At 43.3% G+C, this 143,730-nt stretch overlaps 6 protein-coding genes and 3 long non-coding RNA genes across 28 annotated transcripts in view; 4 read left to right on the top strand and 5 right to left on the bottom strand.

Moving 5' to 3' along the window:
* The window catches only part of sgip1a (SH3GL interacting endocytic adaptor 1a), a 137,337-nt gene extending 109,153 nt beyond the window's left edge, over positions 1-28,184 (top strand). For 5 of the 12 annotated variants that reach the window (XM_052480075.1, XM_052480081.1, XM_052480076.1 and 2 more), the window contains 16 exons: positions 4,607-4,628; positions 5,564-5,648; positions 6,028-6,194; positions 10,125-10,229; positions 10,698-10,772; positions 10,943-11,773; positions 13,552-13,688; positions 14,088-14,244; positions 17,938-17,997; positions 19,057-19,168; positions 19,451-19,606; positions 20,156-20,291; positions 20,378-20,580; positions 20,823-20,887; positions 24,872-25,036; positions 25,215-28,184. In XM_052480075.1, coding sequence (XP_052336035.1) covers positions 4,607-4,628; positions 5,564-5,648; positions 6,028-6,194; positions 10,125-10,229; positions 10,698-10,772; positions 10,943-11,773; positions 13,552-13,688; positions 14,088-14,244; positions 17,938-17,997; positions 19,057-19,168; positions 19,451-19,606; positions 20,156-20,291; positions 20,378-20,580; positions 20,823-20,887; positions 24,872-25,036; positions 25,215-25,237 — 2,499 coding nt within the window. In that variant the 3' untranslated portion in view covers positions 25,238-28,184. Of the gene's footprint in view, positions 1-2,505; positions 2,552-4,606; positions 4,629-5,563; positions 5,649-6,027; positions 6,195-10,124; positions 10,230-10,697; positions 10,773-10,942; positions 11,774-13,551; positions 13,689-14,087; positions 14,245-17,937; positions 17,998-19,056; positions 19,169-19,410; positions 19,607-20,155; positions 20,292-20,377; positions 20,581-20,822; positions 20,888-24,871; positions 25,037-25,214 lie in introns of all 12 variants that reach the window. The other 7 variants (XM_052480086.1, XM_052480077.1, XM_052480083.1 and 4 more) reach the window with 7 other exon arrangements.
* A 1,178-nt stretch (positions 28,185-29,362) lies between these two features.
* LOC118358686 (insulin-like peptide INSL5) lies at positions 29,363-31,392 on the bottom strand. Its single transcript, XM_035736624.2, has 2 exons — positions 31,014-31,392; positions 29,363-30,128 (listed from the first exon to the last, which is right to left on the bottom strand). The coding sequence occupies exons 1-2, from the start codon at positions 31,372-31,374 to the stop codon at positions 29,977-29,979; spliced, it is 513 nt and encodes a 170-aa protein (XP_035592517.1). The 5' UTR covers positions 31,375-31,392; the 3' UTR covers positions 29,363-29,976.
* Positions 31,393-38,407: 7,015 nt separating this feature from the next.
* On the bottom strand, positions 38,408-41,168 carry LOC127912222 (dynein axonemal intermediate chain 4-like). Its single transcript, XM_052481135.1, has 4 exons — positions 41,021-41,168; positions 40,664-40,817; positions 40,483-40,526; positions 38,408-39,258 (listed from the first exon to the last, which is right to left on the bottom strand). Exons 1-3 carry the CDS (start codon positions 41,071-41,073, stop codon positions 40,488-40,490), a joined length of 246 nt encoding a protein of 81 aa, XP_052337095.1. The 5' UTR covers positions 41,074-41,168; the 3' UTR covers positions 38,408-39,258; positions 40,483-40,487.
* Positions 41,169-42,529: 1,361 nt separating this feature from the next.
* Positions 42,530-46,337, bottom strand: LOC118358685 (uncharacterized). Of its 3 annotated transcripts, XR_008079946.1 has the most exons (6): positions 46,079-46,337; positions 43,980-44,118; positions 43,512-43,611; positions 43,138-43,174; positions 42,938-43,050; positions 42,530-42,715 (listed from the first exon to the last, which is right to left on the bottom strand). It is a non-coding gene; the product is annotated as an uncharacterized LOC118358685 (long non-coding RNA). The 3 variants fall into 3 exon arrangements; XR_008079944.1 differs by lacking the exon at positions 43,138-43,174 and having other exon boundaries at positions 42,938-43,063; positions 46,079-46,235; XR_008079945.1 differs by lacking the exons at positions 43,138-43,174; positions 43,512-43,611 and having other exon boundaries at positions 42,938-43,063; positions 46,079-46,233.
* Positions 46,338-46,526: 189 nt separating this feature from the next.
* pars2 (prolyl-tRNA synthetase 2, mitochondrial) lies at positions 46,527-49,858 on the top strand. Of its 3 annotated transcripts, none has more exons than XM_035736796.2 (3): positions 46,527-46,666; positions 47,234-47,841; positions 47,968-49,858. In XM_035736796.2, the coding sequence occupies exons 2-3, from the start codon at positions 47,257-47,259 to the stop codon at positions 48,847-48,849; spliced, it is 1,467 nt and encodes a 488-aa protein (XP_035592689.1). In that variant the 5' UTR covers positions 46,527-46,666; positions 47,234-47,256; the 3' UTR covers positions 48,850-49,858. The 3 variants fall into 3 exon arrangements, with proteins under 3 accessions (XP_035592689.1, XP_035592691.1, XP_035592690.1); XM_035736798.2 differs by having other exon boundaries at positions 46,562-46,666; positions 47,440-47,841; XM_035736797.2 differs by having other exon boundaries at positions 46,581-46,666; positions 47,388-47,841.
* A 96-nt stretch (positions 49,859-49,954) lies between these two features.
* On the top strand, positions 49,955-55,149 carry LOC118358619 (tetratricopeptide repeat protein 4-like). The gene is given in 11 exon segments (XM_052480074.1): positions 49,955-50,245; positions 52,209-52,326; positions 52,419-52,562; positions 52,869-52,946; positions 53,260-53,290; positions 53,292-53,315; positions 53,317-53,380; positions 53,551-53,637; positions 53,756-53,994; positions 54,595-54,677; positions 54,778-55,149. Coding segments are annotated over 11 exon segments (1,017 nt in total). The 5' UTR covers positions 49,955-50,140; the 3' UTR covers positions 54,822-55,149.
* Positions 55,150-62,994: 7,845 nt separating this feature from the next.
* Positions 62,995-78,306, bottom strand: LOC118358850 (uncharacterized). 4 transcript variants are annotated; one of them, XR_004820546.2, is made up of 6 exons: positions 77,919-78,306; positions 69,163-69,699; positions 66,210-69,042; positions 65,821-65,897; positions 65,539-65,664; positions 62,995-65,090 (listed from the first exon to the last, which is right to left on the bottom strand). It is a non-coding gene; the product is annotated as an uncharacterized LOC118358850 (long non-coding RNA). The 4 variants fall into 4 exon arrangements; XR_008079943.1 differs by lacking the exon at positions 62,995-65,090 and having other exon boundaries at positions 65,482-65,664; positions 69,163-69,232; positions 69,318-69,699; XR_008079942.1 differs by lacking the exon at positions 65,539-65,664 and having other exon boundaries at positions 65,701-65,897.
* On the top strand, positions 76,481-103,293 carry lurap1 (leucine rich adaptor protein 1). 2 transcript variants are annotated; one of them, XM_052480073.1, is made up of 3 exons: positions 76,481-76,692; positions 77,006-77,187; positions 98,459-103,293. In XM_052480073.1, the coding sequence occupies exons 1-3, from the start codon at positions 76,644-76,646 to the stop codon at positions 99,287-99,289; spliced, it is 1,062 nt and encodes a 353-aa protein (XP_052336033.1). In that variant the 5' UTR covers positions 76,481-76,643; the 3' UTR covers positions 99,290-103,293. The 2 variants fall into 2 exon arrangements, with proteins under 2 accessions (XP_052336033.1, XP_035592686.1); XM_035736793.2 differs by lacking the exon at positions 76,481-76,692 and having other exon boundaries at positions 76,700-77,187.
* Positions 103,294-103,401: 108 nt separating this feature from the next.
* LOC127912221 (uncharacterized) lies at positions 103,402-105,409 on the bottom strand. Its single transcript, XR_008081582.1, has 3 exons — positions 104,244-105,409; positions 104,123-104,180; positions 103,402-104,026 (listed from the first exon to the last, which is right to left on the bottom strand). It is a non-coding gene; the product is annotated as an uncharacterized LOC127912221 (long non-coding RNA).
* Positions 105,410-143,730: the final 38,321 nt, after the last annotated feature.

The raw sequence follows: 143,730 nt of genomic DNA, 5'->3' as shown, positions 1-143,730 counted from the left end.
TTCGGCATACTGACTTTCCTCTCTAAGGGTCACATTGAATGCCTGGTGGATGTCCATTGGGTCCATTGTGATGGAGTCAGAGAAATATGCAATAGAAATACAACACACTCAGGTGAACCAGGATTTGTGGAGAACAGGTTGCTCTGAATGAGAACCAAAGGTTGTGGGATTTGGGACTTACCGCAGTACCAGCACGAAGACAGCTGCTGTATAGTGACCTCCGATAAGATGGAAATCTGGCTCCTTTCTCTCATAATATCCATATGCACCTTTTGGCTAGCGGCTAAGACACAACAGCTCAGGTGTGTGTGTGTGTGTGTGTGTGTGTGTGTGTGTGTGTGTGTGTGTGTGTGTGTGTGTGTGTGTGTGTGTGTGTGTGTGTGTGTGTGTGTGTGTGTGTGTGTGTGTGTGTGTGTGTGTGTGTGTGTGTGTGTGTGTGTGTGTGCTTTTATTTCAGTTCCTCTGAGTAAGGTTTAATTTGAGGCTGTAGCAGTCAGTCGCATTCCACACAAACAGAACGATGGGAAGAATTACAAGGGAAATGGTGGTGGGGAAGGGCAGAAAATGATGCAGAAATAAAAGGGAGATGGAAAAGGATACAGCTGAATGAAGCCACAGCAGGTCCCCTGAACAGTGGAGAGGACAGGGCCAATTGGATCAGTCATTATGGGTTGTGGATGACTGTGATTTCTCTCTCAACATATTGACATACACACCCACGCATGATCGCACAGCCACGGATGAATCATCACGCTCACTCGTGCGCGTGAATGAGTCATCCGTGCTCCTCTTAAGCCCTTCTCAGCTCTCTGCTTTTTCCTTCCATTATGCATGGTTGATCTCGATAGCGGTGTTCAAGAGCATCAAAACCATAATGTATCATGGGTAAATTGTGACTGGCTAACTGATCGACAAATAGTTATTATGAATAGTTATTTATGATGCAAGGTGATTTGTCGATCGGTCAGTCGGCGGCCCAGTGTCTCACGTCAGATGCCGTCACTTCTACGAGAAGCCCGTCCCTCAACTGATCTGTGGAACTCATCCCTACTTCTGAAAATCACTCCGCTCTCGGTAGATGGCACACTGGCTACTACCGCAAACCATGTTCGATCAGCTGAGCAAACTTTCTCCCGCTAGCAGCCTATTGAAGGCTTGTTTGAATCGGTAGCTGTTTTGCTTGTTGATGAAGTTGCACCAAAGTTCTGGAACTGTTCTCAGACATCCGCATGTATTTTCTGGCACTGTGCCTCGCACTGTGCCTCGGTACTTTGAAACATCTTGCCAACGCGACAACACCGCAGAGAGCAGTCAGCTGTGTTGTAGAAGTCCGCACACTAATCACGCCAGAACAGATTGTCATGAAAACTCATTTGTGCATTACCGAAAACTTCAATACGCTAGCTAGCAGCGGGTGTATTCAGCGTTGGGTGTGTGAAATGATGTTTGCATTCATTCCTTTAGTTTCATATGGATTGATTTGAAACTGGTTCAGCCAGCAAACAGACACTAGCTATCTGATGTGCTCGCTAGCTAATTTACGTGCACATTTCAAATGTCATAAATACAGATTCTACCACCACAAAACATCTTAGCTAGACGTAGAATTCGGGTTGTGAAGACTACCCAAAATTAGCTACAAGTTTATAGTTTATTTTTATTTTTTAACTCTTGACAATGTCACCTTGGTAACATTTTTGAATGTTAGGACAGCATATTGTAGCCAAACATATTTTTAGCTATCCCATGTGCTTGCAAGTTATCAGATGTGAGACAGTGGTTGATCTATTTTAAAGCACATTCAGGCTGTGGCTCATGCACTCTTAAAAAAGCATGCTGCCATTGGAACTGTCCTTGCTTGCACGGCTAATGATGGCACCACAGGCCTATAAAAATGTTGCCGCCCTCCGCTTGACCTGTCATTGCTCCATTTACACAATACTGCTGCCTCATTGCCCCTTCCACCAGGAAGTAGACTGCAGCTGAGTGCCGGAGCCCCTATACCAACATTTTTATAAATAACCCAAGATAGACCATAGGGTGTCGTTTCCAACCGGAGCAAATTAAGTGTTGTGGGCAGAGCCGAGCACGAGCTACCGAGATCCCATTGGGTGTTTCTAGCATGTATTTGCATATTTCATCTAGCTCTAACTTCTCCCACTTTCTGCCACAGGATTTCCTCTCCTCACCATATTTGGTGGTGAGACGATCTGAACTGATGCTTCAGATGGATACAGTCCTGTGAAGCATCTGGCTCATTGTTCTCTCGTCGTGACATCACTATGACAGTAAACTACTGTACTGTACCTTTCTTTTACCTCTCTGGTGCGGAGATGACTAAGCTGAATTTCCACTACAGACATTTAATGGTGATGAATCTGGTTGGGCCTTTTGGAGATGGAGGCTACTGGTTCTAACTGACTGAGTGTAACTGTTGTGTTGTGAGTGTAAAACATGTATTATGTTGGAGAGGTGTGCTTTACTGATTCATCACTCTCTGACCAGGTATCTCTTCTCTCTTCCTTTTTGCTGGTCATAGAGACGTAGCCCGGTAAGTGTCCCTCCATTCCGTGTCTGTCCCTGGGGCCTGGGGGTAAATTACCAATGCTTTTTCTCACTCTGCTTCCTGTGACCTGCTGGAGGAGTGGAGGGGAGAAGGTTGAGGTGGCGTTGACAGTTGAAACAGATCAGGAAAATATTGCTAATTTGCTACAGTATGGTCCCTGTTGTACTAGGCTTTTTAAGTCCCTGGGTGAATCTGAATAGTCTTTCCTTGATTCCTCATATCCTAAGTCTTCGCTGTCTCCTTGCTTCCTCCTGATTATATTAAGGAGGTGGGTAGAAGAAGGGATGACACGACTCAAGAAATTGAGAAAGGGCATTTGAGATTCACCCCATCTGTCGACAGCTGGACCCTTTGATCTCTCACTTCAGCCCCGCATTCTAGTGATTCCTCTGCTGCTCTCTCCCTCTCTCTCTCTCTCGCTCCTTCCATCTCACACTCTCCCTTCTCCCTCTATTTTCCTTCTTATCGTGTCTCTTTGAGAGTTATTTCATGCACTGTATTCTCACTAAAAAGCAGCACTCTCTGTCTTGGTCTCTCGCTCTCTTTTTCTCTCCCTGCTCCCTCTTTCTCTCCTTGTCGCTCTCTCTACCTCTGAGTTTCTGTCTGTTTCTCGCACCATATTTCTGTATCTCTCTCTCTCTCGTTACACAATCTCATCTGTATTATATATCTGTCCCTCTCAATTTTGTTCAGGGTGTATAATGTTTTGTGCTTTACACGAGGCTTCAAAGACCTACTCTTTCTATCTGTCTCTGATAGCTTTCTGTGCCCACTGAACTCCCACTATGCACTGAGTGCACAAAACATTATGAACACCTGCTTTTTCCATGTCATAGACTGACCAGGTGAATCCAGGTGAAAGCCTTGATCCCTTATTAATGTCACCTGTTAAATCCACTTCAGTCAGTGTAGATGAAGGGGAGGAGACATGTAGATGAAGGGGAGGAGACATGTAGATGAAGGGGAGGAGACCGGGTAAATAATTATTTTTAAGCCTTAAGACATGGATGGTGTACTGTATGTGTGCCGTTCAGGGGGTGAATTGGCAAGACAAAAGATTAGAAGTGTCTTTGGACGGGCGATGGTAGAACAGTAGGTGCCAGGCGCACCGGTTTGTGTCAAGAACTGCAACACTGTTTGTTGGGGTTTTCATGCTCAGCGGTTTTCCGTGTGTATCAAGAATGGTCCACCACCCAAAGGACTTCCAGCCAACATGATACAACTGTGGGAATCATTGGAGTCCACATGGGCCAGCATCCCTGTTGATTGCTTTCAACACCTTGTAGAGTCCATGCTCGATGAAAGGGGGATGAAACTCAATATTAGGCAGGTATTCTTAATGTTTTGTACACTCGAGGTATATTATTTTTATTTTTTTGACCTTTTATTTAACTAGGCAAGTCAGATAAGAACAAATTCTTATTTACAATGACAGCCTCCCGGGGTGTTCAGGGGCAGAACGACAGATTTTTACCTTGTCAGCTCTGGGATTTGATCTGGCCCAAAGCTCTAACCACTAGGCTACCTGCCGCCCCAAATTAGCGTGTCTATAAATCCTAAGGGCCATTATAAAGTATATATTATTTGTATTAATGCACATAACTGCATGTTTATTTCACTCTGCAATAAGTACACCTTTTCCAGAAATACATTGTTTCACGATTCGGACAGTGCATCTAGACACATCATATCATCTGTTATGTACTAAGGCCAATAGCTCCTCGATTGTTCCACAGTATTTCTGCGTGAGGTAGAGAGAACAGACCTAGTGGATCTCCACTTCCCTGTGGAGACAGTTGCTAAGTCAGCCCAGCCAATGCTCTCATCCGAGTATCTCATTCTGAGGCTACAGAGACCATTTTCTGACCTAGTGGATAGGCTCCCTCCTGGGGATACTGTATCTAATGTGCACATTAACACGGTGTGACTCGTGGATTTTTAAAACGCTTTAATATTTCCATATGAGTCATTTGAGTGTGAAATGTAATGTGTGATGTGTTTTTTTTGGTCTTTTTTCAAATGTATGTGTTTTTATTATAGGGGTTGATGACAAAGGACTCTGGTAAGTATATAAGTTGTCTCCTCTTGTCTTGTTGTTTTAAAGCTAAACGCCTCAGGTGAAAAGCCAAGTCACCGATTAGCTTCAGTGTGTTTCAGTGTGTTTCAGTGTGCTTCAGTGTGTTTCAGTGTGTTTCAGTGTGTTTCAGTGTGTTTCAGTGTGTTTCAGTGTGTTTCAGTGTGTTTCAGTGTGTTTCAGTGTGTTTCAGTGTGTTTCAGTGTGTTTCAGTGTGTTTCAGTGTGTTTCAGTGTGTTTCAGTGTGTTTCAGTGTGTTTCAGTGTGTTTCAGTGTGTTTCAGTGTGTTTCAGTGTGTTTCAGTGTGTTTCAGTGTGCTTCAGTGTGTTTCAGTGTGTTTCAGTGTGTTTCAGTGTGTTTCAGTGTGTTTCAGTGTGTTTCAGTGTGCTTCAGTGTGTTTCAGTGTGTTTCAGTGTGTTTCAGTGTGTTTCAGTGTGTTTCAGTGTGTTTCAGTGTGTTTCAGTGTGCTTCAGTGTGCTTCAGTGTGTTTCAGTGTGTTTCAGTGTGTTTCAGTGTGTTTCAGTGTGTTTCAGTGTGTTTCAGTGTGTTTCAGTGTGTTTCAGTGTGTTTCAGTGTGTTTCAGTGTGCTTCAGTGTGTTTCAGTGTGTTTCAGTGTGTTTCAGTGTGTTTCAGTGTGTTTCAGTGTGTTTCAGTGTGTTTCAGTGTGTTTCAGTGTGTTTCAGTGTGTTTCAGTGTGTTTCAGTGTGTTTCAGTGTGTTTCAGTGTGTTTCAGTGTGTTTCAGTGTGTTTCAGTGTTTCAGTGTGTTTCAGTGTGTTTCAGTGTGTTTCAGTGTGTTTCAGTGTGTTTCAGTGTGTTTCAGTGTGCTTCAGTGTGTTTCAGTGTGTTTCAGTGTGTTTCAGTGTGTTTCAGTGTGTATGATGAGTCAGTTGAGGTGAACGACTGTGAACGAATCTCTCCTCAGGTGAAGAGATACAGGTGGCTCGGCCAAGACGTCCTGCACCCATTGAGGTCCCCACATTGGCAGCCCCGGCGCTACAAGGTCCCAGGTATGTCTTTATCTGTTGCCCCCTGACCTGTGGCTGTGTAGTCATATGCACTTGTCTGTACATCCGTAGTTTTACATGAACCCCTTGTCGACTTTCAGTCTCTGATGACAATCAGCAGTCACTGATTTGGTAACTTCAAGTCGAACGCTTTTACATCCCCTTCCTTCCCTTATGACATGAATGCATCTCTTGTTGTAGTGTTCTGAGTGAGGTGACGGAAGCATGTTTGTCTTAGTTTCTGTGGTAGACTGATCGTCTGACTCGTCCTGCTGTCCCTGTCTATCCTTGTCTTATCTCCATCCCCCAGCAGTAAGAAAGCCACAGTACCAGAGAATGCCTACTAACCCTGTCTGTCTGTCCCTCTTTATCTCCCTCCCAGAAGTAAGAGAGCCCCAGCAGTACCAGTACCAGAGAAGAAAGCAGCGCCAGTACCAGAGAAGAAAGCAGCGCCAGTACCAGAGAAGAAAGCAGCGCCAGTACCAGAGGACACTACAGCCTTATTTGGGCCTCCACTGGAGACGGCCTTCGGAGAGCAGAAAACTGAAGGTACATCAACTTTCTTTGATGTTTGATTGGTGTGTGTGTGTGTGTGTGTGTGTGTGTGTGTGTGTGTGTGTGTGTGTGTGTGTGCGCGCTGAGCGATTTAACCAGCATCGACATTGATTCAATGACTTGAATTGCATTTAGATCTTCTTCTTTTTTTGTGAGATCAACTCGCCGTTCCTCTAGAAATAAATCAAAGCAAGCACGAGAGAAATCAGATCAAGAACAAACTCTGGGATGCTATAGGAATTTGTAGTTTTCAACAGGAAAATATTCAACTTAGTTCAGCACAGAAAACATGCTAATTAACTACAATGCCCATAATCCACTGCCTGCCCTGTTTATCCAGGCCCCTGACAGACTCGTGAGAGAGGAATGTACACAACAACGAGAGGAATAGAGACAGTTCGTGAAGTAGCTCTACACAATTGATAGTTGTAGGACTTGTAGTAATTTTGTCAGACTGCTCTGCAGCATAAGGATCTACTAGCTAGCCATCTAGTTAGCTACTAGCCTAGCTAAACAGGATGACTCATTAGGGAGAAGCCTGTCAGAGATTACGGTCACGTTTCCCTGCTCAGAATGGCATGCATCAACCAATGGTTGAGTACCATGTCATCGACTGTTCTGTCGGGCACCAGATTGCTATAATATACAGTAATGTATTAGAGGTCGACCGTTTATGATTTTTCAACGCCAATACCGATTATTGGAGGACAAAAAAAGCCGATACCGATTAATCGGCTTATTTATTATCATTTTTTTTGTTTGTTTTTTTTTGTTTTTATATATATATATATATATATATATATATATATATATACATATATGCATACATACACATTTTTGTAATAATGACAATTGCAACAATACTCAATGAACACTTATTTTAACTTAATATAATACATATTATGGGCTTTTGGATGGGTGTTCTTAAGGTGATTCCACAGGTTGGTGGTATTTTTTGATTTAGCCGTTGCTGACCCCATGCTTACATCTTTATCACAAATAAGACACCTTGCTTTCGCCGGTGCCAATTCCATGTAATAGTCCCACACTGGTGCTCTGCTTTTCTCTGCCATCTGTAAAACACACACACAGCTCTGAAGTGACAATGATACTGAAGAGTCTGCTTAGGAGTCAAATACTCTCAACTGTTTGAATAAAAATAGAGGTTAAGTTACCTGTGATGAATTTTGAAAACAAAAACTGTAATTTCTATATGCATAAAATCCTATTTTAATAATGGGCATGGTAAGAATTGACTACCAAAGTGCGAGTCATAATTCCCATGATACCTAGCAACATCTGAAAAGCGGTTCCTTCATTCATTGATTCCATAGGATATTTTTTAGATTCACTTCAAATAAGGTCTGTTTCGTGTAGGCTTACACCACCGTGACAATTTTATAACTGTGTAGATATCCATAGGACAAGGTAACTCTGATCAATATTGGCTAAATATAAGCGAAGATTTAAAAAAAAAAAATTGATTTAGAAAACATGTTGGATTTATGAAAACATGTTGACAAACGTTACCTTATCCTAGTGATCAATAATATAATAATATAATTTATGCCATTTACGGCTTTTATCAAACGCAGAGGCATGTGTGGTTTCCCGGGAATCGAACCCACTACCCTGGCGTTACAAATGCTCCCAGAGCCCAGAAGACCACCACCAGATCAAGACATTCTCTATGGAAGTCATGAACGGTAAAATAACGAAGGAACCCCTTTCAAGTTCAGCCGCAAGTTATTACAGGAATTATAACGCGTCGACTATTTCTCTCTAAACCACATACCTTTGACTATTACGAGCCTGCTGCTGCCTACCACCCCTCAGTCAGACTGCTCTATCAAATATCAAATCATAGACTTACTATAATAAACACACAGAAATACCAGCCTTAGGTCAAATCCGGAAACTATCACCTCGAAAACAAAACGTTTATTCTGTTCCGTATTTTATCTAACGGGTGGCATCCATAAGTCTAAATATTCCTGTTACAGTGTACAACCTTCAATGTTATGTCATAATTACGTAAAATTCTGGCAAATTAGTTCGCAAAGAGCCAGGACGGCCCAAACGGTTGCATATACCCTGACTCTGCGTGCAGTGAACGCAAGAGAAGTGACACAATTTCCCTAGTTAATATTGCCTGCTAACCTGGATTTCTTTTAACTAAATATGCAGGTTTAGAAATATATACTTGTGTATTGATTTTAAGGCATTGATGTTTATGGTTAAGTACACATTGGAGCAACGACAGTCATTGATTGTTTGTGTTTTATAAGATAAGTTTAATGCTAGCTAGCAACTTACCTTGGCTTACTGCATTCACGTAACAGACAGACTTCTCGTGGAGTGCAATGTAATCAGGTAGTTTGAGCGTTGGACTAGTTAACTGTAAGGTTGCAAGATTGTATCCCCTGAGCTGACAAGGTAAAAATCTGTCGTTCTGCCCCTGAAAGAGGCAGAACGTTCCTAGGCCGTCATTGAAAATAAGAATGTATCTTGCCTAGTTAAATAAAGGTGTAAAAAAAATATTTAAAAAAATCGTCAAAATCGGCGCCCCAAAAATACCGATTTCCGATTGCTATATGAACTTGAAATCGGCCCTGATTAATCAGCCATTCTGATTAATCGGTCGACCTCTATACTGTATGATGTGGTTAGTTGATATGTAAGATCTGGCATGCGTCAGCAACACCTGGGCAGAAGAACGCGCCCAACGTTAGATGGTGGTCTGGCCGGCTGGCTGCTACTGCCTCAGCAGAGATGAGATGAGCAGAGATACAAACAGACTTGTAAATGTAATAAGACAATGGCTGGTTTTCAATGCTTTGGCAATTGAATGTTCTCAGTATTTGGCTTTGGAATTTCAATTAAAACGTGTTCAAATAATTTTAAAGTAGTAATTTCATGTAAAAAGAAAAGGGGAAAAAATAACCAGAAATCGTAGACTGTGATTATTTTTAACATTTTTAAAAATAAACTCGAACTGACCTCAAAAAGCACCAATCGCTCAGCACTAGCGTGTGTGTGCGTGTGTCCATTCCTACCTTGTTTTTCTGTGATCGAGCACTGTAACGACAATGGCTTGTCGTGGAACACTGCCGCTGGCTGTGACACTGAAGACACACCGCAGATGCATAGCACCAACAAGATGGATGCTTCCTATTCTCTCCACTGCCTTTCGGCCACCTCTAAAGACACTATCCCTCTTCCCTGTCAGCTGCACACGCTGCCACTATGTCTTGCAAGCTAAAACTCTCACAAACACGCTCGTGGTCAGAGGCACTATGAGGTAAATGAGATTCCACCTTGGTTGGTTTGTTGTCGTGTGAATCCTCCCCTCACCCCTCTCACAGTCAGGGTTCTATACTAGCTCTGCAGGCTCTGACTGGAAAGCTCTTAGCTTGTTATATAACTACCTGCCGAAGCATAGCTAATGTCACTACATACAGATCCAGCAGCCTTTGCTTTTTTAACACACCATTCAGAGATAGAAGTTTCTCTATGAGGCTGTTAGTCCCTGCTGATATCCCTCTTTCTCAATTGAGTGGTTATATAAAGTACATGATTCTGTGAGACTGATAGGGTTGCTATTCTCTATTTGTAAATAACGGATGAGCTTGTATAAGATGCTGCCTTCAGTAGTAGGAGATATTCGCCACAACTATAGCTAATAAAACTGATATTACCTCGTCACTTCTTGGTGTCTTTTTTTGAGCAGTGATTGGTTGGTTATAGACATGACAGGTTTAAGCTAATGGTAATCTAGGACCGAGAATTCAGATTCAATGCATGTCTTTATTGTAGATGCTGGCATGCGTATTTTAACATACAGTTACCAGGAGGTATCTACTTTTAGCTTATTAAACTGACGCCCCCCTCTATGTTATGTCCCCTGTCTGTCCTGAACGTTAGTGGGTATATCTGAGCCAGTGGTGTGTGGCGTATGGGGTGCTCCTCTACCTGAGTCTGAGTCACTGAGCCCAGACTTCTCTTTCACAAGACCCTTCCCTACAGGCAGTAAGTTTTCCATTTGTGTTTGCACTTCCTGGAATGACTGCACGGAACCATCAACTCACCTCATAAACCACCTCACCCTCATGACTGAAACTAATGAGCGATCTGGACGGATGAACAGAGGGAGAGAAAGTCTGTGAACAAGTGTGCCATTAACCCTTCCTCCGCAACCCGTACTAACCCACTCATTTAATCCGTCATTAGTTAGAGAAATAATTAAATCTCATACTAATGTTGAGCATCATGATTCAATTGCCTCTTCCTCTTCTTCCCCCCCCCCTGCATCTGCATGGATTATGGGCCATATGCATGGTGGTGTATGTAATATATGGCATGGGGGCTGTATGGTAGTTCCCTACCTGTACTGTGCTGAGCTGGTGTGACACAGCCAGGCACTACCACCAGGTGCCTCTAGATGGCGCCACCCTTTAGAGTGACAGGCTGTTCATGGATGCACTGATATCATTGCAGCTCCGCCCCCGCTTCCGCCCAAGAATGTCCCGACCTCCCCCCCACTGACTGGCTCCCCCTCTGCAGATGCTGCTGGTAAGACCTTTCATCCCTCGACCCCTCACTCCAGCCCCCTTCCCTCGCTCCTTCCCTCTTAACTTTTTCTTGCATTTGCTGTCACTCTCTCTCACTCTCTCAATCTCTCTCACTCATTCTCATACGAACTGCTCTGCTCCTCTCTCCCTGCACGTGGCTCTGTCTGTCAGGTTTGTCAATAAAGGCAGAAGGCTCAGGGAGGAAGACCTCCGTCCCAAACCTGGATAACATTTTCGGCCCAGCGGAACCCCCTGCCTTTGGCGAGGAATCTGCCGACAAATGGATCTGCTTCAGCGAGGAGGAATCCGCAACCTCTGAAAAACCACCCCCTCCAACGTCCCCACCCCCTCCAGAAGATCCCCCCGCCCCTCCTGTACCCACCTCCCCTCTCCCTCTGGATGACCCTGCCCCTGCCCCCTCTCTCTCCCCTCTCCCCACCTCCCCTCCCCCAACGGAAAAACCTGTCTCTCCATTACCCACCTCCCCACCCCCTACAGATGAACCAGTGCCCCCCCTACCCACTGTCCCACCCACGCCGAAAGACCCTACACCCCCACCCTCACCACTTCCTCCAAAGGACCCTACACCACCCCCCACTCCCACACCCACTGTTGTCCCCACTCTCGACTTAACCTCCAGCATCGCCCCTGCTCCCCTTGTCACCTCACCCACCAGCGTTGCCCCTGTCCCCTCTGCGGTTCCCTCTTCTCCCAAAGCAAGCACACCTGTCTCCCCCACCAGCCCCCCTGCCCCTGTGGAGGCACCCTCACGCACCATCCCCCGGCCCCTCGTCTTGGCCGCGGAGGAACGGAGGAGTCCTGAAGCAGCAGCGCTGCCTGTCCCACCTGCCCCTCCGAAAGAGGACCTCAGTGAAACCACCACCACCCTGTCACCCAAAGATGCTGGCCAGGTTTCCCGTGTTGCGCCTCCCCCACCTCCACCCCCTACATACAGGGCAGTGGTGTCCTCTCCAGGACCAACGACAGGGGGTACGGGTAGTGGTGAGTACCCCTGAAGGCTAAACTCATCCTACACAACACCCCCATCCATTACTTCACAACCCACCTGACCACTGTCGGCATCAGTCTCGGCCCGTAGAGATGTGCTGATGTTTAACGCAGTCAGCTAGTATAAGCACATACTTTGATAGGTTGTAAAAGAGTTCTCAAGTGACGTATCTGTATAAATACACGCTGGATGATTAAAAACCAGGAACATAATGACCATCTATTTAAGGCAGTGATTGGGTTTAGGTGGCTTGCTGTTTGACTGGAGCGGCCCATTGAAATCAGCTGTGAGTAGGATAATTATATTCATTACGCTGCTTAATGGTTAGATTAATGCTGACTGATTCCCATATCAGGGCTGATCACAATCCTCACATTAATACAATATAAGAGAACGTACTGTACAGAAACACTGCTCTTGTTTAGACCTACAGCTCATCTTACAAAATCGTGTGTGTGTGTGTGTGTGTGTGTGTGTGTGTGTGTGTGTGTGTGTGTGTGTGTGTGTGTGTGTGTGTGTGTGTGTGTGTGTGTGTTATCAGAAAGAAGTGGGTTAAGATCCCTAAGCCAATGTACCCGTTGTTCCCTGTTGTCGTCTATGTAAGGTGCTTTACAATTATGACGGTCGTTATGCAGTATTGTTCTGTTGCAGACTAAAACGAGAAGAGTGTAGTGTAGACCTGACTGTGTGTGTAGTGCACGTGACCATGATGAAGGGCATTAGTTAGTTTAGTTTAACACATGGAACAACCGGATTCAGGACTGAAAACACAGCTGGGACAGATCCTGTTGACACAGCACTTCGGAATGCCGGGATGAGTGGGTATTCTGGCTCTGACTTTCTCGTCCCCCTGTGGGAAAATCGGCCCTCAAGATAAACAATGAAGTGACTGACTGAGTCCAGAGTGTTTAAAAAAATAAATGATCATATCACCCGCTACTGCAGGGGTGTCAAACAAATGTTTGCCTCGGGAGCCGCATTTGATCTTAAATGAGGTCCAGAGGGCCGTACTGGTAATTTGTTATATTTCCTTGCCTTCAAAATTGGCATAAAATAGTCCTCTATCCATAGATTTAGGAATTTTCAATGCTCCTTTACTGTCAAGTGATTATTCGCGGCCTGGACAGTCAAGAACCTGTATGAATACAGTTCCATTATCATTTCTACACAGTTTTAATCATTTTAAAGTATATTTATTTAAAAAAATAATGTTTTACTCAAACCACCAGCGGACAGAATGTATCCCCTGGACCATAATGTTTGACACCCCTGCACTACTGTCTCCCAAAACCTTCCTCATAGATAGCCATGGTGGACTGGTGTGTGTTGTGTTTCACTGGTGTTCTATCCAATTCAATTTAGCTCAGTGGAAATTCAATCAAACATACTGTTCCGTCAACAGGAAACCAGCTTATCCAGTCATTGTTCTAGAATGAACTAGATGTTCTAGAGCTCGTGTCAAACTCATTCCACGGAGGGCCGAGTTTCTGTGGGTTTTCGCTCCTCCCTTGTACTTGATTGATGAATTAAGGTCACTCATTAGTAATGAACTCCCCTACCCTGGTTGTCTCGGTCTCAATTGAAAGGAAAAAAACAAAACCTGCAGGCACTAGGACCTCCGCGGAATGAGTTGGTCACCCCTGTTCTAGAGACTGTCTGGTCAGTTTTGTTTTGATGTTCTAGGATCTCCCCACATGTTGATTTTCGATTTCTCTGGACAGTGATGTCCCAGTGTTCTTCTAAGCCAGGTGTCCTCTTGTCCCCCTTGCAGGAGCGTCCTCTCCGGCTCGACCTGCTACACCGTCAGCTCCATCAGCTGTTGTCAGCAGCCCCACCCCACCCCCACCTCCGCCACGCCCTTCCTCACGACCCAAACTGCCTCCTGGGAAACCTAGCATGGGGGACGTGGTACGTGATGATATCTTTGTTTACACTTGACTTACTACACACTGTAATAACACCCTACTTGCACAGTAACCACTCTTCTTATATATATAAAAAAAACAGTGTAGGCGATATGGTACGTGATACAGTAATAAAAACCTCAAACCTCATCAAGCAGCACACTCCTCCTCGTAAACAATACCTCTTTTATACTTTGTGGTACATCCCCAATTGACCTGTAGTAGATATTTGACCGTTAGTTTCAAGTGTTCTTGACGTTTAGCCCCCCAAAATAAAATAAAAATAGATGCTGAACTGTGAGGATGATTGAACATTACATGACTGATAATTAAATCATATCACTAATAGGATATCTAAAAATGGAATCGTATATTTCTTCTCTGTCACTCTGTCCCCGTGCAGAGCCGGCCTTTTAGTCCCCCGGTCAGTCACTCGTCCAGCCCCCCTCCAGTCGCCCCCCTGGCTCGGGCCGAGAGCACTTCCTCCATCTCCTCCAACAACTCCCTGAGTGCAGCCACCACCCCCACCGTCGGTAAAGATCTCACTGTCTCTGTGTCAGGTGTGTGTGCCACGTCATCTCTCTCATCACTACCTGTGCTACTCTACCTGTGCTACTCTACCTGTGCTACTGTACTTGTGCTACTGTACCTGTGCTACTGTACCTGTGCTACTGTACCTGTGCTACTGTACCTGTGCTACTGTTACAGTACTTGTGCTGTTACCTGTGTTGAGTGTTTGCTTCGGTCAATCTCTGTGCTGCTGCTGAGATGGCGGCGTCCATCGGCTGCCGGTGCTTTTCTGTGACTCTCTCAACTCTCTCTTTCAATAAATCCTCATGCACTCCTCCAGCCGAATTCTTGAGTTACCGTGTTCCCTCAGTGTAATGTATCACACTCACTCAGTGTACACTGCATTTCTGTGGATGCGGTAACGATTCTAAAGACTACAACATGCCTTAATATGTCGTAATGGAATGGTTAAATATACTGTAACCATTCACTCAGCTGGGGGAGAAGGTTATTGTCAGAAGAGCCTACAGTATATTACGAGGTAATTCAGTCAGTCATAAAGACACACATGGTATTAATCCCAGAGAGCGACATTTTAAATCATCCCTTTCAACGAAGCCTGATGTGGTAAATGTTTGCTGGGTACTTACTGTTTTGTTAGATACACTACCGTTCAAAAGTTTGGGGTCACTTGACATTTCCTTTTTTTTTTTTCGAAAGAAAAGCAACAAAAGAAATGGGCCATTAAAATGACATCACATTGATCAGAAATACAGTGTAGACATTGTTAATGTTGTAGATGACTGTTGTAGCTGGAAATGGCTGATATCTACGTAGGTGTACAGAGGCCCATTATCAGCAACAGCATCCTGGAGTCGCCTCTTCACTGTTGACGTTGAAACTGGTGTTTTGCGGGTGCTATTTAACGAAGCTGCCAGTGGAGGACTTGTGGGGCGTCTGTTTCTCAAACTAGACACTCTAATGTACTTGTCCTCTTGCTCAGTTGTGCACCGGGGCCTCCCACTCCTCTTTCTATTCTGGTTAGGGCCAGTTTGCGCTGTTCTGTGAAGGGAGTAGTACACAGTGTTGTACAAGATCTTCAGTATCTTGGTAATTTATCGCATGGAATAGCCTTTATTTCTCAGAACAAGAATAGACTGACAAGTTTCAGAAGCAGGTTCTTTGTTTTTGGCAATTTTGAGCCTGTAATCGAACCCACAAATGCTGATGCTCCAGATACTCAACTAGTCTAAAGAAGGCCAGTTTTATTGCTTCTTTAATCAGTACAACAGTTTTCAGCTGTGCTAACATAATTGCAAAAGGGTTTTCTAATTATCAATTAGCCTTTTAAAATGATAAACTTGTATTAGCTAACACAATGTGCCATTGGAACACAGGAGTGATGGTTGCTGATAATGGGGCCTCTGTACGCCTATCTAGATATTCCATTAAAAATCAGTTTCCAGCTACAATAGTCATTTACAACATTAACAATGTCTACACTGATCAATGTTGATGTTATTTTAATGGACATTTTTTTTTGCCTTTCTTTAAAAAACAAGGACATTTCTAAGTGACCCCAAACTGTTGAACGGTAGTGTATGTCATGTACTTTACATCCGTGAGTAGAACAGTAGAATATGATGATTTGCAACCTAAGTAGGCTTTGAGCAGAGAGCCCACAATTGAAATGCTGGTCATGCCTTGTGTGTTTCTCATCCCATAGATTTTTGTATTTGAGTTTTTCTCTCCACATTTTTTCGTCCATCCCATAATTTTTTCATTCACAACGTGCCCTCCTCACTGTGACACTGTCCGTTTTTTAAAATGTATTATTCATTTTCTTTGTTTTGATTTGCATTTATTTTGTTTTTTTGCTCTGTCCTTTTTGTTGCTTTTGGGCTGTCGCTTTTTTGTGATGTCAGAAGATGATGCTTTTGTAGACAAACTGCCCACGTTTGGGAGGCCCTTTGATTCCCTGGCAGGTACAGTAATAGTGTGGATGGAAGGAGGCTTTCTGAGTGGGCGGGGTGGTACCTGGGGGGTACTCTATACTTTGGATGGAGGGAGGCTGTCTGAGAGGAAGGGGGGTGGCACTCTTGGAGTGGTGAATGTTCCACCCAAGCTTTGAAGACCGTCTGATGTCATAGGTCCATCCATCCATTATAATGTTCTTGCTTTGTTTGTTTTTGTCAATCCATCTCAGAGTTGATGGCAGCTGTCATATGATGGGAGTAACTTTGAACTGACATATTGGAGTACGCCTCAGATTTAATTTCATTTTTCACTTTGATTAGTGTTGAATGAAAAGCATCCCAATGATAAAGCTGAAATGCCATTCATCTGTTTTTACCATCCCACTCCTGCAAAGGTTCTTTAAAAAAAACATTTTTTTTATGACTGTCCATCCTTTGCTGCCCACATCACCACGGCAACATCCATTTTTGTGTGATATGTGTGTACTGTATGGAGTGCACTGTGCACTGTGTTTTCAACCATGCTGTTACTCTGTGATGTGTGTGTGTTCCTGTGTGTAAAAAGTGTAGCCTGTCTGAAGAGCTTCTGTGGCATCTGTTGGCACTCTAGATCCACACACAAACTCACACACTCACACACACACACTCACACACTCTGTGAAAGAAACAGAGCCTCGCTGCTTTTGAAGTCTGGCAGGAGAATTAGCCTGAGTGTCTCCAACTGGTTGGTATTCATCGCGCCACCCTCTTCCTCACCACTCCGATCATCACAGACAGGCAGGCAGCCAGTGAGAGAGCTCTCCGGTGCCCATATCCCAACCTCTCCCCCTGATCCCCATCTGACCCCCCCTGTACTAGACCTCCCCTTAGCCTCTACCTTCTCACCCTCTCACTCCACCCATGGGAACATGTTTCTCCACTACTCTAACCATGCAACCCCCCATCAGAACACCTGTCTGCCATTCACCTCCACTCCATCCATCCATTCACAACCTCCCAAGGTCCCAACCACCCCCTCAGCGGTCACACCTTAACAGTGAGCCCAACAACTCCCTCCAGCACCCCTGGTTCTACCCTAATCATCGCCCCCTGGTGTACATCGTCAGGTACAACACCCAGAGTCCATTTATTCTGAAAGACTATGGCTGGTGTTACACAAAAGAAAACGGTCTACTATTGGCATGTGATGTAATGATAATGGTAATGAAGGGTTTTCTATAGCAGTGGGTAGATGAACGTTGTATGTGCAGTACGAACGATCTGCCAGGTATCGTTCCCAGTCAGTCCTCTCCAGGCTTGGCTTGTTTTCCCCACGCCCCTAGAGATCCGACCATCCACCAAGAGATACCTTATTTCACCTGGTCGTGCCCCCTCCCTCCCCCCCACACACACACACACACACATGTACCCGTTTCACACTACTGAGCTGAGCAGAGCTGGTCAACGCTTTTCTGACCTGGTTATGGATCCTTTGCTGCCTGGAACCATGCTGGAAAGGACAATGTAGAAAGGGATTATCCGAGCCAGTACAATACGGTTCAGGTCAGCACAATAGTGTGAAAGCTCGTAGGCAGCCGACACGAAGACACACACCATTTTGTTCTGGCATGGCACTGTTTTTGGCTTGCTGTGCCATGCCCCCACCTCACCTCACTGTGATGTGTGGTAGACCTGCCGTGTGACTCACGCTACTGTCCTTCTCTCTTCCTCCTCCCACCTCACCCACTCTCCCTTCCTCCTCTCCCTCCTCCCTCCCCCTTACCACAGAGAATGACCAGCCTTCCCTGGTTTGGTTTGACAGAGGACGGTTTTATTTAACCTTTGAAGGTAAGTTGTGTCTGCACAACGGCTAATTGTAGTGTGCACACTCACCCCGACCCGGCCCGGGCCTCATCTGTGCAAGCTCCCCCTCCTACTCCCTCCTTTCACCCCTCCATCCCATGGCCCGCCACTCACTGCCTCCAAGCTCATTCCCGAGCCTCTCTACATGCAGCCCCCTTGTCGTCTTTCTCACACTCCTCCTCGCGTCGTCATTCGTTCTCATTTCACATGCGGTGGCCGCAAGTCTGTCTTTTCCTGAAAGATCGTCATTCTTCAGGTACTAATCTTTAGATTTTGTCATCTTCTTTTTGTGTGGGCTCACTTCTCTTTGGTCTTCTGGGTTTTGATCTTTGATCTTGTCCCAATGATTCGGCATAAAAAGCATGTCTGGATTACGCATGATCTCACTCACTCACTCACTCACTCACTCACTCACTCACTCACTCACTTTCTGTCTCTCGTCTTACTTTCTGTCTTTTCAGTGTTTCTGAATCACAATGAAACTGGCCTTTATTAGTCCTCATAAATATAGCGAAACCTGGAATTGTACTCTGTGTACAGTTGTACAACCAGTGTTGAGGGACTTTACATAGTGCATCCAAATATTTATTTCACAAGCAAAGACGATCAGATGTTATGGATGAAAAACCACCAATCATACACAGGTATTGGTTCTCATTTAGATCATTTTTAATCACAGTGGTTCTCTCACACGCGCTTTGGCTCTTCATCTTCATCGATACACTGCCGCTGAGAGAGAGAGATGGTAAACTGGAACTGGGGTGTACTACAGGAAACGGGGTCGTATGGACAGAAATGTAGCGGAGCTGCTAAGAGAGGGATGAGAGAAGAGTAGCTTTGTTGGTTTGTGAGGACTGTAGACATTGTGTTTAATGCTGATAGTCTTTCTCTTTCTGCTTCTCATACTGTTTCCCTCTGGTCTACTTTCAGTCTGTTTCTCCGAGTCTCTCTATCTGTCTCTCCTTCCTTCCTTCCTTCTCTCTCTCTCTCCTTCCTCCTTTCTCTCTTTATTGCTATTAAATGTGTGTGTACTGATTAAAACAGGCTGCTCCAGGGGACCCAGCCCTCTCACCATGGGGGCCCAGGACACCCTTCCGGTGGCGGCAGCTTTTACTGAAACAGTCAATGCCTTCTTCAAGGGAGCCGACCCCAACAAGTAGGTCCACTCAGAGACCTCTTGATAAGAGAGATGTCTGTCAATGTATGTTTTGCTCTCTCTCTCTCTTTCTGTCTCTTTGTCTCTCTCTTTGTCTCTCTCTTTGTCTCTCTCTTTGTCCTCTTATCTCTCGCTCCCTTTATATTATCGCTGTCCCTTTCGTTCTCTTTCCCTCTCTTTTTGTCTTTGACTTTTTCTATATCTCCCTGCTTCACTCTTTGTCCCTCTCTCCCCCCTTCTAGACATTCTAACCACCTCCTCCTCCCCTGTCCCTGTCTAAAGGTGTGTTGTGAAGATCACAGGTGAGATGGTGCTGTCGTTTCCAGCGGGGATCACTCGGCACTTTGCCAATAACCCGTCCCCTGCCGTGCTAACCTTCAGCATAACCAACTACAGCCGGCTGGAGCATGTGCTGCCTAACCCCCAGCTACTCTGTTGGTAAAGGCCCACTGTAAACACCCCCTCATTATACTGGAACCCTCACGACATTATACACTTGGGGTGTTTATAATATGACATCATCACACTGTGGCTTTGACCTACTGTACCAGAAACACTATGAAGGTAAAGATCACTGGAATTTCCTCGTATATTATACCACTCACAACATCATGTGGCACTGTAGCATTTATAACAGCGTCAAATTGAACATTTTAAATCCATACTGTACTAAAACAATACACCCAACTCCAGTTCTGACTGGGCTCTGAGTCACTGTGAATTGGTCCCAGTGGTTTGACTAACCACCTGGTTTCCAAGGTTATTCTGCACTCTCGTACGTACAAGGCATCACGGTTGTTTTTGTGTAGCACGAGTTTCCGTTTGCAGTCTCTCCGGCGCTGCTGTAGCCCTGACCTCCGGGTGGTAGACGCAAATAGAACTCGTGCTGTACTCCGTTGTGTCTCTGGTGCGGAATAACGTTAAGATGGATCAATCATTAGATCATAGGATGAAATGCGTATTGTGTTCTGTTATTGGCCCACGTAGTGACACCGTCACAACACCCAACCCTGACTGCAAGAACTTCTGGGTGAACATGCCAAACCTGATGACCCATCTAAAGAGGGTGGCTGAGCAGAAACCCCAGGCCACATACTACAATGTGGACATGCTCAAGTACCAGGTCAGCAACTCTTGTACTCGATTATGCACAGTTTCTCTGGACATTTCTGTGTCGTTGATTCATCTCAATGGTTGTTGTGTGGGCAGGTATCGGCGCAGGGCCTCGTTTCGACACCCCTGAACCTGGCAGCCAGTTGGCGGTGTGTGCCCACCAGCACGGACCTCCGGATAGACTACAAATACAACGGCCGCGCCATGACGACACCCGTGGCTCTCAACAACGTCCAGTTCCTGATCCACGTGGACGGAGGGGTCACCAAGCTACAGGCTGTGCTTCCCCCCGCCGCCTGGTAAGACAGAGGAGGACACTGTGTGTCGGAACACAATACGTTTCTGTTGAATTTAATTGGATTGATTTGATAATTAAAAGTAGAAGGCTGCACCAGCCGGAGACAACCCATGACTCTATTGCTCAGCCCTGTGCTGAAGACCGCAATTTTGCAAGTTTGAAAAAGACAGTTTCCCAAACCCAGATTAAACCTATTCCTGGCTTTTAAAGAGTAACAGATTACGTTTGATTCTGTTCTTCCAGGAATGCAGAGCAGCAGAGAATCCTGTGGAAGATTCCTGATATTTCCCAGAAATCTGAAAATGGAGGTAAATAACCTTGTTTACACCAAAGCCCAGGAGAAATCACTAAAAATATCATACACTGAGTGTACAACACATTAGGAACACCTGCTCTTTCCATGACAGACTGATCAGGTGAAAGCTATGATCCCTTATTGATGTCACTTGTTAAATCCACTTCAAATCAGTGTAGATGAAGGAAAGGAGACGGGTTAAAGATGAAGGGGAGGAGACAGGTTAAAGATGAAGGGGAGGAGACAGGTTAAAGATGAAGGGGAGGAGACAGGTTAAAGATGAAGGGGAGGAGACAGGTTAAAGATGAAGGGGAGGAGACAGGTTAAAGATGAAGGGGAGGAGACAGGTTAAAGATGAAGGGGAGGAGACGGGTTAAAGATGAAGGGGAGGAGACGGGTTAAAGATGAAGGGGAGGAGACGGGTTAAAGATGAAGGGGAGGAGACGGGTTAAAGATGAAGGGGAGGAGACGGGTTAAAGATGAAGGGGAGGAGACGGGTTAAAGATGAAGGGGAGGAGACGGGTTAAAGATGAAGGGGAGGAGACGGGTTAAAGATGAAGGGGAGGAGTCGGGTTAAAGATGAAGGGGAGGAGTCGGGTTAAAGATGAAGGGGAGGAGTCGGGTTAAAGATGAAGGGGGGAGACGGGTTAAAGACCCTAATGCTTTGTACACTGTGTGTTAATCCTTGTTTCCACTAATGTACAAATCTTGTACCAATAACAGGTTCGAATACTTACTAGCTTGGCTTTGCATGACTAACTTTATTTGGGGTGTATGTTTAGGAATTAAAATCCTTATGAGCAGAGTGCGAATTACACCATGACATTTCGGGGGTCGTGCCCAATTTTTTTTTTTTAAGTGGGCTAATGATAAAGGTCGTCCTTTAAAAGGTACGAATGAATGACCTTTTAATGTGGCATGACACAACCCGTCATGATATTTTCATCTGATTTGTCAAACAAATCACTTAAATGTAGACTACCCCTGCATGTTTGGCCTCTCCAAAAGAATTCCAGCATCCAAACCGCATGTATACTCGCGCCAAGCGACGAATCGAAATAGACATCTGTTACAAAAAAAACAAAAAGTGTTCCTAATGACATTCGGTGATTTGCCATCGATTTAGGTCTACATTAATTGATGCGTGTTGCTGACAAAATGTACCTTTTTTGTAGCCTGAACAGTCGGGACACCTGAAATGGGGCTGAAACTACCCCGGGGGAAAAAACAGGATTGCCACCATTACACACCTAGTCAATTTACTAGACTAGGCTACAGTGTGTATTACCATGCACATCAAATAGGTCTACTGGTAGCCAGTGATTTTCTTTTTTAAACCTTTATTTAACCAGGCAAGTCAGTTAAGAACAAATTCTTATTTTCAATGACAGCCTAGGAACAGTGGGTTAACTGCCTGTTCAGGGGCAGAACGTCAGATTTGTACCTTGTCAGCTCGGGGATGTGAACTTGCAACCTTCCGGTTACTAGTCCAACGCTCTAACCACTAGGCTACCCTGCCGCCCCAGGTGATGTAGTGGCAATAAAATAAAAGTGGGTAAACTGTGTGATTAACGTTTCCTATACTTTCAATGCGTTTTTCTGGAAAAGATGGTTAAACGGCATTTACTGGCTTACCCTCCACTAGGCTTACACCACAGCTGGCAGCCTAACCTCTCAGCCGAGGCAATTTTACACACATGAACACACGCAGAACAGGCAGCCTACATTCAATATAATATAAGAGTTGAATCCAAACATGTTTACACCCTCGTTCATGAGTTGTCCATAATTCACGAGTTAATGCTTGGAGTCTTCTCAGATGGCCTGACATAAAACACTACCTGACTTTCCTTTCATGAATGACATTTATGACGGTGTTATTTGTCATTATTAAGCTTTTAACAATTGAATTAGAAGATTTCACCTAAACCCTGTAAGATTCCTGGATATTGGAGATCTCTGAAAATGCACTGTAAGTGTAACTATGCCTTCGTAACATTTCATTGTGTTAAACCGTGAAAACAGTTCTCATGGGCACACAGATCCCAAATAATGTAGGCCTATGCCATTGCAAAATCGAGAGGAATAATGTTGTTCCTCTTCTAACTTAAGGAGTCACCTTATAGGCCTATTGTCATTTAACGTATACCCTACTTCAGGGTTTCCCCAAGGGCTGCACATTTTGGTTTTTACCCTAATACTACACAGCTGATTCAAATCGATCAAAGCTTGATGATTAGGGGATTATTTGAATCAGCTGTGTAGTGTTAGGGTAAAAACTAAAAAATGCACCCCATTGGGGTCCCGAGAACAGAGTTTAGGAAACCTACTTGTTGGATGGAATGGATGCGCATTGGTGTCTAGCCGTAGGCTTGTTGTCTAGTGACGTTGTTGACCATCATCAGCTGATCCAGGGGAAAAAAAAAACGAAAAGAAAATGATAAAGCTAAATAAATGATCCATGGATGACACGGAGAACAACAGTACCCCCCGCTCAACCTGAAAAACGAAGCAATGAGCTCTCTAAATAGCTGACTGACAAAAGCAAACGATGAGGAGGCATAGGCTATTTTTTTTAAATCAAGGACACGTGGCAAACAAATGGCGAAAATGAAGAAGTACAGGGGAAAATCTATATGTGAAGGAGCTCAGCTGTTCAACAACAATTCAACACTACTGGGTGGACAACGCTGTCACATGTCAATAAACGGTTTGAACCATGACAGAGAGGTGGGGGTGTTCGTTTCATTTGGAAGCTTTTATTTTCATATTTACCACTGTAAAACATATTTACCACAAAATTTGAAACAAATAGGAGAATGCATTTAGGGGAGCTGAGCCTCCCCTGGCCCCTTCACAATTTGTAATTTGCACCTTGCGTAAGAGTCTATAGACACACCTGTGCGTCAATCAAAGAAACATAATACACAAATTCCATCAGTTTAAACTAGAGATATATGCAGTGGAAGGTGGCTGAGCTACTATTCAGCGGTGTTTGCCAGACCATGAGACATCCCGACAAATAATCTGTAGCATCCGAACCGTTTAGGCTACAGACGAATATGACTCTCACGAACACAATGGTGTTCTCTGTTTTGCTTTACGACCCCCACAAGTGTCACGGGACTCATCTGAAGGCAACCCATACAAATGGATGGGAGTATGGAGATAGTTTTGTGCCAACAAAAATAAGGGTGTGTCCAAAAAAAACAAAAATATTTCCTGAGCTTTACTATTATCTCCTAGATATAGGACAGACACTTCAAAACCTTAATCCATATGATGTATTTACTATTATCTCCTAGATATAGGACAGACACTTCAAAACCTTAATCCATATGATGTATTTACTATTACCTCCTAGATATAGGACAGACACTTCAAAAAACCATATGATGTATTTTAATCCATATGATGATGTATTTACTATTACTAGATATAGGACAGATTAATCATATGATGTATTTCCTAGATATAGGACAGACACTTCAAAACCTTAATCCATATGATGTATTTACTATTACCTCCTAGATATAGGACAGACACTTCAAAACCTTAATCCATATGATTTATTTGTTTACTGTCTTCTTCCATGGTATGACCTTCTTAAAATAATTCTGTATGTTAGTGAAATAGAACCCCCCCATGTCTTCAACTTGTAGAGCTCCAGAGATGCATACATTATTTTGAATGTCATTATCTACGTGCGACCTTATAGAATTACTGTATGACATGCAGTTTCCCCGTTTACATGAGCTCACTGATGCCCCCTTCAGGCAGGAAGGAACAGACAAACTACAATCATGATATGCTACTGTGTGCTGTGGAGTTGTGTGTTTTGAGATGTCTGTGCATATAGTAAAAAATAAAGCATTGTATTTGTAACATGTTGTCTCACAAACTCAGTGCTACAACTCCTAGCATACTGATGAAGAAATTTTTTTTTTTTGTATGGCTGTCATGTTGAGCCGGTGTCCCTCTCGCTGTGCGTCCCCAGGCGTTGGCTCATTGTTGGCACGGTTCCAGCTGTCGGAGGGTCCCAGTAAGCCCTCTTCCCTGGCGGTCCAGTTCACCAGTGAGGGCAGCACTCTGTCGGGCTGTGATATAGAGCTGGCAGGGCCCGGGTACCGCTTCTCACTCGTCAAGAAGAGGTTCGCAGCAGGTGAGAGACCCTGTTCTAAACAATGGAATAGTAGGATCACTGAGTGACCAACTTGAATAAGCGTGTTCATTTGTCATACTACGCTGTTGTAATACAATATTAACATGCAATATGTTTTGGATTTGGCACAAAAAGCGTATCGAACGTATAGTAATCTAAGCATGTTTGTCATTTTCAGGAAAATACTTGGCAGACAACTGATACTCAACCCTACTACTGCACAACACTACTGAACAAATACACTGAAACGTCATCATCTCAATGGACTTCGACTGAGTAATGGAAACCTACAACACCACCACCTCCCTACAGACAGACATACAAACACTCCTTTCTAAACCCGCGAGATAGACAGGCCCAGGTCACACCGCCTACTGTACCCAGCAGTATTGTATAACTTGCATTTAGCGTTGTGGACAGTTTTAAAGGTGTAATTATTGTATTTGTAAAATGTATTCATTTCAGAACATCTGTATTGCTGCAGTTATAGACACCCATCCCAGGTTTACCCTCTCTAAAGCTACATGCCTCTGTCTCCCTCCCCTCTCCAAGATGTGATGTTGTTTAACCCTTAACGCAGCTGCCTAGCTAATCAACCGCACCGCAACCACAAACCCACGGTTTCAATGGTGAACAAAACTCTTATTTATTTTAGACGCATTAACAAAGATGTTATGCTACGAGAGGATGAGGATGCATGTAAAATAAAGACTGCTTGGTTGTGTCATTGCGTGAACTATAGATGAATAGGCGCACCATGATGTGAGAGGTTTCGCTCTCGCCAAAATCTTTTCAAAATAAGCCCAGTGTGCTTCGTTTTGGACTTAAGCTTTGTAGCCTGCCTTCCCGCCTTTGGGACGACTCCTCCCAATGTTAGGGCGGAGACCTGAGCATCTCGTCATAATATACAGATCTCTGGCTTTAACAGAGGGGCTAGTTCTTCCTCATGCTGCCTCTCGCATGCCTGTGATTGGACGCAGTTAGAGCTACCATAGGATTCTGGGTAATGGAGTTTTTATACGGTTAGCTTTAACGGTTGATTTGTTAGCATGCCCTCTACAAAGGCACAACAGGGTCTCCTTTCTTTGAATGCACTGATTTGATGCCCGGTTTGAAAACATTTACTCTCATAATTCTAATATCCTGAGTAGTTGGGCAGCTGCAACAATAAGTCAATTTCCTGGTTGCAATATAAAACAAATATAAGACGTTTTCCCTTTTAGAAAAACCTGTACAAAGTGTCATTTTAAAATTGATAATATATATCTTAAAGGGCGTTTTGGTGTTTTCCTTGTATTGTCAAATAGCCTTTGTTGTTCCTGAGACAGCAGTGGTAGACTTACTTCAGAGTACATTACAGCATTCTATTTTTATTTATTGATGATAATGATTTATTGTATAAAGTATGTGATTCTGTATATGAATATAATTTGATGGTATCACCATTTAGAATCCTTAAAGGTATACATATTGGAATTATCTTTTTTGTTATTTGTGTAGTTGGGTAACCTGTGTACAGTATAAGGTATAATTTTTTGAATTTATTTGAGATATAATTTTTTTAAACTCAAGTGCAACAGACAATTTGAGGTATATATGGCCATTAGGTGGGAGGGGGTATAAAATGACAAGGGAAAAAAACCCAGATGAATAACGACCTGGATGTGTACGTCATGCTTTATGAAAGTTCTGACCATGGATCGTCAGTCAGCTTTTGACCATTTTAGGCCCTATTCCCATTCACCGCGATGCGTTCCTACCCACCTGAAAACCCCTGAATGGATATTACTCTGCATCAAACAGCATGACCACTCCCCTTCAGATCAAACCAACCAGCGCTTGAATCCATGGCTTTATTTTGCATAATGGTAACGGTCTCTGTGAGATGACATGGTGACGAGGTTTTTGGAGGGAGGTTAGATGACCAAAACGCTTTTTGTATTTATGTGTGTGTACTCCAGACAGTCCTCTATAAGAGCGAGAAATAAGCTGAATATTTTTAAAACTGACACAAAAAAAAAATCTTCTTTCATGTGAAGAGCACTGTGCTGATGTTATTAACTCCCTGAATGCTCTGATCTTCAACATAGAGAACAAAAATGTGTGTGATGACATTTAACCTAAGAGGTCTCCTCATATAGGCATCGTAAGTATGTCAAAAAATAATGTCTGTGCTTCGTGAAGCTACATAGCACCATTGATTGTGCCTGTCATAGAAGTGTCTTAGAGGGTGTTGCGCTGTGATTACATGTTGATTGCATGTTGTCTGAACATAAAGCGGGCGTTTCTATGTAAGGCGTTAATGAATGGTGTGGTGCAGCTCTCCGTACAGCAGTCGAGTAACAAGGGTTCGAGCGAAAGTTTTCCGGCATGGATAATATAATGTACTTCTACATACAGTTACGGTATAGTCCTGAAGTCAAGTGCTCCACCAACCAACTCTGTGACCTATTGTTTTATTAAATGTGAGAACTGAAGAGCAGAGAGTGTGTCTGTGTGTGGCGTGCTAAGCCAGACTGCTTTAGGTTCTGTACTCGTTCTCTATCAAACACCTGTGCAAGCTGTGTTTGTACAGACCAATGTTAAGAGGAACTGATGGGGAAACTTAAGTTTGCTTCTTTCCAACCAAAAAAAAAAACAAACAATAAAAGTTACGAGCTGGACACACGTTGTATGGAGCTCTCTTTTCTCTTTGCAACTCGCAACGGAAGTGTTTCTCCCCTCTCGAATGCAGTCTATTCAATATGTCCTCCACCCATTTTGAGTTCTGATGTGCGGCACAGCCCGTCGAGGTTGGCTGTAAAACTGCATCGTCTTTTAAGCCTTCCTGCGAATACGCAGCTGTTTATGATTGTGTGCTACGAGGGATGTCAAACGGAGATGTTACTGTATCATGATTAGCCTTGTGGTTTAATTCAATGTCCTGTATATATTTCTGTTTGCTTCGTTTATATTTCTATGGATATATTTGGGTTTTTTTTTTCATCTATTTGTGTTATCCAATGCACAGGATACTGAATATGCAATTGTTTAATGTGACGTACCGTACTAATGACATGTTATAAACGTATGCGGGATGACCTACTATGCTATCAAGATTTTCAATCATTGTCCGTTTTCTTGGAAATAAAGTAGGCGTATCAATTTGCTTGCATTCTATTATTTTGGTCCAATTCAGTATGGATGTAAATGATTTCCTTTCAATAACCTTAATGGTTGTGACTTGTCGAGGAAGAATTAGAATTCTGCACTTCCTAATATTGAGTTGCACCCCCCCAGAACAGCCTCAATTCGTCGGGGCATGGACTCTACAAGTTGTCTGAAAGAGAAAGGGATGCTATGGAGTCCTATGTTGAATTCAATGCTTCCCACCGTTGTGTTAAGTTGGCTGGATGTCATTTGGGCGGTGGACCATTCTCGATGCACACAGGAAACGGTTGAGTGTGAAAAACCCAGCAGCATCGCAGTTCTTGACACACTCAAACTGGTGCCCCTGGCAACTACTACCATACCCAGTTCAAAATAACTTAAATATTTTGTCTTGCCCATTCACCCTCTGAATGGCACACACAATCCATGTCTCAGTTGTTTTAAGGCTTAAAAATCCTTCTTTAACCCGTCTCCTCCCCTTCATCTACACCGATTAAAGTGGATTTAAGCTGTGACATTAATAAGGGATCATAGCATCACCTGATCAGGAAATGTTTTGTACACTCGGTGTATTTCCTCTGCCAAACATTCCGATCATCTTCTCCCAGAGGATGAAATATGAGGTTACAAAAATGTCATCCCTCTCAAATTCATAGACCGAGATAGTTTCAAGGACTGACTATCCATAATATCAACATTATAGTTCTAATAGTGTTTCGAAGCTATGCGTTTTACATTTACTTTGTTTACAATCTTACATTTTGGATTCTGATGGGGTATGACAGTTGAACTATGTTCACGAGGCCTAATAAAATGTGTGTGGCAACTGCAGACTGCTCATTTTAAGATCGATTGAGGTGAGCTTATGACTAACAGTATGTTGAGAAAGAATGCCGTGAGTCAAAATGGTCCTTCTGTAGCTCAGTTGGTAGAGCATGGCGCTTGTAACGCCAGGGTAGTGGGTTCGATTCCCGGGACCACCCATATGTAGAATGTATGCACACATGACTGTAAGTCGCTTTGGATAAAAGCGTCTGCTAAATGGCATATATTATTATTATTATTATTATTATTATTATGATCAAAGAGTTGCAGTAATCCACAGTGAATTAAAGCGTCACACTGTTACTCACGTAACAGAGAAGTAAAAGGATCACACTCCCATGCATGTCAAGCATGTAAGGACATTTATTAGACTAGGGCTAGCAAAATATATCGTACGATCAGGACTAGTCTTTTCAAAAAGTTACATGAAAGTCCCTGAATTCAGCTTTGGTTCTTAACTCTCTCATCATTGACACATTTAACAGAGGCTGGTTTCCATCCTGTGCATAAACTTCACGAGATACAAACTATGACGGGGGAACAGTTCCTCTTTGTAATCCACACACACAGACACGACCTGTAAAAGTCCCCTCAACCACTACTATGTACTACATCTATGATAACAACTAGCTAAAAAGCTCTATCTTTATTAATTAAGCTCTTATTTCATGCATCTATTTTTGATTATCCTGTGCAAGTATTGTGATTGGCTGAAATGGTTGAGGATATAGTATAAAACCTCACTTTTTTCCCCTATGGATGCATTGGTTTTACCTCACCGGGTGAAGGGAGTTTGGACATTTTAGACCGTTCCAAGGTCGTATAGTGACACCGGGGCACAGGGTGAGATAAAACAAATGCACCCTATTTCTGTTTTTCATGAAGAAGGTAAGACCGGTTTGGATAGGAGGAGAGCAAGTCTGTTTAGGAGGAGTTGAAAGGTTAACCACAAAGACACTCAGGTCTCAACAGAGATATGCGAGGTCACTCTTCTTGCAGCCCATTTTGCAGCACACTGTGGTCAGCATGTGGTTCAGGTCCCGTCTGCTGAACTCTGACCCCAGGTTGGCCGTCAGGTCCTCCAGGCTGCTCTGCTGCAGCTCCCCATTTGCCAAATCTGCACATGACATTGATCAATATCATTAATTATCACATAAAAATAGCATGCTATTACAGTCCAATATGAGTTCAGGTATTTCATACCATCTTGCTTTACAAAAACACCTATTTAAGAATGAAAGCAGTCAACAAACACATGTTACGCAAAGCCAGAAATATATTTTCTCTCTCACTGCTTGCTGATTGTCTATGAGTGGTATTTCATATGAAGTCTATGTTTAACAGTGTAATTGCTATACGTGGTCCTGCCAAATGAGGAAGCCCCTAAATGATTGTACAGGTTTTGCCGATGCTATCTGTCTTGTCCAGAATCTGTTCCTCTAACTGGTTCTAATGAGCATGGCTAATATGCTAACTGGGTTAGCCTGGTGCTGTCTGTCCAGTGGGAACATGCTGGCTGACCCTGATAGCGTCACCTCGCTCCCACTGGGTTTGAATGTTCCAGAGGACTGTACAACGTAACAGACCTCCATGACCCAGCCAGAGGGTCAGCTTCCTTCCTGACTGACTGACTGCACACCCCACTGGAGCAGCGTCACTGTACATCACTGCAGACAGACCCCAATCACTGACTCACAGACTGTAAGTCGCTTTGGATAAAAGCGTCTGCTAAATGGCATATATTATTATTATTATTATTATTGTCTGGTCAATTCATGTAATTATGTTCATCAAGTGGAATAACCCCTGACGTAAAGTGTGAGTGGAAATCTGAGTTTAAGTGACGATACTAAATTAAATGCGTTTAAAGAAGGTTTGTAAACCTAAGCATGTAATGAAAAGGGGTAACATGGAAAAGTAGTCAGGAGGAGAAAGTGAAACGTGGGGGTAACAGAGATTCTAACAGAGGTTTTAACGTAGAAGGTAGAGATGGTTAACTCACCCTCCAGTTGCTCCGGTTGGTCGAGAAGCCGTCTCCAACGGGAGCCTCCACAGGTGTAGACGACGGCCCTGAGAAACTCTCTGCCACACAGCTTCACTAAGCTCACCTCCGCCGTCACCTGGCTCAACCCCACTGCCACACACAGCAGCAGGGGCAGTGTTACTGGCAACACACGCATCACGCCTGGCTGGATTGATATCTGTGGGTCACTGTGTGAGGGTGTGTGTATCTGTGTTCGCCCGCACACGGATTGTCTCTCTGGTCTACTTCTTTCTCTTCTTCTTGTTGTCTCTGTGTTTCTCTCTGTCACTCTTGCTGAGGCGATAACACAGTGGATTGATTTCTGGATCAAGGCGTGCATTTCCTCCTATATATACCATCCTCCTTTCAGCTCATCAGTGGACCCCCCTCCCTCCCCAATCCCTTCCCCACCTCATACCCACTATCTCTCGTTCCTCGCCCCCCCACCCTGCATGGTCTCTTCCAGTCAAATTATTTTATGTTTCCGGTCATGTCCACCATCACCAATTGTGATCTGACTGAGAGTGAGTCCCATCAGGTAATCAGTTCTTTACTGCCCCAATCTACAATCAGATTACCTGTCCAGAGGGGCGGAGGGTGCTCTCTCTACCTCTCCACTTTAACGAGTTGATTGCAGTGACCTTCCCTTTAAGGCACAGCTAATTCAGTCACATGTTGGGATAACCCCCAGCCAAACAGATGGCTCATGTGTTTCTAGTGTTTATGTCAGACATTTAACCTTGCCATAACAGAAGTTAAATGTCCCAAACTGAAGGGAAAGTGTAAATGCTGTCCTAGTTTTAGTGTTCTATTATATTGTGAAAATTATGTGAAATGACATCATGGCATGACATTAGTGGTTCCCTCAAGGGTAGTTTCCTCATTAGTTGACAGAAAATACATCCCTTATATTGTTTTGATGAATAGATATGCAGTCGTTAGTGAGTCTTCACACCCCTTGCACGGTATACACATTTCTATGCCTTAAAATTGGAATACTTTTTTTTTTAAATAATGATCTACACAACCTACTCAACATTTTCAAAGTGAAATAAATATTATAGAAAATGTTCCTAATTAACTACAAATAACAAAACAAAAATGTCTTGATTCCACCCCAGAGTTAATACTTGTTAGAAGCACCTTTGGCAGTGATAACAGCTGTGAATCATTTTGAAAAATAACTCTTAGGGCAACATTTATATATATAAAAAAAGGTTATTTCTCAAGCTCAGAAAATTTGGTTGGGAGTCATTGATAGACAGAAATATTCAAACCTTGTCTCTGATTTTCAGAAATGATACTGGACAATTCAGAAAACACTCAATTCCTATTTGCAGCATCATGTTATGGGTATGCTTGTCCCCGGCAGGGACTGGGGAGTTTGTCATGATCAAAATAAATATGAAAGGAGCAGACAAAAAGTTAGAGGAAACCCTACCTCAGAATACCTGACCGGGACAATTAGAAATGTTTTTATGCCAATAGGTGTTATGTGTTCCTGAATGGTCTATAGACAAGGTTTGAATAATGCTGTCCTATAATGACTCCCAACCAAATTTACTGAGCTGGAGCAATTTTGACAAAAACAATAGATCATGATCATGACAAACTCTCCAGTCCCTGCCGGTGACAAGCATACCCATAACATGATGCTGCAACCACAACACTTGAAAATACAGACAACTTTGTTTCCCTAAGAGTTGTGCGAAGTTCGTAGAATCTTATTCAAAATTATTCACAGCTGTAATGGCTGCCAAAGGTGCTTTCACCAAGTATTAACTCTGGGGTGTGAGGATATCTTCATTTTTTTAATTATTATTAATTTGGAATTGATTTGAAAAAATCCATCACTTTTGAAATGTGGAGTAGGTTGTGTACATTGGTAGAAACAAATGTAATAAATGTTTTGATTTAATTTTAAGGCAGCAAAATGTGAAGACTGTGCAAGGGGTGTGTACACTTGACACACTTCCACAAGATCTGATTATGCAAATTGTATCTAATCTGAATAAGACATATTTTCTGTTTTTCTCTAATAAGAACATCAAGGTCTTACAAAATGTTTTAATTTACACTTTGCTGTAACATTGTAAATCTTTTTTATCTTATGTAAAAGTAAGAGCTTGATCAATATTAATTTGAATTTTACTATTCGTAATTGTCTCTGGTTTTTCCATCACAGCTCATAAAAACCCCAGTACTCAACAACACAATAAGCTCTTGTTTGATAAGTAATTGACAGGCTCCCAATAAATCAACTATGTAACACATAAATCAACAATTATGTAACACATAGGATGCACCAATTACTCAAACAAGCTAATCAGTGAGGTGCTTTGTAATTGATTACATGGACAAGAGGCATACAGTACCAGTCAAAAGTTTGGGCACACCTACTCATTCAAGGGTTTTTCTTTATTTTGACAATTTTCTACATTGTAGAATAATAGTGAAGACACCAAAACTATGAAATAACACATATGGAATCATGTAATAACCAGAAAAAAAGTGTTAAACAAATCAATATATTTTTTAGATTTTAGATTCTTCAAAGTATCCACCCTTTGCTTTGATGACAGCTCTGCACACTCTTGGCATTCTCTCAACCAGCTTCATCTGGAATGCTTTTCCAACACTCTTGACGGAGTTCCCACATATGCAGAGCACTTGTTGGCTGCTTTTCTTTCACTCTTCGGTCCAACTCATCCCAAACCATCTCAATTGAGTTGTGGTCGGGTGATTGTGGAGGTCAGGTCATCTGATGCAGCACTCCATCACTCTCCTTCTTGGTCAAATAGCCCTTTGACAGCCTGGAGGTTTGTTGGGTCATTGTCCTGTTGAAAAACAAATGATAGTCCCACTAACCGCAAACCAGATGGGATGGCGTATTGCTGCAGAATGCTGTGTTAGCCATGCTGGTTAAGTGTGCCTTGAATTCTAAATAAATCACAGACAGTGTCACCAGCAAGCCCCCCCATACCATCATACCACCTCCTCCATGCTTCACGGTGCCAACCACACATGCAGAGATCATCCGTTCAGCTACTCTGCATCTCACAAAGAAATGGCGGTTGGAACCAAAAATCTCAGACCAAAGGACAGATTTCCACCGGTCTAATTTCCATTGCTCAAGTTTCTTGGCCCAAGCAAGTCTCTTCTTCTTATTGGTGTCCTTTAGTAATAGTTTATATGCAGCTATTCGACCATGAAGGCCCGATTCATGCAGTCTCCTCTGAACAGTTGATGTTGACTTGATCTCTGTGAAGCATTTATTTGGGCTGCATTCTGAGGTGCAGTTAACTCTAATAAACTTTGGGTCTTCCTTTCTTGTGACGGTCCTCATGAGAGCCAGTTTCATCATAGCGTTTGATGGTTTTTGCAACTGCACAAATGTTCCACATTGACTGACATTCATGTCTTAAATTAATGATGGACAGTCATTTCTCTTTGCTTATTTGAGCTGTTCTTGCCATAATATGGACTTGGTCTTTTACCAAGTAGGGCTATCTTCTGTATACCACCCCTACATTGTCACAACATTGGTTCAAACAGCACTTGGTGTTAAAGGAGATCATCAAAGACAAGGGTGGCCACCCGGATCACACTCTGTTCACACACACACACACACACACACACACACACACACACACACACACACACACACACACACACACACACACACACACACACACACACACACACACACACACACACACACACACACACACACACACACACACACACACACACACACACACACACACACACACACAAAACGCTGCTGTTCCATGTATATAGAGACATTAAACACTGGACTGTTTATTTTATACTGTTCATATACTGTATTCATCACATACCTCATTCTAATATATCTACTACTGTACATATCATTCTTAGTATATATTTTTGGTGTTCAAACGCATGGATTGCATGTGGATTACTGACAACGTGTTATATGGGGTGTTAACTGCATTCCCAGCTAACAATTAGAGAGAGAGAACGTTTTTGTTATGTTACCCTTAATGTTCCCCAGATGTTTGTGTCGGTTATGTTAGTTATGGAAACATTCTATGGATGTTAGCATAAATCTCCTGGGAACCTATTTAGCCATTTGTGGGGTTAGAGTTAGGAGAACATTCCCTAAAAGTCAAACAGAATTTACCCAGAACGTTGTTGCCATGTTCTCTGAATTATGATATAGTAATATTGCAAGATTGCAAGAACATTCCTATGTCCAGTTTACTGAGGGGTAGGAGAACATTCCTACGTCCAGTTTACTGAGGGTTAGGAGAACATTCCTACGTCCAGTTTACTGAGGGATAGGAGAACATTCCTACGTCCAGTTTACTGAGGGTTAGGAGAACATTCCTACGTCCAGTTTACTGAGGGTTAGGAGAACATTCCTACGTCCAGTTTACTGAGGGATAGGAGAACATTCCTACGTCCAGTTTACTGAGGGTTAGGAGAACATTCCTACGTCCAGTTTACTGAGGGTTAGGAGAACATTCCTACGTCCAGTTTACTGAGGGTTAGGAGAACATTCCTACGTCCAGTTTACTGAGGGGTAGGAGAACATTCCTATATCCAGTTTACTGAGGGTTAGGAGAACATTCCTACGTCCAGTTTACTGAGGGGTAGGAGAACATTCCTCTATCCAGTTTACTGAGGGTTAGGAGAACATTCCTCTATCCAGTTTACTGAGGGTTAGGAGAACATTCCTACGTCCAGTTTACTGAGGGTTAGGAGAGCATTCCTACGTCCAGTTTACTGAGGGTTAGGAGAACATTTTTTTACTGTCAAGCAGGTTTATTTTCGGGACTGTTTTTCCCCGCACTTTAGTTTAGTAGATGAGTGTGTTTCCTCCGTTTTTTACTAGACTGCGTTTCTGTTTTCTTGTGGCTGCTTTTGTGGTCCTGTACCCGTTGCATTGGTGGACCAGTAATAAAAAGCCCTTCTTGGAATCCTTGCTCTCCTGCACCTGCCTCCACACCCACCTCTCCCAGGGAGATTCTGACAACAAAGAACATGGTCGCCAATGTTCTCAGAACATATTATATTATAGACACGTTTCATGGTAACGTTGCAGGACCATTTCTGTGTATCAGTTACCTGATGGTCCCAATGAATCGCCCCCCACCCCCTACAAAAAACACACACAAAAAATGGTTTCATTTCACCATGTTGCTGTTCGCAAGGACATGATTGGTGAACGACTGATAGCTCTTTGTCTGTTGGCAAGGGACAAAGTGTTTTCAACTTACATATTTGACTCATGATTACAGTTCATTTATACAGAAATGATTATTCACCATTCCTGACTTGGGAATTGAACTAACAGCCTCTTGGTCCACTGCATATTGATCTTTCTGCGACGCCGCCATGTTTGTGTCAGTTATCAGTTAATCTGACAATTCTCTCATCATTGATTCATTTTCATGAATTTGATTTGACATCCTGACCTCTCGGATCCAGTGGTTATTCAGGACAAGGGTTGGAGACCATCCGTCAGTGCTCTTCAGTTTTGTCAGGTCTCCCTTGGGAAAGAGGTATTTTGACCTCAATGGGACTTCCTGGTTAATTAACCTTTTACTGCCGTGGGCTAAATCTGGGACACAGAGTGTTTCTTGGTAGTATTAACCAAATCACCTTTATGAAAAAAAGGTATACACCTCACACTCATGGTTATGGACTTAATAAAAAGAAGACACCTGTACCATGTCAGATATAGAATTGAAATGTGTTACATTTTGAGTTTGCGTCCCAATATTTCACTTTATATACATCACAGAAGACTGAAATAAAACACAACTGTTTGACATAGTAACACTGGAGTTTTGCTGGTAAACAAAAGGAAAGTTTATTCATTATGAAACTATGGAAAATATGAATAACATTCTACCCATGAGGCCACTAGGTCATTTGACTGCAGGAAAGGGCTACAATCTCTAAAAGGGGGAGCCCTTAGAAATGTATTGAATAACTGTCACGCCCTGACTGTAGATTGCTTTGTATGTTTCTATGTTCTGTTTGGTCAGGGTGTGATGTGGGTGGGCATTCGATGTTTGCATGTCTATGTTTTGTATTTCTATGTTTTGGCCTGGTATGGTTCTCAATCAGGGACAGCTGTCTTTTGTTGTCTCTGATTGAGAACCATACTTAGGTAGCCTGTTTTGGTGGTTATTTTCTGTTTAGTGTTGGTTGTACCTCGCAGAGGTTATTCTTTTGTTATTTTGTATTCAGTGTTCAGTCAGTTAAGCTAATAAAGATGAACACGTACCCCGCTGCATTCTGGTCCAATGACTCCTCTTCTTCTTCCGACGAAAGCCGTGACAGAACCACCCACCACAAAAGGACCAAGCAACCGGGAGCAGAGGTTGATGGACTCATGGACATGGGAGGAGATATTGGATGGCAAGGGACCCTGGAGACAGGCTGGGGAATATCGCCGCCCCAAAGAACTGGAGGCAGCTAAAGGTGAGCGGCGGCGATATGAGGTAAGCCAGCGCAACAGGCACGAGAGGCAACCCCAAAATATTTTTTTTGGGGGTGGCACACGGGGAGATTGGCGGAGTCAGGCGAGAGACCTGAGCCAACTCTCCGTGCTTACCGGAAGCAGCGTGGTCAGACACCGTGTTACACATACCCCGCTGCATTCTGGTCCAATGACTCCTCTTCTTCCACCGAAAGCCGTGACAATAACACATTCAGGTTTAATAGAAAGCTATTTTTACACATTTAACCCCTTTTTTGTTGCTACAAAACCTCCTCCATACTTCCATGAATGTTTTACACTAGTACCTGGTAACCTTCAGAGTCCCATGACACTTGTAGGGGTCATAGAGCAAAAAGAAGATTCTCCTCTTTCCACAGTGGGGTCATATTAGTTTGTAGCACAAACGGTTCGGAAGATACAGACAGAGGTTAACACATCGGCTCAGGAAATATTCTCTTTTTGTTTTGTTTACACTTAACATTTCAAATGTTTTACACTAGTACCTGGTTACATTCAGTGTCCCGTGGGGGTTATGGAGCAAAACAGAGAACACTATCGTTTGTGAGAGTCATTTTTAGTAAGCCAAACAGTTCGGACACTACAGACATTTTCATGAGTAGACCGATTTTCGGGATGTCTCATGGTCTGACAAACAGCGCTGTGGCTCTGTCACTTTCCACTGCAGACTTGGAGGGCCGACATAGATGGATTGAGACACAGCCCACGCAAAAAAAACCAAACAGATATTTCTAGCTTAAATTGATGATGTTGATGGGAATTGGTGTATTATGTTAATTAGATTGACGCACGGTTGCATCAGTAGACTCAAGGATTCGAGTCTAAATACATTTTTTTTTTTTTTATCTAGTTGTCTGCTTTGATGAAAACCACAGATTTGGAAACAAGGGTAGTGATCCAGACAACAGATAGGTAGACACAGAGAGAGAAGTCATAATGGTATATCTGTTTACTCCTGTCAGATGTCCATTTTACCAGATGTTTATGTATTTCTGCTCGAGAAGCTTTAGATTCCACTCCGTTCGAGCCTTTTTTACTCCCATAACAATGACCTTTTACCTTTACCTTTCTGAAATGTCAGGAAAAACCTTTAACCACATAATGACAGGCATTAGCTGAGTTGTTTGGAGGCCGAGGGGTGTGTGTGACAGTCACTCAGAGACCCTCAGTCATCAGAACAAGCTCAATGACACCTTTCCTGTATGGTTTGGTCAACAAGATCAGCAGCTTCATAGAATCAGGCAGAATGCCCATAAAATTGGATGACATCAATTCCAACTATTTCTGTGTTATGCTATTATTGAAGACTGGAACTGGGCATTGGGCCAGGTAAAACAAAAGATGGAAAGAAACATTTGGCTGATATAGATATTGATCTTAACTTTGAGAGAGAGTGAGTGTACAAGCGGAAACATGTTTTAAGGTAATAATACTTTATCATATTTTCTATTCTCAATATAAAACCAAAATATGCAGTCCGTCTGCAGACATGGTCTCCACTAATCTCATTGGAGGTCTGAAATGGAGACGTTCAGTCTCCTACAATACTTCCCCGAGGACCAAACATTATATAGACAGCCTATGATGAGGCAGGCTTGTGGGACACATAAGACACAGGGTGTCCATCTACTCTCCACCCATAGAAAGATCTGTCCCTCGCACCGCTGGCTGGCCAAGGTGGAGCCGATGATGTCCTCTAACGTCTTACACCTGAGGGGAGAGAAAAAAGATGCCATAAGATACAGTACAATATGTACTATTGAATTCTGTGGAAGACATTTTACTGTAAACTTTGTTTGCCCCGGGAGATAACAGCCCCCCCACAGAGGAAATTAATCCTTGATCTGGGCAGAATATGGCAATTAAAGGGAAAATCCAATCAAAAATAACCTTTTTGGTATTTTTTTTCCATTAGTCCACTGTTCTACAGTCCCTAAATGTTTCGCATGTCAGCAATTAGTTTAAGATATATGACTTTCAAGAAGCAAAGAGTCAACGGTCACATCATCACGATGACGCAACACTGTTTTGAGTGGAGTTTCCCTTTAAAGAGATTCTCCTTTACATTTGTATACTTTTTAGCCAGTAGTTCTGAAAAGTGGTATCCCTCACAATGTGGTCCCCCGTACAACGTCCTATATGGGCACTAAGTCACTGCTCTCACTCTCTGCTTGTGTCCCTTGAGCCGTTGGGCCTAGCCTGCAACCTCATTGGATAACGATGGGCAGGCCTATTGCTAGCTGTCACTCAAATGTAAGGGGCTAAAGCTCATTGTCTAGAACTCAAATGGCTAGCTGGTTAGCCCACGTGGGGGGAAACGTAGGGAAAATGGCGCTGCACAGCTTCAAGAAAACCGGTGCATTCAGACTAGGGATTTAGTGGCTAATTGAGGCCACACAGTTATTCTGCTCATAGACCATTTTCAATGGTAAACCTCACATTGACACATCCAGCCCAAAGCAGTGTGTTTATAAAATGCATTCTTAGTCGGCAAAGTACTGTAACAAGTGACAATCAGCAGTTGAAACAATGACAAATCGTTCTCCCCACCACTGTTTCGGTATAAAGCGGGGGGGATGGAGAAATGCAACCACTGTCAAATTCAAAGACCGCTATGGATGCAAGTACTGGATTATAATTGTAACCATGTTTATTGTGATATACAACGTTTGTTTACATTTACTTTGGAGTAAAACAAGTTTAACTTGGGTTCTGATATGGTACGGCAGTTGAACTAAGCTCACGAGGCATTTATAAGTAATAAATCTCTGGGAATCAACGGGTACATATCATTCATTTATAAGTCCAAAAATGGATGTACCAACAGTTTATTGCCCCTTTCGGTGGTCTGTCATCAGACAGATTTATCACACAGGGAACAGTTTGAAGCATGTTTGAAAGTTAAAGCTCTCAGTGATTGAGATGGTGACTCACGTAGGTCATGCAGGATAGGACGTACTGCACAAAGATGAGTCCCTCTGTAAGAACAGAGCAATAAAACACGGTAATTGCAAGGTTTCTGCCACAACCTAGTCTTGGACTAAAAAGCACTTTCAGTGAAGATTATCCTGAAGAGTGTGCTGTAAAATGCACTCTAATCTAATCTCCTGCCCACCTGAGTTGCCTCTCCCACGGTGAGGTTCTTGAGCCGGTAGACACTGACCTGTCCGTCACTGTCCCCCACCAGGTTGCAGTCTGTCTCCGTAGCAAACAGCAGGGAGGTCAGCTTTACCCCAGGACTGGCAAGGGTCACGATGGTGGGGTCCAGGCTGGGGAAAGAGACGATGGTTATTCATTCAGTAGGCCATGATGCTCAAAGTAACGTGTTGATCAATAATATCTTTGGAATATCATTTTAAGATAAGGAACTAGAGAGGGAGGGAAAGAGACAGGGTGAAATCAATTGTTCCCTCACAATTTAAGAGATTGAAAGTAACAGAATAGGAGAGAGAGAAAGAAAAAGACAACTCACCTGCTGGCTCCCAGGACGGACCCAAGCACCGTGGCCCACTTGGGGGTACACATGTCATAGACTGTCCTCTGGGTGCGCGTGAAGCCCAGCACAGGAGGGAACAGATCCTGCCGCCACAGCTGAATTGTTTGAGTCAATTTGAGTCAATTGGAGTTGTACCTGTGGATGTATTTTAAGGCCTACCTTCAAACTCAGTGCCTCTTTGCTAGACATCGTGGGAAAATCAAAAGAAATCAGCCAAGACTTCAGAAAAAAATTCTAGACCTCCACAAGTCTGATTCATCGTTGGGAGCAATTTCCAAACGCCTGAAGGTACCACGTTCATCTGTACAAACAATAGCACGCAAGTATAAACACCATGGGACTGCGCAGCCATCATACCGCTCAAGAAGGAGATGCGTTCTGACTCCTAGAGATGAACGTACTTTGGTGCGAAAAGTGGAAATCAAACCCAGAACAGCAAAAGACCTTGTGAAGATGCTGGAGGAAACAGGTACAGGAGTATATATATCCACAGTAAAACGAGTCCTATATCAACATATCCTGAAAGGCCGTTCAGCAAGGAAAAAGCCACTGCTCCAAAACCGCCATAAAAAAGCCAGACTACCATTTGCAACTGCACAGGGGGACAAAGATCCTACTTTTTGGAGAAATGTCCTCTGGTCTGATGAAACAAAAATAGAACTGTTTGGCCATAATGACCATCGTTATGTTTGGAGGAAAAAGGGGGAGGCTTGCAAACTGAAGAACACCATCCTAACCGTGAAGCACGGGGGTGGCAGCATTATGTTGTGGGGGTGTTTTGCTGCCTGAGGGTCTGGTGCACTTCACAAAATAAATGTCATCATGAGGGAGGAAAATTACGTGGATATATTGAAGCAATATCTCAAGACATCAGTCAGGAAGTTAAAGATTGGTCGCAAATGGGTCTTCCAAATGGACAATGACCCCAAGCATACTTCCAAAGTCGTGGCAAAATCGCTTAAGGACAACAAAGTCAAGGTATTGGAGTGGCCATCACAAAGCCTCGACCTTAATCCTATAAAAAATGTGAGGGCATGACTGAAAAGCATGTACGAGTAAGGAGGCCTACAAACCTGACTCAGTTACACCAGCTCTGCCAGGAGGAATGGGCTAAAATTCACCCAACTTATTGTGGGAAGCTTGTGGAAGGCTACCCGAAACATTTGACCCAAGTTAAACAATTTAAAGGCAATGTTATTATTACTAATTGAGTGTACTGTATGTGAACTTCTGACCCACTGGGAATGCGATGAAAGAGATAAAAGCTGAAATAAATCATTCTCTCTACTATTATTCTGACATGTCACATTCTTAAATAAAGTGGTGAGCCTAACTGAATGTCAAGAATGGTGAAAAACTGAGTTTAAATGTATTTGGCTAAGGTGTATGTAAACTTCCGACTTCAACTGTACGTAATACATCTCGAATGAATGACACAGAATGGGATGGACACGGTTTGTCGATGGCCAATGTTCCAAAAGGAATTTGAAGGCCTAGCTAAATAACTAAAGCAATGCATGTGTAACTATCTTTTAGGAAAACGTAAGAACATGCTCACCGTAGGATGGAAGTCGAAACAGATTCCCGGCGCCTGGCGTGATATCATGCCTCGCTCTTCTTCTCTTTTTCTCCAGCTTGCTTATTGGCTTTCTCATTCCTCGTCCTCTTCAGCTTCATGGGGGAGGCACAGGTTAAAGGACATTACGACTACGCTTATTACTGGATGGTTATGTCGGGAAATGTCTACAAGAGTTGTCTGCAAAAGGGTCTACAGAAATAGGACGAGTAGTCTCCAGTGAGTGGGTATTTGGGATAATTGGAAGGGGCACATGTTTTTGAAAACACTAGGAGAAAGGGTTCCCACAACTTTCAGATATTAAAGTAAATCTGTACCTATGCAGTCAAGGCATTTCCACAGGAACCACTTGCTTATCCTGCTGATCTACAGAGTCTCTCCCTTGTCCTCCCTCCCCTGACGGACCCCTCACATGGTCTATCCACCTCACCTGCCAAACTGGGCTACAATGTTTGTGGGCACAGTCACTACACAGGGATAAACACACACACACACACACATGGTCTATCCACCTCACCTGCCAAACTGGGCTAGAATGTTTGTGGGCACAGTCACTACACAGGGATAAACACACACACACACACACACACACACACACACACACACACACACACACACACACACACACACACACACACACACACACACACACACACACACACACACACACACACACACACACACACACACACACACACACACACACACACACACACACACACACACACACACACACACACAGTGGGCACAGTCACTACACAGGGATAAACACACACACACACACACACACATATATATATGTGTGCTTCAACTAAGAACCAGCCAAGTTAAATAAAGGTTAAATTTAAAAATGTTAAAATAATTTTAAATAAATAGTTTGAGGTTCTTTACAAATGCAGTGAACCTCCCGTGCAGGGTTGGCGTTTTATAGTCAATACGCAGGTTTCCTGTAGCACTTTCACAGATTCCAGTTCTACCAGCTTTGTTACGTCTGTGTAAGATGAGATCAGTATATATTTCAGTGTCTACTGGAAATGGGGATGATTAAAATTAGATACAGTTACTCTGTCATCCCAGCTTAGGTAACCAGCCATAACAACAACAGACATACAGATGGATGATGAGAAATGGGGGAGAACAAATGTACAGGAGATACTGTAATAATTCACAAGTAATTCTGTTTCAGAGAAACTCCACTGACTAATCACAAAGGTATAGCCTGTGGGTGAAGCAGAAATGTTGGTGGACATTGGCTATGCTTTGTAAATCATTTAGCCTGTCTGTCTGAGTGCCACCTGCTGTCTATGAGAAATAAAACATGTAGATTTTGTCTCGCATTCTCTCTGAGGACACACAGACCTGCTGTCAATGACGGGTGTCTTCTCTCTGGTCTCGACGTTGTAGGTGGCTAATTCTGCCGTCATGCATCCCCACAGCTAGCTGACTGGCGTTGCTAGCAGAGGAGTCCTCTCTCACAGGTAAAGATCTTCTCAGGCCACTGTAGATCCAAAACACAAGACTTATTAGCATAGTCACTAAACTATTCTCTAACCTGGCACAGGTACAGTAGTCTGGTATCAGATCGGTTTGTGATGTCTTGTCAAATGTTTGTCATTGTAAAGACCATAGGGGTTGGCTATACAGCCCACACAGATCTGGGACCAGGTTACAGGCACAGCACTATTGTGGAAACGAATGATATTAACTGAGATGCAAAAAAAAACAGGAATGTTAGAGGTGTCAGTGACATCCATCCTGTGGGTTTCTTCAGAGACCAGCAGCAGACCAGGCCTGATTTATGGTCCTTGAAATCAGACGGACGCATTTGCCGTTGATGAGGACATTGCATACCAGCAGGTCGCCTAACATATTTATTTTATTATATTGCAGGACATGTCTCTCCTTTTCTGACCTGACTGGTTTATTCCGCCTATGCATTTAACCATCGCTCATTAAATAGCCAACCATGCTCAAAAGTAAATAGACCAGGGGGCCTCCCCTGTGGCGCAGTGGTCTAGGGCCCTGCATCTAGGGCTCTGTCGCAGCCTGCCGCGACAAGGAGGTCGGTGGGGCGACGCACAATTGGCCTAGCATTGTCCGCATCGCGCACTAGCGACTCCTGTGGCGGGCCGGGCGCAGTGCACACTAACCAGATTGCCAGATGCGCTGTTTCCTCCGACACATTGGTGCGGCTGGCTTCCGGGTTGGATGCGCGCTGTGTTAAGAAGCAGTGCGGCTTGGTTGGGTTGTGTTTCGGAGGACGCATGGCTTTCGACCTTCGTCTCTCCCGAGCCAGTACAGGAGAAACAGGATAGTAACTACTAACAATTGGATATAAAAAAATTGTGGGGGAAAAAAAGTAAATAGACCGGTAGCTTCTTTACAATATTTGGCAGTAGGCTACAGTATTGCTGTGCGATAGGAGCGCAACATTCATTCAGCCTAATTCATCTCAGAGCCTGTACCAAGGCATAGCAGCAGGTCGCCTAACATATTTATGTATTTATAAAAATAATATTGAACAACTAATTGTCTTTTGCATAGAAGTGTGGGCTGTAGCATTTATTTTTAAACCGTTTGATTAGACAATCAATCTTGCAGAATGTGCAGTCAGAGTTTAGCACTCGCTATTGGAGGCATGCATTATTTGTTGAAAAAAAAAAGTAACTGCAAAAAACTAAAATACACTCTGTCCAAACCTCTCCAAAAAAAATGCGCTTTCATTTAGAAACGGTCATGGCCCAGTTCAAACATCTCCAAATCATACAGCAAATGAGGCTGGGTTTTTTTAACCATGAAAAGTGAATGCAGGGCGGTTTCCAGGCAGGGTTGTAAAGCTCGCTCACGAGCGCAGAAATATAGTATGGCTCTAATTGTTGTTTACAAAGTGAATTGGAAAGTTCTTAGTAGCTAGTTTAACTTTTTAGTTTGGAACCTGCGACGCAGTTGGCATAAATTGCTGGGACTGCTAGTCTCTGTCCAGTGATCCTGCCGACCAAGCACGGGTCAGAGGAGCTATTTGGCGTAGCAGCGAGCAGGGTTTTCTTGAGAGCTTGAACGCAGCCTGCGACGCGGTTAGCCATTGTGGCTGGGACCGTGGATTGTCCCGGAATTGTGGATGTCTAGATCCCTGCTGTCTGTTGTTTTCAATCTTCCCTGTGACCTGTCCTGTCTGGAACTGCGAGGAGTAACAGTGTAATCAAGTTGCTAACTACCATGACAAAGACCAAAGCCGGTGGGAGTACCATTGAGGACAGTGGTCTCTCTCTATCACGTGTGAAGGATCTTTAAGCGAACAAAAATGGTTCTACAATCACTGTCAGTGATTTCTTTAGAATTTAAGGTACACTTAACCAGCATGGCTACCACAGCATTCTGCAGCAATACACCATCCCATCTGGTTTGCGCTTAGTGGGACTATCATTTGTTTTTCAGCAGGAAAATGACCCAAAACACACCTCCAGGCTGTGTAAGGGCTATTTGACTAAGAAGGAGAGCGATGGAGTGCTGCATCAGATGATCTGGCCTCCACATTCCTAAGACCTCAACCCAATTGAGATGGTTTGGGAGGAGTTGGACCTCAGAGTGAAGGAAAAGCAGCCAACAAGTGCTCAGCATGTGTGACCCGATTCAGGAAACTAGGTGTATGTTGCAAGTCACGACTAAAAAGGAAACATACTCCTCCCATAACCTTTTACAGTTGAACATCCATTGAAACGGATACGATCCTGATTGGTCAGGAAAGAGACGAATAACCTCGTTTTGGGACTCCGTTGTCTGCTTTTCTGGACTGTGTTTGTCCATCACATAACATCATACATTCTCTAAATTTTGAAAATCAAATTTTGGATTTTTAAAAAAAAGAACACATTTTTAGCTAACAATAGCTACTCCAGGACAGTAGGTGGCAGTACACTGGGAATAGTTATCCAGGGAGATCTACATTACTCTTAAGAGGAAGCATGGCCAGCATTCTTCTCTCGTGTAACTAATACACATCGGTATGAATCAAAATACTAGGTCATCGTTTCACTATCTTACACAAGGTGAGTTGCTCTCTTACTTCCTCCCGAATTGCTTGGTAGAGTTTATCTAGCTAACTTGCCTGTTTAACTAGCTTTACAGACAGCTAACGTTACACCTGCCTGGCTAACGTTAAGGTTGAATCAAATATATTTTATTTGAACGCATCTTGCTAGCAACCTGGTACTGTCAATGGTGAAATATTTTACCATTGAATGATGTAATGTTATTATGGTATTGCATTGCCCAACAAAATAAGTGTCATGGTGTAACAGGGTGGGTATAATTTATAACAACGCATACAAAGTAGCATAATCAATTCATCTAGCTAGCTAGCTGCCGAATAGGTATCAACTCACCACATAGCTTATTGTTCATGTTTGAGAGACATTTTTCAGAATTAACCTGGTGAGTGAAACCATAATGAAATTAGCCCCCTCCCTACCCGGAATTTTATTCGGCCGCTAGACAACTCTGTATGCGTTGTTTGTTGGCAACCTTGTTATTTACAAAGTTTTTGGAACATATTCCTGTTGGAACGTTCCACAAATTATACCCACCCGTCATGTATTATTTTTTCTTAATTCAAGGATATTGACACCAGTCTGCTGCAATGGAAGTGTTGATGCATCACCTTTGGCAGAGAGTCTTGCCCCGCCTACCCAGAGCCATGAGCACTCCCTGTAAAAGCGATTTGAGCTGTGCTGCTGGACATGCCCCCACTGACTCCATCTCCCGACCTAGCACACACCTTCCCCCTAGCACACACCTTCCCCTAGTCTCCCATCTCTTCCAGCCCTCCAACCTGCGTGATGTGGGCCAGGAGAAGCGTGCTCAGGTGGATATGACCTGCAAGAGCCAGAGACTGATGCAGCAGGCAGGTCTCATTCACCCCTCCAACCCTGGCTGCTACTACTACCTCCCGACCACTGTGCGCTCCATGGAGAAGCTGGTGAGGCTGATCGACCAGGAGATGCAGGGGATCGGTGGGCAGAAGCTGGATATGCCCAGCCTGTGTTCGGCAGAGCTGTGGAGACGCAGTGAGCGCTGGGACCTGATGGGGAAAGAGCTGTTCCGCCTGAGGGACCGCCACGGGGCGGAATACTGCCTGGGCCCCACCCATGAGGAGGCTGTGACAGAACTACTGGCCTCTCAGGGAACCCTGTCCTACAGGCAGCTGCCTCTGCTACTCTACCAGGTATAGGATACAGTATGAAGCCTGATTAATTAGTTTATTCAGAGTGTGGCTTCTTTCTTCTTTTCATACACTTGGGTTGATATTATAATGGTAATAAACTGACGTGTGTTTCATTTGTATATGCAGATCACCCGCAAGTTCCGTGATGAGCCGAAGCCTCGGTTTGGGCTTCTACGCGGGCGGGAGTTCTACATGAAGGACATGTACACATTTGACATGAGCGAAGAAGCTGCATACCACACATATGAATCTGTGTGCCAGGCTTACACCCGCCTTTTCTCTCGGTTAGGCCTGTGCATTGTCCAGGTCCACGCTGATACAGGAAACATTGGAGGTAAACTCTCCCATGAGTTTCAGCTCCCCGCAGACATCGGAGAGGACAGGCTACTGGTCTGTGGTAGCTGCTCCTTCTCTGCCAATGTGGAGACCATGGAACCAGGCCGGACAGACTGCCCACAGTGCCAGGAGGGAACGCTGGTGGAGTCTAAGGGCATAGAGGTAGGCCATACGTTCTACCTAGGCACCAAGTACTCCCACATATTCAACGCCACCTTCAACAACACCCAGAACAAGCCTGCTGTCACTGAGATGGGCTGCTTCGGGCTGGGTGTGACCCGGATCCTCGCTGCTGCCATCGAGGTGATGTCCACGGAGGAGGCAATCCGCTGGCCTGGGCTGCTTGCCCCCTATCAGGTCTGTGTTCTGCCCCCTAAAAGGGGCAGTAAGGTGGATGAGGTGGCTGGTTTAGCTGAGGAGCTGGCCCTCAGTCTGGGGGAGGCTCTGCCTAGGCTAAGAGGTGAGGTGGTTCTGGATGACCGGACACAGATGACCATTGGTAAGAGGCTGAAGGACGCCAGTCGGCTTGGATACCCGTACGTGGTGGTAGTGGGACAGAAGGCTGCCGAGGAGACGCCCAGGTTTGAGGTGATCTGTCAGCAGACTGGTGAGACAACGTTCCTCAGTAGAGATGGACTTGTAGACCTACTCAGATGTGTGGAGACAGTCTGAGTTGCACTGATCTTGACATGGAACTGGACTACTGAGTGCGCGACAAAACCTTTTCCCCCTCAGGAGACTGAAAAGATTTGGCATGGGTCCTCAGATCCTCAAAAGGTTCCATCGAGAGCATCCTGACTGGTTGCATCACCGCCCGGTATGGCAACTGCTCGGCCTCTGACCGTAAGGCGCTACAGAGGGTAGTGCGAACGGCCCAGTACATCACTGGGGCCAAGCTCTCTGCCATCCAGGACCTATGTAATAGGCGGTGTCGGAGGAAAGCCCATAAAATTGTCAGACTCCAGTCACCACAGTTATAGACTGTTTTCTCTGCTACCGCATGGTAAGTGCGGTAGCAGTGCGCCAAGTCCAGGACCAATAGCTTCTACCTCCAAGCCACAAGACTGCTGAACAATTCATAAAAATCTCCACCGGACGATTTACATTGACCCCCCCCCCTGTACACTGCTGCTGTTTGTTTGTTATCTATGCATAGTCACTTCGCCCCACCTACATGTACAGATTACCTCAACAAGCCTGTACCCCTGCACACTGACTCGGTGCCCACTGTATATAGCCTCGTTATTGTGTTCATTTTTATTATTACTTTTCATTATAGCCTACTTGGTAAATATTTTCTTCTTGAACTGCACTATTGGTTACGGGCTTGTAAGTATTTCACGGTAAAGTCTACACTTGTTGTATTCGGCGCATGTGGCAAGTAAAGTTTGATTTGACTAAACTATTGAACATGGAAATCTATTGGTCCTCTGAAATGGGCATGCTTGTGGTTGGGTGCGATGATGACAAGTAGCAAAGAGGCTAGTGTTCAACAGGCCTATACCTACTAGCACTAATCTTTGTCTGATACGAACTGAGCTGGACTGAAATATATTATTACACTGAGATGGACATGCAGGTGGTTGGGTAGGTTGGAATAGGAGACAATAACTATATGGTTCAGTAGCCATGCATGTTTGATGTCTGTCGTAAAAATCAATAAACACATTTGTAATTCTTATTGCCTTGTATCAATGTTTCAACTGGATTCACAGAAAAATATAGTGCAAATTATGGATCTCTCCACTCGAATCAGATACACACATTGCTACGGAACAATTGAGTCGTATTTCTGTTCCCTCTACGGAAGCATTTTGATGTGGCACCGCAACATTCACGTGTAAACAACTTGTATGATTTTTGTAATGCAAATGTTCATACGTGTCGCTTCAGTAGTCATACTAAAACTGTAATTCAACAACTAGTTTAATCTTCAAACATATCCACCTTATTTGTAGCGAATATGGCTTCACTAGTACAACAGGGCGACGACGGCATGGATGACTTTATGGAGAAATTAAAAAAAGAGAAATATAGCAATGCCTTTTCTGAAAAGAACTGGGAAGAGGTAAAACGTAACGTTAACCGCATCTCCACACAAACGGCTGATCTCATTTGTAGTTGTTAGCTATATATGGCTAACCGTTATGCTGTTATACCGTATATGCTGGCGAAACCGTTAGCCAGCAAGCTACAGTTGAAGTCGGAAGTTTACATACACCAAATACATTTAAAATCAGTGTTTCACAATTCCTGACATTTAATCCTAGTAAGAAATCCCTGTCTTAGGTCGGTTAGAATCACCACTTTATTTTAAGAATGTGAAATGTCAGAATAATAGTAGAGAATTATTTATACTTTCATCACATTCCCAGTGGGTCAGAAGTTTAGACTCAATTAGTATTTGGTAGTATTGCCTATACATTCTTTAACTTGGGTCAAACGTTTTCAGGTAGCCTTCCACAAGCTTCCCACAATAAGTTTGTTGAATTTTGGCCCATTCCTCCTGACAGAGTTGGTGTAACTGAGTCAGGTTTGTAGGCCTCCTTACTCGTACACGCTTTTTCAGTTCTGCCCACAAATGTTCTATAGGGTTGAGGTCAGGGCTTTGTGATGGCCACTCCAATACCTTGACTTTGTTGTCCTTAAGCCATTTTGCCACAACTTTGCTTGCAAGTATGCATGGGGTGGTCATTGACCATTTGGAAGACCCATTTGTGACCAAGCTTTAACTTCCTGACTGATGTCTTGAAGCACCCCTACAACATGTTGCTGCCACCCCCGTGCTTCACGGTTGGGATGGTGTTCTTCGGCTTGCAAGCCTCCCTCTTTTTGCTCCAAACATAACGATGGTCATTATGGCCAAACAGTTCTATTTTTGTTTCATCAGACCAGAGGACATTTCTCCAAAAAGTACGATCTTTGTCCCCATGTGCAGTTTCAAATAGTAGTCTGGCTTTTTTTATGGTGGTTTTGGAGTAGTGGCTTCTTCCTTGCTGAGCGGCCTTTCAGGTTATGTCGATTATACGACTCGTTTTACTGTGGATATAGATACTCCTGTACCTGTGAAGATGCTGGAGGAAACAAGGTCCTTTGCACTTTTTGCACAAAGTACGTTCATCTCTTGGAGACAGAACGTGTCTCCTTCCTGAGTGGTATGAAGGCTGCGTGGTCCCGTGGTGTTTATACTTGCGTACTATTTTTTGTACAGATGAACATGGTACCTTCAGGCATTTGGAAATTGCTCCCAAGGATGAACCAGACTTGTGGAGGTCTACAATTCTTTTTCTGAGGTCTTTTCTGATTTCTTTTGATTTTCCCATGATGTCAAGCAAAGAGGCACTGAGTTTGAAGGTAGGTCTTGAAATACATCCACAGGTACACCTCCAATTTACTCAAATGATGTCAATTAGCCTATGAGCAGTTTCTAAAGCCATGACATAATTTTCTGGAATTTTCCAAGCTGTTAAAAGGCACAGTCAACTTAGTGTATGTAAACTTCTGACCCACTGGAATTGTGATACAGTGAAATAATCTGTAAACAATTGTTGGAAAAATGTATTGTGTCATGCACAGAGTAGATGTCCTAACAGACTTGCCAAAACTATAGTTTGTTAACAAGAAATGTGTGGAGTGGTTGAAAAACAAGTTTTAATGACTCCAACCTAAGTGTATGTAAACTTCCGACTTCACCAGTATCTGTGGATGGGAGCTAACCACAAGAAACGTTAGCTAGCTAGAATACTACCAAATATGTTTTAAATAGCCAAACCCTTTTTTTTTCATACTTAAGTTAAAACACAGTTTTCTCTACAATTTGTGATACTGTCAAGTCTCATGTATTGGCTATATTACTAGCTAGTTGGTTATTAGTTACGAAAAGGCCAGCAATGCCCATAACTGTGTGTAACGTTAACATTACTCAACTGAGTGCACACTGCTATGCCCAGAACTGTCCCCTTGGGTTTCAGGGGCCACAGGCTCCAATCTATTTCTAATTCAATTACATAATTTATTCCACTGCACTGCAGGAGTTTGATAAGGTGCCCATGTTCATGAAGACAGCCCCTGAGGAGATCGACCCCATGAAACACCCGGAGCTGGCTGCTATTCATTCCATTATACACGATGATGACAGACCACTAGAAGGTATGACAGCCACTACTGTACTTTCTACCCAGTGCTGATGTAGGACCAGCAGTCCAGATCTTAGAATCAAGGGGAATGTTGTTTTTCCTCAGAGCAAGCCGGGAGCTTGAAAGATGAGGGGAACGACTGCTACAAGGAGAAGAACTACAAGAAGGCTATCGTGTCCTATACGGCTGGGCTGAAGAAGAGCTGCAGTGACTATAATGTTAATCGGGCGGCGGCACACTTCCACCTGGGTACTGTTCTTAGAATCTTTCCATCGTTAATCTCATGATATTTGTCCGGTACAGTGGTTCCCAACCTATTTCAGTTACTGTACCACCAACTGAGTTTTGCTCTGCCCAGAGTACATGTGCATTTTACCAGTAGGCATATGGTCTCGTGACTCTTCTCAAGTACCCCTTGTGGATAGGACAAGTACCTCCAGGGGTCCTAGTACCCCTTGTTGGGAACCACTGGTCTTATAGTCTGTCTGTGAGTCTTCCAAAGCGTGTTCTGGGATGTTTGTTGCAATCCTTCACTCGCGTACTCTTGCCTTGCAGGTAACATGCGTTCTGCACTGAATGGTGCTGTCGCTGCAAAGAAGTTTAAACCAGACCACCTCAAAGCATTAATCAGAGGTTTGTCTATAGGATAAACATCACATTTGACTTTTCTACTGGAATACACATGTAGACACAACACATTTTACTATGAGGCGAGTGTGTGTCAGGGTTGGGGTCAATTACATTTAAATTCCAGTCAATTCAGGAAGTACAGTGAAATTCTAATTCTCTTCAATGCTTTTCAATAAGGACAAATTGGAATTTGGTTTAGTTTCTGAATTGAAATGGGGATTGACCCCAACCCTGAATTGTATTTAAATTTTAGTTAGCAGTTCTGCCTTCACTCCTCCTCCTTTCATCCTCCATGTCCTGTCTTGACTGTTCCCAGGTGCCACATGTTGCACGGAGCTTAAAAAATACAGACGCCCTGCAGTGGTGTGAAGAGACTCAAGCCGCAGCCGACAGACAAGAAGCTGCTGGAGCTGAGAGCTACAGCAGACATACATAAGGCATGACAGAAGCTATGATCCAGTGCTCTTTATGACCTTCATTTTTACTCTTCTTTTGTCACCACAGTCCTAAAGGATTATAAGTGGACAAAGCAGTTTGGTGGATCTTTGTAAATGGAGTTCATATTTTATATAAACCTATGCTGAAATTGTTGTATTTGTGGTTTAAGAGAGCGGTAGGGAGAGATGCAAGGAAGGCAAAGGTCAAAGAGAAGAAGGAGCACAGTGAGAGAGAGGCCCTACTGGCTGCCATCAAGGTGAGTAGGATGGTAGAAAGTAAAAATCACAAGACTTTCATCTTATCTCATCATTCCTGTATAAGTTGATGAGGAAACGGCTGCTCATCATTTAACTTGCCTTGTATTTGCTTTACAGGAGCGTGGCATCCAGTTACTAATGCCTCATCAGCGTCCCAGGCGCAGGTCTGACAGTGAGGATGATGGAGGCTCCTGTAGAGCCATGGCAGGGCTGGACCTGGATGGTCTGTGTTCTACGGAGGCCACAGGTGTGAAGGTGTTCCTGGATGAACCGGGAATCATGCACTGGCCAGTTCTCTTCCTGTACCCCGAATACCAACAAACAGACTTCATCTCAGCCCTCAGCGAGTCCTCCAGGTATGATCCCCCTTCTCTCTCTCTCTCTCTCTTTCGCTCTCTCTTTCGCTCTCTCTTTCGCTCTCTTTCGCTCTCTCTTTCGCTCTCGCTCTCTCTCTCTCGCTCTCTTCTCTCTCCTCGCTCTCTTCTCTCTCCTCGCTCTCTTTGCTCTCTCTCGCTCTCTCCTCGCTCTCTCTCTCTCTCTCTCTCTCTCTCTCGCTCTCGCTCTCTCTTTCGCTCTCGCTCTCTCTTTCGCTCTCGCTCTCTCTTTCGCTCTCGCTCTCTCTTTTTCTCTCTCGCTCTCTCTTTCGCTCTCGCTCTCGCTCTCTTCTCTCCTCGCTCTCCTCGCTCTCTCTCTCTCTCTCTCTCTCTCTCTCTCTCTCTCTCTCTCTCTCTCTCTCTCTCTCTCTCTCGCTCTCTCTTTCGCTCTCTCTTTCGCTCTCTCTCTCGCTCTCTCTCTCGCTCTCTCTCTCTCTCTCTCTCTCAACAGAAGGTGGGGTTGGAAAGATCTACTTTGATTTGTTGGTTTCATTCAACAGTTTTTGGGTTATACTGTCTCTGAAATTGCTTTCCTCAGTTTAGTTCCAACTATTTTGCCATTCTGAAACCTCTATTCCTTAGCTGTTCTTTGAAGACCATGAGAAAGAGTCATTACATCAAGTCAACCCCGAGAAGCCTCTCATTACAATTCTTCAGCATAAAAGGTACAGAATGTATTTTCTTCTCACAAAGTTGTTTGAACTCACTTTTATACTGTGACTTGCTGATTTGTTTTCTCACGGCTCTTCCCTGCTTATTTGACAGGTGTTTTACGAAGGCAGGAACTCCCAGCTTCGTCATTCTGGTAAAGGGGTCACCGTTCTGCGAGAAGTTCATATCAAGAAAGGAAAACACAGCTTTTAACACATTCTCTTCATCAGTCAACCTAGACCTGTCAATCAAAAAGAACAACGAACTCTCTCTTTCACCAGTGAACACACAAATTGAGTTAAATTACATAGAAGAAGAGACAGTGTTGCAAGCAGCATCCCCACGCTCAGGGATTGAGAATGTTGCGGTGCTCACGAGCTGTGCATACTCCACCTAGAGATCAAATAGTATTTTAGAGTGGGCGTAACCTGTCATACAATCTGTTGTAATATTGTCACTATAACTAAAAGGCCTTAATGGAATGTACACATCTTCTGGTTGTCATTTTCTTCTCACTGTCACAACAACATGTAGTTGCACGTGCGCTTGTCAAACTTCAGTAGCAGTACGACCCAATAAAGTGAAGATACTGTTATTATTTTTTCCCCTTTACGTGATTACACAGAGGGGGGGGTAATAATCGAGTTTAATTGTCATGGGAATATTTATTTATAGGTCTGTAAAAACCCCTGGGACAGATTAAATCAATAAACCATTGAATTGCCCAGCATTATCGTTGAGTCAAAATTAGCTGTGTGATTATCACCATTGTCGGGAAGGTATGGTTCATCACTAAAGTATTAAGTGTGTCCTCGTTGCTTACTGAATGAATCGGATGTAAATCAGTAGTTTGTGTCTTATAACTCCTTGAATGACTTGAGGCATATTCAGTTTGTGGGTTGATTCAAGTAAGACAAAATAGATAGAAACAGGGGTTCCTGAAGAATATGAACATGGCATGTTTAGTGCCAAGTCTTTTGACTCAAGCCAAAATCTTCATTGGAACAAGGAAACGGTAAAATGTCTCTCTTCTTGCAAGACTGGGAACACTTTAGAAAAGGAACCTGTCAGTTCCAATCAACGCTTGATCTTTGGTTCTCCATCGACATGGGCTCCCACTTCCCAGGGACAGAGGCTAGACTTAGCCAGAGGTCTCTTCCTAGCCGTCCGGTTAGACTGCACTGTCACCTCCGGTGTAGGCCCTGCACAGGCTCTTCATTCTCTGGGTACCTCTCCTGGGCCCTCTGTACCCACACCTCCAACTGACTGATGGCTGGTCCAGGGTTGGGGCCGCTCTGGGTGAACAGTCCCAGCAGGGACTTCAGAAGGCACCGTCAAACCGCGGTGTCCCTGCTCCCAGGCCGCTCCAGCTCTAGTGCCCTCTTTAAGCAGTCAGCTGCATTCTGCTCATTGTCCTTCAGAACGAGACAGCACCCCCTGGTGGAGGTTTGGGAGGCTGTCCCCCAGGGTCACACTACAGGGCCTTGACAGAGACACCAGGGCTCTGTTCAACGCCTCCTCATCCACCATTCGGCTCTCCTGGAGGACATCCACACCCATGTAGTAATACACCTGGTAAGATACACACAGATTTGTTATACTTGTGTGGTGATGCACCTGTAGCAACACCTGCATTCATGTTTGCCTATCACAAACAGAAACACAGTGAGACATTGTTTCACTAGACATTCTGTTTTTCCACCCACACACACACCTTATGTCTACACACCCGATCTGACAGCTGTCGTAGTGCTTGCAGTGTGTCGTCAAACGACAGAACAATCCCCACTCACCTGTCCCATCTCTAGGTGTGTGTGTGGGACGGGTGAAAACTAAGCACCTTCTCCAAGTCCGCCTTGGACTCAGTCAGGTTATGTCTGTCAGGGAGCCCTCCCTGACCCTGTTTAGCCCTCTCCAGGTCCCTCACATAGGCCATCATGTTGATCTGAGTATACACATGTCCTTTTATGTACATTTTGTGTGTATCCTGTGATTGTCATGCATCTCTCCCTGAGAGTGTCATGTTCTCTTGGCTTAGATTAACTATTTGGTTTAGTGACATTGACATTAGTGAAGTGGCATTGCTTTGGAATAACAATAGTGTCAAGTGTGTTTAAACTAAGTTGAACATTGTGCTTAGACGTGTTAGGGCTACTGCGCTAGGCCTACTGTACCTTGGTGCGGGTTCAGTAGACCTGCCAGTTGAGTTCAGGGTCAGGCAGCAAGTTGGGAGCCATGTTACAGATCCCTGTGGACGTCTTGTTTCCTCAGCAGATAGAGAACCTTGGCCAGCCTGTTCAGGATGAACACATTGTCCGTGGCTAGTTTTATGCCCTGCAGTCAAACAGTCAATATTACGTTCTCTTTTACATTAACTTCAATAATGACCGGGGATGCTCTCTTGTAAAACCTGGCAGGTGCATAAAAACCTACGAGACGCCACTAGAGGTTATGAAAAGTTTTCAACCCCACACAAGGGTGACTAGAATATAACCCCTCTCAGAGGAGCTGGCGCCAAGTCTATAGCCCTTTATATTTGTTCAGGAAGCAGGCAGATAAATGAGCTCTTATTTCAGCTAAGCATTATACAAATGTGTCATGAGGCTTTACTGCTGTGGCTTTACTGCTTGTTCTAGTGCTCGGTAATCACTCACGGCTAGGGCTGTGGGGGAAAGGGGGAGGCAGGTAGGAAGATACTGAATGATGAATCCATACACTTAGACACGTCACTCATCTTGTGGGTTCAGATAAAGAGTGAACGAGAGAGCAATAATCATTTATAAATGTTTTCCTTTCCTATACTGAACAAAAAATATAAACGCAACAATTTCAACGTTTTTAATGAGTTACAATTACATACGAGGAAATCAGGCAATTTAATTTAATTCATTAGGCCCTAATCTATGGATTTCACATGGCTGGGAATACAGATATGCATCTGTTGGTCACAGATACCTTTAAAAAAATGTTTTTTTTTAAAAGGTCTGCACTGCACAATGAGCCTCAGGATCTCGTCACGGTTTCTGTGCATTCATATTTCCATTGATAAAATGCAATTGTGTTTTTTGTTGTCCATCGCTTATTCCTGCCCTTCCTTATACCATAACCCCACCGCCACCATGGGGCACTCTGTTCACATCAGCAAACCACTCGCCCACATGACGCCATACAAGTGGTCTGCTTTTGTGAGGCCAGTTGGACGTACTGCCAAATTCTCTAAAACTACATTGGAGGTGGCTTATGGTAGAGAAATTAACATTACATTCGCTGGCACCAGCTCTGGTGGACATTCCTGCAGTCAGCATGCCAATTGCACACTCCCTTAAAACTTGAGACATCTGTGGCACTGTGTTGTGTGACAAAACTACGCATTTTAGAGTGGCCTTTTATTGTCCTCCGCACAAGGTGCACCTGTGAAATTATCTTTTTTAGTCAGCTTCTTGATATGCCACATCTGTCAGGTGGATGGATTATCTTGGCAATGGAGAAATGCTCACTAACCGGAATGTAAACACATTTGTGCACACCATTTGAGAGAAATAAGCTTTTACGTGCAAATGGAAAATGTCTGGGATCTTTTATCTCAACTCATGTGACATGGGACCAACAAAATCACATTTTATATTCCTGTTCAGTGTACAGTATATGCATACCTTTCTGATATGTTTTCTCTGACTTCAGGGTCTCTGTGAGCAGCTTCAGTCCTTTATTGTAGTGAGACTGTCTGGAGTCCTTGTCCTTTTTCAATATCTAGTCTACAAGGAAAGATTGATTTGCTTTACAGTATTCTTACACATTAAGCATTCAGGACTCAAGACACAATTTCCCTTATAGATTGTTGCTATTTTGAAATATCATCTTCCTTTCTTCTGTGATATATGAATATCATATTATAGGGATGGGCATAGATAGGCCTGCCCTACCAGGCATCAGCCTGGACCTCACCATAAGCTGGGACACCTTCTCTACGCACTCCCCTGCATCCAGCTTTCTCTGGTGCTCATGAAGGCCTCCTTGGCCTATTCCAGGTGGTTCAAACGGACACAATAATGGAGGTACCTGTGATGTCGTGTATTAATCATCGTACCAACTGAGGTACTTTATCATTCCAGTTCCATGTTTACTCCAGCACTGCTTGAGCTACCGAACAACAACATGTGCGTACGCCTATGTTTTTAGAGAAGTTCAATGAACAATATCAGACATCCCAACCTTCATTCTTAACCATAAGATCTATGTGTGTTACAGTACCCAGACTCTGCCCCCAGGGAGTCCACCTTCAACTGGGTATCCCTCCTCCACAGCTCCCCCAGCCCACTGGGCTCACAGTTCAGGTTGAGGTCCAGGTGGAAGTGGCCTGGGATGTACTCCATGCCCTCGGTGAGGGACTTGATGTCCTCCTGTGTGTTGGCTTCCTCCTAATTATTTATTTCCTATTTAACCAGGTATTTAATTGAGAATGCATCATTTTATATAGTAACGGCCTGAGACTTCTGTCCCCTTACACTACTTCAAACTGGCAGAGTCAACTGACTGACTGACTGGCTGTTGTCTTCTTCCCCCAGGGACAGACATGTAATACAGATTGGGGAAGGAATAAGGAATGGCATGCAGTTCTGTACTGTCTATCTCATTGGAATAGGACATATTTCAGATGCTTATATATATATATATATATATTTACCCTGCTCAAAAAAATAAAGGGAGCACTAAAATAACACATCCTAGGTCTGAATGAATGAAATATTCTTATTAAATACTTTTTTCTTTACATAGTTGAATGTGCTGACAACAAAATCACACAAATTATCAATGGAAATCAAATGTATCAACCCATGGAGGTCTGGATTTGGAGTCACACTCAAAATTAAAGTGAAAAACCACACTACCACACTACAACCACTCCTTTATTGGGGGTGTCTTGTTAATTGCCTATAATTTCCACCTGTTGTCTATTCCATTTGCACAACCGCATGTAAAATGTAATGTCAATCAGTGTTGCTTCCTAAGTGGACAGTTTGATTTCACAGAAGTGTCATTGACTTGGAGTTACATTGTGTTGTTTAAGTGTTCCCTTTTATTTTTCTGAGCAGTGTATATACATGTGTATGTATGCTTGTATGTAAGAGAGAGAATTTTCATGATTTCTTCATGATTTCATTAAGTGGATGAGGGTTATAGTTTGTAGTGTGATTTTCTTTACGGTCCATATTTAAAACTGTGTTATAATCTCCCACCATAATAATAGTCTTGTGTTGCTTGTAGGTTTGATCAATAATAATAATGATAATGGGCCTCTGTACGCCTATGTAGATATTCCATTTTAAAAAATTAACATTAGCAATGTCTTCACTGTATTTACGATCAATTTGATGTTATTTTAATGGACAAAAAAATGTGTTTTTCTTTAAAAAAAACAAGGACATTTCTAAGTGACCCCAAACTCTTGAACGGCAGTGTATGTTTGTAAACTCACCGTTTTAAAAGTACCATAGTGATTGAGTGTCCATATAGCTATACCATGATATTTGCACTGCTACTAAGTAAAACTCCAATTGGTCCCCACTATTCCACCTCCTCATCCCGAGTTGTGTTGTCATCCCAGTGACCGGCAGACTACCCCCGACCACCTCGGAACCCATGGCCCCCGAGAGCACGGGACCCATCCTTTGAAAAGAGACTGGTTTCTGTTTTGGACAGCCTGTAATTGAACCCACAAATGCTGTTACAGATACTCAGAGTCTGGACACTTTTATTGCTTCACACTAAGTGACCCCAAAGCTCTTGAACGGCAGTGTATGTTTGTAAACTCACCGTTTTTACCATAGTGATTGAGTGTCCATATAGCTATACCAGCTAAGTAAAACTCAATTGGTCCCCACTATTCCACCTCCTCATCCCGAGTTGGGTTAGTGCACACAGCTAGTGCCACCCACAGAATAGAAGCAGATCAGCCGCCAAAAGCATTTCCATTGCCCTCATTTAACAATTAATATTTGTAATAACGTAGGTAGTTTATGCAAAGGATTGTTACCACTTATCAGTATTGCCATTCCAAAAAATTACATTTTGACAAGCAATTATTATTTTAGCAAAAAATTGTTGTGATTCATCCTATACTGTTCTAAACATCTTTACTCCCTAGCAACAGTTGTGGGATGCACACACATACATACATACATACATACATACATACATACACAAACACTCATACACACTCAACCCCTTTCCTCCACAAACAACCATACACTTCAGATGCTCAACAGTTGTGGGCCATACATACATACATACACAAACACTCATACACAAACACTCATACACACTCAACCCCTTTCCTCCACAAACAACCATACACTTCAGATGCTCAACAGTTGTGGGCCATACATACATACATACACAAACACTCATACACAAACACTCATACACACTCAACCCCTTTCCTCCACAAACAACCATACACTTCAGATGCTCAACAGTTGTTCCATCCCAGAGCCCAACTCAAGAAAGGCCTAGATTTACGACTGCATATACAGTTGCAGCTGTATGAGAAGGCATGAGAGTCTTGGCAAAGAAACCCTTTGACATGGCATGTACACTGAGATGAAGAACAGTGTGCAGATCCTCCAACTGTCAATAGACATGATAATCTCTCTCTCAACACTGATAATATTTTTGTTGTATTACGATCTGTCCAGTATAGATTAGGAGTTTTTTTTCTTCTTCTTCTTATGATATACCACCAGTTGTTTTCTCAACCATTTATGTGAGATTCCTCTTCTCACCACCAGAGGGTGCACATGCATTAATATACTGTGTGACAAACTCAGACAAACTGTGTGACAAACTGTGTTCTGTGTTGACACAACACTGTTGACGTGAAACTGAAACATCTGACTATAGCGATGAATTCATGTTAAAAGTGATAAAATAGTTTAGATTATATTTAGGAAGTTCTCTTTTATCCTTTAATTGCTTCAAGAGCAGGAATTGTGATCTTTGCGAACCCTTTTGAGACAATAGTACCATTTCTAAGAGGCCAAGGTTGTAAAGTGTGTTAACAGACATCACATCGGAGCCCTTTCTCTCCTGGTCAGACATTTTATCTTTAGTCAGACTCCACCTCTACCGCCAAATGGTTGTGCTCACCTCAGCTGGAAAATCTGAGTCTATTGTGTTTTTTTTTTCCATCTTATTTTTGCCTTCCATTTTCTGTTCTTTTTCCCTCCATAAATGACTTTAACAGGAGGGAATCTACCATTCTACAGCTGCTTGGTGACGTCATCAGCCCAGAACAAGGACCATAAATGACTTTAACAGGAGGGAATCTACCATTCTACAGCTGCTTGGTGACGTCATCAGCCCAGAACAAGGACCATAAATGACTTTAACAGGAGGGAATCTACCATTCTACAGCTGCTTGGTGACGTCATCAGCCCAGAACAAGGACCATAAATGACTTTAACAGGAGGGAATCTACCATTCTACAGCTGCTTGGTGACGTCATCAGCCCAGAACAAGGACCATAAATGACTTTAACAGGAGGGAATCCACCATTGTGATGCTGCTTGGTGACGTCATCAGCCCAGAACAAGGACCAGGGAGAAAACCAAGGTGAGTGTTGACAGAGAGAGAGAATCTCGATTGCATGCTCATGTCCTCTCTCTCCTCGGCCTCCATCTCAAAACCCTTTTGGATGAGAAAGTCAAAGTCCCCTCCAATGGTTTTGACAAGGAGGCGAGGAGAGAGGACGCAAGGAGTTTCAGAGAGGATGAGCGGAAGGAGGAAGAGAAGGAAGAGGGATAGAAGGGATGGGGAAGGATGGGAACCCACGTCCCACTGGGCACAGAAGTCAATTCAACGTCTATTCCACATTGCTTCAATGTCATTTCTTTGAAATGACGTGGGAAAAACGTTGATTCAACCAGTGTTTGCCCAGAGACATGTGTGCATTAAGTCATTCTGAAGTCAGTTTGATCCTTAGTCTGTCATGTAACTGGATCATTTGTGTACTGTAGCGATCTGCTGTAATTTACCTGTTATTAGTCTGTCGAACAGATGTGCATGAAGTCATTTCTGTTCCTTACTTAGTCGTGTAATCTGACAAGAGTCAGCGTTTTCCTGGGTTTCTAAATGTATGTCTGTGTTGTACAGTTGTAAAACCTCAAAAGGTACAGCTTTTTTGGTGGGCAGATTTGTAACTGTGACGGTGTGGCGTTGAATTGTACACATTTACATGTTCTAATTTCTTTGTACTTTCCATCGTATTCACCCGTCCTCAATTGCTAAAATTGCACATTATAGTTTTTGAGTCATCAGTACAGTTTTAACATTAGATTTTATACTTCATCAGCCCCAAAGAGGCCTCATACAAACCGAGACAAATGGGAAGGGCAGAGGAGAGATGGTAACCCAGAATTGTCCAAACTCGGTCCTCGGTATCCCACGGGTTGTACGTTTTGGTTTTTGCCCTAGCACTACACAACTACACAACTACACGCTTGATGATTTTGATTATATATATGCCATTTAGCAGACGCTTTTATCCAAAGCGACTTACAGTCATGTGTACATACATTCTACGTATGGGTGGTCCCGGGAATCGAACCCACTACCCCTGGCGTTACAAGCGCCATGCTCTACCAACTGAGCTACAGAAGGACCTTATTTCAATCAGCTGCGTATTGGAGGATTATGACATGTGTCCAACATACTGTAAATGACCGATGTTTGGGAAACTAAGCCCCAGTTATCAATCATATTAATAACTAGGTCTGTCCTGACTGCACACACACACACACACAGCTACACACACACCCACACACACAGCTACACACACAGCTCTCCAGAGGCACTGGCTGACTGCAGATTAGAGATCTAAAGGTCTCTCTAGTGCCAACTGGCTCGCTGCCTGTTCGTGGACTGGACCTTTAAGTATGGGACTACCTAAACTTGTCCATTAAGAAAGGCTCGTTATCACTTTCCATCGCAAAACATTTTGCCATGGTGTGCTCTAATGAATACGACCATGTTGAGGAATAGGCACTGAACTGCCTAAACACCTCACCCACAAAATGTTGGGCAGTGGGTGTTGTAGGAAGATATGTAGCTATAGCTAGTGGCATGAAGTCATCTGGCCAGCAGCTGTGTGTGCTGTGTGTGCGCACAAATACTGCACATTTGTGGGTGTAGCCCATTTGTGTGAGTGCACACATTCTTGTGATTGAGAGATGTGATTTGATGGTCCGATTTAGTATGGCATTTATGGTCCGATTTTAGTATGGCATATCAGAGGGTGAAGAGAAAGATCAAGATAAACCAGATGAATGACTGAGTCAGTCTTAAATTACATTGAAATACTGTATGTCCCACTAGATTACACCCAGTTCACCCTCTCTCCCACACCGTATCAAATTGCTGTACATTTTCAGCAAAACAATTACAGTAAGCTACTGTAATTTGCTTGTTAACATATTTTGAAGTGTGCCTTGTAAATGTCTAGCCACATTTTTTTGCATCCCGTTAGTGAGAATGCTATACCAATTGAACTAATATGTGATAGTAGTGCCTTAATGGGTTCATTTGTATAGGGGACAGATCACTGTGGCAGCAAGTCTTAAATCTTTACTGGTTGAGTATTTTGCCATTTGGTGTGTTTTGCCAGTTTGGAAGCCTTTGTTTAGGCCTGTAGCAGTACACTTGATATAAATATGCTGTAATATACGCATAACTAGCAGCCAACCTGCTTGCACCAATCCCATGTATTAAAGTAAAATATCTATATTAGGATTACAGTAGCATTTACTTTCTTACAGTATAGTAGGCAAATTTTGCGGTATTGTACTGTATCTTTGCTCTGGTATTACAGTAACAGAAAGCTGGTGGTAAGTTACTGTGAATAGTGCAGTAACATACCTTTTGATGCATCTCTGGCTAGTGCAAAGTATCTTGTTACAAACACAAAATGCCTTGAAGACCAATGTGTCCTTATCGACGACAACATTCTCTCTGTTGTTATGTTGCAGATGAAACACAAAAGTCATTTTTCAACTAGTTTGTGACCAGAATAAGAAGTCATGCTGATGTCTTTTCAACCAGGTTTTTCCCACTGGGATGTATTTGATGAAGGCATTTCAATAGTTTAAATACCGGACAGAGGTTATTTTCTTCAAAGAAAAGTAACAGCAATGTAGTATGTGTAAAGAGGCAATAAATAGACAATAAAATGATATATTTTTAAAAGTTGTCTTGTCTTATCATTCCTTCAACAAACGTTGTTAGAAAACTGTGTTTTTGTCAAATCTCTTCCCTCTTCTCTGCAACTGCACACGTGTTTGAGTGAAGGGACATGGAGAATGAGCAAGAGAGAAATGGGAGAAACGTCTCATTGTTCACCAAGGGAGGTAGGTGTCTGTTGAATGGGTTTGAACCTGAAAAGAAAGGGGAGTTAAAAAAGGATTTAATTTGCTTTACAAACGTATATTATTTAAAGTGCTGCTGTTTCAATTGGATCTAGTTACACTACACGTAGAAGAAATGGTTCCAAAATGGTTCTTTGGCTGTCCCCATAGTTCTACCCGGAACCAAAAAGGGTTCTACATGGAACCAAAAAAAGGTTCTCCTTTTTCGGACAGCGGATGAACCTTTTTAGGTTCTAGATAGCAAGAAAGGGGCTAAGAGTGTAAGATCAGGCAATCATGGGCAGCTGAATATCATGTATCTTGAGGAATCCAGTCTCAGTGAGACCTGATGCAGAGAAAAAACATGAATGTTCATCAGCATAGCTGTACAAATCTAGCTCTTTACAAAGCTGGTTAGAAGGATTCAATACACATTGAAGATAAGAGGATCAAACGGAGAAAAAAAAACACACTAAACTTAGTCAATGACTATGGATTTAAGGAGGGTTGGTTCTGCTCTCTCCTTTCACTGCGATGTGGAGGAATAGGTCACTGGTAACTTGGCCAAGTACTTGCTATAGAGGTCATTGACATGTTTCAAGAACTGTAAGGAAGGAAACAAATCATGATTAACCATTACCTAAGGTCTTCACTAAGTCAGACTTAGCATAGCAAGGACATTGACTATGTTGCCCCTCAGCAATCTGGCAGTCAGGCTGACATTCGGAGAGATATAGACAGCAAAATACAGACTATTTACATTTCTTAGTCAGCAGGCTGGATAACTACTGTACTCCCGTTTTTTCCCTCCAATCTTCCATCAAAGCTAGAAGATCCCTGAGAAAAAAAAAAGAATTAGAATGAATGTTGGTGGGGAGCAGACAGGCTAAATGTATTGGGATTGTCAAATACAAAATACACAAATATATAAGGATCCAACCATCTCTCTCTCTCGCTTGCTCATTTACGCACAAAACTAATACATCAAAATCAATTCATCAATGTTTTTCTCTCTCTCTCCATGAAAACGTACTATGTCCATGGAGAATTAGCCAGTGAGCTAACGTTAGCTAGCTAAAATTAGCCCCCTCCCCCCCCCCAAAAAAATCCTTGACGTTCTTCTCCCCAACAAAACACCACCTTACTTACAAAAGTAAAACATGAATGAAGGTGAACAGGGACTACCACTTAGCAGTAAAATCTTTTCGAAGTTTAGAGAAATTGTCACTGTGTTCCAGCACTGTTGTTGTGTAGCCTACAGGGCGCCGTGTCCAAACTGTTGTATGGTATTTTGACCAGTGCACTTGAACAAGCAGATCTTATTGCTCCATGTGAAGAACAGATTCCAAACCAAGTTTTACCTGGAACTGATATGCCGACCTCTTTATTTAGCTACTGAAATAAAAATACAATTACGACACACATTATGTTAGTTGCTTAAAAACTTTAAGGGAAAATATACTGGTAATATTTCCACTGTAAAATTCAGGTGTAATAATTTTTTAATTATTGATGGAAATACATGTACTGAAAAATGGGGTTTTGTAAAAACCTGGTGGACTGTAATAGACTGTAATACATTACATACTGAAGGTATATGTGGTGTTTGTCAAATTCTCAAAACAAATTGAGTTCGTCATAATAGAACATCAAACAAGCATTCAGTAGAACAGAAGAAAATGTGCCGCACAATAAACGGTGCAATTTACTAATACAGACGAAGGATTACCATTAGAAGCAAACACACACAGCAAGCTACCAGACCCCATTAACTAAACAACCATTATTTCATTGTACTGCAGTTTTATTGTGGATGATATTCTTACATTCTGGTAGCCTAGAACAAATGTTATGGAAGTGAATGTGCACTTTGCAATAGGGTGGACTGCAACAAAAGAAAAACACTGCCATAGCATGTCGTAAAAGCAAAAGCATTTATAGCATCGGAGACTCTCTAAATTAGGGACCATCTCTGATCTCTATAGGACCTCAGAGACTGTCACAGATTTGAGCTTTTATTGACCTAGCAAATTCGATGACTTGGAGGTGAAATATATCAAATGCATTTATTTTTTGAAATTAGTATTTCAACCCCTGCCGAATAAAAACCTCAAATGGCCCTACTCCTGAAAAAGTTAAACAGCCAGACAGGGCCGCTACTAGCCTTTAGGGGCCCCTAAGTGAAATTTGGTTGGGGGGGCCATGCCAAATAGTGTCCCCCTCTAAGTCACAATGGGATTCAATGAGTTCTAGCTTCTGTTGCTAGAACTTGCAACATTCTGACTGGATTACGTAATGAACCAAACTGTCCGTTGCTATGCTGTTTGCTTGGCTCTATTTTACCTCATAGCGGTTGCGAAGGAAGGAGAATGCGGGCAGTTTTCGTTCTATTTCACCCCATAAACGCTTGCTCAGTCCACACAAAATGATTACCTCAGAATTGCTCTCCAAGGACGGTGTTTTTGACAGTGACAACCTGCCTACTACCTGCTGCTTTAGAGGGCCGAAACCACTGAAAAGATAACACTTTCTTTACCATGTATTTGTCTTTTATATAAGTCCATATTGTTGAACAGGAATAAATAATTGAACCTCTATGGGATCAGTGACCCCCCAAGGGACGGTTGAGCTAACGTGCGCTAATGTGATTAGCATGATACTGTACATTTCACAAGACATAGACATATCTGATATGGGCAGAAAGCTTAAATTCTTGTTAATCTCACTGCACTGTCCAATTTACAGTAGCTATTACAGTGAAAGAATACCATGCTATTGTTTAAGGAGAGTGCACAGTTATGAACTTGAAAATGTATTAATAAACCAATTTGGCACATTTGGGCAGACTTGATACATTTTGAACAGGAATACAATGGTTCATTGGATCAGTCGGAAACTTTGCACATACATTGCTGCCATCTAGTGGCCAAAATATAAATTGTGCCTAAACTGGAATAATACATTGTGGCTTTTCTCTTGCATTTCAAAAGTTGAGTTTGAGAGGGTGAAGACTGGCTGAAGCCCATCAAAGTTGTTTCACCATGGCACATGATCGGTAAGTGTCCACATTAAAATGTTGTAATGGTTTCTTTATTTGACCACAGCAGAGTTCAATATTATAGAATGTGTGTGTGTGTGTGTCAGTATCCTTACACATATGAAAATCTGCATACTGTATGACACAGATACAAGGTACGGATGTTATTCTGTCACCAATGGTTTGTTTTATTTATTTCAAAAAATAAAAAAATTCTCCATGGTACATAATCAGATATGTTTCAATATCTTACATTGTTATTGCTTTTCTACCTCCTCCTCCAGATTTGGTGAATGGACCAACCAGACCCTCAAGACTGCCAATGGCATGTCCCTTGATTGGTTCCAAGAAGGGTGGGAGAACAACCTGAAGGTAAGTATTTTTGCACACAGCAGTAGAATCCATGCCGAGTACGGACGGGAGCCGCAGCTGTTGACTGAGGCAAAAAAATGTGATAGTTTAAATATACAAGTATTGCATATACTGTAGTCTTTCAAATTTGTCATTGACTTAATGTTGTTGTTTGTCTATTGCCATTTTTGTATAACGTACTTTCAGATCACTGAAACCCCACCTGATGTGATGGAAGTTGTCGAACCAGATCAGAACACGTTCGAGTACTACCTTCAGGCACGGACTGAGAAGGAGGTTTTCGACCAGGTAAAAATGATTGCCCGCTGTTCATTTATTTTCTTGCCCTCCAAGAGAAATGTAAGAAATGTATTTGTAACATGAAATATAATTGCATGTATTCCTGTCATCAATCAAGGTGAGACGGAACATCGACAAGGCGCAGGATAAACAGCAGGAGAGCTACCGGAGCAGAATCAAGAAGGGGACCAAGTGCTACGACATCCGAGCGAATTCATGGTTTGGAAGAAGGACGAAAGGAAGGCGAGACCTGGGAAATCTCGCTGCTTTTTCTCTCCTAGCTGAGGTCCCCATCTGTTAACGTGAATATAAAAAATCTTGATAATAACTATATGCATTTGCACACAAAATAACCCGAAACTAGTTTTAGTTTCCCTAACACTGATATTTTTCTCTTTGTCTTCCTAGGGTTACCTTGGTGGAAGCCAACAATCTTCTACAGTTGGACGGTCGACCACTGGAAGCACTGACGCCCTACACGTCGCTGAAGCCCAATAGACAAAGTATGTTAAGCTTTGGTTGACATTTGAGAAAAGCAAGAAATGGTAGTTAAGCTTATAAAAATATACCTCTTCAATTTACTTCTCCAAATTACTTTAGGATCATCGACTGTCCGAGCCCACCAGGAGGTAACCCATCCACCAGAACCAGTGAGTTTGGATCAGTCTGATTCTCTGTGATCTGAGTCCGAGGGGGACCAGCTTGAGGTGAGGCTATACCTTCCAAATGTGTTGGAAAGTACATATCTACCATTTATAACACGGCACCAATCCATCACATTTTGTTTACGTCTCTGTCTCCTACCCTGTTCCCGTTAACTCTGCTCCTGTTCTCCATGAGCTAGGGGTTCTGCCCAACACCCAGACGTGGATCCACCTGATGTCCTCCGTTACCGACCCCCCTCCAACTTTTCATTACATCATGTACAGCTACTGTTGTTGTCATTATCTGCTAAGAAATAGCAAGAAAACTATCATACTGGGCACATAAAATTTGAGAAATACAGATTATCTAAAAACCACTAGCACTGCAAACACTCAGAACAAAGAGAGCAGCCGCGCCTGGACATTGCAGTCTCCCTCTTCAAGTCCCCCGTTCTGAGACTGACTGCCTGCTGAGAACAAGTGACAGGCAGAACCTCCCACCCACACAGCAACCACTGCTATATTCCACACAGCAGAATGCAGTATTTTACTCTATGATTGCCATGTGAGTGCACAACAAATCTGTGAAAAAATATTAATGACACAACTGCACCAAAAACGATCAAAGTTTATGTATTAAAAATCTGAAATATTGTCAGGTTGGTTTCTCAGCTATTTCATAAGGTGTTCATTATTGTAAGTTGTATGGTATCCTTTGATGGTATTTATTTGTTCTACATTATTCATGGTTGTATCCTAGGACCTACAATAGATACATATATATTCAACCACAAGGTTTATACTAATGAGATACGCCAGACAGAAGAAAATGATCATAATAGAGGACGACTGAATTTATATTATTTCAGTGTAGATAAGGGAAGGACAGGTTAAAATATTAACATGACAGCCAGACAAGCCAGAGTATGAATCAAACAGATTTGCATATGAATGGGTGGAGATTAGCTGAGCTCCTGATCTGTAAGGTAAGTTATTTTAATGTATCAAAAAGATGACACGTTTTTTTTCTTCGCCATTCCCGAAATGTAGCAATGTTTAAGACATGGATTTCATGTTGTAAGGTTAACAAGGTACCCAAAAGTTGTTCGAATTAATGTTTCCATTTTATTAGCTTAACAAAACTTGTTAAACAGCGAAATTGTCGCAGAAATCAGCCTTGTTTGCACAGCGATGATGAAAAGAACGTCATTTAGACTGTAATGATCTCCAACACTCTAATCATTAGGTCATCACACCGTTGATATCGCAACGGACGCTAATAGTTTATCGATAGTTTATAATAGTGACGTAGAGGGGGGCATTATTTGGCCGGGGGACATTATTTGGCATGACAGGCCCCCCACATCGCTACAAAACATTTTACTGGCCCCCCTCTTGACAGTGGAGAGACAATGTCATGTTTTAAAATACATTCCCTGCAATTCTCCACATTTTGCCATGGGGCGTAGAGAGTGTTGCAGTTTTAAAGGTCCAGTGCAGTCAAAAACTTGATTTTCTTGCGTTTTAAATTTATTTCCACATTATGAGGTTAGAATAATACTGTGCCACTCAGGAGGCCCCATCTGTAGTACTGCGGTGTGGTGCAGTGTCTTAGACCTCTGTGCCATTCAGGAGGCCCCATCTGTAGTACTGCGGTGTGGTGCAGTGTCTTAGACCTCTGCGCCACTCAGGAGGCTCCATCCACACAGTTTTTAATGCTTATCAATTGCCTTGCACAAAGTATCAAAATACTAAAATACTACTTAAACAGGACTCTTAAACAATTATTATTATTTGAATTTTTTTTATCACAGAAACAATGAGAAAATATGGAAAAATAAATAAATAATGAAATGTTAATTATATAAAGCAGCCCTTTTAATCATCTGCCAGAGAGTAGCCACAATCGTCCCGAGCCTCGAGTAATACATCTGGGAGATAATACATCTGGGCCAGATAACTGCCAAGGGTGGACACCATGAATAGCCGTTAATACGAGCTCATTCCCCGTCATCCTAGCCGACAAGACTAATACTGCCAAGGGTGGACAAGACTCGGGCCACATGATGTCATCCATGATAATACTGCCAAGGGTGGACAAGACTCGGGCCACAGACGAGTGGACAAGACTGCCTCAGCACGGAATCGGCCCAGATCCACTGTGCTAGCTGGGTCGACGGAGAGACCTAAGGTTTAGCTAGTTCGCTACAAAGTCCAGATGGTAATTCTAGTAATTAAATGTATTTAAGGTAGCTAGCTAGGTAATTTGAAAAATTCCAAACAAGAATACACATAAGAAGTACAGGATATCAAACTAAAAAGGCTATAATATCTACTTGACAGGTTACTGCATGGTGAAATATGCTTTGAGGGATGACGCCAAAGTTTGCGACAGGATGTGTAGTTCTGTATGATAGACACAATAGTGGCTAATTAGTGTTTCATTTTTGTGGGACAATTACAGACAAATATATTGATATAAGTTTTCTTGTCCGAGAGAGATTTGCACGGTTCTCAATACGTCACTCCAGGGTAAGCCTACACGAAACACAGACCTTATATGAAGTAGTTAAAAATCTCAGACGCAAAAAAATGAATGGTGAAAAAACGATTGGAACTACTTTCGAGTTTTACCGCTAGGTTTTATGGGTATTATGACTCATACTGTGGTACTCAATAAAGATGTTTTACAGTAGGCTACTTATGGCAGCTAAGTTGTGCGCTCCCTTCTCTCTGCGGCTGTCAATGTCATCAGGCAGGTGGAATCTGGACTCCTGGATTCAGCTCTCTGTTGCATATTTCATGAATAGCATAACTAATTACTAGCCTTACCCAGAAAGGACTATTCCATAGTGAGAACTGAAGCAAAACCAATCGTCTGGACTACAGATAAGTGCATGCTATTATTTCATAGGTTTATGCGACTCTTTTTTTTCTTAGAAAGCTTCACATTATTATAGATATACCTCCACCGAGAAGCAATGTACTTTTTGACCAATTCCAGTGGGAATTTAACATAATACAGCCCAGTGAAAGTGTATTTATTTCAGCTGATGGGCACATCAATTCAACCCACTAAGCAATTGACTTCAGGCAACATCTTTTGGACATATTTTTGGGTGCGATTAGAACCGGCCTTGATTTAGGCCAAATATAGACATGTTTCGCAAGTTTGGACAGCACAGTACAGTACAGTAGAGAACAGCAGATTACAGTAAAGTAAAGAAAAGTATAGAGTATAGTACAGTACAGTAGAGAACACTAGAGTACAGTAAATAAAAGTAAAGTAGAGTTTACTGTACTGTACTCTTCTGAACTAAACTGTACTGTACTGTACTAAATTAAAGTCAACTATACTGTACCATACTGTGCTCTAATGAATAAAACTACTGTCCTGTACTGTATCATACAGTGGTTCTTCCTGTAAAAGTTGCGTCATACTGCATCACACATCATCACGCGGGCTGCGGCAGAATTCTATGGCACGTTATTTCATTGTCAGCCATTGTTGCCATTAATGTTAGTTAGTGCTAGTTTGAACACCAGAGGGCATCTTTGAGAATCATTTGATAGTCTTCAATATTGGCTGTACTAGAAAATGTAAAACCTTTTTTTGTAAGAATGGGATTGACTTTAAGTAATGTATCTTAATTAATTAGATTAATATTATGGTGTTTCTATTCCACGACAAACAAACCCCTCAGTTTTTCCGCTAGGAAAATATGGCGCTGTATAACATGACGGTCGGGAGTAGGCTACAGTACTAAGAGCATAACATTTCCACACCCTAATTGTAATCTAAACAATATCCAAACGGAGATTCAGTGAAAATAAAATCTCATTGATTTATCAAGACCAGTCCCCATGCTTGTTTCAGATTAGTGCGAAACGATGCTGAAATAGTTGACCCCACGCGGGTAGGCTATTGCTTCAAATCCTATTGCTTCTAACTTCAATATGCTTTTTAAATAAATAAGACCTACACCACTTTTAACAGCATATTACTCAACACTAGTGAGACTCATGTCGCCTACGGTAGGCCTACAGTATATGTAAAAATATTTTTTTCAATGATGTGACTCTCCGCCAATAATTACATTTAGAGAATGGAGGATTCTAAATGAATATCTAAGGGGAATCTTTCGTAAGGGCAAATCTGATCTGTGACAATATCTAAGGCGATTTTATATCATTCTAAATTAATTAATAATAATAATCACTTTGTTTAAAAAATGACGATATTTTGGAGATTTCATTTTCAAATAACCGAAAGTGAGCGATTGTAATCTGAATAAAGGCCAAAATAATATTTATAAAGACCAAAATATTTATTTACGTTTTTAGAGGGAGAGAAACCAAAAGCCCACCGTGCCTATTTTTTGGAAAAGGACATCCCGTCCGGCCAAACCCTCCCACTGCCCTATGGGACTCCCAAACATGGTCAGATGTGATACAGCCTGGATTCAAACCAGGCACTGTAGTGACGCCTCTTGCACTGAGATGCAGTGCCTTAGACCACTGTGCCAATCAGGAGCCATGACTAATATGACCAATATATATTGTCCTACTAACATCACCTCCTAGAAACGTGTTTCCTTCAGAATTCACAGCCTGCTATACTTGTGAAAAACAGGGTTAATAATAATACTTTTGCCCCCTCCACTTGTTAAAGGTTCACATTTATATATATTTTTTTATCAACTTGTATATTTGAGTTTAACCACAATATTTGTTTATTATTTGTTCTCTTTTCTAGTGGATTAAACTGAAATTGCAACCAACTTTCTATGGTTTGTTTAAAAAAATAACGATATTTTGGAGACGATTTGGTTTTCAAATAACCGAATGTGAGCGAGAAAAAGGCCATTCTTAAACATGAGGTGAGACATTCTTACTAATAGTGTAAATAAAGTCAGTTTGTTATTTAGAATTATTTCTGTTTTTAGAGGGAGAGAAACCAAAAGCCCACCATCGCTTCATAAACCTTTTTTCTAAGAACATAGTATGTGGGATTGATTTGAAGAAATGTAGCTTAATTAATTTGATTAATATTATGTTTCTATTCCAAGAACAACTAAAAACGAAACCCTCAGATTTCTGTTCGGAAAATATAACGCTGTACAACATGACCTTTAAGCAAGTCAGTTAAGAACAAATTCTTATTTACAATGACGGACTACACTGGCCAAACCTGGACAACGCTAGGCCAATTGTGTGCCGCCCTAAGGGACTCCCAATCATGCCCGGTTGTGATACAGCCAACCTAACTAAGACATACATTTTATGATACAATTCTCCCCATACCCTCCTTCTTGGCAAGAGACCATTGTCCTGCTAATAGCCCATAATGGCGCTGTACAACGTGACCGGTCGGGAGTAGGCTACAGTACTACAGTAAGACCAAAATAATCATAACATTTCCACACCCTAATTGTAGTCTAACCTATACCCAAACGGAGATTCAGTGAAAATAAAAAAACTCTGGTTAATTTATCAAGACCAGTCCCCATGCTCGTCTCAGAACAGCTCTATCTTGACCTCTGAATGCCGTCTTTTCCCCCTTCCACTTGTCTCTTCCAATAATTTTGAAAGAGTATTTTCCAGTAAGCAACAATTTGTTTACCTTCATTAGTCTACTTTGTTCCAATATTTCTGTCATTCAGTGATATTTATTCCCATAGTAATTCGTTATGGATCCATATGGAATATGCGCAAGAGACGGTGGTAATATTTTTCCTTTTAGAGACATGGTGTCCAGGTCAGGATAACCAAAACATTTCCAAAACATTTCTTTATTAAAGAATATCAGAAAGAATCTTTATCCTTATTGATTTTGATCCAAACCAATGAATGAGTGAGTCACTCAGCTTTATGTAAGTGCCAAGGCACCATCAACTATAAGAATATCATGGAATATAATTGAACATTTTAGTTTCTCTGGGTATAAAAACCTTAGTGTTACTGACGAGTAGAAACAAAAAAACTGTGTATTTTTCCTGGGGTGTGCGTGCAGGACAGAGGAATAGCAATTCTTACACTATTGTTCTAAATTCAATCACCTTATACATCCTCATCATTCAGTTCATTGAAATTATTATTTTTATTTTATTTTATTTTTTACCCCTTTTTCTCCCCAATTTCGTGGTATCCAATTGTTTTAGTTGCTACTATCTTGTCTCTTCGCTACAACTCCCGTACGGGCTCGGGAGAGACTAAGGTTGAAAGTCATTCGTCCTCCGATACACAACCCAACCAAGCCGCGCTGTACTGGCGCTGCATTACAGAGCCCTTAACCACTGCGCCACCCGGGAGGCGAAATTACATTTTGAAGTTGTGCACAATTATCAGTTTCTATTTGGTTTATGTCGCCCATTCATTGTCAGTTAGTGACATATTAGCGCCTTGGGACCCAAAAGCATAATCAGTGCTCTAACTCCCCCTTGTGGTGGTCTGGAGCAATGAAGCAGTGACGCAGGGTACCGTACTAAACCACACATTTCCTCTGAATCCCGCAGCATAATCTCAAAACGTTTAGTTGAGCAACCACTGTACCGTATTGTACTGTACACTGTCTTCTGTGTTCTACTATGCTCTACTGTACTAAACTGTGCTGTACTGTACAGTGATGTTCCAACTTGTGAAACATACCCGAGGTCTATGATTAGTTCAGATTTGGATCTGGTCCGCAACAGCCAAATTTGTACTTATTTGGGGGCGGGTATACATTAGAATAATACCCAGCATGCTTTGCAAGTAATAAAAAAAATACATTTTCATTTTTTTGTAATTCAGCAGATGGTCTAATCCAGAGTGCCTTACAGTCAGTGCATTCAACTAAACTAAATAAATAACAACATATCAGTCATAGCAATAAAACACATCTGTAACCGTTACTCAGAATGTTATTGTATTTGAAATGGTCTGTTGGTTTGGTCTGTTGTGTAGACTAATCTGAAAATAATTGCTGCACGTTTCAAAGGTTTTGAAAAAGCTAACATAAGTGCAAATAGATGGAAGCAATCTTCAATTGGGTTCTCTTTGATATTAAGTATAACAACTGATTGTTGTGATAATTGAGAATGTATAGTAGTTCAAATTTGGACATATGATCAATTATGGAAAAATACCTTTTTCAATATCCTGTAGATGACATATTTTCAACGTCTGGAAAATAGGTCTTCTAAACCTTTAATTCAGCATCTGAAATGCACTTGATGTCAAAGTTCTGGAACGTCATTTTGCATACTGGGAATGGGCTATAACAGCGCACTAACTTCACCATATCGACGTGTTTCCAATGGTAATAGGTTATGTTCTACATCCCTGAGCTCAACAGCAGTATAGTCTATTAATGTTTCCCAGTGTTCGGCATATTTGAAAAAACTATAAAAGGACCTGGTGCATTATTTATCCTATTATCTCTCTGGCGCATTGATTGTGGAGGAGTTGTGTAGGTCATAGGATGCCAGACATTACACTTAGAGATTTCTGTTATTGCAGTTTAACAGACAAGGGTATCCAAGAAACACAGCTAGAGGACGTAGTGTACTTTTGATTTAACAAAGAACGGAAGATTATGGATGAAGGCACAGTTTCCAACGACTCTGTTCCAGATTTAAAAGATTTGGAGGTGAAAATCGGACGGAAGACACCGGAGGGTTTGCTAAAGTGGATGCGGGAAGAGGCGTCAACGCAACGCGGAGATGCCAAGTTGAACTCGCCGGAGACCAAAGACGGAGACATCACAGAGAGGAAGAGCCTAGATGAGAAGATTCGAAAACTAAAAGTCGATATGGTAAGGATTTGTATGGGGGCTATGACTTTTGTAGGCCTATCTATATAGTTATATACCTGTTGTTTTATTTTGCTGCTTAGAAAGATTATGAGCAGGCTCCAACAGTTGCTCTGCTTTTGGCATGTAATATTAAATATCCCCTAATAACTCAGAAGTATATTGTTCGTGGTCAGTAGGCCTACGGTCAACAGTATATTTATTACTGTTCATCTTAGTCCTAAATCCTCTTCCTGAAAATAAGGCATCCATCCAATCAATAATTCAGCTGGTCTTTAACCTAACGTCACCTGCGTGGAGACCCCAAATACGTTTTCAGGGTAAACGGAAGTTAGGTTGTAAATACTGTATCCCTGAAACCTGGAAACAATCCGTTTTTATTACGACTGAGGAGAGTGGCCCTTCACCATGCAAACAGCGGCAGTTGGCTGAAGTTGCGAGGAAATAAAACATAACTTGGCCCTTGGGCGACAGACCTACATACTGCTATGAACCATGAAGTTGTGGTTCTATTCATTCTTGCTGACAGGTCATGATTGTTTGAGACCTGACCGGTTAATAGGTCCAAGGATGGAGTTTTATTCCTGGTGAATTACTATTCTATTAGATAATGGCAAACATCTGTCATTCTATTTAAATTACAATCGAACTATCGATTACTTAGCCTATTTCTCCCAAGCCTATTACAGGTCTGGCCAGCCATCTTTCATTGATAGGATACATTCCTGGTTTACCATAACAGATGCCATCACAGCTCTCCCCCCGGTGCAATACAGGACTCCAGCGGAGAATTTTGGGCTTGCTGTTGTTTTCCCCTGTCTTGCATTCCTATGGTAAGGGGCCAGGGTTCCGGTCCTATAGTTTTGCTTCGGTACTGCAGTTTATCTGACGCCCGGTCCAAAAATACCATTTCCATACAAGGCCACATGGAGAAGGCAGATTTGGAAATTCCTAATAAGATATTTTGGTCATCACTTTTGTGCGTAAAATATAAATTGAACTATTCAAATAATTGTCCCCGAGGCCGATTTGTTTTTCTTCATCACTCACAGCTGAAGATATTTTAAATTAATCCAATGTCTGCCATGTTTTTGGATGACGTCGTCGTTGCTCGCGCTTCTCCCTGTGCGCACTGAGTGCAAGTGCGCATGTGATGTTGGTCTGTATAAACCGGATGCCAGTGGACCAATGATGTATATAAACCCTGGATTGTTGATGCTATGTATTGGCCAATGACAGGCTTTTAAGCTACTGGTCGGCCATATTGGCACTCCTCAGAAAATCAACCCCTCCATAGGAATTAATGGACTTCTACAGTATTTCAATTGAATGTTTCAAAGACAAAATTACATGTAAGATTAGTCCTTAGTACTTTCAAAAAAATATATACTTTCAGGATTTTCTTTATACATGTATATATATATATATTTAAAAAAATAAAAATATTTTATCTGTATTTTTTTATTTGTATGTTTAGCTCCCATAATGTAACGTAAAAGTATTCAGTATCTAGATTAAACATGGCAAAAACAAATTTAGAAATTAAACTGAACAAAAATATAAACGCTGCATGCACCAATTTCAACATTTTTACAGTTCATTTCAGGAAGTCAGTCAATTTAAATAAATTCAAAAGGCCCTGATCTATGGATTGATTTCACATGACTAGATAGGGGCACAGCCGTGGGGAGCAAGGCACAACCAATCAGGATGAGTTTTTCACCACAAAGGGGCTTTATTACAGACAGAAATGATCCTCAGTTTCATCAGCTGTCCGGGTGACTGCCAGGTGAAGAAGCCAGATGTGGAGGTCCTGGTCTGGCTTGGTTACATGTGGTCTGTGGTGGTGAGGCCGGTTGGAAGTACCTCCAAATGATCTAAAATTATGTTGGAGGCTTATGGTAGAGAAATTAAGAGTAAATTCATTGGCAACGGCTCTGGTGGACATTTCTGCAGTCAGCATGCCAATTGCACACTCCCTCAACTTGAGACATCTGTGGCATGGTGTTGTGTGACAAAACTACATATTTTAGAGTGGTCTTTTATTGTCCCCGGCACAAGGTGCACTAGCTTCTTGATATGCCAAACCTGTCAGGTAGATGGATTATCTTGGTGAATGAGAAATGCTCACAAACAGGGATTATAAGAACATTTGTGAACAACATTTTAGAGAAATAATTATTTTGTGCACATGGAACATTTCTGGGATATTTTATTTCAGCTCATGAAACATGGGACCAACACTTAACATGTTGTGTTTAGATTTTTGTTGAGTGTGTATATACAGTACCAGTCAAAAGTTTGGACGCACCTACTCATTCAATGTTTTTTATTTATTTTACATTGTAGAGTAATAGTGAAGACATCAAAACTATGAAATAACACATATGGAATCACATAGTAACCAAAAAAAGTGTTAAAAAAAATCAAAATATATTTTATAATTCAGACTCTTCAAAGTAGCCTTGATGACAATTTTGCACACTCTTGGCATTCACTCAATCAGCTTCATGAGGAATGCATAGTCACTTTAACTCTACCTACATGTACATATTACCTCAATTACCGACTAACTGGTGCCCCTGCACATTGACTGTACCGGTACCCCCTGTATATAGTCTTCACATTGACTCTGTACCGGTACCCTCTGTATATAGCCTCGCTATTGATATTTTACTGCTGCTCTTTAATTTAACTTTAACTTTTATTTTTTTACTTAACACTTCTTTTCTTAAAACTGCATTGTTGGTTAAAAGGGCTTGTAAGGACAAAGAAATTTATAGCCGTGCCATATAGATGGCAAAATAGTTGGAAAGACATTTTTGACTTACCGATTCCATGGCACATGGTTTATGAACCGATATGCAAAACGACACCTGATTCAAAACTTAGGATTTTTACATTTAAATTATTCTACACAATTTTTGCAACCAACAGAATGTTATTTATATGGGGGATACTATTATGACACAAGGCAAGACCCAGATGCAGCCACAGGAGGCAGTTGGTTGGAGTCTTACAATAGTTATTAATCCAATCGGGTAAGGCAAGAGAATGATCATGGACAGGCAAAAGGGTCAGAACCAGTTCAGAGTCCAACAGGTACTGAAGGGCAGGCAGAATCAAGGTCAGGGCAGGCAGAATCAAGGTCAGGGCAGGCAGAATCAAGGTCAGGGCAGGCAGGATGATAAAGCTGTTGGGAAAGTAGCCCAGAGTCAGGCAGGGGTCAAAACTGGGAAGATTATCAAAAAGAGAAGAGCAAAAGGAGTACAGGAAAGACACACTGGTTGACTTGACAAACATACAAGACGAACTGGCACTGAGAGACATGAAACACAGGGATAAAAACACTGGGGAGAATAAGCGACACCTGGAAGGGGGTGGAGACAATCACAGGAACAGGTGAAACAGATCAGGGTGTGACAGATACAACCTTCCCAGCTCTGCAGATTTTGCTGCGAAGAGGCAGAATCATTAGATCATTTGTTTTGGTACTGTCCATATTTAGCTGTTTTTGGTCACAAGTCCAGGAATGGCTGAAAAATTGCAATATTTTCCTGAAGCTAACCCTGCAGATAGCATTATTGGGCGATCTGAAAAGTCATAGTCAATCGATCAATAACATAATAATATTTTTAGCAAAAATGAGACTCGATCTGCTCTAACAGGTACAGAGAGCGCTAAAGCTAAAAGAAAATTGTAATTAACTTGTAAATAAATAATCATAATAGTCATGGGAGCCTGGGAGCTGATAAACTGGACATCTACATCCAACAAGAGTCGGACAAAGCGATACAATAGCTAGAACCTTCTCATCGTGGATCTGGTAGGACAAAAAAAGCACGACGTTGACTGGCCAATTTGATCGTTTCCCTACGGTTCCACTGTAGGTTACAGGACGACATGTTGTGTGGACTAAAACAACATAAAACCACGTGTATCATAAAGCACGATCAAATGAATTAGCCAGCTACAGTCATTTTGAAAAACATTGAGAAATAGTTTGGTAGATTTTTAGTCAAATTAGCCAGTTATCTACCTTTGATAAGTAGATAGCTAAAACAAAAATCGACATGCACTACAGAGGGCTGCATTGGTCCACTAATAGAGGACTAGTTAAGGCTCAATGTTTAAAAAAAAATATATATATTTTTTAATGGTGCTGCAGCCCCCTCAGTACCCCTAATTCTCATAGCTGTGCTCTTTCTTGACCCTGCTGCTCCTTCTGAATAGTATCATCTAATCTGTTTTAAACAGCCAGTGAAATGGGTGAATTTAAGATCTTGTTCAAATGCACAGATTGCTTTATATGTAAAAAAAAAAAAAAATACCGGTAGTTCGAAAATGTGGTGTCAAATTTCTGTCATGCTGCTTTGTTGACAACTTCAACCACCCTGCAACCCCGGGTATTCAACCAATTAGTGGCCACCACTGGTTCTGACAGCACATCAAAAGCTTTTACACAAAAGGCCCCGATGGATGTGTCCTTCTAAAAACCGAAACAAGACACGTTTGGCGCCTTGGTTTGAATTGAAAACACACAAAGCAGTTTACATATACAAAGGATCTTAATTTGATCAATCTTTCGTTGCCGAGAGTTTTCCTGCACCACAGGAAAAGCAAATGTGCAGTTACGCAAGGCTATATTAACAGTATTGCACTTTTCATGTGGCCAGATTTTTGGCAGCTAATAGCCTAATCAAAGATCAAGCAACATTATGAACTAAACCTTCAAATCCTGTTGCTGCAGGATTTTTTTTGCTTCAACAATACTGGTCAAATTAACATCATAAAATGCCATATGTTGTAGGAAATGTACCCATAACAATCCAGTCTATAATGTTAATCCCAACTTTCTTGCTTTGCCAGCAATATAGTCAATAGGCCTACTTAAAGGGAATAGACAGGCATTGTATGATTTGAGTGCTGATGGTACTTTACACAGTGCTGACATGGTGGACCAATAGTGAGTGGTTTGATCAAACTAAATAGGGAGGGTTTGGAGGTTAGAGGGCATGAAGAGGGTCATAAATCTATGGGTGGCCAGCATCACATAACAACCCCTTGATTTCATCAGCTCTGCTTAGCCAGAGGATGCAGACAGAGGATGTGTCCTAAATGGCATCCTTTCCCTACATAGTGTACTATTTCAAACCAGAGCTCCGGTCAAAAGTAGTGCACTATATAGGGAACGGATGCCATTTGGGATGCACTATATAGGGAAAGGATGCCATTTGGGATGCAGCCAGAGGTTCGAGTGATTAAGAGCTAGCGTACCTCTTAGCCAGTACAGGGCTGGGCTGCTGTGTGTTGGACCTGTATTTAATCTCTCTGAGCGGGGCTGGGTAACAGGAGAACAGAGGGGTACCGGACATTGCACTCTCATCAGAATTCTGCGTACACAGAATAGGCTACACACATGTCTGCTTGCACATGCTCTGTCACACTCTCACCTTCTCACTGGCGACAGTGTCCTTTGTCGCCATTTTTCACCTATGCTCCTGCCCGCTGAGTGTCTTTTCACACGCACACGCACACGCACACTCCCACTCATAGGGCGGTAGCGCTGTCCTACGTTGCATTTTCTCACCTTCTCTAACTGCCCTCTGATTATATGCCCGGATTTAACGCAGGGAGCCGGCTGTCACTGAATCTCACCTGTCTCACTGCATGTGTGCGTGCCTGCTCGGGCATGTGCGTGGACAGAACACATGGATGGATGGTCAAATCATTGAGAACTCACCAGATACTACCACCAGAGCAGAGTGAGAACTGCTAACACTTTAACACTGTTATGAGCAGACAGCTAGGGACTCTTTCCTTAATAAAGACTGTTCTTTTATTTAGCCCAAGTATCCGAGAGACTCCTAAAAGTCTCTCCATGATGGATTTCAGTTAAACACTCTGAAATGGCCTGTTTCCACGATAGGATTATAAATGCGGTGTGTGTCTGTGTCTGTCCGTCCGTCCGTCCGTGTAACCCTCTCCCGCAGAGACGAAGCGTCTGTCTGTTTCGTTTGGAGGTCACAGGGAGGCTAGCTAGGACAGTAAGAGAATACCACTCCATAAATATTTACATTCCTACGTGCGAACTTTCTGTTATGTCTCAATAATTTAGACACAACACGAGCGATCTATTACCATGTGAGTCTTTTCTCCCCCTTTCCACTTCAGTCCAATAGTTATTTTGAACGTACGTCATCAGTTGATCATATTGTTCAGACACAAATGGCAAAAAGTTGAGACAGACTGCGACACACTGGAAGGTGAAGACAGACCGAGACGCAGATCATTCTCAGAGTCTGGTCTGAGACTGTTATGTCCTCAGTGTCAGGCTGTCTGATTACTGTCGGGCTACTTTCCCTCCAGACGGTCCACAGCTGCTGCCGAATCTCAGCTGTCTTTCTGAACAGCTTTATTGAGTTAAAGTTAACGGACGCTCCGTCCTCAATGACGGGCAGCCAGCTCCCTGTCATAGGGACTAAGACATATAGACGAGCCTCTTGTCTATATACCAGACAGCTACGTAGCTGCCTGTTTGGCTTCGACTGTATTTTCAGTCTGGAGCTCAACTGTAATCAAATAAAAAATACTTATTTCGACGTTTATGTCCACGTATGAGGCTACTGTCTGCCGACTGTACCTGTGTGCGTCCTATTAAAATGACCTGTGAATGTGAATGCTACAAAGCGTTGTCGTAGCCCAGTGGATGCCTCACTCCCTGCCTCTCCCTCTCACTGACTGCTGCTGTGCAGATGGAAGTCACAGGGGAGAGACGGTCTGCAGGCAGATTAAACAGATTACACAGCCATATCCCTAATAGATACGGGAGTTTATCACGACGGAGTTTGTTTTCACTTTTTTTTTGTGGATCTTGTGTATTCTAAGGGAAATGTGTGTCTCTAATACGGTTGTACATTTGGCAGGAGGTTAGGAAGTGCAGGTCGTTTCCCACTTCATTTTGTGGGCAGTTGGCACACAGGCAGACCTGGCTCTTAAGAGAAGACAGGCTATGGCGGCCGCTCTCCATAACAAGGCCATGCTCACTGAGTCTGTATATAGTCAAAGCTTTCCTTCATTTTGGGTCAGTCACAGTGGTCAGGTATTCTGCTACTGAGTATTCTCTGTTTAGGGACAAATGACATTCCAGTTTTCTCTTTTTTGTTGTTGATTCTATCCAATGTGTCAAGTAATTTTCTTTTCGTTTTCTCATCATTTGGTTGGGTCTAATTGTGTTGCTGTGCTGGGGCTCTGTGGGGTCTGTTTGTGTTTGTGAGCAGAGTCCCAGTACCAGTTGGCTGAGGGGACTCTTCTCCAGGTTCATCTCTGTTGGTGAGGGCTTTGTTATGGAAGATTTGAGAATCACTTCCTTTTTAGGTGGCTGAAAGAATCTAATTGCTCCTTTCTGTATTTTGATCATTAGTGGGAATCTTCCTAATTCTGCTCTGCATGCATTATTTTGTGTTTTAAGTTGTACACGTAGGATGTTTTAGCAGAATTCTGCATGCAAAGTCTCAATTTGGTTTCTGTTCTATTTTGTGGACCCTAGACCTCACAACCATAAGGGGAAATGGGTTCTAGAACTGATTCAAATATTTTTAGCCAGATCCTAATTGGGATGTCAAATTTGATGTTCCTTTTGATGGTGTAGAAGGCCCTTCTTGCCATGTCTCTCAGATCGTTCACAGCTTTGTGGATGTTACCTGTGGTGCTGATGTTTAGGCCGAGGTAGGTATACTGTAGTTTTTCTCTTCCCTTTGTCTGTCTGAGAGAGCGAGAGAGAGATGGAAAGATAGGGTGACATTGTGCAGACCAGAAGGTTGGCTGTGGCGAGAGGCCTGTTCAGTCTCTAAGAGCCACTGGTTTTCACAGAGATGGAGCGAAAGAATGCGAGAGAGAGAGAGTGATGGCAGGACAGACCGACTTACAGGAAGCCAGAGTGTTTAGAAGGGAGAGAGTCGATGTATATCGAGGGGTGCAAGTCTGTGGAGACTGACATGTACTTTTCCATGTCAGAGAGAAAGTGGGAGGTATCGATAGAGGGAGAGAAAGAAACAGAGCGGAAGGGAGTATGCAAACAGATGGAACAGCGGGAGGGCTGGGTTGAGAGGTCACCCTTCTGCTGTATCTGAACGTGCTCTTCTTAGAAAGAAATAGAGGGATAGAGATGGATGGAGTTAGATAGAGATAGTATCCCCCTGCTCAAGGATGTCCACTTCACTCTGTTTGCTTGACAATAGAGAAAGAGAGAGCGAGAGGATGTTTTTGCAGAATTCTGCATGCAGAGTCTCAATTTAGTGTTTGTTCCATTTTGTGAACAAACCCCACCTTCTTCAACATATATATACACTGCTCAAAAAAATAAAGGGAACACTAAAATAACACATCCTAGATCTGAATGAATGAAATATTCTTATTAAATACTTTTTTCTTTACATGACAACAAAATCACAATAATTATCAATGGAAATCAAATGTATCAATCCATGGAGGTCTGGATTTGGAGTCACACTCAAAATTAAAGTGGAAAACCACACTACAGGCTGATCCAACTTTGATGTAATGTCCTTAAAACAAGTCCAAATGAGGCTCAGTAGTGTGTGTGGCCTCCACGTGCCTGTATGACCTCCCTACAATGCCTGGGCATGCTCCTGATGAGGTGGCGGATGGTCTCCTGAGGGATCTCCTACCAGACCTGGACTAAAGCATCAGCCAACTCCTGGACAGTCTGTGGTGCAACGTGGTGTTGGTGGATGGAGTGAGACTTGATGTCCCAGATGTGCTCAATTGGATTCAGGTCTGGGGAACGGGTGGGCCAGTCCATAGCATCAATGCCTTCCTCTTGCAGGAACTGCTGACACACTCCAGTCACATGAGGTCTAGCATTGTCTTGCAGTAGGAGGAACCCAGACTGTCACGTCTGTCACATGTGCACAGTGTGAACCTGTTTTCATCTGTGAAGAGCACAGGGCGCCAGTGACGAATTTGCCAATCTTGGTGTTCTCTGGCAAATGCCAAACGTCCTGCACGGTGTTGGGCTGTAAGCACAACCCCCACCTGTGGACGTTGGGCCCTCATACCACCCTCATGGAGTCTGTTTCTGACCGTTTGAGCAGACACGTGCACATTTGTGGCCTGCTGGAGGTCATTTTGCAGGGCTCTGGCAGTGCTCCTCCTGCTCCTCCTTGCACAAAGGTGGAGGTAGCGGTCCTGCTGCTGGGTTGTTGCCCTCCTACGGCCTCCTCCACGTCTCCTGATGTACTGGCCTGTCTCCTGGGAGCGCCTCCATGCTCTGGACACTACGCTGACAGACACAGCAAACCTCCTTGCCACAGCTCGCATTGATGTACCATCCTGGATGAGCTGCATTACCTGAGCCACTTGTGTGGGTTGTAGACTCCGCCTCATGCTACCACTAGAGTGAAAGCACCCCGCCAGCATTCAAAAGTGACCAAAACATCAGCCAGGAAGCATAGGAACTGAGAAGTGGTCTGTGGTCACCAACTGCAGAACCACTCCTTTATTGGGGGTGTCTTGTTAATTGCCTATAATTTCCACCTGTTGTCTATTCCATTTGCACAACAGCATGTAAAATGTATTGTCAATCAGTGTTGCTTCCTAAGTGGACAGTTTGATTTCACAGAAGTGTGATTGACTTGCAGTTACATTGTGTTGTTTAAGTGTTCCCTTTATTTTTTGGAGCAGTGTATATATAAACGAATTGGCGACAGATATAGTGAAAGAGCCCACCCTCTTCAACATATATATCCATGAACTGGCGAGGGTACTAGAACAGTCTGCAGAACCCGGCCTCACCTTACTAGAATCTGAAGTCAAATGTTTACGGTTTGCTGATGATCTGGTGCTTCTGTCCCCAACCAAGGAGGGCCTACAGCAGCACCTAGATCTTCTGCACAGATTCTGTCAGACTTGGGCCCCGAATCTCAGACAAAAATAATGGTGTTCCAAAAAAAGTCCACTTGCCAGGACCGTAATTACAAATTCCACATTGACCATAATTATGTTTACATGCACAGTAATAATTTGATATTAAACTGATTATGGCAGCAGGCAGATGATGCAATAGTCATGTAAACACCTTACTCTGCTTATCTTATTTGGCGTAAGGTCAAAATCGTGGTCCTTCTGTGGCTCAGTTGGTAGAGCATGGCGCTTGTAACGCCAGGGTAGTGGGTTCGATTCCCGGGACCACCCATACGTAGAATGTATGCACACATGACTGTAAGTCGCTTTGGATAAAAGCGTCAGCTAAATGGCATATATTATATTTTATATTATTATTATTATTATTATTATTATTATTATTATTATTATTATTATTATTATTATTATATTATTTAAGCACAGGCCAATTAAAACACCTAATTATCTGAGCAATCTTTCTAATTATGAGGACATGTAAACACCTGAAGCACACGTGCTAGCACCAACCGAGCAAGCTTCCTCTTTCGCTTGAGTGACGTGAGTTCAGAACATCTAAATGTATGCGTCTTAGACGTGGTTTTCGTATACAAACTTTGTATGTCTGAACTCAGAATCAAATATGCTTCCCAAAAATAACAGGGTCGCTGTGGTAGAACGTTTATTTTGATTGGCCATTCTCTGCATTTATCAGAGTGCCTTATTTCAGATGTGTCCATGTAGACAGGATTATTAGGGAAGTCATTCTTCTTGCAAAGCATGTAAACGTTTCAATCAAACTATTATATACATCTGATTAACCATAATAATCACATGGTTGTGTGCATTTAACCATACTCACTGTTGAGTAGAGCACAATAAGCTGTACCTACCTCGGCCTTAACATCAGCACTTCCACAAAGCTGTACATTTTTATTTTCATTGGCAAGTCAATTAAGAACAAATTCTTATTATAAATGACGGCCTAGGAACAGGGTGTTAACTGTCTTCTTCAGGGGTAGATGACAGATTTTTACCTTGTCAGCTCAGGGATTTGATCTTGCAACCTGGTTACTGGCCCAATGCTCTAACCACGAGGCTACCTGTCGCTACAAGAGTTGGCAAGAAGGGCCTATGTCATCAAAAGGAACATACAATTTGACACTCCAATTAGTATCTGGCTAAAAAATACTTGAGTAGGTTATATAGAACCCATTGCCCTCTATGGTTGTGATTTCTGGGGTCCACTCACCAACCACGAACTCACAAAATGGGACAAACGCCAAATTGAGACTGCATGCAGAATTCTGCAAAAACATCCTCCGTATACAACATAGAACACCATATAATACATGCAGAGCAGAATTAGGATGATTCCCATTAATTATCTAAATCCCTTCAGTCAGCTGGTATTGGGACTCTGTTTACAAAAACACACAGAGCCCACAGAGCCCACAGAGCCCACAGAGCCCCACAGAGCCCACAGAGCCCACAGACCCCACAGAGCCCACAGAGCCCCACAGAGCCCCACAGAGCCCACAGAGCCCACAGACCCCCACAGAGCCCCACAGAGCCCACAGAGCCCACAGAGCCCCACAGAGCCCCACAGATCCCACAGAGCCCACAGAGCCCACAGAGCCCACAGAGCCCCACAGAGCCCCACAGAGCCCCACAGAGCCCCACAGAGCCCACAGAGCCCACAGACCCCACAGAGCCCCACAGAGCCCACAGAGCCCACAGAGCCCACAGAGCCCACAGAGCCCACAGAGCCCACAGAGCCCCACAGAGCCCACAGAGCCCCACAGACCCCACAGAGCCCACAGAGCCCCACAGAGCCCACAGAGCCCACAGAGCCCCACAGAGCCCACAGAGCCCACAGAGCCCACAGAGCCCCAGGACAACAATACAATTAGACCCAACAAAAGAAAAAGAGAATCACTTGTAACACTGGAAATAATCAACAACAAAAGAACAGCGCAAAGTGGAATGTTATTTGTCCTAAACAGAGAATACACAGTAGCAGAATACCTGAGCACTGTGACTGACACAAAATTAAGGAAAGCTTTGACGATGTGCAAACTCAGTGAGCATAGCTATTGAGAGAGGCCGCCATTGGCACTCCTGTTTCTTAAGAGAAGACCCACTGCCCACAAAATGAGGAGGAAACTGAGCTGCACTTCCTAACCTCCTGCCAAATGTAGAACCACATGAGACACATATTTCCCTCAGATTACACAGACCCACAAAGAATTTGAAAACAAATCAAATCTTGATAAACTCCATATCTACTGGGTGAAATACCACAGTGTGCCACCACAGCGGCAAGATTTGTGACCTTTTGCCACAACAAAAGGGCAACCAGTTGAGCACAAAAGCCATTGTAAATACAACCTATATTTATCTGTTTATTTATTTTCCCTATCTAACATTATTACACTGTACATAGCCAATAATATAACATTTGGAATGTCTATATTCTTTTAAAACCTTTTTTAGTTCAATGTTTACTGCTCATTTGTGATTGTTTATTTCCGTTTTTGTTTATTAACATTTCACTTGCTTTGGCAATGTAAACATATTTTTCCCATGCCAATAAAGCCTGAGAGATTGAGTTTGTTGTTTTATTCCCCTGCAGGGCTACAGCAGTGCGCCACGGCGCCTGTTTGCAGTGTGACATTGCCAGACTGGTCTCAGCATTGGAGCGTGTCTATGGCTCATTGGTCTGTAGGGTCAGCTGTGTGTGCATTCAAGCTAAATCATAACACTGTGTGTGTGCGTGTGAGGGGCGTGCTCGTCTAGATTTCTGCTTGTTGAAATGGCACATCAAGCCTGGAAATCGGATTTTCCCCTAGAGTAAGAGGTTCTATCCCTGGCCCTGTCGATAAAGTTACATCTCAAGAAGCATCGAGCGCTAGCTTGTCATTTTGGGATGAAGGCTGAGGATACTAGAGTGCTAAAAGTGCTGCGCGCGTACACACACACACACACACACACACACACACACACACACACACACACACACACACACACACACACACACACACACACACACACACACACACACACACACACACACACACACACACACACACACACACAGAGTGCTGTTTATTCGGTGTGAGTTCAGCTGAGCGCGGCATGGTGCATGAAATTCAAGCCGAATGCCGGTGAAAGAATTTCCAGAATCCTGTGGATTAGCCGGGAGCTGTCTGGCCCAGCACCTCCTTCGGAAAACTGGAGTCTTTTTGGCTGTGAAAACAGCTCTACAATCCTCAGGGCCACTGAGGGCTAAACTCCAAAGGCAATAAACTCCCTTCTCCCCATCCTACTGCAGACTGTCCGTAAGACAGCCCTATAGGAAGGTTGGCATTGATACTGGCACACAGGCGGGCATTGAGAGAGCATACAGATGGACACTCTGCCAGACCTGAGCCTCTTCAGCGACATGGCATGGTGTGTCTGCCACCGCAAATCAAATCAAAAGTTTATTTCAGATTTGTAGATGTTATTGTAGGTGCAGCGAAATGCTTGTGTTTCCAGCTTCAACACTAAAACCTAGCAATAGAAAACAATACACACATAATCCTAAAAGGTAAAAGGAAAGAAATGAAGAAATGTCGGAAGGAATATCAATAATATACACTGTATGTATGTGAATAGAAAAGGTGTGTATAGCGGTAGTTATATAGGATGAGTCAAGACTAAAATAATCTATGTAGAAATAGTGGGGGAAACAGTCTGTACTCATTATTCAAGTGACCAGTGTTCTATGACTCTATGTTCATAGAGCAGTGGTCTCGAAGGCGGCCTGGAGACAGAAGCTATTCATCAGCCTCTCGGTCCCAGCTTTGATGCACCTGTACAGTCTCCGCCTTCTAGATGGTAGCGGGGTGACTAAAGCCGGGGACACACGGGCCGTGGCTCAGGTGGCTGGGGTCTTTGATGATCTTCTTGGTCTTCCTGTGGCACCAGGTCCTGTAGATGTCCTGGAGGGCCTCAGTGCCGAGCCATGGGAATAATATTTACAGCTATGCTCAGCAGTTTATCACTCAGCTTCTAGAGAAACCGCCAGCTAAAACCCCAAACCTCAACAACCTCAATCCTGAACAAAACCCAGCCCTGCTGTCTACACTTACAAAAAAGTGAACCTGAGCTGGCAGGAGTGCATACATTTTCTATTGGAAAGTATAGGGCCAAAGAAGTTGAGTCTAAGGCAATGTTATCCCACTTTTTCCCTGGATGGAGAATAGTTCACTGAAAGGGCACTCAGTCAGTCACTCAGTGGAAGGTTGATTGATGAAACAATATCCATTGTGTTTTATATTATCGCCAGAGACGAATGTGGCAGGTGTCACATTCTGACCTTTATTTCCTTTGTTTTGTCTTTATTTAGTATGGTCAGGTCGTGAGTTGGGGTGGGCAGTCTATGTTTGTTTTTCTATGTTGGTTTTTGTGTTCAGCCTAGTATGGTTCTCAATCAGAGGCAGGTGTCGTTAGTTGTCTCTCATTGAGAATCATACTTAGGTAGCCTGGGTTTCACTGTTGGTTGGTGGATGGTTGTTTCCGTGTGAGTGTTTGTCGCCACACGGTACTGTTTCGGTTTTCGTTTATTGTTTATTGTTTTGTATTTCAGTGTTCAGTTCGTTTTTAATAAATCGTCATGAACACTTACCACGCTGCATCTTGGTCCGATCCTTACTCCTCTTCAGATGAAGGGGAAATCTGCCGTTACAGCAGGGTCTACAGACAATCACGGATTGCAAAAGGAAAACCAGCCCTGTCGCGGACATCGATGTCTTGCTCCCAGACAAATTAAACAACTTCTTTGCGCGCTTTGAGGGTAATAGAGTGCCACCGACACGGCCCGCTACCAAAGACAGTGGGCTCTCCTTCTCCGGGGCCGACGTGAGTGAAACGTTTAAACGTGTTAACCTTCGCTAGGTATCCCTAGCCGTGTCCTCAGAGCATGCGCAGACCAGCTGGCTGGTGAGTTTACGAACGTATTCAATCTCTCCCTATCCCAGTCTGCTGTCCCCACATGCTTCAAGATGGCCACCATTGTTCCTGTTCCCAAGAAAGCTAAGGTAACTGAACTATATGACTATCGCCCCGTAGCACTCACTTCTGTCATCATGAAATCCTTTGAGAGACTATTCAAGGATCATATCACCTCCACCCTACCTGACACCCTAGACCTACTTCATTTTGCTTACCGCCCCAATAGATCCACAGACGACGCAATCGCCATCACACTGCCTGCCCTATCCCATCTGGACAAGAGGAATACCAGCTCAGCATTCAACACCATAGTACCCCCCCAAACTCCTCATTAAGCTTAAGGCCCTGGGTCTCGACCCCGCCCTGTGCAACTGGGTCCTGGACTTCCTGACAGGCCGCCCCCAGGTGGTGAAGGTAGGAAACAACATCTCCACTTTGCTGATCCTCAACACGGGGGCACCACAAGGATGCGTTCTCAGCCCTCTCCTGTACTCCCTGTTCAACCACAACTGCGTGGCCATGCACGCCTCAATAATCAAGTTTGCAGACGACACTACAGTGGTAGGCTTGATTACCAACAACAACGAGACAGGTAAGAGTTGAGGGCCCTGAGAATGTGGTGTCAGGAAAACAACCTCTCACTCAATGTCAGAAAAACAAGAGATGATCGTGGACTTCAGGAAACAGCAAAGGGAGAAGGCCCCTATCCACATCGATGGGACAGCAATGGAGAAGGTGGAAAGTTTTAAGTTCCTCGGTGTACAATCACAGACAAACTGAAATGGTCCACTCACACAGACAGTGTGGTGAAGAAGGCGCAATAGTGCCTCATCAACCTCAGGAGGCTGAAAAAATGTAGCTTGTCACTGAAAACCCTCACTAACTTTTACAGGTGCAAAAAAAAACAGCTCTCGGCCATCAGATTGTTAAACAGCCACCGCTAGTACAGAGAGGTGGCTGCCTACCTACAGACTTGATATCATTGGCCACTTTAATAAATGGAACACTAGTCACTTTAATAATGCCACTTTAAGAATGTTTACATATCTCGCATTACTCATCTCATATGTATATACTGTATACTGTGTCCTTCACTATCTATTGCATCTTAGCCGTTCTGTCACTGCTCATCCATATATTTTATACTTGTATATTCTCATCCCATTCCTTTACTAGATTGTGTGTATTAGGTTTTGTTGTGGAATTTGTTAGATATTATCTATTAGATAATGCTGCACTGTCAGATCTAGAAGCATAAGCATTTTGCTACACTCGCAATAACATCCCTGTGTAGGTGACCAAAGAAATTGGATTTGATTTGATATAAACAACACTGTCCTCTATTACGTCTGTGCTTCCCATATTACTCATATTATCACATTTCTCTTATTTCCAAATGAGTGTTTTGTGGTTGTAGTTAATGATGATGCAGCCTGACCGAGATGAATGGCGGATCTATATCCACATGATTGCTGTATTGCTCTGTCTAAGGGATGCAGAGACCTGAAGCTACAGCCGTTAATACTATGTAGTGACCATGTTTTTTTTAAGGCTCTAGAAATCCATCAATAGGCTTTTTCATTGACTTGACCTGCAGGGTCATGGTGGTGGTGGGGGGGGGTACACAAAGACTGCAAAAGATCAGAGATCTTGTGTGCTTTATGTGTGCGCGCTTAATCCACTGTCCTGGAACTGTAGACTTTAGGCTATGAGACTCACAGTTGCATTCTAAGAGTGTGATGTATTCAGTTGGCAGCTGGTTCTGCTATCCCTGGGGCCAGTCCAGAAAGCACAGTATACTTCGGAGGGTCTGCAGAGACAGGGAGGCACTCATTACTACAGCAAAGTCAGTGTGACTTTGGCATTAGCAGAACAACTCTTATACATGTAACTTATAGAGAGAGAGAGAGGCCCAAGCTCCTGACTGTACTGGAGCACATCTCTGCTATTGTGTTCTGTTGGATTTCCCATCATGCACTGCTTTTTCTCTTCTCTCTCCCTTTAGCAACATCCCCCTCCTACACGCATTAAAAAAGCAGTGGTGCCTCCTTATTTCCATAAGTGGACTCGTAAAATAAACCCTTTAAAAAGAAAAAAAAAGTAATTTACTGCTGTTGGCAACTTCTTTTGTCTGTGAGGAATGAAACTTACCCTTAATTATATTTTCTCTTCTTGCTCCCATCACCCTGCTACAACATTCATCTTCCACCCTTCACCTTATACCTTTTGTCTCTCGTTCACATTATTTTTTATTAAGAAAAAGTATATCTCCCCCAGAGGAGGCTGGTGAGCTATAAGAGGAAGGGCTCATTATAAAGTCTGGAATCGAACGGTGTCAAACAGAAGTGTTTTCAAAGTTGAGAGAAGAAGGGAGGAGGAACAGATGAAGCCAGGAGGGCAGATCAGATGAGGCTGGTGGGAGGAGCATCTTTGACTCCTTTCCATTGATTCCATTCCAGGCATGACAATGGGCCCGTCCTCATATAGCTCCTCCCTTCAGCCTTTTTCACGTCTTTCCATAGATTTTCAAGCCGATTTTAAGTCAAATCTGTAACTAGGCCACTCAGGAACATTCAATGTCTTCTTGGTAAGCAATTCAAGTGGATACATGGCCTTGTGCTTTAGGTTATTGTCCTGCTGAAAGGTGAATTTGTCTCCCAGTGTCTATTAGAAACCAGACTGAACCAGGTTGTCACTATGATTTTTGCCTGTGCTTTGTTCTATTCCATCTTTTAAAATTGTAAACTCCCTAGTCCTTGCTGATGACAAGCATACCCATAACATGATGCAGCCATTGCCATGCTTGTAAAAATGAACAGTGGTACTCGGTGATGTGTTGCATTTGCCCCAAACATAACTCTTTGTATTCAGGACACAAAGTTAATTCCTTTGCCAAATTCTTTGCTGTTTTTCTGTTGTGCCTTATTGTGAACAGAATGCGTGTTTTGGAATATTTGTATTCTGTACAGGCTTCCTTCTCTTCACTCTGTTTTGGCTTCATGGTGAAATCCCTGAGCGGTTACATTCCACTCTGGCAACAGAGTTGAGGAGGAAGGACGCCTGTATCTTTGTGGCTGGGTGTATTGATAGACCATCCAAAGTGTAATTATTAACCATGCTCAAAGGGATATTCAATGTCTGCTTTTTTTACCAATAGGTGCCTTTCTTTGTGAGGGATTGGAAAACCTCCCTGGTATTTGAGGTTGAATCTGTGTTTGGAATACCCTGCTTGACTGAAGGAATGTACCGATAATTGTATGTGTGGGGTAAAGAGATGAGGTAGTCATTAAAAAAATCATGTTAGACACTATTGCACACAGAGTTCATGCAACGTATTATGTGACTTGTTAAGCACATTTCTACTCCAGAACTTATTTAGGCTTGCCATAACAAAGTGGCTTAATATTTATTTTCAAGACATTTCAATGTTTTATGTCTTATTAATTTGTAAAAATTTTGAAAAACCTAATTTTTGGTAATGTGTTTAGGCTAGTGACACAATCTCAATATAATACTTTTTAAATTCAGGCTATAACACAACAAAATTTGGAAAAAGTCAAAGGGTGTGACTACTTTCTGAAGGCATTGTATATATCCGGACACTTTCATTTCTACTCTCTTCATCCTCTTCTCCCTCCGTTATTCTCTCACCTCTCTCTTCCCTCTCCCTCCATCCTAACCCTATACCTACCTCTTCTATCTCTCCCCTAACTCTCTCACACCTCCCTCACTCAAAACATTAGGGGTTCAACAACGGGTCTTCTAAAATCCTCAAACTTCCTTGTAAAACCTTTGTTTTTGGCACTGAAAAATGCCCCCCAAAAGTCCTTCCAAGAACCCCATAGGAGGTGGGGATTCTTGCTGGAACCTAACTGCCCAACTGAAGGACAGCAGGTGCAGGCACTTAACAGAAACATTTTAAGATCTCCTCAATTTCAGGTATGGTTCCTCCCTTTACGATCTAAATTTAAATCGTTTTATGATGATACCATCTATCTTTTTATATTTGTGCAGATGGTTGTGTTATTTGAGACTTTCTCCCTTTAAAAAAAATATTTCTAAACCAGAAAATGAACACATTTCAATGGATATGACTCAACAAAGAGGTAAAGGATATGTTGAAGGCACAGATGACTGAATTTCTCACTTATTTGTGTGTGTCTGTTTGCAGGTATACTGACGAGGAGGCACACAAAGGTATGAACCATTGGTATTGGTTTGTCTGATAATGTTATGCACATGTATCGTCTACAATTCATTTGAATGAATGGTTTCTCTAAAACCTTATAGGACTATAGGTCACAGCAGCCATCTTCCTCCTAAGGTTACCTTTTCAATGAAGATCCCAGAGGCCTTCACATTATGGACAAGGTATGTGTATGAAAACCATGGTCAAAAGTGACGTTTTTTTAAATTCGCATCATTTTTAACTACAAAAACCAAGATATGACTACTGTCATGTGCACATGTTGTTAATCATCTGTGTAATTGTATATCTTTTTTTTTGTATTCACAGACTTCACCCTGCCTACACCTTTGATGAATATAACAGGAAACCTGTTCGATCACCATGCACTGCAAAATCATTCTGGCTATGGATATCAAACATCAACACGCCAGAGGATATACCAATTGGACTTGGGGCTGGCAGTGTACCTCATTTTTAGATTCTGCTTTGCCACTAAAATCCTAATAAACACTGACAAGTAAAACATTGTGTTATTGTTGTTATTTTTGTGCTGATTGTTATGATTATTATTAATAATAATAATAACGGGGGAGGGAGAGGGTGGTTAAATATGGAACCCCAAAAAGGTTGTTTCTGGAACTGTTAATGGGGGTTCTTCAAAGAAATTATAGGGGTTCCGCCTAGTTTCAATTTGAAGAACCCGTAAAGGATCCTCCAGGAACCTTTTATTTTTAATGGTGCTCCTCTCTCCTGGGTCCATTGATTTCCTCCCACCCTCTCTCCTCTTTCCTCCCACCCTCTCTCTTTCCTCCCACCCTCTCTCCTCTTTCCTCCCACCCTCTCTCCTCTTTCCTCCCACCCTCTCTCCTCTTTCCTCCCACCCTCTCTCCTCTTTCCTCCCACCCTCTCTCTTTCCTCCCACCCTCTCTCCTCTTTCCTCCCACCCTCTCTCTTTCCTCCCACCCTCTCTCCTCTTTCCTCCCACCCTCTCTCCTCTTTCCTCCCACCCTCTCTCCTCTTTCCTCCCACCCTCTCTCCTCTTTCCTCCCACCCTCTCTCCTCTTTCCTCCCACCCTCTCTCCTCTTTCCTCCCACCCTCTCTCCTCTTTCCTCCCACCCTCTCTCCTCTTTCCTCCCACCCTCTCTCTTTTCTCCCACCCTCTCTCTTTCCTCCCACCCTCTCTCTTTCCTCCCACCCTCTCTCTTTTCTCCCACACTCTCTCTTTTCTCCCACACTTCTCTTTCCTCCCACCCTCTCTCCTCTTTCCTCCCACCCTCTCTCCTCTTTCCTCCCACACTCTCTCCTCTTTGCTCCCACACTCTCTCCTCTTTGCTCCCACACTCTCTCCTCTTTTCTCCCACACTCTCTCCTCTTTTCTCCCACACTCTCTCCTCTTTTCTCCCACACTCTCTCCTCTTTTCTCCCACACTCTCTCCTCTTTTCTCCCACCTCTCTTCTTTGCTCCCACACTCTCTCTTCTTTGCTCCCACACTCTCTCCTCTTTTCTCCCACACTCTCTCCTCTTTTCTCCCACACTCTCTCCTCTTTTCTCCCACACTCTCTCCTCTTTTCTCCCACACTCTCTCCTCTTTTCTCCCACACTCTCTCCTCTTTTCTCCCACACTCTCTCCTCTTTTCTCCCACACTCTCTCCTCTTTTCTCCCACCTCTCTCCTCTTTTCTCCCACCCTCCCTCTTTTCTCCCACCCTCGCTCTTTTCTCCCACCCTCGCTCTTTTCTCACTCTCTCTTTTCTCCCACACTCTCTCTTTTCTCCCACACTCTCTCTTTTCTCCCACTCTCTCTCTTTTCTCCCACCTCTCTCTTTTCTCCCACCTCTCTCTTTTCTCCCACACTTCCTCTTTTCTCCCACTCTCTCCTCTTTTCTCCCACTCTCTCCTCTTTTCTCCCCTCTCTCCTCTTTTCTCCCACTCTCTCCTCTTTTCTCCCACCCTCTCCTCTTTTCTCCCACCCTCTCCTCTTTTCTCCCACTCTCTCTCCTCTTTTCTCCTACTCTTTGCTCCCACCCTCTCTCCTCTTTCCTCCCACCCTCTCTCCTCTTTCCTCCCACCCTCTCTCCTCTTTCCTCCCACCCTCTCTCCTCTTTTCTCCCACCCTCTCTCCTCTCTGCTGGATCAATAAAGTGCAGTCATCTTCTTCTCCATAGGCCCACCTGCGCTCGGTGGATGTGAAGATCCTGCAGCAGCTGCTGGCGGTGCACGAGGGGATCGAGGCATGCAAGTGGCTCCTGGAGGAGCGCGGCACCCTGACCAGCCGCTGCAGCAGCCTGACCAGCAGCCAGTACAGCCTGGGAGAGGGCCCTGGAGGAGACACCTCCTGGAGAGACAGCTGGAGCAGCCTGCAGGACCCCCTCAATGACAAGCTGGATAACATCTCTATAGGTAGCTACCTGGACACCCTGGCGGACGACATGGATGAGTACTGCCCCTCTAGTTCTGAGTATGCGCTGTGTTCTACTCCACTGGGGACTGAGATGCCCACTCGGACTGGCGGAGGGACAGGTGCTGGGGTAGGGGCGGGGAGAGGTGCTGGTGTAGGGGCAGTGTCTGGGGCAGAGGTTTTGGCTGGGACAGGAGGTGCAGGAGCTGAGTTAGGACTAGGCACAGGGGGCAAGGTAGTTGTTGGGCCTGGGGCTCCCCAAGTCAAGCCAGAGATCCCCAAGGAGGAGCCTCCCATTTGGACTAATGCCAAAAAGGTTGTGAAAGGAACCACCATCACCAAGGACTCCAACCAAATGCAGCAGCCCAGTAAGAGCAACGGCGTCCTGGAGAAGGCAGTCAGGCAAGCAGGAGGACTTGCTGACTCGGCCCGGGCCTGCCTGGCTGAGAGGCTGGGGAAAAACCAGAGCCCCAAAATCAAACCCTATAAGAACGGCAAGATAGACCTGGATGGCTGCAAGATGAACGGCACAATGCACCTGGAGTATGACGCCCATTGGCGATGGGTGCAGTCGCAGGATGATGTTACATTTCTGTGAGGTGGATGTATTACGCCACTAAAGACGCTTAGCCTGCTCCCATGTGATGACCAAACAGGTCAAGGGTTAAGAGAGAGGGGTCTTGGACTGGTGTTGTGGTTGATTGCAGTTATTATACAAACTTCTACCATTGCCATTGTACAAGACATCAGGTGTGGATGAGTAGGAGAGCACAACACCATTACATTATGTTCTATTCACTCTAAATGTGACTGCACTAAATTTCTAGAACATTGACAGTATTATATTTGGGATAAAGTTGATATTTTGTTTACCCTCTCTTCCTGTGTGCATTGTAACATACAGTACCATAGAAAATGAACAATTTCCAAAATAAAATATATTTGTTACACATACACATCTATAGAACCTAGTTAATGACCAAAGTTTGCCCTTTACTGATCAATCCCATGTCAAAGTGATTGTAAAACACCCTATGAATTATAGATACCGGAATCCTTCTCATACATACTATACCATAGCATGCAAAGAGCATCTCGAATGTTCCTACTGTTTGCACACGTTTGCTATTGTGGATGTCCTAAAACTACCTAAAGTACTTATACCAGTCAATGCAATATGTATAATCAGTGTATCGCAATGCAATGAATCTGTGCTTCGGGTTCTTATGTGGGTGGATGTGTTAAAATGTGTTAAAGAGTATAAATATAGTTATTTTGTGGATTATACAGTATTTTTTCATTTGGAAAGCAGATGTTGTCATTGGTGTAATCCTAAACTATTATGTCTGTATCTCCCATTCCAAGATAACTGCACTGTGTTTCTGATAATCCTGATGGTTTAAATGACTGATTTGCCCTCTTTCAGTACTCTGCTGGTCTTAATGAGTCCAAATGTCTCTGTTATTTTACTCAGTGTTGAGTGGTGTGAAGTTATTTCAGTCATTTGGGTGGGTGAAAATTGCATGACATGTGCTGACTGGTTTATTGGTAAAAAAAATCACCATGAAAAATGTGTGAAAAGCTTAATACAATCATCAGGGAAGGAACGCGATATTCCCTCGAAGCCTTTTTGTATTCGGTTATAAACAACCCACTCTCACACAGAACCATCACCACTGAAAGCTAATCATATCTCAACACTCCACGGGAGGGGTTGCCAGGACAACTGAGAGAGGGTGAGAGAGAGAGAGTTCACGTGTGTATGTACATGTGTGTGTGTGTGTGTGTGTGTGTGTGTGTGTGTGTGTGTGTGTGTGTGTGTGTGCGCACGTATGTGTGTTTACAACTGGCTGCTGTGCACAGCTGCTCTGCTAGATTTAGATGAGGATGGAGGCGTCTCAAGGGGCTGTTCTTTACTAGGCTATTCCCCTTCCTTTTCATCATGGGAAAACAACACACTTCACTGCACCTATCTGTATGTTAGAATCAAACATGTCAAAGAAATGAATAGTGATTATCTCACCCCATCACCCTCTCCCATCCCATCCCATTCTACCCTGTCGCCATTAGTCATATAATGCACTGTATTTGTGAGATAATGGACACCAGATATGGTTTGTGTATTGCATAGGCATTGTGAATGTTATCAGATCTAATAATATAATATATGCCATTTAGCAGACGCTTTTATCCTTACAGTCATGTGTGCATACATTCTACGTATGGGTGGTCCCGGGAATCGAACCCACTACCCTGGCGTTACAAGCGCCATGCTCTACCAACTGAGCTACAGAAGGACCACACATGGAACGAGATTAGTGTAACAAATCAATTTAGGAAGGAGTGTTTTCAATTGAATTAAGTTAGGATTTCCCTTTGTGATGTTTTGAATTGTGTATACTCATGCCTTTACTTCCTTGTTAGCTGTCTTAGTTCTATGGTCCCAGGGTGTCTGTCTCTGTGTGATGTCTTTGCTTGCGTGGCTCCAGTTCTGTACCACTCAGCACTCCTATCAGAGCAAACCTTATAATATGTTTCAAGATGAGTTCTCACTTAAAGACGTCAGCGAGACTCCATGACGGGCAGGCAGGGTAGGCGGTGCTTACCCTGTGATAGTCTAATACAAAATAAAAAGCTGTTGTGAAATAATTATACACGCTTAAAAGTCAAATAACTTCCTAAAACTGCATCCAAACCTCAGGAAAGGAACCAGGGTATCCCATGCCTTCCCATCCATCAAAGCCATTGAAATCCTTGCCGTGCACTGCCTTTCCCGATTCCATCCCAGTCACTGTTAATGGACAGGTTCAGCTTTGGCTAGTTTGACGTAGCTTCATTGAAGACAGATGTCATATTTTTGTGCGTGCGTAGTGCCCCAATATGTTGTGTGGGTATTGCCCTGGGGTAAGCTGTGCATATTTGGCCATGTCCACGTGATGAGTGTTACATTTCATCTTATATAATTTTTTTTAAAAATCTGAAAAGTTCCCCTGTCTGATATTAGTGTCCATTCCATGTGTTGTTGTAAGTGTATTTTAAATGTCTCACACTTCCTTTTACTTCTGCATTCCCCCTCAACATCCCCCCTTACCTCTTCCCTGTCTACTGTATCTACAGTTGAAGTCGGAAGTTTACATACACTTACGTCATTCAGAAAAAACGAGTAATTAAAACTCGTTTTTCAACCACTCCGCAAATGTCTTGTTAACAAACTATAGTGTTACTAAGTCGGTTAGGACATCTACTTTGTGCATGACACAAGTCAGTTTTCCAACAATTGTTTACAGACAGATTCTTTCACTTACAATTCACTGTATCACAATTCCAGTGGGTGAAAAGTTTACATACACTAAGTTGACATGCCTTTAAACAGTTTGGAAAATTCTAGAAAATTATGTTGTTGCTTTAGAAGCTTCTGATGGGCTATGTGGATGTATTTCGAGGCCTACCTTCAAACTCAGTGCCTCTTTGCTTGACATCATGGGAAAATCAAAAGAAATCAGCCCCCAAAAATTGTAGACCTCCACAAGTCTGGTTCGTCCTTGGGAGCTATTTCCAAACGCCTGAAGGTTCCACGTTCATCTGTACAAACAACAGTACACAAGTATAAACACCATGGGACCACGCAGCCGTCATACTGCTCAGGAAGGAGACGCTTTCTGTCCTAGAGATGAACTTACTTTGGTGCGAAAAGTGCAAATCAATCCCAGAACAACAGCAATGGACCGTGTGAAGATGCTGGAGGAAACAGGTACAAAAGTATCTATATCCACAGTAAAACGAGTCCTATATCGACATAACCTGAAAGGCTGCTCAGCAAGGAAAAAGGGGGAGGCTTGCAACCCGAAGAACACCCTCCCAACCGTGAAGCACAGGGGTGGCAGCATCATGTTGTGGGGGTGCTTTGCTGCAGGAGGGACTGGTTCACTTCCCAAAATAGATGGCAACATGAGGAAGGAAAATTATGTGAATTTGTTGAAGAAACATCAGTCAGGAAGTTAAAGCTTGGTCATAAATGGTTCTTCCAATTGGACAATGACCCCAAGCATACTTCCAAAGTTGTGGCAAAATGGCTTAAGGACAACAAAGTCAAGGTATTGGAGTGGCCATCACAAAGCCCTGACCTCAATACCATAAAAAAATTGTGGGCAGAACTGAAAAAGCGTGTGTGAGCAAGGCCTACAAACCTGACTCAGTTGCACCAACTGTCAGGAGGAATGGGACAAAATTCACCCAACTTATTGTGGGAAGCTTGTGGAAGGCTACCCGAAACGTTTGTCCCAAGTTAAACAATTTAAAGGCAATGCTACCAAATACTAATTGAGTGTATGTGAACTTCTGTCCCACTGGGAATGTGATGAAAGAAATAAAAGCTGAAATAAATCATTCTCTCCACTATTATTCTGACATTTCACATTCTTAAAATAAAGTGGTGATCCTAACTGACCTAAAACAGGGCAGTTTTACTGGGATTAAATGTCAGAAAAAACTGAGTTTAAATGTATTTGGCTAAGGTGTATGTAAACTTCTGACTTCAACTGTATGCGGAAGAGTTAGGTTACTGTAAAACTGTCCCATGGAAATCATTATCAATTGTATATGTTAAAACACTTAGAAATGTCCTTGTTATTGAAAGAAAAGCACAAAAAAATGTCCATTAAAATAACATCAAATTTATCAGAAATACAGTGTAGACATTGTTAATGTTGTGAATGAGTATTGTAGCTGGAAATGGTTGATTTTGAATGGAATATCTACATAGCTGTACAGAGGCCCATTTATCAGCAACCATCACTCATGTGTTCCAATAGGACGTTGTATTAGCTAATGATCATTAGAAAACCCTTTTGCCATTATGTTAGCACAGCTGAGTTGAAAAGAAAAATCCATATCTTAAACTGGCCAATAAAAAGAAAAGATTAAGTTGGGAAAACGAACACAGACACTGGACAGAACTCTGCCTAGAAGGCCAGCATCCCGGAGTGACCTCTTCACTGTTGAGACTGGACAGAACTCTGCCTAGAAGGCCAGCATCCCGGAGTGACCTCTTCACTGTTGAGACTGGACAGAACTCTGCCTAGAAGGCCAGCATCCCGGAGTGACCTCTTCACTGTTGAGACTGGACAGAACTCTGCCTAGAAGGCCAGCATCCCGGAGTGACCTCTTCACTGTTGAGACTGGACAGAACTCTGCCTAGAAGGCCAGCATCCCGGAGTGACCTCTTCACTGTTGAGACTGGACAGAACTCTGCCTAGAAGGCCAGCATCCCGGAGTGACCTCTTCACTGTTGAGACTGGACAGAACTCTGCCTAGAAGGCCAGCATCCCGGAGTGACCTCACTTCACTGTTGAGACTGACAGAACTCTGCCAGAACAGAACTCTGACCTCTTCACTGAGACTGGACAGAACTCTGCCAGCATCCCGGAGTGACCTCTTCACTGTTGAGACTGGACAGAACTCTGCCTAGAAGGCCAGCATCCCGGAGTGACCTCTTCACTGTTGAGACTGGACAGAACTCTGCCTAGCCTAGAAGGACAGCATCCCGGAGTGACCTCTTCACTGTTGAGACTGGACAGAACTCTGCCTAGAAGGCCAGCATCCCGGAGTGACCTCTTCACTGTTGAGACTGGACAGAACTCTGCCTAGAAGGCCAGCATCCCGGAGTGACCTCTTCACTGTTGACGTTGAAACTGGTGTTTTGCGGGTACTATTTAACGAAGCTGCCAGTTGAGGACTTGTTTCTGTTTCTCAAACTAGACACTCTAATGTACTTGTCCTCTTGCTCAGTTGTGCACTAGGGCCTCCCACTCCTCTTTCTATTCTGGTTTGAGCCAGTGTTTCGCTGTTCTGTGAAGGGAGTAGTACACAGTGTTGTACGAGATCTTCAGTTTCTCTGTACGCCTATGTAGATATTCCTTAAAAAATCCAATTACAAAAGTCATTTACAACATTAACAATGTCTACACTGTATTCCTGATAAATTTTATGTTATTTTAATGGACATTGTTTTTTGCTTTTCTTTCAACAACAAGGACATTTCTAAGTGACCCCAGACTTTTGAACGGTAGTGTACATATCACAATATACAATTTCCTGTCATTATCAGAGAATAAAAGATCAACATCAACCTTGATCCTTTGGTCATATGTATGCCAATCAAAACACAGCTCAGAGGCAATCTACACCGGTCACATCTACATAATTTGGCACTCGCATCTTCCCCTGAACTGAACAAAGCTAGCTAGCTAACAAAAACAACATGTCACCTGACAGATGGACACTACTGCACCTCAAACTATTTTCCATGTTGAAGGACAGACATATGTACTTAATTTACAAGGTAGGACTAAATGTATTTTCCTTTGCAATTTGCAGGTTCGGCTACTGTTGAATCATGAGAACAGACAACATCCATTTGAGTGCATTTGATTTATCAAGCTAGAGTTTTGTTTTGATGAGACACTTTTTAAATGTTTTGAACTGCATTTTTCAGTCATTTCGATTGTTGATATGGACATTTCGTTAGAACCCTGTTTATTTTATATGTGTGTGCAATAATATTTCACGTAATAATATTATTGTGTGTGTGCGTGTTTGCGCACGCCGTGCATTGGAAGAATTGTAAATCCATTGTGAAAGACTATGGAGTTTGTGTTGCAAATTATTCTGATGAAATGTGCCAATATTGGTATTTTAGTGCCACATTTCAGTTGTAACTGTGGATGCTACATCGGCCTATAGCTGAGCTGAGTTGAGCAGTGTGTCGTTTTATCGGATGTAATTTGAATATGCCGCCATCGGAGACTATCGCTTGTGTACGTTGGCTACATTTGTATTTACATTTGGTGAAAATAGTTTTGTCAATTTTGGTTAATAACCAATGTCACTCTGGTTGTTGGAGCTATATGTTGCATGGTGAACTTGGGCTTCATCAAGGTTTATTTGTGAGTAAATCTGGCTTTGATAATAGCCCGTCCTTACCAAGCCGCTGACCTCACCACACGTCACTGGCCACACTTCCACCCACCCGTCCCTATTTCCATCCCCCCCACTCCACCCCCTTCACTTTAAAACGGTGTTTTTCTTTCTCCTCCTCCATTTTTTTTTTTCATCCTGCTTTCCACCACAACGACTTGCTGGAAATACATGTCCAGTGGCAACATGCACATCTCGTGCTCGTCTACTCAAGGGCCATGGTACGATGAGGACTGGAAGGGGGATACAATGGCCATAACTCAATCCTGAGGATGAGGAGGGGGGACTATGCCAAAACTGGCCTCCAAATGTATGTTTTGCCTTACAGACCCATGACTGCATCATTTAAATCCCTATCGTCTCCTTTGTCTCTCTCTCTCTCTCTCTCTCTGTCTGGGCCTATGGTAAGAAATAGAATGTGCATGCCTGTATGTAAAGGAAGAGATTGTCCATGGTTAGATGTTGGGTGTCCCGTTATGTATGACATTTAACAGATGGGTTGGCTGGTACTAAGTCGTGGCATGCCAACGAGTCAGTGTTTCCCTTCTAGTTTGTGGATATCTTCTCAAATTAGCCCACCCCAAATGGAGGAAACAGATTCTTAGTGTAGGAGCACATGATCATCACACATGTCAGATCATATATAAATACCACATATTTTCCTACTGGTTTAACTTGTATTACAGACTGAGACAAGACCCACTGTACGAATATATATGAAGAGTTTAGTTCCAAAAAGCTATATATACACACACATTTTTCACATTTGTGTTTTTTCATCAGAAATGATTGCTTACCTTAATGTGTGTAAAATATCACTGTTCTAAGATTTTTTTTATTAATGGATTTTAGATGTGCATTAAAATGAGGTTTGTTGCAAAATGCTATATATCCATTGTTTGGATGGATTCCTGTATATTTGACTGTGATATGTGGTTGTCTCACCCAGCTATCTTAAGATGAACGCAATAAATGTAGTTTACGGAAGTTCAATCGGTAAGGCTGTTCTGAATGGCTCGTCACTTTTAATTGTATCTAGTAAGCACAATATAATTCACATCACTTCCTATCGCACAGTCATAACAGATATTCATGTGGTAGCATTTATAATGTTACCTCATCAGCATAGCAGGTATTTTTATGGTAGTGTATAATGATATCTCATCAGCATAGCAGGTATTTTAATGGTAGTGTATAATGATATCTCATCAGCATAGCAGGTATTTTTATGGTGGTGTATAATGCCATCTCATCAGCATAGCAGGTATTTTTATGGTAGTGTATAATGCCATCTCATCAGCATAGCAGGTATTTTTATGGTATTGTCTAACATTGCCTAATCAGTTTAGCAGGCAATTACATGGTAGTGTTATTAATGTGACCTCGTCAGCATAGCATCACGTCTCTCCTCCTTCACTATTAGCAAGCGTGCAGAAATTCATTCACCCATTAACTTCAGCCTATGAGCATGGCGCACTAAGGCACTTCCACCACACTTCCTGAATAACTTACTAGTGAAATAATCCCTTTCCGTTCATTCAACCAATAGGCAAAGAGTATTTCTATGTTAACTCCCCCCTTGTCACTCACTGTTTGTTTCTGATTTCCAATGATCATCCATCAACCAAAGGTCCGTCATCAGATTCCCTCTCATCATTACTCTTACGCTACGTGTTTTTGCCGTCACAATTTAGAACTCATTTACATTACTTTTTACTTACACTTGTATGTTGAGTTCTCCATATTGATGTGTGTTTTCAATTTGGGCTTTTTCAACTTTTCTTAGCAGATGTACAATCATCGTGAAGTGAATTATGGGGCTTTCAGGCCCCGGAGTGAAAATAATTGTACACTCGCACACTCGGTCGCAAACGAGGACTGAGGGGCTTACTTTGCCAACTTCCCTCGCTTGGCTAATTGTTTGGACTAACGGCAAAGATGGCCCCGGGGATTCCCCAAAGGGCATGAGGTGAGGGTAAGTGGAGGAAGGTGTGTCTTTTATGTGTTTGAAACACAGCCTGGATTTCTAATCTGGAATGTGGGACATACTGTATGCAACCTGATGCTGAAAGGCTACTGGTTAAACGCTTCCCCTATGACAGAGATGATAATATCTTCCATGACGAGCTGCTACAGGTTCATAGAATGATGGATGGTGTGAACATTTCTGACGACCTGTTGGCAACGTCACTGATAAGACCATCCAGGAGGCAAGAATGAAGACAACTCCATTTCCTTTAACTGTACTTTACTAGGATAGGGAATAAAGTATTTTGTGCATTTGGGCATGACAGCATTGTCTTGTTTAGTAGCACAAAGTCAATACACACACATTACAGCCACTAATATTCTAATATGTATAACCTGGAATCTTCATTACCATGGTAACTGAGTCGATATCTGTTACTGTGTACAATCATGTTCTGTTTGCCCGCTGCTCAGAATAGATTATGAGTGTTTGGCACCTGGAGTCAAACCAAACATTATACACTGGACACCTGATAAGTAAACACACAATACTGGGCATCTGATAATAAAATGCAAAAATGTCTTACAACCTAATAGACTATTGTCAGTGACCAAGCTCATATGAAATACCAATATTTGAGTTTTATACTCATAGTGGAGAGTGGGATAAGTTGAGCCAAAAGGCTAGTTGAGCCACCCCTTGTTTCTAGGAACCATACACAAAATTAATAATGTGACCAAAGTAAGTATCTCCCTCTGATTCCAAGTTGTTATTTATATTTTTGACGTAAGCCTATCCCAAACCTTAATCCTACAGAGTTAATGCTTAACCTTAAAGACTTTGGAGTTAATGCTTGAACTTAACCCTAACCTTAAAAATGTACAGTTAATGCCTAAACGTAACCATAAACACTGAAAATTGACGTTTGGAACAACTTTGAAATTTGACGTTTGAGAAATTCTGAGGGATACTGTGAGAGCTGGTAGCTTGAGAGAGCAGCCAAGGAAGTGAGAGAAGGGAAGAAGTCCATTTGAGCAGCCACACTGAAGATGTACAGTACTGGTCAACAGTTTGGAGACCTATTTTTTCCAGGGTTTGTCTTTATTTTTTAAAAATATTTTCTACTTCGTAGAATAATATAGAAGACATCAAAATGATGAAATAACACATATGGAATCATGTAGTAACCAAAAATGTGTTAAACATATAAAAATATAATTTATATTTGATAAACGCAGGTCCAACGAGGAAAAACGTAGCTAGCTAGCTAGCGTTGATTTGTTTTTGCAGAGGACCAAATGTGATGAACATGAATTTCTCTTGTCCTTATTTACATTTACATTTAAGTCATTTAGCAGACGCTCTTATCGACACAACCGACGCTATGCTCTTAATTCTACCCATGTTTCTAGTTTGAGCAGGTATTTTTTTATTTGGTTGCCATATTGGCTGGTTTGCTAGCATCAAACTTGTTTAGCTCATTTTTAATGTTAACCTAGCTGTCATGCCTGCTCCCACTCTCCCTCTCTGGTGCTTGAGGGCGCCAGACTGCCTATCATTACGCACACATTTACATTACATTTAAGTCATTTAGCAGACGCTCTTATCCAGAGCGACTTACAAATTGGTGCATACACCTTACCTGTCCCCTTCGTTACGCGCCCCCTGCGCCTCATTTGACCCACCTGAACTCTGTCATTATTTGATTGCCTCCCCATTATCTGTCTGTCTCCTCTGTTTGTTCCCTTGTCTGCAATAATGTCGTTACTTTGTACCCAGTCCAGACGCTGTTCCTGTCCCGTTTCATGTACGTAATTTATTAAATGTTCTCCCTGTACCTGCTTCCTGTCTCCAGCGTCGATCCTCACACTAGTGTTCGATATGCAATGTGAACTCCTCGTAATGAACATTGTCCTGACGAGAAGGCAAACTTTTCTAGCTATGACATGCAAAATCAGGCATCATCAGCTCATTGTTATGGATGTATCCAAATGAATGTCAATAGTAAACAGCTTATACAAATGAAAATGACGCTACTTTGCTGTTATTCTGGTTGTGAGTGTGTCAGCCATAGCTAGTTGGATAGCTAGCAAGCAAGGGACAAGAACCTTGCGAGCAACAACTGGATCGCGTCCGTAAATATCGAACTAATCGAACGGACGACTGGGTCGCATCTCTAGCAACCAAAAGATGAGAAACTATCACCCCTACTCCTGCTCCTTGCTCCTTATTTCCAGCACTCAACGTCACCGGTCTACTAACCACTGATCCTGGCAACCCACATTGCACACACCTGGCAACCCACATTGCACACACCTGGCAACCCACATTCCACACACCTGGCAACCCACATTGCACACACCTGGCAACCATCATTGAGCACATCTGCTCCCTATCGTTAAGTACACCTGGACTTCATCACCACCCTGATTAATCTCCCTTCATATAGCCCTCACCAACCTCAGTCATCAGGCAGTATTGGTTCTGTTTTCATGTCCAAATGCTGCTTTTGTTTTGAAACGCTCCGTGTTCGTTATGATTAAACTCACCATCTGCACCTGCTTCCTGACTCCCTGCATCTTCTTATAAAATACTGCCTCAAGAAACAATGGAAGCAACAGATGATTATGCCCTCTTCCAGACGGTCGAGGAACAGGGTCATCTACTCTACCAACACTACGACCAGCTGGCTCTACTGGGTACGACCATGAAGGAGTTCCTCCTCGTTCTCCACTGCCTCGACACCACCAGCGAGGTTCTCCATACCTTTGACAGAGGGATTCCTACCAATGGTCGTCACAGTGAGCCAGTCCCCCGGCCTACCCAGCTGTCCACCCAAGTCAGCGATGCCCCAGTGTCCTTTCTGGAGAAGTATGACGGCACTCCATCGAAATGCGGTAGCTTTCTACTTCAGTGCTCCCTCTATTTCGCCTATCAGAGATGGTAGGCCCCACCACCGAGAGGTCCAAAGTTGCCACGGTCATTTCTCTGCTGACCGGACAGGTGTTGGAGTGGGCTACGGCCATCTGGGAGAGGGGAGAGGAGAGGCATATATCCCTTACACATTGTAGCTCAACCCCTTAACAAGTTATCAAAAACATTTTAAAAAATCACTTAATCACTAAAATATTTACAGAGCTTTCTGCTTAGGCTTCTCTTTTTACGGTGCTATGGCAACCGTGACACTCAATGTCATAGCTACATACTATAAGGGTTCATCATTACACTCCACCAAACTGAATTGACCTTCCACCTCAGAAAAGTGAATTGATAGAGCGATACTGCACTATAGCCTTCCTCTAGCCCTACAGCACATATGAATTGAGGTTATAGTAATAGCGTCACTAGACTGTTTCATCTGAGAGTAGCATTTAGTGAACAGACTGTATCAGTTCTGATAAGCACCTCTGTGTATTGCTCTTTGACTGTGTTTATACACAATCACGTTTTCATCCGGATTATTGCCTCGGGGGATGACAAGGGTAAACTTGTGATCTGTGTATGTGAACGGGGATGAATGTGCGCCACATGATAGAAAAACGGAGCATATGCAGCCAGTCACTCACTGTCAGTCACTGATCAAATCCAAGTTGATTGGTCACGTGCACAGATCAGCAGATTTTAAAGCAGGCGCTGCGAAGTGCTTGTGTTTCCAGCAGTGTAGTAAATGTCAGCACAATAGTAATACACCAAATAGAAGGAAGCAATTAAGATGAACACAATATCAGAACCAGCAATGATAAATATGTGGCGTGCATAGACAGTATGGACACTTTTTAGGTAGGAAAAAGGTACGTACAGTTGTTATATAGGATGAGCTATGTTGAGAATACAGTATGTACATATAAAGTGAGTAATCAATTAGCTTAATTTCTCAGATCAAATGAAATGTCAGAATGTCGCAGCAATGCTAATCACATCTGTATCTAACCACAGAAACGATTTCAGAACAATGAACAGTATGGAGACATTATTAAAGTGGGATACCTGGTCAGTTGTACAACTGAATGCATTCAACTAAAATGTGTCTTCCGCATTTAACCCAAGCCCTCTGAATCAGAGAGGTGCAGGGGGCTGCCATAATCGACATCCACGGCGCCCAGTGGGTTAACTACCTTGCTCAGGGGCAGAATGACAGATGTTAACCTTGTTAGCTCAGAGATTCAATCCAGCAACCTTTAGGTAGGCCCAATGCCCTAACCACTAGGCTTCCAGTGTTCAATGAATCTATGTACCTAGGGCAGCAGTTTCTTAAGGTTCAGGGTATAGCACCGGGTGGTAGCCAACTAGTGACAGTGTCTAAGGTGCAGGACAGGGTACTGGGCGGAGGTAGGCTAGTGATGGCTGTTTAACAGTCTGATGGTCGGGAGATAGATGTTTTTCATTCTCTCTGCCCCAGATTTGATGCACCTGTACTGTCTCCGCCTGCTAGCAGGGTGAACATGCCGTGGCTCGGGTGGCTGAGGTCCTTGATAATCTTGTTGGTCTTCCTGTGACAATGGTGCTGTAGGTGTCCTGGAGGGGCAGCCAGTGTACCCCCAGGGATTGCGTTGGGCAGACCGCACCACCCTCTGGAGAGCTCTGCAGTTGCAGCCAGTGCCGTTGCCGTACCAGGCGGTGATACAGCCGTGACGGGCCACTTTGATGCCTGACCCTGTCTGATTCTGGTGTGGTTTCAGGGCCTTTTATTTGAACTATCTGGAGACAGAGTGGTTGTGTCTGAATCTGATAATGTGTGGTATAACTACAGACTATAGAAAAGTTTGTGGTCATGCGCACATCCTTAAAAAACATAGGTGCTGGGCTAATAAAGAATGCTAGTACAGAACAAGAAGGCCCGCACACTGTTAAAGCTCCAGGCTAAACACATGTGGATTGTGTTGACGTCTGCGTGTCAGCAAGTGTTGGCCCTGGGAATCTAACCATCAGACTCCAACCACAGCGGTTGGTATTACCCATTGTACCCAGATTGTTGTGAGGCAGTAAAAGAGCATAGACACAGTGGGGAATAGAGCTTCAGTACAGGGCTAGACAACATCAGGACGGGGGGGGTTCCATCACAGACCAAAAAAGCAGGGGATCCAACATTCATCTAAAATGAACACAAATCAACACCAGAGGGGCCTTTTGGTCTCCCTCTGCAAGAAATGTTTACAATGTTGACGTAGTACTCCTCGGGGAGAGAGGACCACAATCCAGAACAGTGGAGAATAGCTCAAAAGTTACAGACAGAGCTTTGTTTTGGATGTACTGTGTGTGTGGAAAGCCCGCGGTAGTGCTTCGTCTCTAAGGCCAAACCGTAACTCTGCCTGGCCTTCCTCCCAGACCCTCACACACACACACACACACACACACACACACACACACACACACACACACACACACACACACACACACACACACACACACACACACACACACACACACACACACACATATTTGACACTTAGACCACAGTGACAGAAGAAGAAAAGCTCTGCTCTATCTGGAGTCTGGCACACCCGTTTTGCTCTGACTTGAAAATGATCAGTGTCACACATTCTTACAGCCACATGCTTGTAGTGTTTTCATATTCACATTTCCTGGGTTGTGCCCTCCACACCCTGTATTGCAGCTATAGTTATTCTATATTTGAGTTGCCAGTGTGATACTATGGGGAAGCCTGTCTCTATGGAACCTGATGGGGGGGATTAGGGGGGAAGTGAACTAAGGGGCAGAAATAGGCCACGGAGTTCGCACAAAGTGATGCAATCAGAAGCTAGGCGAGGTTAGAGGGTAGCCCGTGGGGCGTTGTTGTTCTATCTCCAATGGCTACCCAACCCCAACAGTTTGTGATGAACAATATCCCATAATATGGTCACAGAGGAAGCTGTTTTATGTTATTGAGGTGTGTGTACGCACTCCCTCACGTGTCTGTGGGGATTATTTCCCTGTGTCCCAGTGCTAGAGGTGTCACTACAGACCCTGGTTCGATTCCAGGCTGTATCACAACTGGCCATGATTTGGAGTCCCATACGACAGCGCATAACTGGCACAGTCTCTTCCAGGTTAGGGTTCGGCCGTGGTAGGCTGTCATTGTAAACAAGAATTCCTCCATGGTTGTACACATCACTCACACCATGTTGTTCTCCTTAAAAGGGATGTATCGATCTTGTCAACTTTACAGGATCAATCCATCCCATAAAATACATTTGGTTCCAAGGTCTCAGTATCCATTAGGTTACATTCATAAATGATTGGCACTTTTAGCTAGTTAGCTTTTTGGCACAACAGATTGCAAATATCCTGTTATCTACAAAAAAAAAAACATTTTAGGCACCGTTTCTTTCTTTTGTCATTGATGTTCTGTGTCTACAACATTGCCATTTCTAGCATTGACCTTTGATTAAAAAGGGACACAGACCGTATGGATAACGACCATTAGCTACAGTCTAATATGCTAACTAGCTAACACCACCAGTCATTCTCTATGAGAATACTAACAAATTGCTACCGAGTGCTTTTCCTCAACATAGAATTAACATATTTCCAATTCTGTGCACTTTATTTAATAGTTTTGAGAAATGTAATTAATATTTAACAACATTTTGTTTGTTAAAGGACGGGAGCGAAATTTGTCGTTAGGCTCGTTTAAGTGGAAAGGCTAAAGCAACAGACAAACATCGAGGAGTGAATTCGTGGGAGGTGCATGACACTGATTTGGGGTAGCAGGTAAGCCTAGCGGTTTAGACCGTTGGGCCAGTAACTGAAAGGTCTCTAGTTTGGTAAAACAAATCTGTCAATGTGCCTTTGAGCAAGGCACTTAACCCTAATTGCTCTGGATAAGTGTCTCTGCTAAATCAGGGTTTCCCAAACTTGGTCCTGGGCCATTTTAGTTAAGCCCAACCCTTTTCTTAACCTTAACCTCATTCACCTGCCACATTAATTATCCTGATGTTAATTCTCTTAACTCGATACATTAGTTCTCTTATCCTGTTCTGTAAACATTAAGCTGACCCGCGGTGCATCTGGCTATGGCCGTTCTATGGAGCACTAATGTTACACCCATTGCTGTTGATACACCCAACTTTAAAGATAAAAAAAAAGTGATGGAAGGTTCGGCTCTTTACTGACTAAGATCTTTTCAACTCGTTGAGTGAAAATAACAAATCTTTTGACTCATTTCGTTAATTTGAGTTAGCAATGTCCGGAGCACGCAGGACCTCTACTGGCGAACCTTGAACTGAAAACTTGAAAGAGTCATGATTCTACGAGCTTCTCATTCGCATGTTGTTCATCATGAGGGGATTATTGGAGCTATTCATTTGTAAAAGAGTAGTTTAAACAATGTACATTTGTAGATGGCTAGGCATACAAATAAGATTATTTCTTGATACATTTCAAATTAAATGTAGTTGTGGCCGCAAACGGACTAGATTGTGAACGACTTGCAAAGGCTGTGCATATGTTTTGGCTCTACAAAGCTGTGTCCATTTTAATGAGGCTAATTGTACTCATTCTTGCAGCATGCAATCCATTATCATTTCTAAACATGTCATTTTCTTCCGTCTAATGCCTGCAGCATGATCTACAGTATTTTTCTGCACGCATGTATGATAGACAGCTGTTGGTCGGAGCACATCTCTGGAGCCGCTGAGCCAGAGGAGCGCATATTAGAACTAATTGCGACCAGCCAGCAAGACCAAACAAACGACTAAAATGAACAAATCACTTAGAAAGACAAATCATAACTCTCAAGTCAGTAAAAGGAGTCGTTCGCGCACATCACTATTATCCATATTTGTTTTGCAACAGCTCAATGTAACATCACAGTGTTGCCATTGTTCAGAAACGTCTATAATGTTGAAATGAACTCCGACCTCTACATCACTTACAAAATTGAAAATATATGTGTGTACATTGTACAATCAATGTGTGAGAGAGCCTCTAATATCACACTCATTTGTACATATCCACTGTATACATGAATCCCTGCAAAGGTGGTTCCTATTCCAGTCACGTCTTTGGCCACGTTCACGTGGGTTTAACAAAAAACACTCTTGTTGTTGGTTGAAAAAAGAGCTCCCCCACAATGCAAGCTGTTTCTGCAGGATGAAGTTGGCAGAGCAACTGTAAAAACGTTCAGTCGACAGCAAGTCAAAACTTCATGAACTTCGATCACGTGGTTTTTGTAGAGTTCAGGCAGTCGACATGTAGGCACAAGCCAGACAATTGTTATCCCCATAATGCAACACACTTTGAAAGGTGGTGCCCAACGATGGTCACTGACTTGACAGAATTGATCCGCTCAAACCCTCCCAGACAGGCTGAGTTGGTGGCGAGCCTATATTCATGAGCTCGCCTTGACTGACAACTCTTTAAAACACCTATGTCAAGCAACTTGGATGCAGTGTTGCAGTAAAACCATCTCATTTAATTAATTAATTAATTCATCTAATTTGGTGATTCACAAAGCAACACTGAAATTGCATCAATGATATTATCTATTTTTATACTTCCCATTTGGCATGTCTTTTGTGATGCGGTCTGTTCACAGCAGCACGGACGGATGTGTAGCCATGGCAACTGTATCAGAGTTTTGAATGACCCTCCCTCCTTTTGTTTCTTGCTGGATGAAAACATAGCTAGCCCGTAACTAGCTAACGCCAGACACAGATGAAAGGGGAATCATACAGTATAAGTATCGATGCCATAGATGAATAGGGTAAACTTTTAAAATTATATTTGTAGACACCCTACATTCAAATTATAGCACTATTAAAGTAGCTATGTAGATATAAATGCAACATGTCAAGTGTTGGGTCCATTTTTCATGAGCTGAAATAACAAATCAGAGAAATGTTCCATACACACAAAAAAGCTTATTTCTCTCAACTTTTGGGCACAAATATGTTTACATCCCTTTTAGTGAGCATTAAGATAATCCCTCCACCTGACAGGAGTGGCACATCAAGAAGCTGATTAAAGGCCTCCCGGGTGGCGCAGTGGTCTAAGGCTGTGCCACCAGAGACTCTGGGTTCGAGCCCAGGCTCTGTCGCAGCCGGTCGCGACCGGGAGGTCCATGGGGCGAAGCACAATTGGCCTAGTGCTGTCCGGGTTAGGAAGGGTTTGGCCAGTAGGGATATCCTTGTCTCATTGCGCACTAGCGACTCCTGTGGCGGGCTGGGCACAGTGCACACTGACCAGGTCGCTAGGTGCACGGTGTTTCCTCCGACACATTGGTGCAGCTGGCTTCTGGGTTAAAAAGCAGTGTGGCTTGGATGGGTTGTGTTTCGGAGGACGCATGGCTCTCGACCTTCGTCTCTCCGAAGCCTGTACGGGAGTTGTAGTGATGAGACAAGACAGTAACTACTAACAATTGGATACCATGTAATATGGGAGAAAAAGGGGGTAAAATTCAAAAAATAAATAAAAGAAGCTGAGTGCTGGGGACAATAAAAGGCCTCACTAAATGTTCAGTTTAGCCACAGATGTATCAAGTTTTGAGGGAACATGAATTTGTCTTGCTGACTGCAGGAATGTCCACCAGAGTTGTTGCCAGATAATTAAATGTTCATTTCTCTACCATAAGCCACCTCCAATATCGTTTTAGAGAATTTGGCAGTATGTCCACCCCGGCACAATACCTGACCACGTGTATGGCGTTGTGTGGGCGAGGAGTTTGCTGATGTCAACGTTGTGAATAGAATGCCCCATGGTGATGGTGGGGTTATGGCGTAGGCAGGCATAAGCTACGAACCACGAACACAATTGCATTTTATCGATGGCAATTTGAATGCACAAAAATACCATAACAAGATACTGACGCCCATTGTGAGGCCCATTTTTTAAAGGTATCTGTGACCAACAAATGCATATCTGTATTCCCAGGCGTGAAATCCATAGATTAGGGCCTCATATATATATACGACAAACACTAAAATAAATTTATTTTTCATTTATCTTTTGACTATCTGTTTTTACATTTATGAATCTGTTATTCAAAGTTTCTATGGGCTAATAGCAGTAAGGCCAAACTCAATGTTTCATAAAATATTTTTTTATTATATTTTTTTTATACCTAAAGGGGTCCTAAAATTCGAAATCAAATAACGAAATGATCCCTGGTATGACCATCTTAGAACCATTTCATATGTTATCTTAGTAGACCCCCCCCAACACTAACCCTATAGGCTAATCGGGGACATTCTATTTTACCAAATTACTCATGGCTTCTAATTTCTGTGGGCCAAATTAGATAAAAGTAACCAACCAATGATTAAATTATTTGACCATGTCTAGGAAAAAAATAATCCAAGAATAACAATGAATATGAGATATGACGTTAGTATACTGTCACGCCCTGGTCGTAATATATTGTGTTTGTCTTCATTTATTTGGTCAGGCCAGGGTGTGACATGGGTGTATTGTGGTGTGTTTTGTCTTGGGGTTTTGTGGGGTGTTGGGTGTGTGGCTTAGTGGGGTTATCTAGCAAAGTCTATGGCTGTCTGGAGTGGTTCTCAATCAGAGGCAGGTGTGTATCGTTGTCTCTGATTGGGAACCATATTTAGGCAGCCATATTCTTTGAGTATTTCGTGGGTGATTGTTCCTGTCTCTGTGTTAGATGTCACCAGATAGGCTGTATAGGTTTTCTCATTCCGTTTGTTGTTTGTGTTTTTTCCGTCATTAAAGATGTATCGAACTAACCACGCTGCATTTTGGTCCGACTCTCCTTCAACGGAAGAAAGCCGTAACGTATACAATATTAAATATTAAGAGTGATTATTTCTTTTCTTTCTCCTTCCCGCCCAGCAAAATTTCCTTCTGTGGGAAGGCTGGGGGCAAACTCATGAAAGTTCATGAGTCTCAGCAGAGAACATGTCGGGTGATTGGATGAGACTTCTTGAGCACCGTGATGTCACACAGAAGCTCTACAGAGCCATCTGTTTAGGTAGCTCGTGCCACATGAGCAGTAACCCTACGCTTCATAAGTGGGAAGGTGGTATTTACAGTGCATTCGGAAAGTATTCAGACCCCTGGACTTTTTACATTTTTTGTTACGTTACAGCCTTATTCTAAAATTGATAAAATAAAAACATGTCCTTATCAATCTACCCACAATACCTCATAACGACAAAGTGAACACAGATTTTTAGAATTTTTTGCAGATGTATTACAAATAAAAACTAGTTAGTAATTAGTTGGGCTTTATTAGACAGCCTGTTTCTTTAATTAATGATTAATTATTGTAACCTTTGTGTATGAAGTAGACTAACGTGTTTGTTCATGGTATTTCTGCTGTTTTCGTCCCCCGTGTTTGGGGCATTTGTTTTTGAGCACCCAGTGTTGCGTGAGTGCATTATATAGCACAGTATTGAACTCTCTGTTTCCTGCGTCTAACTCCACACCCACGACACCCGGAGCGTTACAATTAAATTGATTGTACATCATTCGCAAAGGAAGACACCTGTCTACACAATCCTCAGAGACAGAATTGTGTCGAGGCACAGATCTGGGGAAGGGTACCAAAAAAAAATTCTGCAGCATTGAAGGTTCCCAAAAACACAGTGGCCTCCATAATTATTAAATGGAAGAAGTCTGGATCCACCAAGACTCTTCCTAGAGCTGGCTTCCCAGCAAACTGAGCAACCGCGGGAGAAGGACCTTGGTCAGGGAGGTGACAGAGCTCCAGAGTTCCTTTGTTGAGATGGGAGAACCTCCAAGACCATCTCTGCAGCACTCCACCAATCAGGATTTTTATGGTAGAGTGGCCAGACAGATGCCACTCCTCAGTAAAAAGTACATGACAGCCCGCCTGGAGTTTGCCAAAAGGCATCCAAACATTCTCTGATCTAATGAAACGAAGATTGAACTCTTTGGCTTGAATGCCAGCGTCACGTCTGGAGGAAACCTGGAACCATCCCTACGGTGAAGCACGCTGGTGGCAGCATCATGCAGTGGGGGTGTTTTTCAGCTGTAGGGACTGGGAGACGAGTCAGGATCGAGGGAAAGATGAACGGAGCAAAGTACAGAGAGATCCTTGATGAAAACCTGCTCCAGAGCACTCAGGACCTCAGACGGGGGCAAAGGTTCACCTTCCAACAGGACAATGACCCCTAAGCACACAGCCAAGACACTGCAGGTGTGGCTTCGGGAGAAGTCTCTGAATGTCCTTGAGTGGCCCAGCCAGAGTCCGGACTTGAACCCGATCGAACATCTCTTGAGAGACCTGAAAATAGCTGTGCAGCAACGCTCCCATTCCAACCTGACAGAGCTTGAGAGGATCTGCAGAGAAGAATAGGAGACACTCCTCAAATACAGGTGTGCCAAGCTTGTAGTGTCACACCCAAGAAGACTCCAGGCTGTATTCACTGCCAAATGTGCTTTAAAAAAGTACTGAGTAAAGGGTCTAAATACTTGTGTAAATGAATATATATTATATATATTAGCAAAACATTTCTAAAAGCCTGCTATTGCTTTGTTATTGTGGGGTATTGTGGGGTATTTATGGGGTATTGTGGGGTATTTATGGGGTATTTAACAAAATGTGGAAAAAGTCAAGGTGTCTGATTACTTTCCAAAGGTACTGTAAGAGTTTGCTATGTTCAAATGACATTTATTGACATCCTTGCAATTTACAATGGATTGCAATAGAGCAGAATGTTCTCTTTCAGATAATCGTTTTGGGATTTGCTCGGACGATCCCAGGGTTCTTTAGTGACCCGTTTGCTGATGGAGATTGCAAAAGGATCCCGGCTCAGTGCATCTTCCACATTGTTCTTCAGACCTGGGATATACTTCAGGTCGAAGGTGTAGGAGGCAAGCTTGGCTATCCACCTCTGCTCATGTGTCTAGCTTGGGCTTTGTCATTACATGAGTGAGCGGGTTGTTGTAGATTCATACTGTGAAGTTGTGGCCCTTCATCCAGTGACTGAACTTGTCATTGACACACTTCAGACCCAGGAACTCAAGCTGGTGTGCTGGATATCTCTGCTGAGACCTGCTGAGCGTCTTGCTAGTGCAAGCTATTAGTTATGCTTTTTCCTCTCCAGCATTGGGATAGCACTGCTCCAAGTTCATCCAGAGATGCATCCACAGACAAGATCAAAGGCCTGGAGAATTCAGGAGGAGCCAGCACTGCACAGTTCAGGAGCTCTTGAGTTTGTGGAAGGCCTCTTCACATTCCATGCTCCAGTTGGACGCTTTCAAATTACAGTAAGTGCTTGGGTTCTTTCCAGCGTTTCTAGTATTTCCTCTTCTCTTCTGTCCAGCGGTGAGGGCGAACTGGGATTGCCGAACAGCCAGGGATGCTGTTCTGTGTAAGTGTGAAGGGCTTTCACAGGGGGTTGGTAATTTTCATGCCGATCCACTTGTCTTCCCACATCGGTGTGATGAGCCTCTGCATGAGGATGTCTCGTTATAACTTGAGATGAACATGGCTCCACATGACTTTGTTGCCTGGAGAGATGGGAACGTTGCTAGCTAGACTTCCCCACACTGGGTTTTCTTGTTTCGGGAGTAGGGTGACTCCCTGTGTCAGCTTGACTGTACCCACCTTGTTTGGCATCTTGATGAAACTGCTCATGTTCAGGGGATGGATGATAATCCCCCTTGGATATGTGTCTCCAGTGATCGTCATCATTCTTCAGTTGAGGCATTAAATGTTTTTGGACATTGGAACCTATGATGAGATCGTGACGCTGGCCTGGCACTACTGGAGTAGGGACAACACACTTTACTCCATAGAGTTGTAGCTTCAGCTTGTACATGCATTTTGGATGGGTCTGCATCCCCCCCACAGCCAACTAAAAAAATGGTCTGCTCTGTTATCTGCTTTTTGTCTGGAAGGGCAACTGCTCCTCTCAACTTTTGTTCTGCTGTCTCACTAAGCAATAGAACCTGAACCAAGCATACCTTTCAGTTCAACCTGGTCACTAACTAAAACCTGTGCATAAAACAACTCACTAAAAGCTGGCACCTCTGCTGACCCCTGAACTACTACTTGAAACTCTTCTTCCTTTAGGGATTGCTGCCCTACTCCCACACTGTCCCTCTTAAAGTGCAGATTTTCCCCCGTGTTGAGTATCAGCGTGGCAGATGTGTTGTCGCCTACCCTTACCACCTGGGGGCGGCCCGTCAGTCCAGGATCTAGTTGCAGAGGGAGGTGTTTAGTCCCAGGGTCCTTAGCTTAGTGATGAACTTTTGGGCACCGTGGTGTTGAACGCTGAGCTGTAGTTAATGAACAGCATTCTCACATAGGTGTTATTTTTGTCCAGGTGGGAAAGGGCAGTGGGATTGAGATTTAATCATCAGTGGATCTGTTGGGCCAGGATGCGATTATGGGGCGTGTATGGGTCTCAGGTATCCGGGATGATGGTGTTGATGTGAGCCATGACCAGCCTTTCAAAGCACTTCATGGCTACCGACGTGAGTGTTACGGTGCAGTCGTCATTTAGACAGGTTAGGAATTGTAGAAGGAGTTGGTGCCTGAATAGATTGAGTGGGACCCACCTGTGGTGTATTTGCTGTCTCCTCTTCCTCTGACATGGCAGCCTGGGATTGGCTGATTGCGTTCTTCACTTTGGTCTGACCTATGTTTGTGCCCTCCGATCTCTCTCTGGAACCCATCCTGGACATCAGTGGTTGTCCATTGCGCTGGTGGTTTGAAGAGGGACACACATGCAAGCCTAGGATCTGGACAGTCACTTCTCAAGCCTTGTCTTCAACACTACGGCCCTGTCCCCGCAGGCACTCAACCCGAATCCAATACGCCATTGCACTTTCTCTCGGCTTTGGTTAAAAGATGCTGTTTCAAGATGTCAAAGACAACGCGGGGGGGTCTGAGTAGAGTCAAGATAGGGGTTGTTATGCAATGTTTTTTTTTTTTTACAACCTCATGAGCCTGCCCCAGAGCTTGGCCAAGATGCTCATGTGTTGGTATCTTCAGCAGATAGAGCCCCGTCCTCCCACGTACTGAACATCTGTCTGAGCCACCTCCCCTTAATCATGGAGGCTCTTTGACAGGCTGCATCACCAGCTTGACCCCTGTGAGATGTAACTGTGTAGGTCCCTCCCTGCTATGCGCACTGTTGACACTCTCTTTGCCACATCATTGTCTCCAACACGTTTACCCATGTCACACAGCTGAGCTGTTATTGACTGAACAATCTGAATTGGCTAGCTGTGTGATGAGACTACCTAGGTCGACATTACTAGTGGTTGGTGGGGTTTGTGTGCATCTAGGAGGCACACCGTGTACTCTGGTAGAACAGAAATTGGGGGATTTCATCAGACGTACTCTAGGAGCATTTCATTTCTGAACAACCATCCTCTCCCAAACTCAGTATAGTAGGATATACATTTCCCTCTGAAACCTGAGCCTTGCACCGCTTAACGGCTCCATGTTCACATCAATGTACACAATAAAATGGTGGGAAAATACAAAATATTACACTAAGGATGGTATTTACACAAAAATGGACTTAATAACCCTCATCATTTAGATGAGAAAGTCCAATAGTTTTAACACATGCACCTGGCCACATAAATGGGTGTCCCACAGTGATCGAGCTTATGTAGATGCTTGAAGTTCTGATAGTCACAGCACCAATGTAGCCCGGGAGGTGCCGCTGCGCCTACGTCAGATGGTGTGTTGCATTGTGTTCTGGCGCCTTTAAAAGAGTAGTCATGCTGGGGTCTGAGGGTTGGCTGGATCACAGTGCAAAAGGACCTCGGGGCTGGACATCATCCAGGCATTTGCTGTTCCTCCCCTCACACAGATGCGAACAGCTCTGAACAAGTTTGTGCTCGCAGCACTTACATCACACACAGAGTCCAACAAAATGCCAGTAGGAGATTCAACCTAAAAAAACAATGAGGAAAAAGTGGTGATTTGGTGAACATTCATCACAGTTGACTAAATCCTGTTATTTTTACAATGCTGAAAAACACTAGTTTCTAGACCAAACCCAAACTAAAGACCTATTTTACTGGCGATACTAATGAATCATTATGAGTAAGCGACTATGAAAATAGTTCAAATAAACCCAATTTAATTTATTTTCCATTTGTCATGGAAAATATATGATTTGCAGTATGGCTCAAATGAGATGGAGGTCATTACCACAAAATAAATAAAATTGGGGAATTTTTGGTGTGGCACTTCATTTTATATCTCATCATGTGGTGCCACGGGTTAAAAAAAGGTCGGGAACCACTGATTTATACTATCCAGAGTGCCAGAGCCCCTTCTACACGCTCACTGTATTAATACACTTGGCACGTTTTTGAGATTTGGTGTGACCATGAACAGATCATCCCTTACCCATGCCCTTTTTCCATGACTCTATGGTTCTTCCAGGACCTTTCGGATAGAGTGAAGGCTTTCTGGGACTCTGGGAGACATACCCCATAGCAGCCTTTATGCCTAAGGTTTGTGACAATTTCAACTGTCTCGCCTTGGAGCTTGTGAACTTCCATCAGCTGACCTTCACTTCTGCGGAAGAAGAGCGTCTCCACCGTTTGTGTCAAATCAAATGTATTTACATAGCCCTTCGTACATCAGCTGATGTCTCAAAGTGTTGTACAGAAACCCTGCCTAAAACCCCAAACAACAAGCAATGCAGGTGTAGAAGCACGGTGGCCAGGAAAAACTCCCTAGAAAGGCCAAAACCTAGGAAGCAACCTAGAGAGGGACCAGGCTATGTGGGGTGGCCAGTCCTCTTCTGGCTGTGCCCGGTGGAGATTATAACAGAACATGGCCAAGATGTTCAAATGTTCATAAATGACCAGCATGGTCGAATAATAATAATAAGGCAGAACAGTTTAAACTGGAGCAGCAGCACAGCCAGGTGGACTGGGGACAGCAAGGAGTCATCATGCCAGGTAGTCCTGAGGCATGGTCCTAGGGCTCAGGTCCTCCGAGAGAGAGAAAGAAAGAAAGAAAGAGAGAATTAAGAGAGAGCATACTTAAATTCACACAGGACACCGGATATACAGGAAGCGCTTTGCACATCTACTTGGATAAAACGTTCTACTTGGATATAACGAGAGCTTTACACAAGAGCAAGCAACTCTTAGTTTCTTGGGGACCTCCCTCTCTCATCAACGGCTATCTCACTGTATAGTGGAAACTATTATATTGGCTTATAATAGCAAGGGTTTACAGCCCCAGAGGGCTTATTTTACCAGACGTTTGGCTAACTCTTGGACATCTCTTTATAAGAGATTTGCGTTGAGGCATACATTTGAGATTTTACTGACTAGATGTCACTGTACTTTTGTTGGCACATACTGTCCTCAGTTTCAGAGCCTCCAAGGGGTGATGTTGTTGGGACGACCCTAGCTTCGGAGAGCATGTCTGCGATACAGGTGTTGGCCATATCACATAAATGAGAGAGGTTCTTTTTAAGATAATCGCTTCTAAGATTACTTGCATAACCCTGGTTCTCTGATGATATAAGTGAAATATCTCACCACATTTCCCTGCTCACAAGAGCGCAAGGAATAGAGGCATGCTCAAGAATGACCAGAGTGTGCCCAGGTGGCTCCTTATAAGGAGGGAGGAGCTCACATCATTCCCCACTCAACCTGTTTGTCTCCGACTAACTTTTTAAGATTGATTTCTTCGTCATTTGTGATCGCCGGAGCGAATCTCATAAGTGAGATATCTCACTCATATCATCAGAGAACCGGGGTAACTCAAGTAACCTTGGGTTTTCTCTTTTCAAAACTGGTACTCTGGCACCTGTTACTTACAACTAGTGAGATAAATGACCAGTAAACGAGAATCACTTGCCTCCAACCACATTAATTTAAATGTTGAATAATATACTTACTTTTGGTCCTGTGAAGTTACTTTTGGTCCTGTGAACACCCACCAAACAATTCAATTTCATCTTATTTTAAAATAAATAGTATATCATGCAAGGGTGCCAATATATTCGACCGCATCTGTAGGCTGCGTGGACGTTAGCTATAGCTTGATATTGAGTCGAATAAGGAGGTAGCTTGATATGTCCTTGCAATGTGAACCCTGAATGTTAAACTGTTTATCTGGTTCATGCATTTATTGTCAAGAACGGATCACAGACCAGCACTTCAGCCCTGACCAAACCTCTGCAGGCAGACTGCAATTCTGCATTCAATTTGGCTCAAAGGTCTCATATCAGTTCTGTAGGGCTGTATTGAGGTTCCGCATTGAGTTTTGGTTTAATAATACAGCATTGCTCACTGACATTAAACGTTACATCTGTTTCATGCAGGTATCACGTATTGAACAATTATACAGTATATATGTGACTGTTCCGCTGTCTTTGTGGACCTCCAGTGCACTTGAGGAATGTTAGGTCCTGACAGTAATGTATTAAACACCTCCTACAGAGACAGTCCTGGGAGCTACTGGAAGGTGAAGTCCACACACACACACACACACACTAACTGTCTGACACTGTCCTGGTCATCGCAGACCGCTTACAGTAGAGGCAGCCAAACCATCTTTAATTGCAGCCAGTTTGCCACAGCAGGGAAATACTCTTGCAGCGACAGGAAATGTGAATTATTTATGTGTATTATAATTCATGGACATTTATTTGTAGGGGTTTGTACATTTGGGCAAATCAAGTGGGACATTTAAGTGGACATTACAAACTTTAGAAGTCTTTATAAACCTTGAATACATGTTTTCATTTCCTGCTGTGCAGGACAATTCTCAGCAACGAAAGAGTGATCAAATTAAGTCTCTATGTGCTCCCTTTATCCGCTGGCCATGGGCATTTTCAAAGGCTCTCTGTTCCTAGCATGTGCATCTCACTTTCGCGACCTACAAACAATTGGACTAATGGACTAATGGTGTACTGTAGAAGGGGAGTAATGGGCTCTCCGTTATGTGGTGTTAGGCTCTCAGCAGTGTATTGGCAGCATTAACGGTTTTGGTTGTCAACACGTCCGGGTGACCCAGTTGTCCAGGACATAACCTAGTTGAGGCAACAATGGATGTTCAGTGATGTCCCCGCTTTTTCTCTCTTTCCATGACCAGTGCTGCTGCTTGTGTGTTTGAGTTTGTGAGTGCTAGTGTGTGCGTGTGTTCGCACGCATTTGTGCATGTGTGTTGGGATTGGCCATTCAGTGCAATTGAAAACTGGGGTGTAGATCGCAGAGCGGAACAGAAGTATGTGTGTATCCGGAGATGAGATTGGACAGGGAGAGAGAACAAGAGAGGAAGAGATCAGTGAATAGGGCTGTTGCAGTGACCGTATTACCGGCACACCATGACCGCAGTGAGATTCCATGTGACCATTGAGTCACGGGAATCTCCTTTCATGCACTCTGGACATGCATTGGTAGTATCCGATTCGCTAACGGCCATCAGGTCCCAATGGACTGGTACTCAGGGCTCGATTGTCCCTCTAACCACTCAATGCAAATGCAAACAAAACATCACATCACACACTAATCATCAAAACAGCATCATGCTTTTAAAACTCACCTCACTGTGAGTTGCGAGCGTTGCAAAATAAATGTACACATACATGTTATTCAATCATTTCATCCAAACGTTAAAATAGAACTTCCTTTTATTTTTGACGTGCAGCTTGTCCCGCCTCTCCCATCTCCTCATTGGTTTTTAGGAGCATATACCCACATGGGTAATTGAAAGCAGAACTGAGGTTCATACTCCAGGCCAGTTGGTGGTGGTAATGCACCTTAAAGTTGGTTGCCAGCCGTCATATAATATAAAAAGTCAGAAGAAGAAGACGGCAGAAGAAGACTGGTGGAAATGCACCAACAGACAAGAGATGGCGGAAGCAGAAGTGTCGCTTGAAGCTGGAAGCAGAAGTGTCGCTGGAAGCAGAAGTGTCGCTTGAAGCTGGAAGCAGAAGTGTCGCTTGAAGCTGGAAGCAGAAGTGTCGCTTGAAGCTGGAAGCAGAAGTGTCGCTTGAAGCTGGAAGCGGAGTAAAGTTAGCGAGAAAGATCAGTGGACAACAATGAAGTCCAAGAATGGAACAAACTTTGCTAAAGTGTTGTCCGGGTTAGGGAAGGGTTTCGCCGGGATGTCCTTGACACATCGCGCTCTAGCGACTCTTGTGGCGGGCCGGGAGCACGCTGACTTCGGTCGCCAGTTTTATGGTTCTCTGACACATTGGTGCGGCTGGCTTCACACAGTGTGTCAAGAAGCAGTGCGGCTTGGCAGGGCCGTCTTTCGGAGGATGCATGGCTCGCGACCTTCGCCTCTCGCGAGTCCTTACGGGAGTTGCAGCGATAGGACAAGACCTACTACCAATTGGTATAAAAAGTACAAAAAAAAATACAAGGAAAGGTGGATGCAGCCAAAGTAATCAGGAGTTGTATGGTGTTGATATCGTCTGTATCTAAAGAGAAAAAGGAGTGTGCATTGTGGCTCGCGACATGATCTACGCATGATGTGGACAGCTTTGATTTTCGGAGCAGGGTACTGGTAAAAGGTGTTCTCTGGCATCCCATTGGACATTGATAATACATATCTTAGGCAAAAAATTCCAGGATAATTCCAGTTTACGTCGATTGACCTGTATAGAGAATGGGACAAATTAGCAGTTTATCTGTATTGTTGTTTGATGAAGAGTATCTACTACCCTATGTAAAAGCTGGGATACAGTTGAAGTCGGAAATGTACATACACTTAGGTTGGAGTCAATAAACCTCGTTTTTCAACCACTCCACACATTTCTTGTTAACAAACTATAGGTTAGGACATAGGTTAGGACATCTACATTTGTGCAAGTCATTTTTCCAACAACTGTTTACAGACAGATTATTTCACTTATAATTCACTGCATCACAATTCCAGTTGCTCAGAAGTTTACATACACTAAGTTGACTGTGCCTTTAATAACAGCTTGGATAATTCCAGAAAATTATCCCGCTCCCCTTTACCGTGTGTTTAAAAATAAACCATGAGTCCTTCTCCACCGATTGCTCAGTTTGGCCGGGCGGCCAGTTCTGAGAAGAGATTTGGTGGCTCAAAACTTCAACCCTACAGCACACATCATTTACATTACATTTACATTTAAGTCATTTAGCAGACGCTCTTATCCAGAGCGACTTACAAATTGGTGCATACACCTTATGACAACCAGTGGAACAGCCACTTGCATCTAAATCTTGTTGGGGGGGTGAGAAGGATTACTTACCCTTACTTACCCTATCCTAGGTATTCCTTGAAGAGGTGGGGTTTCAGGTGTCTCCGGAAGGTGGTGATTGACTCCGCTGTCCTGGCGTCGTGAGGGAGTTTGTTCCACCATTGGGGGCCAGAGCAGCGAACAGTTTTGACTGGGCTGAGCGGGAACTGTACTTCCTCAGTGGTAGGGAGGCGAGCAGGCCAGAGGTGGATGAACGCAGTGCCCTTGTTTGGGTGTAGGGCCTGATCAGAGCCTGGAGGTACTGAGGTGCCGTTCCCCTCACAGCTCCGTAGGCGAGCACCATGGTCTTGTAGCGGATGCGAGCTTCAACTGGAAGCCAGTGGAGAGAGCGGAGGAGCGGGGTGACGTGAGAGAACTTGGGAAGGTTGAACACCAGACGGGCTGCGGCGTTCTGGATGAGTTGTAGGGGTTTAATGGCACAGGCAGGGAGCCCAGCCAACAGCGAGTTGCAGTAATCAAGACGGGAGATGACAAGTGCCTGGATTAGGACCTGCGCCGCTTCCTGTGTGAGGCAGGGTCGTACTCTGCGGATGTTGTAGAGCATGAACCTACAGGAACGGGACACCGCCTTGATGTTAGTTGAGAACGTCAGGGTGTTGTCCAGGATCACGCCAAGGTTCTTAGCGCTCTGGGAGGAGGACACAATGGAGTTGTCAACCGTGATGGCGAGATCATGGAACGGGCAGTCCTTCCCCGGGAGGAAGAGGAGCTCCGTCTTGCTGAGGTTCAGCTTGAGGTGGTGATCCGTCATCCACACTGATATGTCTGCCAGACATGCAGAGATGCGATTCGCCACCTGGTCATCAGAAGGGGGAAAGGAGAAGATTAATTGTGTGTCGTCTGCATAGCAATGATAGGAGAGACCATGTGAGGTTATGACAGAGCCAAGTGACTTGGTGTATAGCGAGAATAAGAGAGGGCCTAGAACAGAGCCCTGGGGGACACCAGTGGTGAGAGCGCGTGGTGAGGAGACAGATTCTCGCCACGCCACCTGGTAGGAGCGACCTGTCAGGTAGGACGCAATCCAAGCGTGGGCCGCGCCGGAGATGCCCAACTCGGAGAGGGTGGAGAGGAGGATCTGATGGTTCACAGTATCGAAGGCAGCCGATAGGTCTAGAAGGATGAGAGCAGAGGAGAGAGAGTTAGCTTTAGCAGTGCGGAGCGCCTCCGTTATACAGAGAAGAGCAGTCTCAGTTGAATGACTAGTCTTGAAACCTGACTGATTTGGATCAAGAAGGTCATTCTGAGAGAGATAGCGGTAGAGCTGGCCAAGGACGGCACGCTCAAGAGTTTTGGAGAGAAAAGAGAAAAGGGATACTGGTCTGTAGTTGTTGACATCGGAGGGATCGAGTGTAGGTTTTTTCAGAAGGGGTGCAACTCTCGCTCTCTTGAAGACGGGAGGGACGTAGCCAGCGGTCAGGGATGAGTTGATGAGCGAGGTGAGGTAAGGGAGAAGGTCTCCGGAAATGGTCTGGAGAAGAGAGGAGGGGATAGGGTCAAGCGGGCAGGTTGTTGGGCGGCCGGCCGTCACAAGACGCGAGATTTCATCTGGAGAGAGAGGGGAGAAAGAGGTCAGAGCATAGGGTAGGGCAGTGTGAGCAGAACCAGCGGTGTCGTTTGACTTAGCAAACGAGGATCGGATGTCATCGACCTTCTTTTCAAAATGGTTGACGAAGTCATCTGCAGAGAGGGAGGAGGGAGGGGGGGAGGATTCAGGAGGGAGGAGAAGGTGGCAAAGAGCTTCCTAGGGTTAGAGGCAGATGCTTGGAATTTAGAATGGTAGAAAGTGGCTTTAGCAGCAGAGACAGAGGAGGAAAATGTAGAGAGGAGGGAGTGAAAGGATGCCAGGTCCGCAGGGAGGCGAGTTTTCCTCCATTTCCGCTCGGCTGCCCGGAGCCCTGTTCTGTGAGCTCGCAATGAGTCGTCGAGCCACGGAGCGGGAGGGGAGGACCGAGCCGGCCTGGAGGATAGGGGACATAGGGAGTCAAAGGATGCAGTAAGGGAGACATTGAGAGACATCAATTGATTAATGGACTGCTGAATGTATAATATCAGATAGCTTTCACATATTAGCCATTTATGGGACTCACTTAGATAATTAATTTGATGATACAGCAGTAGCAATACATACAAGGACATAACATCCATAGAAGAGACAGCTTATGGGGAAGGTGTTGTATATATTCCATATCCCTGTAAAGCTTAGAGGAGATCTTATAGGGGAGGTGTTGCTGTATATATTCAGAGCCATATCCCTGTAATTCTTAGAGAAGATCTTATGTCAAGTGTTATTGAAGTGTTGTGGTTGCAGGTTCACTTGGCACATCTTAATCCTTTTCTTTTGGGGTGTTGCTAAAGGCCACCAAGTGCTAACAGTCAGTATCTAAATAATATGTGTGAAATGCTAGATAGTGTATGTGATGTAAACAGAGAGGTTTACTTTCTTGGGGATCTGACGATTGACTGGTTTTCATCAAGCTGTCCACTCAAGGGGAAGCTTCTCACTGTAACCAGTGCCTGTAATCTGGTTCAGGTTATTAATCAACCTACCTAGTGTTTACAAACACTACTGGAACAAGATCATCCACATGTATCTTTCACATTTGTACTAATACTGTAGGACTTTGTTCTAAAGCTGTATCCGTACCCATTGAATGCAGTGATCATATCCAGGAAATCTGGGCCTAAAATAGTGTATAATATTTTGCTGTGACTTTTGTGGATGATGTTAGAAAAATATTTGTTGGTCTGATATGACCAACAAATACACTGCTCAAAAAAATAAAGGGAACACTTAAACAACACAATGTAACTCCAAGTCAATCACACTTCTGTGAAATCAAACTGTCCACTTAGGAAGCAACACTGATTGACAATAAATTTCACATGCTGTTGTGCAAATGGAATAGACAACAGGTGGAAATTATAGGCATTTAGCAAGACACCCCCAATAAAGGAGTGGTTCTGCAGGTGGGGACCACAGACCACTTCTCAATTCCTATGCTTCCTGGCTGATGTTTTGGTCACTTTTGAATGCTGGCGGCGTGCTTTCACTCTAGTGGTAGCATGAGACGGAGTCTACAACCCACACAAGAGGCTCAGGTAATGCAGCTCATCCAGGATGGAACATCAATGCGAGCTGTGGCAAGAATGTTTGCTGTGTCTGTCGGCGTAGTGTCCAGAGCATGGAGGCGCTACCAGGAGACAGGCCAGTACATCAGGAGATGTGGAGGAGGCCGTAGGAGGGCAACAACCCAGCAGCAGGACCGCTACCTCCGCCTTTGTGCAAGGAGGACCAGGAGGAGCACTGCCAGAGCCCTGCAAAATGAACTCCAGCAAGCCACAAATGTGCATGTGTCTGCTCAAACGGTCAGAAACAGACTCCAAGAGGGTGGTATGAGGGCCCGACACCGTGCCAGAGAACACCAAGATTGGGGGGGCTAGAGAGCGTGCTATGGAGTAGACGTCCTTTGCTAGAGCTCCGCTCCATTTTGAAACAAATTAGTATTTATCTTAACCTCTCACGACCTATATCTTCAAACAAATATGACAAAGGGAAAAGGCACCAGAAAAGGGAGCGCTAAACAAGATAATTTGAATGAGATAGACAGCGAACCAATTTCAACGTCGCCAACCCACGAGGAGTTAGCTGAAGAGGCTAGCTTCCAAGAGATCCCCACAGAGCCTACGCAAACTGACATACTGGCTGCCATAAACTCACTAAGCAAGAAGGTGGACACAAGGTTGGCTGATATCTCAAAGAGTATTGGGACTTTGGCCGAAACTGTGAAGGCAACTCAGAGAAGGGTGCATGAGGTTGAGCAGACGACAGTCGAACACGAGGCCAGGCTACAGGGCATAGAGAAACAGTGTGCAACGTTCAAAAATGACAACAAAACCCTGAAAGCCCGACTGGAAATGCTTGAGTCGCATTCAAGACGCCAGAACATCCGAATATGTGGGATCCAGGAGGACACTGAGAAAGGGAAACCCACTGAATTTGTCTCGGAGCTGATACAGGCATTGCTGGGGAGTGAACACTTCAAAACTGCCATCCTGATCGACCGCGCACACAGATCTCAGGCAACGAAGCCGGCCAAGGGCGGGCCACCAAGGCCGGGCCACCAAGGCCGGGCCACCAAGGCCATTCATTGTACAGCTGCACTATCCCCAGACCAGGGATCTCATCCTCAAGTTGGCTGGTCAAAAGTTCCCCCTTAACTTCAACGGAGCCAGGGTGTCTTTCTACCAAGATCTTACTTTGGAGGTGAGGAACCAACGGAAAGAGTGTGATGAGGTACGCAACAAATGCAGGGCGGCCAACATCCGATATGGATTCCTCTTCCCAGCCCGGTTTAAGGTGACAGTCGAAGGATCAACACGTACGTTTGACAACCCAAAAGAGGCCGATCTGTTCTTGACAAGCAAGCTCCCTGGCTGAGGATACAGAACGGCTGTGTCAGCCGGCTAAATGACCAAATACAGGCCGATCTGTTCTTGACAAGCAAGCTCCCTGGCTGAGGATACAGAACGGCTGTGTCAGCCGGCTAAATGACCAAATACAGGCCGATCTGTTCTTGACAAGCAAGCTCCCTGGCTGAGGATACAGAACGGCTGTGTCAGCCGGCTAATTGACCAAATACAGGCCAGGAATGTGTTTGGATTTCCGGACTATGTCTTTTCGATTAGAAGATCAGAATTTGGGACTTATGATTGGTGAGATGTTGTGGCTAATATAGCATTGTTTGGCACATCATGTTTTAGCGCCATTCACCCCTAACGTGAGAGTTAAGTGTTAAGTGTTATTTAATATTAGCGTATATGCGGCGCATCTATAGACGACGAGTTAGTTCAAGCTGTATGTCTAGACACCCTAAGGTTTGTGTGTTAGCCAAGGAGTGCTTCGTTTGGGGAAGTCACTCAGTAAAGGGACGGGAGGGGGATGGGGTATGTGTTTTATGTTCACGTTTATTATTAGTACAGGTGGCATGACAAGCTCCGGCACGGCGGGACATTTTTCTTCTGAGTTTTGTATGACAGCAACAATTTGCTCTAAAATAAGAAATGCCACATGGTGACAGAGCAGACCAGGTGGAATAAAGATAGTCAGCTGGAACTGTAATGGTTTAGGGCATGTGGTGAAACGAGCTCAGGTTCTCTCATCTTAAATCACTGGGTGCCGACATAGTGCTTCTTCAAGACACTCATATTAAACGCTTCGCTCAGGTCAAGCTACGAGTCGGCTGGATCGGTCAGATATACCAGTCTAACTTTGATGCAAAAGCGAGAGGGGTAGCAATCCTGATAAGGAAAAACATTCAGTTTGTTTACTCCTCCTCGATTTCAGATCCTAATGGTCGGTATATTATTGTGGCTGGTACACTGAATTCGAAACCAGTAACCTTGGTCAATTTATATGGAGCCAACTTCGATGATCCATTATTTTTTCAAAGGGTATTTAAGGACATGCCAAATATCTCGGATTCAAGTGTTATTGTTGGAGGGGACTTTAACTGTACGTTAGATCATCTTTTAGATAAACAGCTATCAAGGTCACTTCAACAATCAAATGCCAGTGTCTGTCTAAATACATTGATGACAAACCTTAACATTGTCGATATTTGGAGACTGACGCACCCAACAGACAGGGATTACTCTTTCTTTTCATCAGTTCATAAATCATATTCCAGAATTGACTATTTTTTGTTGGACTCCAAACTAATTTCAGCAGCTGAGTCGGTTACCTATCACCCTATTCTAATTACGGACCACTCTCCTGTGTCCATGGTGCTGAAACTCGACAATATGTCGACAGGTCGGCGACCGTGGCGCTTAGACGCATACCTGCTGAAAGATGAGGCTTTTTGTCAGTATTTGAAGGAGCAGATTGCCTTTTTCCTCAGAACTAACGACACGGGGGATGTTGACGACTCCACCCTTTGGGAATCTCTAAAGGCTGTGATTAGAGGTTACATTATTTCTTATACATCAGAGAGGAAGAAACGCGTCAATACTAGGCTGAGAGAAATTGAAAGAGAGTTAGGGGAACAGGAGAACCATTTTAGGACGAATTCCTCGTATACAGTCCTTGAGAAGATCACAAAGTTAAAATATGAATACAATACCATCCTTTCGAAACGGGTGGGCTCTTTACTTGCTAGAACGCAACAAAGTTATTTTGAACTGGGTGACAAACCACATAAATTATTAGCAAGACAGCTAAGGCATGTACAGGCATCTAGAGCTATTCACAAAATAAAAGACAAGAAGGGTAAAATAGTAACAGATCCGAAGGGTATTAATAAATGCTTTGCGCAGTTTTACTCAGAGCTATACCAATCAAAATGCGATGCTACTGATCCACAAACTATGGAACGCTTTCTCGCTGAATGTGATCTTCCTAAACTAGACAGGGGGCCAGCTGCTGCACTCGATGCAAGGATAACGTTTAGAGGAAATTAACACAGCGATAGCACAATTTCCAAAAAGCAAGGCCCCTGGGCCCGATGGATATGTAATAGAATTCTATAAGAAGTACTGCGCCAGTCTAGCTCCACTTATGTTGCGAATGTTTAAACAATCCAAAGAAAATGCCAAACTCCCTCAAACACTGTATGAGGCTACAATAGCACTGATCTTGAAAAAAGATAGAGATTCCATGGAGTTGTCGTCTTGTCGCCCCGTGTCGTTACTCCCCATAGAAAACAAGGTGTTGACAAAGATATTGGCAAACCGATTGAAAACATATATTTCTGACATCATACATCCTGACCAGACAGGTTTTATCCCGGGCCGACATATACACTACAATTTGAGACGTCTTTTCAACGTAATGTATCACGATCATAAGGTTGAGGCAGTGGTAATACCTCTTGATGCAGAGAAGGCGTTTGACCGTATTGAGTGGAAATATATGATGTCGGTTCTAGAGCACTTCGGGTTCGGAAAGGAATTTATTAATTGGATAAGAATTATTTATGCACACCCAATGGCGTCCGTGGTAACCAATCAAGAAATGTCGCAGTCATTCCGCTTGTTCAAGGGGTGCCGACAGGGGTGCCCTATTTCGCCTGTTCTCTTCGCTATAGCCATGGAACCCCTTGCTACTTGCATTCGGGCATTTGCCGATATAGCTTCTGTTAAAATAAAGGACACACAGCAGAACATTTCCCTACATGCAGACGATGTTCTTTTGTTTTTGTCCAAGCCTAAAACTTCTATTCCACCCTTACTTAACTTGATAAACACATTTGTCTCCTTCTCTGGCTACAAGATAAACTGGCAAAAAAGTGAGTTGATGCCAATATCACGGCCTGTGGATATGCAATTTCTGCAATCTACCCCGTTTAGAACGGTGATGGACAAGTTCACAAGCCTTGGCATTGTAGTGACAAGAGACCTTGATCAGCTATTGAAAGCGAATTGGGACATGAAAATAAAGCAGCTTAATCAAAATATAGATTTTTGGAAAACTCTGCCTATCTCCTTGGTTGGTCGTATAAACGCTATTAAAATGGTTGTCCTACCCATGTTTCTTTACCTCTTCCAATGTCTACCCAATTTCATACCACAAAGCTATTTTAAGAAACTGGATTCAATAGTAACTCCATTTTTATGGGATAACAAGGCAGCCAGAATTTCAAAGAAGCATTTATGCAAGTACAAATTAGAGGGGGGCTTTGGCCTTCCTCACTTTAAACTGTATTATTGGGCTGCTAATCTGAACATTGTGTCTTTCTGGAGGGAAAGTTTACCTGCGATGAGACAGAAGGATATGCCTGCATGGCTTTTGATTGAGCAGGTCTCCTGTCAACGTTCCTCACTCCCTGCACTTGTTAATAGCCCATCATATGTGAAGAAATCCACTTATGACTCTAACCCAGTCATTTGTCATACGCTTAGGATCTGGAAACAGATTAGGCATTTTCTTCACATACCCACTGTATACATTGACAGCCCGATTTGCCTGAATCATGCTTTCCACCCCGCATTGGATGATGTGGTGTTTTCACAGTGGAGGGAGAAGGGGCTCACAACAATCTGTCATCTATACATAGATGGTCAGTTAGCTTCATTTCAACAATTACAGGGAAAGTTCAACATGCCAACAACACATTATTTCAGATACCTCCAAATCAGGAATTTCGTAAGGACACATATCCCACAGTATGGCATGAAGCCAAATAGTCCTGCATTAGATAGCTTGATCCTTGTCAAACCCCATTCAAAAGGGTCGGTCTCTAGACTGTATGATGTGCTACAGGCCCACATATAGGTATCCACAGACACCATTAAAAGGGCTTGGGAACAAGAACTTGGGTCAGAAATCTCAGATGAGGACTGGGTAGAAGCTCTCAGGAATATAAACCACAGTTCAGTGAATGCCAGACACAACCTTGTACAGTTTAAGGTGATACACAGGTTACATTACTCAAAAGTAAAACTGCATAAAATATTCCCGGACACCTCACCACTGTGTGAGAGGTGCAAGCAGGATGAGGGGACGTTGACCCACTTATTCTGGACATGTCCTAAATTACATGTTTACTGGGCTCTCATTGTTGATTATTTATCTAGAGCCTTTGCTAGCCCCAGACCCATTGACCGCTCTGTTTGGTACAGTTGATGGGAATAACCACGAAGGGAAAGCTGTCTCTCTTTGTACTCTATTAGCCAAAAGGCTCATATTGCAATTTTGGAAACTGGAGACTGTACCCACCTTTGAAATGTGGTTACGGGATTTAGGGAATGTAATACATATGGGAAAGATTCGATACAATAGCTCCAATAGAAGTCCAATATTTTACCAAATATGGCAGCCGATACTGGATAAATAGTCTAGTCCCGCTTCATAACTGGGTTGACGATCTGCTGCTACTCTGTGCTGTACTCCACTCAATATTTATTTTTGGCTTAACTACACTGCTTGTAATGACTATAGTCAATAGTCATATAGTCATTATAGTGTAATGACTATAGGCTGTCTTCTTATACATGTACCACATAATAGAATTTTGTTTTATTTTGTGTATGAGTGAGTTGTTTTGTTTTGTCCTCTAAATTGGCCATCCCATTCAACAGTACAATGAATGTCATTGTTAGTATTGCTGTCTTTTTTATTTGATTTTTTATTGTCAAATAATAAACATATTATAAAAAATAAATAAAAATAAAAAAAGATTGGCAAATTCGCCACTGGCGCCCTGTGCTCTTCACAGATGAAAGCAGGTTCACACTGAACACATGTGACAGACGGGACAGTCTGGAGACGCCGTGGAGAACGTTCTGCTGCCTGCAACATCCTCCAGCATGACCGGTTTGGCAGTGGGTAAGTCATGGTGTGGGGTGGCATTTCTTTGGGGGGCCGCACAGCCCTCCATGTGCTCGCCAGAGGTAGCCTGGCTGCCATTGGGTACCGAGATGAGATCCTCAGACCCCTTGTGAGACCATATGCTGGTGTGGTTGGCCCTGGGTTCCTCCTAACGCAAGACAATGCTAGACCTCATGTGCCTGGAGTGGGTCAGCTGTTCCTGCAAGAGGAAGGCATTGATGCTATTGACTGGCCCGCCCGTTCTCCAGTCCTGAATCCAATTGAGCACATCTGGGACATCATGTCTTGCTCCATCCACCAAAACCACGTTGCACCACAGACTGTCCAGGAGTTGGCGGATGCTTTAGTCCAGGTCTGGGAGGAGATCCCTCAGGACACAGACCAGTATCCCTTCTTTCTTTTCTCTCCAAAACTCTTGAACGTGCCGTCCTTGGCCAGCTCTCCCGCTATCTCTCTCAGAATGACCTTCTTGATCCAAATCAGTCAGGTTTCAAGACTAGTCATTCAACTGAGACTGCTCTTCTCTGTATCACGGAGGCGCTCCGCACTGCTAAAGCTAACTCTCTCTCCTCTGCTCTCATCCTTCTAGACCTATCGGCTGCCTTCGATACTGTGAACCATCAGATCCTCCTCTCCACCCTCTCCGAGTTGGGCATCTCCGGCGCGGCCCACGCTTGGATTGCGTCCTACCTGACAGGTCGCTCCTACCAGGTGGCGTGGCGAGAATCTGTCTCCTCACCACGCGCTCTCACCACTGGTGTCCCCCAGGGCTCTGTTCTAGGCCATCTCCTATTCTCGCTATACACCAAGTCACTTGGCTCTGTCATAACCTCACATGGTCTCTCCTATCATTGCTATGCAGATGACACACAATTAATCTTCTCCTTTCCCCCTTCTGATGACCAGGTGGCGAATCACATCTCTGCATGTCTGGCAGACATATCAGTGTGGATGACGGATCACCACCTCAAGCTGAACCTCGGCAAGACGGAGCTGCTCTTCCTCCCGGGGAAGGACTGCCCGTTCCATGATCTCGCCATCACGGTTGACAACTCCATTGTGTCCTCCTCCCAGAGCGCTAAGAACCTTGGCGTGATCCTGGACAACACCCTGTCGTTCTCAACTAACATCAAGGCGGTGGCCCGTTCCTGTAGGTTCATGCTCTACAACATCCGCAGAGTACGACCCTGCCTCACACAGGAAGCGGCGCAGGTCCTAATCCAGGCACTTGTCATCTCCCGTCTGGATTACTGCAACTCGCTGTTGGCTGGGCTCCCTGCCTGTGCCATTAAACCCCTACAACTCATCCAGAACGCCGCAGCCCGTCTGGTGTTCAACCTTCCCAAGTTCTCTCACGTCACCCCGCTCCTCCGCTCTCTCCACTGGCTTCCAGTTGAAGCTCGCATCCGCTACAAGACCATGGTGCTTGCCTACGGAGCTGTGAGGGGAACGGCACCTCAGTACCTCCAGGCTCTGATCAGGCCCTACACCCAAACAAGGGCACTGCGTTCATCCACCTCTGGCCTGCTCGCCTCCCTACCACTGAGGAAGTACAGTTCCCGCTCAGCCCAGTCAAAACTGTTCGCTGCTCTGGCTCCCCAATGGTGGAACACACTCCCTCACGACGCCAGGACAGCGGAGTCAATCACCACCTTCCGGAGACACCTGAAACCCCACCTCTTTAAGGAATACCTAGGATAGGATAAAGTAATCCTTCTCACCCCCCTTAAAAGATTTAGATGCACTATTGTAAAGTGGCTGTTCCACTGGATGTCATAAGGTGAATGCACCAATTTGTAAGTCGCTCTGGATAAGAGCGTCTGCTAAATGACTTAAATGTAAATGTAATGTAATGTAATGTAATGACACCATTTGCCACCTCATCAGGAGCATGCCCAGGCGTTGTAGGGAGGCCATACAGGCACGTGGAGGCCACACACACTACTGAGCCTCATTTGGACTTGTTTTAAGGATATTACATCAAAGTTGGATCAGCCTGTAGTGTGGTTTTCCACTTTAATTTTGAGTGTGACTCCAAATCCAGAACCTCCATGGGTTGATAAATTTGATTTCCATTGATAATTTTTGTGTGATATTGTTGTCAGCACATTCAACTATGTAAAGAAAAAAGTATTTAATAAGAATATTTCATTAATTCAGATCTAAGATGTGTTATTTTAGTGTTACATTTATTTTATTGAGCAGTGTAGTTATTCCATTCAAAATGTATACCTTCACCAATTTGGCCACTTGGGTACATTTGGGCTACTTGTGTGGGACACCTGGGTGACTTCATGATAAATGTCATGTAGCACACTCATTTTGGAAGTTATCATTCTGAAACTTTGCACAAGTACTGTTGCCCTCTTGTGTTTTTCACTGAAATTGTCCCCATCATCCTATCTGAATGTTTGTTTTGTCTTGTTCATTTCAAAGATGATGATACAACAATAAAAATTAAAAAACACGTTTTTTTCATTGTATTATCTAAACCAGATCTATTGTGTTATATTCTCCTACATTCAATTCACATTTACACAAACTTCAGAGTGTTTTCTTTAAAAGTAAACCATGAATATGCATATCCTTGGTCCTGGGCCTGAGCTACACGCAGTTAGCTTTGGGTAGTTCTTCAGGCGGAAATTGAAAAAAGTAGGGGGGTAGCTGTAAGAGGTTTTAAACAAAGCCTGTGTGTCCATGTATGCTGATGATTCAACCATATACGCATCAGCAACCACAGCTATTGAAGTCCATGAAACCCTTAACAGAGTTGCAGTCTGTTTTGGGATGGGTGGCCAGTAATAAACTGGTCCTGAACATCTCTAAAACTAAAGCATTTGGTACAAGTCATTCCCTAAATTCTAGATCTCAGCTGAATATTGTAATGAATGGTGTGGCTGTTGAACAAGTTGAGGAGACTAAATTACTTGGCGTTACCATAGATTCTAAACTGTCATGGTCAAAACATATAGATTCAATGTTTGTAAAGCTGGGGAGAGGTCTGTCCATAATAAAGACACCACACTCCAAAAAGCAAGTCCTGCAGGCTCTAGTTTTGTCTTATCTTGATTATTGTCTAGTCGTGGGGTCGAGGGCTGCAAGGAAATACCTAGTTAAGCTGCAGTTGTCTCAGAACAGGGCGGCACGTCTTGCTCTTCATTGTAATCAGAGGGCTGATATAAATACTATGCATGCCAGTCTCCCTTTGTTAAGAGTTGAGGAGAGACTGACTGCATCACTTATTTGAATAAGAAACGTGTTGAAAATCCCAAATTGTTTGCATTTTCAACTTCCATACAGCTCTGACATTTGTGTTTATGTTAATTAATGGTAAATTACCATGAGTCCGGCAGTCTTTTGCATTCTATTAACCTATTGACAAAATGTCATGACCACCACAGTCCTATCAGTGATAAGGTCAGGATGTGAGGAATCTGAACAGAGAGCCAGGGAGGAGGTGAGAGGGCAGTAGACTGTCATCTCAAGACCCTAATCAGAGGCCAAACACTCACCCTTTCATTTCTCTCTTACTCTCTCTCTCGCCATTCGCATTCTGTTCCTACCTCTTCTATTCTTTCTTTCTCTAGCTCTCCTCTCTCACCCTCTTGCCCTCTCTCTGCTATTCTCTTTCAGGACTACTTAGACTGGGTTGGCCTGTGAAAACATCTGAGTGCTGTTGTCAATCTTCCTGAAGCTACATGCTGTCAGGCAGAGTAAGAGTACAGCTTAGTGAGGGGCTTTACATTCCCCACTAAATCCATTCAACCAACCGCCTTACATCAGCGCCAGGCAACACAAATGAAGAGGTTTTTACCCCTATTTACACACTAAAAGGATAGAAGAATCAAAGCACTCTGAAGGACGGAGAGAGAGAAGGGGAGAGAAAAAGAGAGGAAAAGAGAAGAGGATTTTCTCATTTCATTTGTGGACATGTGTTTTTTGTCTGTGTGAACTTGCCATGATCTGACTTTTGACTCTGATATAATGTCCTGAAAGCAAAGCCCACAACTACATGCCAGGAGGCATCTGAAGAGGAACTTTGAATTAATGATGAAAAACCAAGACTGACAGGTGGCACAGTGAGGTCAAATTAAGCGCAGCTGTTAAGTTATAACAGCTGCTGCTTTCTCCAACTTGATGAAAGTGTATTGATCACCCCAAAACCCTTCACAGTAACAATCAGAAAAGGGATGGAGGATTTCTTCCTTGAATCGGCAGTGAAAGGTTAGGGCACATTTTATTTGGATATCAAACTATCACCTGCAAATCTACTGACAAATGTTATGCGGGTGAACTTCTGGTGCACTTTTCTGGTCTATTCAGACTCTGCAGAACTGGACAAGTTGTTGCTTAACCTTTGATCTGCTATCAATAGTTAAGCAGTGGCTGCCCTACTCCTCGTCTTACTCCTCCTTGTCCTCGTCCTCCTCCTTCTCTTTCTCCTCCACCATGCTGTTGAGGTCAGGGACAGTGCTTTGCTCCATGTGATCACTTCCAGATGATGATGGAAGGCATTCGCCTTGTAGATAAATCACAGATACCCTAAATGTTTATTTTTATGATTATTGCGATACCTAAGAGCTATTTCCTGGGAGGTGCATGGGACAGACGCCTTATGTGGAATGTTTGTGCAGGCTGCGGAGAGAATCCGTGGGGGCCATTTTCCAGATGGATAGAGCCATGCAGTAAAGGGGGGGGGGGGTCAGGGATGAGGACGGAGAGGGGAGACCGGGGGGGGTGCTGGGAGGCGATGATTATAACATAGATTTGTTCCACAGGCTGACAGTAGTGATAAATATGCAGACAGCACCTGGGCTTTGAATCACTGGTGGAGATGGGAGCTGATCGGACAGTAGGAACAATTCACAATACTTTACTTTAGGGATGCACCGATATGACATTTTTGGACGATACCGATATCTGATATTTTCCATGCATAAAAAAAACTCAATACAGATACCAATATTTAGTACAGTTAAATAGTTGAAACAAAGTGTTAATTTGTTCAGTTTGGAACAGATTGTTTAATAACTTGTAAATGACAAATCCATGAATGTAATTTATCGCACAACAGATATTCATGACACAAATGTTTTAGCTGCCCCGCATTACAAAGATGGTGAGGTTGTTGGTGGCTCTTCTTAAAAATGCTTTGAGATAAATATTGGTTTAAACTAAAAATCATTTTAGTTTTAACTGCTTGAAAAAACGACGGTCTCTATGCTGTCATAAACTGCTATAAATGGCATAACTTAAACTCTTCAAATGTTCTCAACTGACTTGACTAGTAAAATGCGAGCAAATTTACAACACAACTCATCTTCTCATCTTCCATTTAGGAAATGTAAAAAATAAACAAAAGAACAAAACTGTTTTGTGTTAAATGAAATGAAAATCTTGATCTATACCAGCCATGAATAAACAACTGAAATGTAACGCTCATCGGAAGAAGTGGACCAAGGTGCAGCGTGGTACGTGTTCATGATTCTTTATTTAATCCGAACACCAAACTAAACAACAAAAGAACAACGAACGTCAAGTTCTGAAGACGACACAGAGCTAACAAAAACCAACATCCACAACCTCAGGTGGCAAAACAGGCTGCC

This window comes from Oncorhynchus keta, chromosome 26, assembly GCF_023373465.1.
Source record: "Oncorhynchus keta strain PuntledgeMale-10-30-2019 chromosome 26, Oket_V2, whole genome shotgun sequence".
Lineage (NCBI taxonomy): Eukaryota > Metazoa > Chordata > Actinopteri > Salmoniformes > Salmonidae > Oncorhynchus > Oncorhynchus keta.
The sequence above is the reverse complement of the archived record's forward strand: the minus strand, read 5'-3'. Positions and strand labels throughout refer to the sequence as shown.

Coding starts and splice junctions, on each gene's coding strand:
- LOC118358686 (XM_035736624.2), bottom strand. CDS start 31,374: ATGCACGCCTTGATCCAGAAATCAATCCACTGTGTTATCGCCTCAGCA. Junction 30,129..31,013: donor CCAACCGGAGCAACTGGAGG/GTGAGTTAACCA, acceptor TGTCATGTGCAG/ATTTGGCAAATGGGGAGCTG.
- LOC127912222 (XM_052481135.1), bottom strand. CDS start 41,073: ATGTGTACCCCCAAGTGGGCCACGGTGCTTGGGTCCGTCCTGGGAGCC. Junction 40,818..41,020: donor TCCGTCCTGGGAGCCAGCAG/GTGAGTTGTCTT, acceptor CTCTTTCCCCAG/CCTGGACCCCACCATCGTGA. Junction 40,527..40,663: donor CCGTGGGAGAGGCAACTCAG/GTGGGCAGGAGA, acceptor CTGTTCTTACAG/AGGGACTCATCTTTGTGCAG.
- lurap1 (XM_052480073.1), top strand. CDS start 76,644: ATGGGCTATAACAGCGCACTAACTTCACCATATCGACGTGTTTCCAAT. Junction 76,693..77,005: donor ATATCGACGTGTTTCCAATG/GTAATAGGTTAT, acceptor ACTCTGTTCCAG/ATTTAAAAGATTTGGAGGTG. Junction 77,188..98,458: donor GAAAACTAAAAGTCGATATG/GTAAGGATTTGT, acceptor TCTTCTCCATAG/GCCCACCTGCGCTCGGTGGA.
- pars2 (XM_035736796.2), top strand. CDS start 47,257: ATGGAAGTGTTGATGCATCACCTTTGGCAGAGAGTCTTGCCCCGCCTA. Junction 47,842..47,967: donor TGCCTCTGCTACTCTACCAG/GTATAGGATACA, acceptor TTGTATATGCAG/ATCACCCGCAAGTTCCGTGA.